Genomic DNA, 133,806 nt, shown 5'->3' on the forward strand with positions numbered 1-133,806 from the left:
CTTCTAAGCAAGAGGGCATGTGCAGTATAAATGGGGGAAAATGGCATTAACAAGTACTGGAACAGTTAATGGACCCTAATATAAAAGCTACAAGACATAACCTAATCATCATTACAAATAAAAGATAAATTAAGTCTGATCACAGCAAACCAGAATTCAAGAGTTTTCAAAATCTGATCCATTATGACCCGCCATGTCTTTCCAATTAACGTAGGAACAGAACATGAAAAAGACTCGACTGAGGGAAGTTGCCACAATGAGCAATATCCCAACTTGCTTTCACTTTAAAAGGGTAACTGCAGTTCTTTTTTCTTCCAAGGGATCCTTTAATAAAACTTTGATCAAGTCATAAAAACTAACACGAGTGAAAAATCAGATCTGTTGTGCTTATCTTCATAGGCAACAATCCCATACCACAGTAGTCTTTAAAAACTGATTACTGGAACCAATTTCAGTAAACAACAATTCTGCCATTGAGCACGTGGCAAGATTTGCACAGGTTTTACATGTTCACAGTCCTATCGCCAGGAATCAGCCTCCAAGTCTGCAGCCAAATAACAGAAATATTGGACTGACATTCCTGGCAGGCTTTGGGACCGTATTGGAATTCTAAACCTGCGCACGGCATCAAGGCTCCTACCAGTGCAACCTTCTGGGAGGCGGCCTCCTAATTGGCCACCTCCCAGCATTTGCCGTCCTATTAAGGCCAGCAGCCGGGTTCCCGACGAGGAAGGGCCAATCAGAGGCCCAGCAGCTCAGAATGGTTGGCAACCCCACTGGGAGAGGTGGGCACTGCTGAGGCAGAAAGGCAATTGCGAGAGCATGTCAACAAATTTGAGAATGAAAAGGTGGACACAGTTTGTAGGGCTATTGAAGTGGAGGGGGAACCCCTCTACAGGACTGATTTTGGTCGCAGCTGCACCCTTTCATCCTGGTGGCTTGTTCATCAGGGTCTGGAGCTCCTGGCTCTGCTGGTGCCCTAGCTTGCTGCCTCCAAGTAACTGCGAGGCTCCAAACTCAGGAACGGGTCACCCCATCAGCACCTTTGGAAAATGGCCCCTAAATGAGCCTTAACTGGCTACTTGCTTCCAAGCAACGGGCTGCTGGCATCGTTTCCAACTCACTCCTGGGAAATATCTCTGGAGGTGGGAAACCAACATGGTCTTTCCCTATTTTCCCATAACACAGGGCTGGGAAAATTCAGCTTAGTTTTGCAGATATCTATTAAAAGACATTGCACCTTTATACATTTAGAAACAACAATAAACACACAAAAACATGGAGATACTATACTCTAGATACAGATAAAAGGCATCTGTAAATCACATCACCGAGCAATTATGAAACCTTTAAATGCCCCACATAAAATCAACAAAAAAGTCTTATGAAAGCTTTCATATGGTAAACTTGACTATTGGCCCTTTAGAGTCAAGTATGTGTTTTTTTTTTGCATTAAAACCTCCTATTTTGATAAATAAATGACCTATCATAAGATGATTTATTACAACCTTCCAATTTGACAGAGGGCCTAAAATGTTAGTGTGCCTTTTCTCTTTAAAAAATCTGAAGTATCTGCTGTGCATTTTCAGTTTATTACAACATTGCATCTTTTCCTTCTTCATATAACCTTATTCCACTTATATTTTGTATTTAAGTGCACAGCTGTACATTGTCAAGGATATTGCTATTTTTGGAACCATTTAAAGTAGTACTTTTCTCAGCTTACCACCTGTGTTCCAGAGCTTTTGTGCAGAGTACCTTATTCCTGTTCATTTTCTCTGAATAAACTGTCTCCTGGGCATTCAGATTTCTCCTCTTCTTAACTTTTTGTTTTAATTCGCTGTACTCTCAGGCTCTGGAGTGTGATGTAGCTATGCAAATCAGGAAAGCAAATTTTGGCACAGGGATTTATGGTGGGTTAAAATAAGACAGTTTAAAATGATAGGTAAAGTAGGAAAGAATGTTCATTAGATATCGTGGTTCTGTTTCCAAGCATCAGGCCTATGTGGGTAAAGGATCATCATCTCCTTTGTTACATTTGCACTTGCAGCAGAGGACAAATGGTGTGGCAAGCAGGAGGAAAGGTGATGCTACTAACAGCAAAAGGCCAAAGCCAGCAAATATTCCAACTACCTAAATGGGGAAGAAGATAAAACATGATTACTATAACATGATAAATGGAAAAAAACCCAAAACATTCACTTTCAAGGAAGTGATTACCTAAAAATGATGGGTCAATAATAATCTTAAAATATTGATGAGTGGGAACAAAAGAAAACATTTCTTCATAGTCTGGGTGATGTACAAATGTGCCAATTATAGTATGAAGAAAAAGGGAGAGACAGATGCTAATGGCCATACACCAAGTAGCACAATAGATAAACACTATTGGGAACATTATGGGCAAATATATGGGGGATTACATGTATGCTTTTACAATTTTGCTACAATGATTAGCTGGATATCTTCCTTTACATAACTGGGAATTTTCATATCTGCATAGTTTTGCTTTTAGTAGTCAACACAGATCATTTCCACATTACCACTTCAGAATGATTTGCTTAACTTCTGAATTAAGAGAACAAAGGTGACCTGCTGTTCAACTGACCTCAAATCCATACCCTCCTGAAACTGCACCAGAAAGCTAGTCAAATTCTCTCCTGCCAAACACGTTTTTCAGTTCTTTGTACAATTCTAACAGCCAGGGTTACTGCCATTTTCATCAAAGTTATACATTTCAGCAGTAAAATAAATTCTGCACAGAATGAATAAATAATTTAGTGTATTTACATTCCAACTGCAAAATATCCAGCTTTTTAAGGAAATGCAGCTTTTGTAAAGTAATTGATTTTAGTGCTTCACTGTATTCTTTTGACCAAAATTTGCTTTACTTGATAAAAAGAGTAAAATCAGATTCCAAATGTACCGAAAAACATATTTGGAGATAACTATAACTCTTTGGCATTCACTGCAGGATTGCTTTTTTCAAGCCTGATTAACACAACAGCAACAACATTCAGTAGGAAGTACAAAGATGGAGCATAACAGAGATATTCCACAGATCCCTATTTGTATTCACTTAGCAACAAAGCACAGTCATTTAACTCAACAGCATCAGATATACCTGGTGCTGTCCTCATTGTTTGCTGCTTTATACAGTCCTGAATTTACAGGTTTATCATTTGATTGATTATAGAGACTTTGAGACCGCCAAGTGACACATTCCTTCGAAATCAGCCAAACTGTACAATGGAATACTTTAATATGCATGACCTTAATTCAACAGTTTTAATGCCTAGTAACATCCAAGGTTAAGGAAAGTGCGGAGGAAGATGAATTTTCGTTAAATAGAATTCGTCTCTATGACATTCTCTCCCCCTTCTCAATGAATGTGCAAAACTGATTTTAAGAAATAAGCCTCTTATCTCACTTTATAGGAAGTATTCATAGTTTCCGACTATGAAATTCACCTCTGGTCTCCCTCCTCTAACTGATGAGTACTAGCATGCGACTCTATATTTAATCCTACAAAAGCAATATTCTTGGTACTGTATTCCAATCAGAAGATAGAGAAATTGAGAAAGAAAAAGTACCAGTCAGTCAATCACAACTATGTACTCAGCTGATAATTTTTTCTCATTCAACGTTCAGGATGAGAAATTATGCATATTATGCCTACATTAGCATCCCTGTAACCAGCTGGTAACTCTGCAGCTCCCTCGAGAGAGGAGAGGGCTGAAATGATAAATTTTCAGGGAAAGGGAAACTAAGAATAAAATGATGAATATCTCCATCCGATAAGAGTCATTTTCCTACATTACCTGGATTTTAATTTCTTTGGGAAGGAGAGGGGACAGGAGGACAGTAATTTATGGTGAAATTGTTGCCCAGTATGCCTACTGTTCATGGAGTATTTCCAGTAGTTCATGAGAATGGTACTGGCAGAGAAAACAATAATAAGTTTATAAGCTTCACTGTTGGTGAAATAGTTGTCTCCATTTTGAACTTGAGACATCTTTGTGAACTAAAAGTGTCAATCATTTATTGAAATTGCGCACAGGTGTTACAAGGGAGTCAGATATTGAAATCGACCTGGAGTCAATACAACAGGATGTTTTCATGTAGTTAAAAGCTGCTCCCACCGATCATCGATCAGGGATGATACGATCACTGACTCCACTGAGTGATGATAAGGAAAGCTATTTCATTGAAAATTTACTGTACTGTGATGGAAACACAACTTTTGCTACTCACCTGGGTTCTGTGCCAAATGACAGAGGCCCGAGTATGACCAAGTTTGTTTCGGCAAGGTCCTTTATCATAGTGAATTAATAGAAAATCGTCCTGTTTTAAAAAGGTACAATTTCAAGAGATCAACATTGCAATCTAGGCAAAATCCATTTATCTTTCTCCTAAATCTTATCTAAAAAAAAAACAGCTTTTCATTCTTCAAATATTAAATTTAAATGGGAAATATCACCCCGTCCGACAAATCAAAGGGAAAGTTTAATCTCAGTGGGTAAATACAACAGTTGGCTTTTATTTACAAAAACAAATCCCACATGACAGCTTTCTCTCCTGATGTTGAATCCTGTTTACCGTTTCTTTTTTTCCCCCATTCCCCATGGAAAATTTGCTAAAACATAACAAATACTCACTAGGGACAATAGAGGGGAAAAAGGCCCTCCAAGAGACAACTGTAGACTGTCAAAAATATAAAGGCAGCATCTCAATGCTGCAAAGAGGATCTGCTGTGAAAGGATCATTGTGCTGCACATCAACCTAGCACATCCCAGTCTATTAAATAATAATCCAGTAGCCCACAAGGCCTTGTGTGAGTGCCTGTTAAATGTGACTGGATTAATGCAGGCTCCCCTCGACTGCTCAGTGTGTAAATGTACTGGCGATGTGGACTTAAGCCACACAACCAAGAAACCCTGTTGTTCAGTTCCTGGTTTGCAATGAAATTCATCAATCTTTGTCAAGACAAACAGTAGGTTCACAAGTGCATCCCGCACTGCACCACGCTGAACCCCGCTCTACCCCCTCAGAGCTAGGGAAAGGAGAAAACTGGGCACGGCTCTCACTCTTGACAGCAGGCCATCTGCTGGGAGATGTGGTGCATGCAGACTTTAGGATAGAGTTCCAGCTGCAGTATTAGTATAATGGGAGTGAAATCAGCTGAACCAGGGACTTGAGGGAATTTCAAAGGTGAGCAATGCTCCGAACCACTTACAGACACCAAGGTTGAAACTGTGCGATTCCACCAAGTGCCTAGTTCTTCAAATTGTGCTTATTTTGTTAGATACATAGGTGCTAGGTTGGTAAATTTTAAAAGTTTTTGATGTCAAAAAATATTTAATTTACTAAAAAAGATGACTCGTGTGCACCAACAAAACTATTAAATGGTTGTGTGGTTTTTCTTTTAAAAAAAAATAATTTTCAGTGATTTTAAATGAGATTATTTACAGTGGAGTACTAGACATTCTTACTAAAATGCTTACTTTTGATAAGCCCATTTTCAGCTACATTAATAAAACTTTAGCCGATTAACACTCTTACATGCATTAAGAAATATTGTTCAATGGAAAGAAACGAAAACTAAACAATACATTCTATTTTGCTGCCAGATTGTGCTGGGGTATTGAAAAATGCTACTTTTGTGATTATGCAAATGAATTTTATTGGAAACTTGAACTGTAAATTATCCAGCACAACTTTGAGGAAAATTCCCATTTTCCCAAATTGTGCCCAAAGGGCAACCCTTCCCATCATGTTCAGCCTCAGGGCACAGCAGCTATCTGCACATTTTAACTGCATAATATTAACTGCACTGCTGGCATCGGTAATTCATCTAAATGTGTTCTTCTGATGAGTTCAACAACAATGACACAGGATTAACACAGAAGCACTACTGAAATAAACAAAAGATAAACAGATATTAAAGCCAGACTTTTGCCCAAGGGTACTGATTTAACATGGATGAGATTGGCTGTTAGCGCCTTCTATTATGCTGAGGTGTTCATGAAAATTACACTTTGATGCTCTGCAAAAAAAAAAAATATAATGACAAATGCTGGAATGGCAATATGTGCAAAAGGGACTGAAACATCCATATTTACAGTAGCTCAACGAACAAAGAACACTGCCATATTCTAACTGTCGGAGATTTTGGTGGGGGAAGGTGAAGAAAGACACAGGAGATCCTTAGAATTCAGATGGAACAGCTATGAAGATTTGGCAGATTTCTCAAACACACGATAGATCTTAGAACAGGGAAAGATGTACAATCAAGTGAAAGGCCAGCCTAAGCCAGTTCTTAAAGCACAGTGAGCACTATAGTGCCTCAACAAGAGTTGTGCGTGAATGATTTGCCATTGTTTGAAAAGTACAGAAGCATCATTTATCAGGTCTTTAACCCTATCAGTGCTTGCAGTTCTTGCATTTATGACCTGATTTTACAGTGTATTTTATTGTGTCATACAATGTCTGGATAATGAAATAGAACAGAATTCACCCAAGTCACAGGGCCCAACATCAACTAGCTAAACTCAACTATGGAACAACTTGCAGTTATATTGTGCCTTTAAATTAGTAAAACATCCCAAGGCACTTCACAGGACAAAACTGAAAAAATATGACAACTATATGAAAACCAGTTGCTTTCAAAAAATCAACAGAAGTTTTGATCCTAATGAAGATCTGACTGCTGTAACCTAGTCATGAGGTGCAATCAAAGTAGAAATGTGCAATCAAAGTGCAATCAAATTAAAATAGATGATACAGTCGAATTTTCTAATATCTATGACCTTAATTATTAATGGATTTTATTTGGGCTTAAAGTTAAATCCTTTCTGGGCTTTGCTAATTTACAAAGTCAGAGATCTGAGGAACTACTTTGTCATAATTCCAGGTTATTTTTCCAAATTTATATTTCCAAACTGCACACCTCAAAAACCATTAACTGGCCCCAATCCCAGTCTGATCTCAGCAACACACTTATAAAGCAGCGCAGTTAGGATAAATGTTCCATTCTCCTAAAAGCTGGATAGAACACAGGAAATAACATTTGAATGCCAAGATGCTGCACATTAAAATAATCATAAAAATTGCATTTCACAGATTAGAATGTTATCATGAGTGATACACACTGTCCTGATAACACCATTAAGATAGCTGCAGGCTGGATATGAATTCACTGGCCAGGATTTTCCAGCCTTGCTGTGGCAGGACCCATTGCGGGGGATGTGACGGGCCAGCCAAAAGTCCACGGAGCTTCAGTGGGACTGGAAGATCCCAGTAGCAGGTGGGGCTGGAAAATCCTAGCAATTATCTTCCTTTGGTGGATGACACCGTGTGGCTAATAAACAAATTTAGAAGCTGACTTCAGAATATTCTTTGTACAATGACCTCATGGCCTGGAACTCAAACTATTTATAATGGTTGCATGCGGGTTTTAAATAGCAGCACAGATATCTGTCAGCCCCAACGAAGAATGTGCATGCCCATGACTCCTCTTATGTGAATGAACCAACATTTGCATTCCACAAATTAACTATTTGTGTAACTCCCAGCAAGGGTCTTTTAAATCAATGACTAGGTAGCTGAGCAAAATTATACTGGGCAGACCAAATCCTAAACCCAAACCTTTCAACAATCAAAGCAGCACATGTGGAATCATGGGCAAGATTAATCTCCATCATGGTGTAGCGAATTTTGAACTCTGTGCAAAACATTTGTGCTGGACAGAGATCTTTGAAACACATGGCATTGTGAATTTATTTTGGTGCATTCATGTGGTATGTGTCTGTGTAAAGTCAGGGCTCTTAGCACAGATTATAACTCTGCAAATTCTTTTTACATTTTCAGATGTCTAACTTTGTAGTGGACCAAAGAACAATACTAAATACAGAAAGGTTGTTGCCCAGAAAGATAAGAAAGGTTCTTTGGCTCCTTCAGCTCACTCTGCATGTAAACCCAAATTTTTTCATCAAGCATCTAACAGTCTCTTGAATGATTCCAAAGTGTTACCTTATTTTGCCAATTGTTATATGATTTGGTGACTACTGGTGGTACCCAACTATATTTCAGAGAACCAATACGACTGTCATAGCTTCTAATGACAGCTTCTATTTGCAGATTTTGTATAAAGGAAATGCTGTGCATAATGAGTTAAGACTAAAAGTTGGACAACTCCACATACCGTTAGCCAGCTCTGTGGCCATAATTTATTTTTAATTTTTAAAATGGACATGGATACACCACATATGGATATTGACGTGAGGTTGCAAATACAATTGTTCGGAATGTACTTCGGGAACTATTTTTCAGGAAACCATAGACAGACACAGCAACAGCAATAAATTCAGAAGCCAATACGAAAAGTGCGATTTTGGGAGGAAAATACACATTTAGATGTGTGGGCAGCAGGAAAACATTGATCATGTGCGACCTTTCAGTCTGCACTTCTGCCTCTACCTGTGGTTCAAACTTAGGCTAATATCAATTTGAAATGTATAGTTTGGAAAATTTTTTATTGGCAAATGGAAAGAATGCATTTATAAGGTGCTTTATATGATCTCAGGACATCCAAAAAGGTTAGCTTTCAGCCAATTTTGACAAATCTAAATCTGCTGCCATAAGTAAGGCACAGCAGTCCACCTTTTAACAACGCCAAGTTCGGCCACTCCAGCATTGATGTACGGAGATTTTGTAATATAATGGTAAATAATCAGCCAGCTGATCAGCTCCAGGGTCTGTCAATGCATTGAGGATTGGGAGAGTTTTAGAAACCTAAAAAGGGTGGCCAAAAAGTTGATTAAAAAAAAGAAAAGAAAAGTGTAAACTAGGAACATAAATATGAATTGTAAGAGCTTTTACAAGTATATATGAAACTGACCTCTTGGAGGCAGAGATAGGAAAAATTAGAATGGGGAGTGGGGAACTAGAGACGCTAAACGAATATTTTGTGCCTACTTTCACAGTGGTAAACACAAATTATATAGCAGAAATAGAGGGCAGCCAAGGGGCTAATAAGAGTGAGGAACTTAGTGTGATTAATATCAGTGATAAAATATTTGAGAAACCTACAGGATTAAAAACCAACAAAACCGTAGGGCCTAATGGCCCACATCCTAGGATTCTAAAAGAGTAACTGTAGAGAAAACGGATGCATGATTTTCCAAAATTCCAGATTCTTGAATGGTCCGAGCAGACTGAAAGTTAGCAAATGAAACACCGCTATTCAAAAAAGGGAGAGGAACAACAGGGAACTTCAGGCCAATAAGACTGACATCAGTCATTGAGAAAATGCTGGAATCTATTATTAAGGAAGTCTTAACAGTGCATTTAGAAGATCATTATATGATTAGACAAAGTCAACGTGGTTTTACACAAAAGGGAGATCCCAAATAATAAATTTATTAGAGTTTTTTTTGAGGATGTAACGAATAGGGTGGATAAATGGGAGCCAGTAGATGCAGTACACTGGGATTTCCAAAAAGCATTTGATAAGGTGCCACATAGAAGGTCAATACTCAAGACAAGGGTTTAGTGAGTTGAAAGCAATAAATTAGCACGAATGGAGGGCTGGTTAATAGACAGGAAGCAGAGAGTAAGGATAAATGGGGCATTTTCAAGTTGGCAGTCTGTAACTATTGCAGTGCTGCAAGGACTATTGCTAGTGCATCAGACACTTACAATCAATATTAATGACTTAGAGGCCAAGAGTAATGTATCAAGTTTGCTGAACGTACACAGTTGGGTTGGAACATAAGCAGTGAGGAGGACACAAAGAGGCTGCAAAGAGATATAGATAGGTTGTTAGTGGGCAACAAGGCGACAGCTGGTGTATTTATTTGGCAAAAAGATGAGAAAAGTAGGTTTTTTTCTTAAAGGAGGTAAAAAACTGTAAATGTTGATGTTGAAAGAGACTTGGGTGCTAACAAAGTTAGCATGCAGATACAACAAGCAATTAGGAAGGCAAATAGCATGTGGCCTTTATTGCAAGGGGACTGGAGTACAAGAATAAGGGAAGTCTTGCTACAATTGTATAAGGCTTTGGTGAGATCACACCTAGAGTCTAGAGTATTGTGCACAGTTTTAGTCTTTATATCTAAAGAAGAATTTAGTGGCCCTGGTGGTTTTATGATTGGAGGAAGCAGGTGCAGGAATAGTCCATTCAGCCCTTCTAGCCTAATCTGCCATTCAATAAGATTGTGGCTGATCCGACTGTGGCCGATCCGACTGTGGCCTTAATTCCACTTTCCTGCCTAACCTCCTAACCTTTGACCCCCTTGCAGATTGAAAATCCACCTAACTCAGCCCTGAATATATCCAATGACCCAGCTGCATTGCTTTCTAGGGAAGAGAATTCCAAAGACTAATGACCCTCTGGGAGAAGAAATTCTTCCTTGTCTCAGTCATAAATGGGAGACTCTTATTTTTAAGCCGTGCTCCCTAGTTCTAGATTCCCCGCCAGGGGGAAATATCCTCTCGGCATCTACACTGTCCAGCCCCTTCAGAATCTCATGTTTCAATAAGATTACCTCTCATTCTTCTAAACTCCAACGAGTACAGGCCCAACCTGCTCAACTTTTCCTCATAAGATAACCTCTTCATCTCAGTAATCAGGCTAGTGATCCTTCCCTGAACTGCTTCCAATACAAGAATATCCCTCAAGTAAGGAGACCAAAACTGGTATATTAGATTGGACCCTGGGACAAGATGAAAGCTTGCGCAAAGTAGGCCTATACTCTCTGAAGAATGAGAGGTGATCTCATTAAAACATATAAAATTCTGAAGGGGCTTTACAGGGTATATACTGAGATGTTGTTTCCTCTGGCTGGGGAATACAGAACATGGGGGCACAGTCTCAAGATAAAGGGCAGATCATTTAGGGCGGAGATGAGTAGAACATTCCTTCACCCAAAGGGTTGTGAATCTTTGGAATTCTCTACCTGAGGTTTGTGGATGCACCATCATTGAGTATATTTAAGGTTCAGATAGACAAATTTTTGATCTCTCAGGGAAGCAAGGGATGTGGGGGAGGGGAGGGGTGTGGTGGGGGGGAAGTGGAGTTGAGGCAGAAGATTAACCATGATTGTATTCAATGGCCGAGCAGGCTTGAGGAGTCATATGGTCTACTCCTGCTCCTATTTTATGCTGCGAACTGGCTTATGCTTCAAGCAATTCACCACAGAATGCACCTGGGCAAAGTTCTAAGTTTTCCACAGCCTGGCAGATGAGGTGAGAATGGTTGGGAAGCTGAAATACAAAGTGCAACGGCTGGAAATACAAAACAGGTCTGTTCAAGAAAGGAGAAATTAACATTTTGGGTGTACCAAAAATGAAAACTAAAAGTGTTTAAATACAAAAGAAAGAAATACAAGGAGGGCTGAAGCAACAGATACTCACTCACTCTTCCTGGGGGCTGGGGGTGTTAATGAGTTGGAGTTTCTGCAGACTGCCAAATAGAAAACTACAAACTAGTGGAAAGGATCATCTCAGTGAGGTGATGAAACTGCGTTTGAAAAACCAAAGAATGTGTAAAGTTAAGAGGCTGAAGGGATGTGGGAATGGCCCACATGGATAGAAAAAAGCGAGAAGGTTGGGAAGTGTGAAAGAGAAGTAGCTACAAGTGTAGGAGACATTAAATCACAAAATTCTGGCAAAACACAAGGGGTGGAATCAACCCTGATTTGCACTAAATGCAGTAGCGGGCAGGAAAAAGGGTGTTTTACCTGCTGGCCACAATGGCGGCTTTTCAAGCCGTATCATCACAATCTCGCCTCATTAATTATGTATTCCCGGGAAACACACCGTTTTGATGGTGGGCGGGCTCTCATTCACCCACCATGCCATCACCTCGCCAGGCGCCATATTTAAAGTGCAGCCGCGCGCACACCTCTCAGTGCCTCAAGACCAGAACTGCTGCACGGAAGACATGGCCCTGAAAGGGAAGAAGACTGCAGCTCCCCAGTTTAATTACGTGTCCCTTGAGTGCCTTTTGGACGCAGAGGAGGCCCACCATGATGTCCTCTACCCCTTCTCTGGGCAAAGATCAACAAGCAAGGTCACTAATCCAGCATGGGAGGCGTTAGCAGTGGTGGTCAGCGCCAATGCCCTGCAAAGAGGACAGCCACCCAGTATAGAAAGAGGGTGAATGGTCTCACCTGTTCTGCCAGGGTAACTCACTCTTCTCATCACTCTCAACTCTCACACTCATAAACCCATCACACATTTACAGGGATCTCACACCTCAAGGGGCAACACCACTAACTCTCTCACACATCCTCACATTTCCATCAGGCTCATAACCTCTGGAGCTCATGTCCTCATCCCGTCCATGGATCCGCTCACCACACAAACATTCCATGCTGTGCCATGTGTCCTGCTCACATTCTCTCCATATGTTTTTATGCAGGAAAATTTGGTTCACAACAGCAGGGAAAGGTCCCAGAACAGGGTGGAATGGCCCACATTAGGCCCTTCACTCACCTTGAGGAGCGTGCCATCGTGCTGACTGGTGAGGAGGTGGATCGTGCTTGCGGCGACAGTGAGATCGGTGGCGAACACCCACGTGAGAATCCTGCACACCATCCCCCTCTGAACGCAAATGTGAGTGCTCTCTCTCCTGCTTTTGACTCTGCTGCCATGCACTAATTATCTGTCCTTAGGCTCACAGGGAGCTCTGCCAAGCGACCGACACCCTCAGCCAGCCAGTCCCTCAACTCCATCCATGTCCTCACCTCCAGCCAAGAGGAGGCCTCCTCCATTGAAGAGGTAGAATTAAGCATCCTGGAAGACTTGTCACAGTGCTTACCCACCCCCTCCACAAGCACAGAGACACACGCCTCAGTGGGACCTAGATCTAGAGCAGGCATGGGTTCACAATCTGGTGGTCACCGCACAGTCTGAAAATATATTCACTTTCATTGATTAATGTGTAATGGTGTCTTTCAGCTTCATTGACAGGCTTCGTGAATCCTTCCACTGCTTCTGCCCCATTCCCGCCACCCCCCACAAGCAGTTCATCTGCATGCAGCAGGCCCACGAGTGATTCTGGTGGGAGAAGTGTGTGTGGGGCAGGGCTTTTTGAACCCTTGTGCAAGCACTCTCCCATGCACGTGGATCATTCTCGTATCACACTTACCTCAATGCCCTCAGCATTTTCAATGCTGCCTGCTGGGGTTCACTTTCAGTTGTCCATCTGAGCTGACCTGCATCTCCGCCTGCCCACTGATCACACTCCCATGCAGCACCTGATCCTGCCCACCACGACTCTCATTTCACTTTTGATTTCGCAAGCATGCTGCATCTAACATTTTTCTTCAGCTACCCCGTCCTTTCCCCTTCCCCAGTCACCCACGTCTTCCCCCATAACTGTTGACACCCCAGCATCATCTTCCACCTCCCCACCATGATCTACCACAACCTTTTTATTTCGAGGATGTCCAAGTGAACGTGCACGTTCCCTTCCTTCCTGAAAATCCCACCCCCATCCACATTAACCTCCCCGACCTCCTCCTTCCCACTCCCAGGTTCCGTATCTGCCTCCAAGGCCCCACTAACCATACTCACCGTCCCTTTACTGTTGCATCCTCACCCTTCTACCCTACTGCCTCACGCTGCCCTCAGTCATTCTCACCACCCCCTCCTACCACCCCCACCCCCACTTCACTCTGCAAGAGACAGTCATGGATTCAACAGAGCCCTTCCTTGCACATTCACCTGGACATCCCCCGCTCCAGGACTCCCCCTCCTTCCCCACCCCGGCTCTCCTTACCCTCTCCGGGCTCCTTCCCTTACACCTTCCTCCCCAGTTGCTGCCTTCTTCCCCCATTACCCCATACTCCCTCCCTCCTCCCAACCTCAGCCTCCCTGACTCCTTTGTCCCCCCCCCCACCACCCCCCCCACCTCACCCCCACACACCCTCCCCCCGACAAGCCTTCCTCTCCTAGTCAAACCTAGATCTTCCTCTCCCACCCACTCTGATGCATCTTCCTCTCCCAAACACAGCTGGACCTTCCTCTCCACCCGCTCGATGATCATCCATTGTGAGCAGACCCTCAACGGTGACTTTCCACCTTCCATGAGCTGCTTCATGGCACAGCTATGTCCATCAGAATCCACCCAGCATGCGATGGACGTTCCTCCAGGGTCCTGTTGCTGTTGGGCTCCAGCATCTTCTGCTCCTTGGATGTCTGCAATGTGAGCAAGGCCCTGGCAGTAATTCCCAATTTCTGCATGTCACAATTGTCAAGGCGTGTTTTGCACCGGCATGTTTTCCCACCGACATGCTAGAATGATCCAGCGTATGGGTATGATTCTGGTGAGCTGGGCTTATAATGCTATGCGGATGTATTACAATGAGGTTCCTGTCGTCAGGAAACGTGGCCCTCCACTGACTGACCGAGCAGACAATCGCAAACTGGTTTCACAACAAATTTTGTCCTTCTCGCCACATTGTCTGCTCACGCCCACCAAACACGCCCGACGCCAGTGGCCACAGAAAATTTCCCTCAAGGTCAAGAAAAAGAAACAGGCCAGCATCACAGATACAGATCCTCAGCTAGCATTTATCTTATGGATGGTAACTCATGGGTTCAAGTCTACATCCCACCAAGTTGCAACCCAGTGTATTCTGAGTGGGATGAATCAACTCTATCCAGATCAGATCAGTAAAGTGAGTAATCTGAATTCACACTACAGCAAGTTAGCGTCCCAAAGTCTACATTAGCAGAATCCACAACACAAATGAAGACATCATGACCTATCAGACCCACGCTGGAAATACAAACATTACAGCTGATCTCTATTTCTGCCATGTCAGTGGTTGCACATTTAGTTATCTGTACCATGAAAACACTGCACAGGAAATCATGGATTTACATCCCAGCGTCTTTGATGATCATTACTAAAATTGTTCTCATCACTGAAGTCAGCATTGGTTACATTGTCAGGCACCATATGCTCAGGTGATGTGGACGAATGAGAAAAATCAGCAAGCCTTTTTTTGTCAGATCTCCCCAGCAAGTCTTATTGGTCTGCTGACTACATGGTTAGAGGCTACAGTCAAGTCAAGGTTGAGCCAGGACATTTAGATCATTATGAGAGGGAGGGAATTCAAATTAAACTAAAAGTGTAATTTAAATTTTGTTTCTTCCAAAAGGTAACCATTCCCTGACAAAGTCAATGTAGATCTGGAACACCTTGGTACTCCAATGTAGGAACAAGGACCTGTACACTGAAAACAGTTACAAATTCTCAAAGTAACCAGCAATTTTTACTGGATGCATTATTGCACTCAGTCAGGAATACAAAATAAAAACAATGGTGGGAATTTCAAAAAAGCCAGAATGGACAGGGGAGAGGTAGGATTAATGGGTGTCAAATTCCTAAAAATGGAAAATGTGCCTACTTTTGTTTGGGTGGAGTGGAGTGGAGTGTCAGGTGAGGAACAACTTGCTCCTGAGAGGTGGTGATCAGGATTATAATATTTAAATAAGGCTGCAAGGCCTCAGATTTTAGCAGCCATTTGGATTTATTGGCTATGGGCCAGGTTTCCAGGGCTCAGGAAACTTGGCAGCTGAAGGAAAGGGAGAACTTTCAAATTCAGCAGCAAGTGCTTTTCCAGCATTTCCTATGGGCCAGGAGTGGACTCCCCCAATACCCCAGATTACCTGCCTTTCCCCGTGCAACTGACTGACAACCCTCAACCCGCAAGCTGAACTTCAGCTCCCTTGCGATCTCTTCCCTCAAGCCTCCACCCCACTCTTGCCACCCCTCACCCACGTCCCAGGATTTCTCCCTTGATCCCTCTTCTCTGGTCCAAGGCTGCGACCTTCCACAGTCGATCTTTCCACATCAGCTGCTCGATCTGGCCAATTGCTGGGTACAAAAAAAATTCAAGTGAGATCCTACGCTTAAAATTCTGCTGGACTTCCGCATTTCCCAGCTGCTTAAAGTCACCCCTTTACCTTCATACTTCCCTGTAAATATCAGGTCCAAAATATCATTCTAAGAAATCAAGGTAATCAGCAACTATCATCAAAGTAACCTATACCAACAACCACAATTACTCTATCTGGAATCAATTCTGCAGCAAAAGCCCTTACTACAGATTACATCATTCCATTGATTAGTTACTACTTACTTCTTCTCTCACAGCTGAATTTCCAGATAAGTTGATAAAAAGGTAGTTTTGCACGATAGGCCCAAGGTTAAATCAGTGCAGCACTTTATCACAGAAAACACAGCTGTCAAATTTTACTAGCTATGGAGCTAGTATTAATTACTCTGAATATTCAGCAAAGCCTTTGTATTTAACATTAAGGCACTATGTAAATGCAAGTTAATGTAGTAAAACTGTCCAAGGTGTTTCACAAGGGGGCTATCAAATAAAATTTGACACTGAGTCTCATAAAGCAGATAACAGGCGATCAAAAGCTTGTACAAAGAATTAGGTTTTAAGGAGTATCTTAAGAGGAGGAGTGGTAGAAAGGCAGACATGTTTAGGGAGGGAAATCCAGAGCTTACGGTTGTGGCAGCTGAAGACACGGTCACCAGTAGTGGCCAGTAGGGATGTACAAGAGGCCACATTTGGAGGAGTGCAGAAATCTTAGGGGAGTTGCAGGGTGGGAAGAGATTGCAGAGAGAGAGGGAGGGATATGGCCATGGAGCAATTCGAAAATAAGAATGAGAATTTTACAATTGAGGTGATGCCAGATAAGGAATCAATGCTGGTCAACAGGCATAGAGGTAATGAGTGAATGATACTTTGTTCGAGTTAGGTTAGGGGCAGCAGAGATTCAGATGAGCTTAAGTTTACGAAAGTTGCAAGGTGGGAGAGTATTTCAACAGTTGTTTAGAGATAACAAATATATGGATGAGGGTTTTAGCACAGATTAGCTAAGCAGTGTCAAGGACAGGCTCTGTTATGATGGAGGATGAAGGCTATCCTGTTCGTGGAGGGGATAAGGGTGAGGTCGCTAGCCCAAATCAGGGTCAAACAGGATGCCAAGGTTGCAAGTGGTCTGGTTCATCTTCAAACAGTGGCCAATGAAATGGAGAGAGTCAGTACCGGACTAGGGAATAGAATTTGTGGCGGAGCTTTGGTCTTCCAAACACTTAATTGGAAGAAACTTCTGCTCATCCAATTCAGGATGCCCGCCAATTAACCTGACAAATCTGGGGCAGTGGAGGGATTGAAAGAGGTGATGGTGTCGTAGTGGCTAGGTGTCATCAGCGTACAGGCCATACCGTGCTCAAGTAATTCCCTTCCTAAAATGCCCAGCCTCTCCACTACCCTTTCCTCCTCAAAACAACCTCTTTGAGCAAGCTTTTGGTCACTTACCTAAATATCTCTTTCTTTGACTTAGCAACTATTTTCTCTTTATGATTATGCTTCTGAAGCACATTGGGATGTTTTCCTAGTTGTGAACTATTTAAATGTATATTATTGTTGCCTGGGTTATTGTTGCAGCAACACATTATTGCATTCTAAACTTACTACCAATCAGTCACATAAAATGCATATAATTCTGAGGATCTCATTTAGAAAACAATGTCATATGTATAAATATGCCCTGATGTGCCTAAATGTGAACACCCATATATTTCCTTTTTTTAAAAAAACAAACTGTCATTCACTTACATCAAGTGATTCCAGGCAGTACCAACAAAAGGCATGCTTGCAATTTTTACACATCATTTGTGCACATCCTTCATCTCTTTCGATATAGACTTTGCACTTCGGGCAGCGTTTGATTGGAACGTCATCCTCTTCATCATTTTCAAAGAATGAGCTAGATGAAAAAAAAATCAAATTCAAAAAATATATCTGGTTCAGGTATCTCAAGAAACAGAGCAGAAAGGAATCTATCACACACCAGCAACAGGTTTTATTGGGACCCAATAGTCACCTTATGAAAAAACTACAGCCTGTAAAACATCGTGTATTTAATTTTGAAGATATCTTGCATGTCTGGACAACTAAAACCTAATAAAATTGTTCAAAGAATTGATGCATATTTCTCATTATTCCTGACTCAGGCAGGTGCCTCATATGCCTGAAAAATAAGTGATTTTAAAATTGGAATGGAGTGGCATTTCACCCATTCCATTTTAACTGTTCACCTGCCCAGTTTCCTCTGGGTGAGGAGTTAAAATTCCTACCACCATTCTTCGCATATGATATTGAACTGTCCACCTACCTGCACAGGTGGACGTAAAAGATCTCATTACAATTGAAGTGTTCTACCGGTGCCCTGGACAACATTTTCCCTCAACCAATACCACCCATTAATGGTTTACCTGATCATTTATTCATCTGCTGTCAGTGGGACATTTGTGCGTGTAACTTCATAGTTATGTTTGCCTACACAATGGTGAGTACGTATCAAAAGTAATTCGTTGCCTGAGGATGTGATACGGCCTTGGATATATGCAAGTCTTCCTGTTTATTCTTTTTAGCAATACTCAAGTTCTGTACTACCAAACAATTATTTGTTTCTTTACTCAAGAAAGGCTGTCAGTGGGCCAGCCCTCACTTCAGTACAAGCTGCTGGAGGTGCAAATGCTCTAGTTAATTCTTAAAGTTTGAACGTGCTGGAACATTTAATATTCACTACCAGTAACACAAGTGTGAAATGTGGAATGTATAATGTTGCTGTTTTATATTGTCATAATCCCAGCTGATGTTACTACTGGACAAGTCAGGTCAGGGTGGAACCCAGCTTGATGGTCCTAACTTTTGTTTTTTTGTTTAGGAATGTGGAGAGTGGCTACTGAACAGAGTCACAGGAGTCAGCTAATGAACTTTTAACAAAATAATAAAACATTTATTAAACAAGAAAAAAATGAATGATATTACAATGCTCCTTCACCCACAACTGTACCTATACAGATATATACAGATTTGTAAGGATAACACAAGTTACAAAAGCTATCTTATACTCTGATGTTCACAGTAAGTACACAATAGGTGACCTGTGCTCAGACACAGCGCCCTCTGAAACCAAGTGACCCCAAACAGATACTATGGATCCCTCATCAAGTCCCCCCAGACACTTGTCACATCATGAGTCAACCGGTCTCACTGCACTCTGTCTTTCACTCACAGTGCAGTTAGGGAGGGAGTTTCAGGATTTTGACCCAGTGACAATGAAGGGACAGTGATATAGTTCCAAGACAGGATGGTGTGTGGTTTGGAGGGGAACTTGCAGATGGTGGTGCTCTCATGCATCTGCTGCCCTTGTTTTTCTAGGTGGTAGAGGTCACGGGTTTGAAAGTACTACTGAAGGAGCCTTGGTGAGTTGCTGCAGTGCATCTTGTACATGGTACACACTTTTGCCATTGTGCGTCAGTGGTGGAGGGAGTGAATGCTTAAGGTGATGGATGCGGTGCCGATCAGGTGCCTGCTTTGTCCTGGACGGTGTCAAGCTTCTTGAGCATTGTTGGAGCTGCACTCATCCAGGCAAGTGCAGAATATGCCATCACACTGGACTTGTGTCTTGTCAATGGTGGACAGGCTTTCAGGAGTCAGGAGATGAGTTCCTCGCTGGAGTACTCCTAGCCTCTGACCTGCTCTTGTAGCCACAATATTTATATGGCTAGTCCAGTTCAGCTTCTGGTCAATGGTAACCCCCAGGATGTTGATAATGGGGGATTAAGAAATGATAATGACATTGAAAGTCAAGGGCAGATGGTTAGATTTTATCTTGTTGGAGATGGTACTTGTGTTGCGTGCATATAACCTGCCATTTATCAGCCCAAGGTGAGTGCATGGGGCCTTTACTGCTGTAGCAGTGACTGATTCCCTGTTCACGGCATTATCCCTCTGCCATATGATATCCAGCCTAGTGCCAATTGGGCGCAGAGCCCCCCCACCCCCCCCACTTTACTCTTCCAATCAGCCTCCTTCCTGCCAGACAGCCACTAATTGGCCGTCCAACAGTTGATCAGACAAGCAGGGATGGTGGGGTGGGGCCAAAGCAAGCTTCTGTTCCGCGTCCCTCACCCCGCCGAGAAATGTAAAAGCCAGCCCTATGTTTACGCTGAAACGCAATTCAATTATTTAATTATCCGTTTCAGCACGCACTGAGAAGGGGGCAAATGAGGGGTTCTAAGAGGAAGTTCAGTAAATGGGATTTTAAATGTCTCAGCAACAATCTTTATTTTCCATTCTCCACATCCTATTTCTTTTTAAAATTTATTTTCAAAAGTTTTTTTTCAACTTTCTCAGTTATTCACTGGATACAATTGAATTTTTGCCCTTGTGACATTGCACCCTAAAAGGAGTCAGTGTGAGGCTGCATAATGGTTTATGGCAAGTTATTCAATCGCATGGGGCATTACAGCCAAGCCCAATATTCACACATTAACTTCCCAATACAGAGAACGAGAAAGCAATCAGGATTAGGAATTTTGTTTTTTTGTATTTGCCTAGCCTGGGAGAGGGGACTAAAATTAATTACAACATCCACAAGAGATTGACTCAGTGTCAACCAGGAATTAAACCTACCACTGGCTGGCCTCAGTCCCTCTAAGTTTGCAAGTATAATTCATTGACATCGTTAAGGGGGAGTTTGATGCATACATGAGGTGAATGGAGGGATAAGTGGACAGGGTGAGAAGTAGTATTTTGAGTGGAAGGTGGCCCAAATGGAGGATAAACATTGGCACAGAGCAGTGGACCAAAGGGTCTATTTCTGTACAGTGGGTTCTATAGTTGACTTTATTGGGGTAGAATTACTGAAAGGAAATCACACCAGCAACAATCCTTTCATTCTTGAGTTGATCTGTTCTAGTGTTGGACAGATGCTGAATTACAAAAAAAAGGCTTTAAGACCAACTTTTAAAAGATTATATTCCTGCTGATTCACCAGAGGCCAAGCCATGGGTAATTTCAGCTTCCATATAAAAAGGAACATAAAAGGTCTGAAATCTCATATCTCCAAGAATAAAAATGAAAGAGGATGGCAACATGTCTAACAAATAAAATGGAAAAAATGTTGCAGAATGAAAATGGGAGAGTACCATAGAGATAAACCACTCCCTCATACCTATGATATTATCATGAAATATTGTGCGCTGAATGGATGACATTTAAATACAGACCTCACTGTACAACTGCTTAAAATGATGATTATTTTTTCCTCAGCCAAAATATATACCTGTTGGTCTTTTTCCAGTACCATTTATGAAACAATAAGATGAAGCTGAATTTACTGTACCAACTAAACTGGAATCGAATTAAACAGACATTGTGCCAACTTTTTTCCATCAACATTAATCATGAAAAATAGCACACTTGACATTGTTGTACTTACAATATTAATTTAAAACTAGTTTTGAGTTCTGAATTCATAAAGTGGGGTCAGGTCTTTTATCCCAGCATTGATGGCTAATAACAGAGTTCTGCACATGAACATTTGCTGCCTTGTCATGGAGTTATCGATGAACTTAATTTATGGTACAGTCACAATGTGAGCCCCAGGCATCTTTTAATACTCAAAACATTACACTTGAACATCTCCCAAGTCTTTTCTTTCTAAATGGGGATCTCTACCAAAATTACACTTTCAGATGGTCTCACCTAATTTCATTGAGCACGCTAATTTTGCTTTATACAGGTATTGAAGAAAACAGTAAAATCATCTTGATCTAGTTATAATCAAAGGCAAATGATTATATTTTCATTCTAAAAAGCAGGGGGATGTCAACGAGTATTTTTTGCAGAACACCTCTGTCAGTCATGCAAGTTTGATGCCGAGCTTTCAGCTGCTGGTCCATTTTAATTTTCCACCACACTGCCCTTTCTGTCTTCAGCCTCTCGCAGGCTTAATGCAAGATTGAGGAACAGTACCTCATCTTCCAACGAGGCAAGTTACAGCTTTCTGGAGTCAACATTAAATTCAATAATTTTAGATCATAACGCCTGCCTTCACATTGTTTCATTTTTCTTTGCTAATTTGTTTTTTTCTCTTTCATTTCTTTTGCTTCACTTTCAGAAGACAGCGGTTCAAAAATCCTGTCACTCACATCTCTTCCGGACAAAACTTGTTTCTTTACTAGCCCTCTTTCCATTGCCTTTGGCCATGCATCATGAACTCTTATTATTTAGTCTCTCCTGCTCTCTACCTTATCACAGGCTTTCCTTTTTGCTCTTTTCTCCACCTTCCCCTGCCCTTTACACATCTAATTTTTCCCGGTTCTGATGACAGGCACTGACCAGAAACATCAACTCCTTCCACAGCTCCACGGATGCTGCCAGACCTGCTGACCTTTCAGTTTTTATTTCAGACGTTGGCTAACTGTTCCACTGCACCTAGCAAATGTGTATCTGGCTGCAAGACCATCACTTGATGGCTGTCCTCTTTGCAGCTACTTTTATAAAGTTCAGAGTGGCGCCAGGAATGCTGCACCGTGATCTGGGAATAAAAAAACAGGAGAGTGGCAGCACCCTCAGACATCAGTCACAAGCATAAGAAGGGCAAAAGTAGTATCTGCTGCCATTATGCAAAAAGAGTACCTTGTTTCACCAGGAAGGAACGAGGTAATGGGCAGGTTTTCTTGGCAAGCCTGTCCTGGATGCCAGTTTGCTTTGCAAAGAGAGCAAAACTCCAAGTTACAAGCTGCACACTGGACCAGCTGGGGCTTCTGTAACTCCACCTCCTTCATTTGGCAGACGGACTGACAAGCGGAGGATGGGCACCAGGTTCGGCATGGATCCAAAAGCACTTCTGAAAATAAAAATAGCTATGTAACCAAATTTGTAAGCTTAAGGTAAATATTCTAATAGACACCTCACAACATGCGGCTTCTGTTAAGCTGATGCACACACCTATGAATAGCACAGCAGTCTTGTATTAAATCCCTTAAACGTAGCAGCTTCAATCTAAACAAATAAGCAAAAATAATTCTACTTACTGCTGGCAAAATGAAAAGAATGCTTATTTGTGGTTTGTAAAACTTTTGCATGTACTAAATAACTAGCACGTCTCTTGTGGCATTACTCATGGGGAGTACAAAGTTACACAGCGGCAGGGGGTTGAAAGTGGCATCAGAATTACACTGACCTGGACTTTGCAGTCAATGGAGAAGCAATAGTGCTCACCTCTAATGTTGAAAAAAAGCTGCCACAAAGGTCTAGTGGCCTCTGTGGCACAGGTATCACTTTCTCCGACATTAATTTCATTCTGGCGTCCAGTCAAGGGGATCTCCAGATATTTAGCAACAGTGGTGTCATCAAGCAGTGTTAGCAGTCACATTGAAGCATTCACACAGGCAGCAAATCAGAAATTAATAACACCACTGTCCTTCACTTTTAAAATATTTTTACAGAAGGCAAAATAAAGAGCGGGGGGCGGGGGCACACACATGAAAATAAGGTAGAAGCTGAAATATCAAACTTTAAAAAATATATTTTTTAAAAATGTAAAATTTATCATAATGGAGAAATTTAACATTGTACGAGTATAAAATTAGTTTTCGTTTAGGGCTAGAGAGGTCGTTTAGCAATAAGTACAAACTTACACACGATTAAAAACCCATTTACACCTCATTCTATAGGGTGCAATTTTTCAAGGATTTTTTAAAAAAAGAAATAGCGAGCCCAATAGCATACAAGTGGGACTTCTAGTCAGTTCAATGATTTCTTATTCATTGCAATCAGTGGGGACTTCAATAGTAGAGAAGTGTAGAATCATTGACAACACCTTCTAGATTTTCATGTTTAACTGCGCACGTGCAGACTCGAGAAATCCCTGTCAGTTTCAGAGGACTAATGAATACAAGTGCTGACAATTTCTTTGTTATTGCTACTGCAAAATCCAGGCCACAGAATTTTACAGCGTAGAAAACAGGCCATTTGGTCCAAATGGCCGATGCCAGTGTTTACACTCTAAGGGGAGATGGTGACGTAGTGGCACTGTTGTTGGACTAGTAATCCAGAGGCCCAGGCTAATGCTCTGGGTACACTGGTTCAAATCCCACCATGACAGCTGGTGGAATTTGAATTCAGTTAATAAGTCTGGGATATAAAGCTGGACTCCGTGATGGTGACCATGAAACTATCACCAATTGTCGTAAAAAACCATCTGGTTCACTAATATTCTTTAGGGAAGGAAATCTGCCGTCCTTACCTGGTCTGGCCCCATGTACTTACACAGCTTCCCCTAAAATGCATCTATTCACCACAATCATGTCAAGTGTAATTAATGAGTTCCACAGTTTCAGCACCCTCTGAGTGAAGATATTTTCCCTGAATTATGTGGATTTATTAGTATCGTATATTTACGGCCTCTAGTTTTGGGCTCCCCAGCAAGTGGAAAGATCTCGTCTACACATGCCCTATTAAACGCCATCATAATTTTACCTCTATTATGTCACTTCTCAGAGGTGGTCTTCTAAATTGTCCCACTATGCACAAATCTCAGTTCAAGGACCCAGGAGAGAGGCCAGGATTCACTTTGTGTTCAAACAATAAATATTAGATCAAATAAACAGTCCATTGGTCTCTCCGTTTTAGTCCGACCTAATAAGCTCCATGATTTTACTTCCCCCTAGAAGGATTCTCAACTTAAGTGCAGCTAATTAATACCACGCATAATATCACCTTTTCTTTGCCTGAAGGACTCCTCCTTACTACTAATTAACTATTGATCTTTCTCTTTCCCTCGATTAATTTCAACCACAGTAGTTATTCTCTTTGTTGCACTTAGTCCACTCAATCTAACAAGGAGATTAACTCACTTTTGAGTAGCGAGAGAATATTAGCAGTATAAAACATAAATGGGCAAGAGGAGCTCTGGTTTCATGAGCTCAGCAGTTCTTCAGTCTGTTTCTTAAATTTGTTCCAAGACCATGGCTTCCTGCTGAATTCAGAAATTTGTTATTGTTTTTTGAACACTTCAACTGTCTGCATTCATTACTCTAATTAGAAAGTTCCTCTGGAAAAGGGATATTTAATAGGACATAGGGCAGAATTTTATGGGCCCCTGTCGGCAGGCATGCAGGCTTGGGGTGGATGTCATGCAAAATTTCCTGTATGTCCTTCCATCTCCTGTTCGCCCCAACCAGTTTGCAGTTTTATGGGCGACGCCTAGGTTGGCCTGCCCGTGCCCCAAATGAGCCCTTAAGTAGGCGATTGATGACCATTTAAGGGCTTTTTCTCACCTGGACTCAATTTTGATGCTGGTGGGAGGAGTTCAGGGGGCGGGGGTGTGGGGAAACCCAGCATGTCACCCTGCTTGGGTTGGAGGGGGTGACCCCTCAACGGCCTCCTTTCCACATCATGCACAAACTCTCCCCAACACAAGGTCTGCCACCTGCAGGTGATCCACCCTCCAACTGCCTTTCCATTAAGATCCCTACTCCTCTCTCCCCTTCTCCCCAGGCCGCAACCGTGAGACCACCCACACTCATCTGGTCCTGGACTCCGGGGCTTTGACTCTGAGGGCTACTTGTAATCCCAAGCCCTGGCTACTACTGCTGCTGCTGGGACTACAGAGTTGGTAGTCATTCAGATTGGCTGGCAGCTCTCTGAGGCAGGACTTCCTCCAAAGTGAGGAAGTCCAGCCAATTTAACACTTCTGGCTTTTATTTTTACTCATTCACAGGATGTGGGCTTCACTGGCTAGGGCAGCATGTGTTGCCCATCCCTAGTTGGCCTTGAGAAGATGGCGGTGAGCTGCCTTCTTGAACCGCTGCAGTCCATGTGGTGTAGGTACACCCATAGTGCTGTTGGGAAAGGGGTTCCAAGGAGTTTGATCCAGCAACAGTGAAGGAACAGCGGTATCTTTCCAAGTCAGGATGGTGAGTGCCTTGGAGGAGAACTTCCAGGTGATGGTGTTCCCATCTATCTGCTGCCCTTGTGCTTCTAGATGGTAGTGGTCGTGGGTTTTGAAGGTGCTAAGGAACCTTGGTGAGTTCCTACAGGGCAGCTGGTATTGGCAGGGATGCGTTCCCCTCTGACTCTTCGAGTGGCAGAGCAGGAAACATGCCATACGAAAAATCCTGCCCACAATATACAAAAAGAAATCTCAAATTAACAAACCACAGCAGTACATGAAAAAGTTTCATTGGAGGTCTACTTAGCTTTTCATTCAGAAACTTGACAATAAAAACCAGAGAAAACTTACTTATCTTCTGATGATTAACTTAGATGCAGCCAAGAACAATGCAACGGAAAGAAAACCAGGATAGACAATTGTATTGACAACTGACCTATCAACATATAGTTTACATTAAAAAGGAAAATCATTTAACTTACACAAGTAATTTAACTAAAATCATAACGAGTAATTAAAAATTAATTTGTAACAAAACTCACTTGCCTTTTTCAAACTGTAATCTTTTATATCTCTGCATAAGTTCTGCTGCAACAACACATTCGATCTATTGGAAAGATGAACAGTTAAAAATGCATAAAAAACATATTTCAAGCTTCTTTATCACTAAAAAGAACAGTGCTTGAATGAGCATGTTTTTCAAAATATTCCCATGGCTTCAGTGTTACATCCAGGGCATGTTTATGTAAAGTACATTTAAAATGTTAAATCCCACTGGATTATAACCATCCAATGCCAAATATTGTTTCCCATGATGCAGAGAGAAAGAAAACAAGCCACAGATGCTGAATGCACAGGCATTTGCAGACAAGAGACTGAAGAGAGATATAAAAAATCTGCATTTATATTGCTTTATCACAACACATAGAAAACAACATACCTCATTTTCCTGTAGATGACCTCTCTTTGGACACGCGGCATCAGGACAACTAATTGAAGATTCCAGGCCCTCTTTAATTAGAAGCTCCACATATTGTTTCAGACACTGTTGGCAAACCAGAGCAAAGTAATAACTCTTCTGCCCTATGAGTTATCCATTTTTTCCTCAAGTGCAGGTGCAACTTCGCTGCACTGAAAAAAGTCTAAAAAGGTTGAAATTTCCATGATTTAAAAACACTGTGCCCATCATCAGGCCAGGGTTTACCAGATAAAACTATCAGTGCTCTTCCCCATGTATCTCAGTCTCAACCAGTTCAATGCCAGTGTTACGGTTTTTCAATGGGCACAAGAGCTATCATGTATCTCTTTCAAGTGAAAGTGCCAATTAGTAACTTTGTGCTGTGGGACTCATACTTACAACCAATGGAAACTGCCCAAAGGTCCTTCCTAACAACAAAATTAGGAAGATTTTATCCAAATGGTCTAGGGTAGATTTAAAAAAAAAGACTTGAAAGTCTTGTCTCTCACAACCAATACACTACAGCCAATGTAATCACTGTTAAAGTATAGCCATGTAGGAAACGTGTCAGCCAATTTGTTCACAGCAGGATCTCACAAACAACATATAATGACCAGATAATTTATTTTGAATTATGTTGGTTGAGGGATAAATATTGTCCAGGGCACCAGGGAGAAACACTCTGCTCTTCTTAGAAGTAACGTTGAAAGATCTTTTACATTCATGTTGGAGGGCTGATGGTTTAATGTCACATCTGGAAGATGACAATTTTGAAAGTGCAGTATTGCATTGAAGTGCCATCTTGGAACTCAGACTCAAGTCTCAGGGGTGAGACTCAAACCAACAATCTCCTGAGTTAGAAGTGAGACTGCTACCAATTGAGCAATAACAACAGTGGCAAATGTGAAACATCAAACTGAAGACACCATCTGACCCTCCTTAAAAGTATTTAAAGTAAAGTATCCTCCCATATTCTAAGTAAGAAGGTGACATAAGCAAAGACAGGAGAACATTCATCAGCAATAATTAAACTGGAGCTTCTGGACTGGTAGTCAATGGCAAATTCCATCAACTCTCATGGTTTCAATTTTCTATCTGTGATAGTTTATGTTGATGTCACCAGGTGTTAACTCCAGTTTAGGAGACCGTCACCGATAATATGAACATTGAGTTGTACCATGGAGGGCTGCCTCTAGGCAAGCTCCTGCTATTGGAGGCCACCCTGTAATATGAAGAGGGTATGTGTATGGAACATCTGTTATTATAGATATCATAATATTGTTTTGGTTGCCTATTGGATTTCAGTCCATAGAGTGCTGTATTTAGTTTTGCCGCAGCTACATTTAAACTAGGAGCACTGGTTTGGCTTAAGGGATTCGATAAAGAAATAAGCAAAGAGTAAAGGAGAATAAACCATTTGCACCAATGAACCTCATCCCACTAATGCACAAAGTCACCAACTATACTTTGAACATACCTTATCCCTTGGAATTTGAATGTTACATGGCAGATTAATCCAGATCTTCATCAGTCTATAGAGTGAAGATTTTGTTTGTAATATTGGTTTTACATTCACTTTTCACCGATTTAAGTTTATGTTGGCTTCACTTGGCTTGAAACAATATCCTGGGTCCACTTTCTGTGCACATATTGTAGACTAATTGTGATGCCACGCTTCTCAATGCCATCCCATTGAGATAAGCGAGTTCTGCATTGTCTGGCAATTTCGCACAGGTCATTGCATGGAAGGGAGTCAAGAAATGTGTGTTTATAAATCATAAAATTTTAAAGGGATTACAAGAGCAGGAAGATCTGTAAGATTACATATGAAATCTCTGAGGGTGCCAGGGCAAGTAGAGCGTATATTGCTGAAATAAAAAAGACATGTTGTCAAAGCTTTTTGTCTTGCAGTCATCAGGACAGTTTGCAAGGATACCAACAGCAAAGGGGACAACAATTTATATTGCATGAGTGTCCTGCAACTGTCCTGGTGAGTGCAAGACAAAAAAACTTTGACAGCGTATCTGTTTTTTTTCAACAATACTCAAGTTCTGTACTACCAAATGACTATTAGGTTGTTTACATTTGTATTATTTTCCTCCCATTGCCTTCTTCAGTCTACAGAAGAAACTCCAGATTTGAATCCCTCCAATCAGGTTTCTGCCACTCCACAGTATCAAAACACCTCTCATCAAAGTCACTAATGACACCCTATGTGAGTGCGGCAAAGGTAAACTTTCCCTCCTCATCCGTTTCAATCTATCTGCAGCCTCTGTTATGGTTACCAACACCACCCCCTCCAATGCTTCTCCACTGTTGTTCAGCTGAGTGGGGCTGCAACATGTGGTTCTATTCTTATCTATCTTATAATAGCCAGAGAATTATTTGCAGTGGCTGCTCTTCCTACTCACACACAGTCACCTCTGTTGTCCCCAAGAATCTATCCTTGGTGCACTTGTATTTCTCATCTACATGCTACCCTTGGAACATCATCCGAAAGCATGGTATAAGTTTTCACATGTACACTGACGACACCCAAGTCTACCTCACCATTACCCCTCTCAATTCCTCCGCTGTTGGTAAATTATCAGACTGTTTATCTGACATCCAGTACTGGATGAGCAGAAATTTCATCCAATGAAATATTGGGAAGACTGAAACCATTATTTTCAGTCCTCATTCCAAACTTTGTTACCTAACTACCAACTCTATCCCTCTCCCTAGCAACAGTCTGAGATTAAGCCAGTCCCTTTGCAACCTTAATGTCACAACTGATCCTGAGATGAACTTCTGAATTCCATATTTGTGTCATCTCCAAGTCTGCTTTTTTCCACCTCCAAAACACTGCTGAACATTACCTGTCTCAACTCATCTGCCGCTGAAACCATCATCCATGCCTTCATTACCTCTAGACTTGACTAGTCTGATGCACACCTGACTGGTCTCCCATATTCTCCCCTCAGTAAACTTGAGGTCATCCTAAAGTCTGCTGCCCATTATCTTAACCTGCAGCAAGTCTCAATCCCCTTTCACCCGTGATTGCTGACCTTTATTGGCTCCCAGTCAAACAATGATTTGATTTAAAAATTCTCATCCTTGATTTCAAATAACTCAATGGCCTTGCCCTACCTATATCTAAACACCTCCAAACACACAGCCCTCAAGAGATATCTGTGCTCCTCTAATTCTGGCCTCTTGTGCATTCTTAATCATAATTGCTCCAGCACTGGTGGCTGTGCCTTCAGTTGCTGGGCATCAAGCTCTGGAATTCCCTCCCTACACCTCTCCACCTTCTACCTTGCTTTCCTGCTTTAGGGCACTGCTTAAAACGTACCTCTTTGACCAAACTTTTAGTCATTTGACCAGATATCTCCTTATGTGACTCGGTGTCATATGTGTTTTATAACATTCCTGGAACTCTTCGATGTTAAAGGTGCTATATAAATATAAGTTGTTGTTGTAGTCAGCCTTCTAAACCTTTTTTTCCCCTTTATATTTGAATTTTTTTTGCCCCCTCACCAATGTATGTATGTTCTGTTTGTTCCTATGATCTACAACTTGTAATTCCTGAAGAATACTGCAATTCCATAAAACTGTGATGAGCTGCACAGAGACCTCAATACAAAATTTAGAAACTCAATATCACTCAAGGTCCATAATCAGTAGGTAGATGTTCTTTTGCTGAACTAGACAGATCCAGGAGAGCAGCACTGGCATAATTGCTCTTATTTATGTCAGTGGCAAGGTGCAGAGGGTTCACAAAAACTTGCTGAGAACTCGCATTGTTCGACTCTGTCCAACTAAACCAATACTATAGGAGCAAGACTCCTTGAAATGCTATTTTACTGGATCAGAAAGATCTTTAATGAAGTTAATCAGGATGGCATTTTTCAATTTGGGGTAGACGGGGTAAAGGTGTGGCAAATTTGTTTCAATTTAGGATACGATTCCTCACTTGACCTTGTAAATTTTGGTTTGGTTGCTTAACCAACAACACCCACCCTGAATTCTTCTAGATTCCTTAAAACAATATGTTGAAAGATTCTACACTCTATTAATGTCACAGCAAGTCTACTAGTTCAAAGCTACATCATTTTAACTATACATAGATATTAAATTAAAATTGTGCAAAAATGTTACCCGTGTTACTAATACTGAAATTACTTACTTTGAGCTATTAAATAATTCAACTTATTCCAAACATAAACAACTGAGCTAATAGTTGAATGCCTTCCAAAAAATGACACCATGCCAAACTTATAGCTATTCAACTTACTGCTATTATTTTTAAGTAAACATGTCATTGAGCTTTCCAGTTGTAGGCCAATATCTCTACTGTGTGTTTCTTACAAATTAAGGGAGCGTTTTTTTAAAAATAGAATGAAAACCATTACTGGAATTATTTCACCACTGGAGCAGTTGACATTAAGCTAGCACAGCATCAACATACATAATAATCATAGAGATTTGTTAAAATCTTCGTGTTGAAGTGACAGCTAGAGCTGGGTTTTCACGGAGTCGGGACGATTTTTAAAAATTGCAAGTGGGACCTGGATGCCAAGTGCCACCTCCTCTTTTCCAACAGATCCAATTTCTGATTTGGGGGGGGGGGGGGGGGGGGCGGGGTGTCGGAGCAGGGCATGAATCACCCAGCAGGGAATCCCGAACACAACACAGTCAATTGAACTTAGTGCTGAGTTCAAGCAGCCTCCATTTTGGCTGGCCCAAGGCCTTAACCTGCAGTGTGGGAAGTCATAAATTTAGCAGTAGACATAAACACTCTTGAAAGCCAGATGAGCTCTGTTTAAGTGTCATGATCTGAAGTTGTTTTAAATCCCGTCACTCATGGAAGAAAATAATCTGAAGCTGTCAGGGAGAGTTAAAAACACTCTGCTGTACTGTTTTGATTGACAGGCCATCTGGTGTAGGTTAGGGGAAAATTACCATCTGTTCATCAGATTTCAATTGAAGTCTTTGAGACAGTTCCCAAGGGCTATTACGGATGCATGGCAGAGTTTAAAAAGCTTCAATTATCTCAGCAGGAGTTCCTGAGTTCATAGTTTAATTGACAGTTTAAAGAGGCTATGAAAGATTTAGTGTCTGTGATGTGGAGTCACAATAAAAGCTGGGTGTAACCAGGGCCCTTTAAACCGAGGTAGGTCTGAGTTGGGGAAACTTTCCGACTCTAGCCACCACCCTCTGTAGCAAAAACCTGGCCCTAAAATCAGTAGTGGTAGATGCGGCAACATCTAATGTCAATGGAACTGTTCTATAATTTTCTACACACCATTCAGAAGGCCAACGAATAGTTCCAGTGTAAATTCTTTCTTATTCATTCATGTGATGTGGGTGTTGCTGGCTAGGCCAGCATTTATTGCCCATTCATAATTGCTCTTAAGAATGCGGTGATGAGCTGCCTTCTTGAACCGTTGCAGTCCACATGGTGTAGGTACACACCCACAGTGCTGTTGAGGAGGGAGTTCCAGGATTTTGACCCAGTGATAGTGAAGAAAGGGTGATATATTCCCAAGTTTAGATGGTAAGCGGCTTGGAGGTGGACTTCCAGGTGGTGATGTTCCCATGTGTCTGCTGCCCTTGTCCTTCTAGATGGTAGTGGTTGTTGGTTTGGAAGGTGCTGTCTAAGGAATTTTGGGGAGTTCCTGCAGTGCGCCTTATATTTGGTATATATTGCTGCCACTGTGCGCTGGTGGTGGAGGGTGTGAATGTTTGTGGTGGGTTGCTAATCAAGTGGGCTGCTTTGACCTGGGATGGTGTTGAGGTTCTTGAGTGTTGTTGGATGTGCACTCATCTAGGCAAATGGAGACTATTCCATCACACTCCCGACTTGTACCTTGTAGATGGTGGACAGGCTTTGGGGAGTCAGGAGGTGAATTACTCGCTGCAGGATTCCTAGCCTCTGATCTGCTCTTGTAGCCACAGTATTTATATGGCTATCCCAGTTCAGTTTCTGGTCAATGTTAACCCCCAGGATGTTGGTAGTGGGGGATTCAGTGATGGTGATGCCACTGAATGTCAAGAAATGATGGCGAGAATCTCTCTTGTTGGAAATGGTCATTACCTGGTATTTGTGTGGTGCAAATGTTACTTGCCACTTGTCAGCCCAAGCCTGGATGTTGTCCAAGTCTTGCTGCATTTGGACATGAACTGCTTCAGTATCTGAGGAGTCACAAATGGTGATGAACATTCCCACTTCTGACCTTATGATGGAAGGAAGGCCATTGATAAAGCAGCTGAAGATGGTTGGGCCGAGGACACTACCCTGAGGAACTCCTGCAGTGATGACCTGGAGCTGAGATGACTGACCTCCAACAACTATAACCATCTTCCTTTGTCATAGGTATGACTCCAACCAGTGGAGAGTTTCCCCCCCGATTCCCATTGACTCCAGTTTTGCTAGGGCTCCTTGATGCCACACTCGGTCAAGGGCAGTCACTCTCACCTCTTAAGAGTCATTCATATTACACTATAAATCACAGGGTGCAGCATTTTAAATTTAAGAAAGCAGCAGAAGTTTTCAAAAGTGAGCCACACAATGATCAGATATAGACAGTCATTTTAAAATTATATCCAGTTACTAAAATCACTTGACATAGGAAGACTGTGTTCTAGAACTTCATCTGGTTGGTTTTGAAGGAAAAATCCTTACATAGAGGAGTTATGTCTACATTTTGAATGAGGCAATATATATTGGTGCAGTATTAATTGCAAAAATTTGAACAATTCATTTCAAAAATAAAACTGTCCTGGCAATTCTCAAGGGCATGGGCAATAAATGCTGGCCTAGCCAGCAATGCCCACATCCCATGAAAGAGTAGAAAAAAAATATTGGTTCCATCAGATCATGTAAGGTCCAAGATGACAATAATGCATTTATATTAGTGAGATGAAAGCAATTCTCTGACTGCAAGACAAAGAGACAGGAAAGTATCTCTTTGAAAGGAACCCGAAACAAAAAAAACCACACAGTACAATTGGAATGGAACATCTAAACTTTAAGCTAATCTTCCCATATGTTTGGGTCCAAAGCAATTTCTATATTTCATGATTCTTATTGGACAGGAAGTTACAGATACCAGGGTTGAAGGATATAGTTTGCTGCAGCATTTCAAATCAAACTCGCCTGATTTGACATGATACACACGACAATTTCAATGCCAAATCAAAATATATGGCGGCATCACAAGCTACGCAAAATTGTTTAAAGGTCCTGCAACAAGTTGCACAGCAAATAAAAATCATACCAACCAGAGTACAGAATATGCATTGGCACTGTGACAGTGTCGTCATTTGCTCCAATGGGTATTCCCCAAGGCACAGTTTACAAGACACAAGGGGATCCAGTGCCAGGTCCCAAGTAGGCCTATATCTTGCTGTTGTCATTCTAAGCTGAATCTGGAAGACAGAAAACAATGAATTATCTGTAGCTTTTAACAATTTAATTGTTTGGTAGTAGAAAGCTATTGTCAATGTTGAAAGAAAAGTACAACAATAACAAGACCAAAGTTAAGTGATGTGATACTGACAGCCTGATGGTTATCAGTCAACCCGACGGTCTTTGTTTCATTTGAATGCCTTTGCAGTGCAATTTGCATAATGTGCTGTGGCAGATGCTATATTTATTATTTGGTACTTTGCATGCCAGACCTATCAGCCACTGAAAGCATGACCTTTCTTACTTTGAGCTAAATGTTCCCATTTTCCAAAAGAAATTGGTTATTTCAACTAATTTGCTAATGCGCTACAATTTCACAGTGCTGTTAAGCAAGCAACATCCCTGTATGGAAGTTTATCATAGGATCTTACTCCACAGAAGGAAATTACTTAGCACATTATGCCTGTGCTGGTTCTTTGAAAGAGTTATCCCTTTAGTTCCACAACGTATGCTTTCTCCCCGGTAGCCCTACAATTATTTCCTTTTAAAGTATTTATCCAATTCTCCTTTGAATTTGCTTCCACCACCCTTTCAGGCAGTACATTCTGGATCATAATAATTCATCGTGTCATCTCACTTACAGCTCTTCTGCCAATTACCACATTAGTCTGTGTCCTCCAGTGACTGGATCCTTCAGCCAGTGGAAACAGTTCCCCTTAGTCACTCTTATTAAAAATTCTTCATTATTTTAACTGTGCCTATTAAATCTCCAATTTACCTTCTCCATTCTAAGGAGACCAATCCCAGCTTCTCCAGTCTCTCCACATGATTGAAATACTATATCCCCCTATCATTCTAATAAATTTCCTTTGCACTCTATTTAAGGCTTTGACATCCTTCCTAAAGTGTGGTGACCAGAATTGGACACAATACACCAGCTGAGCCCTACCCTTGACATTCAGTGGCATTGCCATCGCTGAATTCCCCACTATCAACATCCTGGGGGTTGACATTGACCAGAAACTGAACTAGCCATATAAATACTATGGCTACAAAAGCAGGTCAGAGGCTAGGAAATCGTGCGATGAGATTGATATAGGTTTAGCAAAAGTACCTTGCTACTGCGCACTATGGGCTAGATTTTATATTTTCTGGCTGGGTGAGACAAGGGGAATGGAAAATGTGTGGTCTGTTTGTTCTTGACCGTGCTGTCTCAGTTCATCGAATCAAGCATGGATGGCCAATCAATGGCCGTCTGATGGGAAGGTGGTCTATTAAAAGGTGCAAAGGAGGGCTCTGTGCCCAATCGGGAGTCTAGATCGGGATATCATGCAGCAGAGGGGTTATGCCATGAACGGGAAGTCAGTCACGGCAACAAATTTAAAAGTCCCCTGCTCTTGAGCTACTGAATCTCTTTTTTTTTTAAATGAAGGCAAAGAAGTCAAAAAATGAACTCAAAAACCATACAGATGCTGCCACCTTCACCAGTATAATCTGCTGCTACATGCAGTCATGGTCCCAGTGGCGGACAGGCTTTGGGAAATCAGGTGGTGAATTACTCATCGCACGATTCCTAGCCTCTGGCCTGCTCTTGTAGCCACAGTATTTATATGGCTAGTCCAGTTCAGTTTCTGGTCAATGGTAAGCCCCGGGATGCTGATAATGGGGGCTTCAGCGATGGCAATGCCACTGAACATTAAGGGGCGATGGTTAGGTTCTCTCTTGTTGGAGATGGTCATTGCCAGGCACTTGTGTGGCGTGAATGTTACTTGCCACTTGTCAGCCCAAGCCTGGTTTTGGTTGTCCAGGTCTTACTGCATTTGGACATGAGCTGCTTCAGTAGCTGAGGAGTCGCAAATGGTGCTGAACATTGTGAGATCAGCAGCGAATTTTCCCACTTCTGACCTAATGATGGAAGAAAGGTCATTGATGAAGTAGCTGAAGATGGTTGGGCCGAGGACACTATCCTGCAGTGATGTCCTGGAGCTGAGACGACTGATCTCCAACAACCACAACCATCTTTCTTTGTCATAAGTATGACTCCAACCAGTGGAGTGTTTTCCCCGATTCCCACTGACTCCAGTTTTGCTTGGGCTCCTTGATGCCACACTCGGTCAAATGCTGCCTTGATGTCAAGGGCAGTCAGCCTCACCTCACCTCAGGAATTCAGCTCTTTTGTCCATGTTTGAACCAAGGCTGTAATGAGGTCAGGAGCTGACTGGCCCTGGCGGAACCCAAACTGGGCATCAGTGAGTAGGTTTTGCTAAGCACGTGCCACTTGATAGCACTGTTGGCGATACCTTCCATTAATTTACTGATACTCATGAGTAGACTGAAGGGCTGATAATTGTCCGAGTTGGATTTGTCCTGCTTTTTGTATACAGGGCATACCTGGGCAATTTTCCACATTGCTGGGTAGATGCCACTGTTGTAACTGTACTGGAGCAGCTCGGCTAGGGGTGCAGCAAGCTCTGGGGCGCAAGTCTTCAGCACTATTGCTGGAATACTGGCAAAGCCCATATCCTTTGCACTATCCAGTGCCTTAAGCTGTTTCTTGATATCACATGGAGTGAATTGAATTGGCTGAAGACTGGCATCTGTGATGCTGGGGGCCTCTGGAAGAGGCAGAGATGGATCACCCACTCGGCACTTCTGGCTGAAGATTGTAGCAAATGCTTCAGCCTTATCTTTTGCACTGATGTGCTGGGCTCCCCATCATTGAGAATCGGGATATTTGTGGAGCCTCCTCCTCCAGTGAGTTGTTTTATTGTCCACCATCATTCATGACTGGACATGGCAGGACTGCAGGACTTAGATCTGAGCCGTTGGTTGTGGGATCGGTTCTCTGTCTATCACTTGCTGCTTCTGCTGTTTGGCACACAAGTAGTCCTGTGTTATAGCTTCACCAGGTTGACACCTCATTTATAGGTATGCCTGATGCTGTTCCTGGCCTGCCCTCCTGCATTCTTCATTGAACTAGGGTTGCTCCCCTGGCTCGATGGCAATGGTAGATTGGGGGATATGCTGGGCCATGAGGTTACAGATTGTGTTCGAGTACAATTCTGCTGCTGATGACCCACAGCATCTCATGGATGCCCAGTCTTGAGTTGCTAGATCTGTTCAAAATCTATCCCATTTAGCACGCTGGTAGTGCCACACAATACGATAGAGGGTATCCTCAACGTGAGGGTGGGACTTTGTCTCCACAACGACTGTGCGGTGGGGATTTGGGTGGGATTTGAGGGATTTTGAAAAGGTAACTCAGGAAAAAATATTTCCATTGGTTCCTGATTCAGCCCCTAAAGGAATAAATAAAAGATCTTCATAGAAAAGTAAATGGCCAGGTTATGAGAATTAATTTAGTTCAAAAGGTATTTGAGTTGCCAGGATATGGTGAGAGGAAGCAAATCGATAATAGTTTTTAAAAAGGGAAGTGGATAAATGCCTAATTTAAAAAAAAACTCTCTCAAAAGTACTGGGGAAAGGGCAAGGGGCCCTGACAAAATGGCTAACTCTTTCAGAGCTGGCACAGGTGCGACAGGCCCAATGGCCTTCATCTGTGCTGGTGCAATGGAAGTGAATTTCTTCAGGACTTCACTGTACCACTACAAATGTTGTTTGTGCCTATGGAGGTTGTTTCCATCAAATCCTCGCTGAAGTATGACAGCAGAATGGGAACTCCCAGTGTATGACTTTGAGACAAAATAAGTGCCTATGGAATTGGGAGTATAATCAGAAGAAAATGAAAATGCTGTTTAAAGGAAAAAGACAACAAATTGCACTGTACCGGACCTACCAGTCCTCAGTATTACATTCAACTGCAACAACATCCTGGCCTTGTGCAAAGAATTTTAAAATAATATTTGTGTTTTTATTTATTTAATGTACTTAACACTTTTTGTATATGTAAATTGATTATTCAGAGTCAAAAATTCATGTTGGTAAGCAAAATTATAGGTCCATAAAATCATTACAGCATGGAAGGATTCAGCCTGTCGTGACTGTCAGCTCTCTGCAAGAGCAACTAACCTAGCCCCCTTCTCCTGCCTTTTCCCCACAGCCTTGCACATTTTCTCTCTTCAGGCAATGATCCAATTCTCTTTTGAAAGCCACGCTTGGATCTGTCCCCGCCACACTCTCAGACAGAGCATTCTAGATCCAGAGCATGCGCTGCATAAAAATAATTTTCCTCATGTCACTTCTGGTTCTTTGGCCATTCACCTTAAATTAGTGTTCTCTATTCTCGACCCTTCTGCTAATGGGAATAGTTTCTCTCTATCTACTCTGTCTAGGCATCTCATGATTTTGAGCACCTCTATCAAATCTCTCAATCTTCTCTTCTCTGAGAACACCCCCAGGTTCGCCAAACTATCCATGTAACTGAAGTCTCTCATTCCTAGAGCCATTCTTGTAAATCTTTTCTGCACCTTCACCAATACCTTCACATCTTTCCTAAATTGTGGTGCCCAGGATTGCACACAATACAGTACTCGAGTTGAGATTAAACCTGTGTTTTATAAAGATTCACCATAACTTCCTTGCTTTGTACTCCATGCCTCTATTTATAAAGCCCAAATTCCTGTGTGCTTTATGAGCTGCTTTCTCAACTTGCCATGCTATCTTCAACAATTTGTGCACATATACCCCCAGGTCTCTCTGCACCTTCTTTAGGATTCTATCCTTATTTCATATTGCTTTTCTTCATTTTTCCTTCCAAAAATGTTATCACTTCGCAATTTCTGCATTAATTTTCATCCGACACATACTCACCAACCTGTCTCCGTCCTCTTGAAGTTTATCACCATCACCCTTACACTTCACAATAATTCCAAGTTTTGTGCATTTTGCAAATTTTGGAATTGTGCCCTGCATACCCAAGTCTAGGGTCATTAATAGTGATTAAAAAAGCAGTGGTCCTAATATCAACCCACTATATACCTTCCTCCAGTCCAAAAAATAACTGTTCACTGCTATTCTGTTTCCTATCATTCTACCAATTTCGTATCCATGCTGTCACTGTCCCTTTTATTCCATGCTTTTCAACTTTGCTGACAACCTGTTATGTGGCACTTCATCAAATGCCTTTTAGAATTCTACGCACACCACATCTACTGCTTACCCTCATCAATCCTCTCCATTACCTCATCAAAAAACTCCAGCAAGTTAGCTAAACGCCATTTGTCCTGAACAAATTTCTGCAGGCTTTCCTTAATTAATGCACTTTGTCCAAGTGACTGTTAATTTAGGCAGATTATTATTCCTAAAAGCTTTCCCACCGCAGAGGTTAAACTGACTGGTCTGTAGTTGCTGGGTTTATCCTTGCACCTTCTCTTGAAAAAAAGGGGTAACATTTGCAAATAAAAATGCATTATTAGCAATCCTTTTAAATCTTCTGAGCACCAGGTACAATTGTCTGTTGCATCTTTTATTCACAGTATCACTTCAGAGTAGTTGTTGAATGCCTTTCCCTTGGCCATTTTAATGTCCAGCAAATCATTATACGAATCAGTTTTACTCGTAGATAAATTCTTTACCATTAATTCGAATTTAGCTGCAGTAATCTACTTACTGATGGGCCAAATTCCAAACAAGCTGGCGAACAAAGAAGTCATTGGTGGCTGATCTTAAACGTATCATGAAACTGACCTGAAATTGACAAGTAGAAAGTTGTAAAAAGCAGTTTTGGAGACTTTCATGGTCACACTACAACGATCACATTGTGGATTATCTAAGTCAAAACGTTCCGGAGAGCCTCTGTTTCTCCAAAGTCTAAGCTTCTATTTCTCTGATATACAGTTGCTTTATTAATAGAATCACAAATAAGGTTTGCCAAATATTTTTGTGCAGGTTGATGCTTTAAAATAGTGCTATTACAATTAATTTATTTAAAGATTAAAGGCCATGGTATATAGCCATCTAAAAGTTCAATATTTTCAAGCACTAAATTCCTACTCTGTTACTAATTTAAATTTGGTAATTTAAGTTACCAAATAATTTTATTCTTTCAGTACAAAAACTCAAATATCTTAGAATCATACAGTACATAGGGAGACCATTTAGACCAACAAACCTGCCAAATCTTTGAACGAGCTATCCAATTAGTTTAATTCCCCTGCCCTTCCACCATAGTGCCATAAGCTTTTCCTTTCAAGCGTTTATCCAATTCCATTTTGAAAGTTGTTACTGAATTTGCGCACCACCCTTTCAGGCGCTACATTCTAGATCATAACTCGCTGTGTAAAAAAAAATTCTCACCTCATCTCAGGTTTAAGGTTATTGGCAAAGGAACCAATGTCCTCTGGTTACCAACCTTTCTGTCGCTGGTAATAGTTTCTCCTTATTTACTTTTTCAAAACCTTCATGTCTTTGAAAACCACTTAAATCTCCCCTGAACCTTCTCATTTACCTTACAGCAAACTTCAGTTTTTCTCTAAATGAAGTTACAGTAACTGAAGCTCCTCATCCCTGGTCTGATTCTCGTAAATCTCCTCCACACCCTCCCCCAGCCTTGAGTTCCTTGATAAAAAGAGTGGCGCTCAAATTTGGGTACAGTACTCCATCCAGGTGAGGCCTCACCAGTGAACTCAAAAACAAGGAAGCTAACGTTTCACAACTGTACATAAGCGACATGTATTTGGCAAGCTGCACTTCACTCTGAACTTTGAGGCTTTTTTGCCTACCTTGCTTCAAGCAGCACTTGCAGTCATCAGTGCCAGGCTTCACAGGTAGCACCACATTACCTTTAAGGGGGCTCACAGGCAGGTCTCTACCTACCAGACCAAAAGTAAGGCAAGGACTGCTTTTCAACGGCTGCAGGGCTGCGGCTTGCTTGGGAAACGGAGGAGAAGTGGCCTCAGGCAAGGGAAGTGGCTGCAGGGTGAGGGCTGTACTGCGGAAGGGGAGTAGCCCAGGATGTGCATGGGGGCACATGTTGATCTGTGCAAGTGGCCTCAAGAGGTTGAGGGCTGAGGAGGTAATCTCCAGAGGAGATGGGGCCAGATGCAGATGAGATGGTGTGCACGAGAGAGAGAGAGAGAGTGGTGATGTCCCTGGAACTGGCAGTGAGTGAATTAAATATGTAATGGCCTTATGAGTGGGTGAGATTAGAGTGATGAGATGGGTGCCTTATCCTGGCGGCATGGATGAGATCATTCATCCTCTTTCTGCACTGGATGGCCAACCTCTTCTGTGCAGCATTGTCACTGACCACTTCCCAAGCCAGAGTGGGGGTAAAGGAAATAGTGATGGGCTCCAATGGTGTTCACAGGTCATCCGAGAGATGCGTTACAGATTCGGGGGGTGGGGGGGGCTGCAATCTTCTTGCCTTTTAGGGCCATGGCTGCTGTGCAGCATTCCTGGGCTCGAAGCACTGAGAGGTGTGTGCATGGGGCCCAGTATGAGGAAGAGGCAAGGTGGTAGTGTGGTGGGTGAATCAGAGCCTGGCATCAAAATAGCGTGTTTCCCGGGAATGCATGATTAATGAGGTGGGATTAGGACTATACGGTGTGGAAGGCCACCATTGTGGCTGGTGGATAAAACTTTCTTTTTCCCATCCGCTACCGCACTTAGTGCAAATCTGGAATGATAATGACCTTACTTTTCGGTGTCTGTTTATAAAGCACAAGGATTCCGTAGGTTTTTTTTTAAATAAAGCTTTCTCAGCTTGTTCTTCCACCTTCAAAGATTTCTGCATGTACACACAACAGGTCTCTCTGTTCCTGCATTCCTTTAAATTTGTACCATTTAGTTTAAATTGCTTCTTTACGTCCTTTTGTACCAACTGCATCACTTTGCACTTCTCCACATTAAACTGCATCTGCCATATGACTGCCTATTTCTCCAGCTTATGGCCTCCTGCAGGAAGAAGTAACTGATTTAATCAGGAGCAGACAAAATTCATAGAACTTCATGCTTTATTGATACATACAAACATACGAATTAGGAGCAGTAGTAGGCCAGTTAGCCCATCGAGCCTGCTCCGTCATTCAATAAGATCATGGCTGACCTGATGGTAACCTCCATTCTGCATACTTGCCTACCTACCAATAACCTTTCACCAGCTTGTTTATCAAGAATCTATCTAGTTCTGCCTCAAAAATATTCAAAGGCTCTGCTTCCGCTACCTTTTGAGGAAGAGTGTTCCAAAGGCTCACAACCCTCAGAAAAAAATTCTCATCAGTCTTAAATGTGCAACCCCTTATTTTAAACTGTGACCCCTAGTTCTAGATTCTCCCATAAGAGGAAACATCCTCTCTACATCCACTCTGTCAGGACACCTCAGGGACTCCAGTGGATACAAGCCTAATCTGTCCAACCTTTCCTCATAAGACAACACGCCTATTCCTGGAATTAGTCCAGTAAACCTTCTCTGAACTGCTTCTAATGTATTTACATCCTTCCTTAAATAAGCAGACCAATACTGCATACAGTACTGCAGATGTGGGTCACACCAATGCCCTGTACAATTGAATCATAATCTCCGCACTTTTGTAACCAATTCTCCTCACAACGAACTATAATGTTTTATTAGCCTTCCTAATTACTTGCTGTACCTGCATACTAGCCTTTAGAGAAATAAAATGAAGAATGAAATAAAGGTCAACTGTATAACCATTATCTTATTAAATAAAAGATTATATTCTTGGATTATAAATGAGCCAAATAAATATCAAACACGAACATAATAAATAGGCTGAGTAGAGTAGGTTAAAATACAATTTCTATTATTTGGAAATCCAAGATTCAGATTTAATTTTTTTCTCAGTCTAAATTTCCTTCCCATCTCTCTCAAAGATATGCACCTTGTCAAGATTAGGCGTATCTCAGCCAAGTTCAATCATGGGCCTGAAACTAACCTACAAAGAGATACTTAAGTCCATTGGGAGTTGGCAACAATCAGAAACCAAGGGCCCAATTTTAACCTTGTTTAAGTGGATGGGTTTTGGGGGAGTAAAAATTTCACCTTAAGGATCTCTAGGACATGGAGCTGAATTTTCACTGCCAAGGCAACAGCTCACATTGAAAAATTGCCCAACTTGGCAGACCTGCCTCAGTTTAAAGCACCCAGTCACAAACAATTTTCACTCTGGTGGGCAGGTGTGGTTATGGAGTCAGGCCAGCTGACCCCAGAAGCAGATCCTAGGTGGCCACGTGGGCAGGCAAGTGTGGAGTCAGGCTGGTTGGAAGGTCCTCCTTCATTCTCTAGAACTTCATCTCAGTTGTAATAAACGCAATTAGGCCCTCTAGCCCTCACACCATCTCAACCCATCCACTCCCCATGGCCATTCATATACTTCATACCACATCAATGTTAACTTATGCTCCTCAGCAACTCCACATGGCCATCTTACTCTCCATACCAACTGATGCCCCCTTCAAAGACTACCCAAGGCCTCTCATACTCTCTATACCAACTCGATGCCAACCCATGCCCCTTCCATGCTCATTTACCAAGAATGCATTATGTAAATGACCAATGCCATATAATAACGATGGCAAGTTTGGAATTCCGGGGGACAAAAAAAAAACACCCATTCAGAAATGTTCTTTGAAAGATAAACTGCTGTTTCTATAACCCTACAAAAGTCTCAAGACAGACCATTAAAGTTATCAACAAAAGAGGCTTCAAACACTTCACACCTTTTAATCTTCTCCAAATAAACAGAGGCATTGGCAAAAGAGATCACAAAGAACTTCTTGTAACTACTTGAAGATGTCAACCAAAGTCAACAATCTGTTCTGTTGAAGGGTCATTCGGACTCGAAACGTTAACTGTGCTCCTCTCCGCAGATGCTGCCAGACCTGATGAGTTTTTCCAGGTATTTTTGTTTTTGTTTTCAACAATTCACTCCACTTGTCAAAATGGATTCCCTAATGAGCTAATGCTATGCTTGGCTGAGAGTCAAGGCCAATAATGCATAATGAGTGCTGTAACTAGCAGCAGTGGGCCTCGGTGCAGCAAAATAAAGTAATTGAGACGATGGCTATAAATTTTGACCATTGCTACAGCTAGCTGTTATCAGGCAATGCAACTGGTACCAATCTTGGTTCAATTAGACAAATATTTGTCCCATACAAATACATTTGTTTGTAAAACCTGTTAATAGATAAGCTTCAATTAAGAGCGATTTGACAAAACTGTTTGCTCTAATCTGAAAATATTCCATTATGACAAAAGAAATTTCCATTCATGTGACAAATGGGTTCTCATCCAGTTTTGTCCAATAGGATTTCAACATTTGCCAAATTTGTGGCAATCAGGTCATCAAATTTGCCACATGATACAAAATATATGCAACATTAATAAAACAAATGTGCAATTGTTTAAAAACAGCTTTTAGGCTTTGAACTGTCAGCAATCAAGACCGATACATTCACTGCCAGAGCCAGGAGAAGAGTTTCAAAAGGATTACGCAAATCAACTGTTCTGCAAAGCAAATCTGTTGTATAAACTCTCAAAGGGCAGTGGCAATCTGTTAACCGAAGTGTCCTGTTTCTAACCGTGTGCTCCAATTTATTTCAAAAAATCAAATTTCTTTGAGAGTAAACTGTCTCTATTTTATCAGAATTGATAAACGAAAAGACTCAAGGAGTGAAAAGAATCAACAAATCTCCACATCTTGGCTTCTGCATTTTGACCTTTGCCTTCTAATGCTCTGTCGTCTGCCATTTCCAAACAGCATACGGACATTCAAATAGATCTTTGGCTCAGTCAACCTCCTGTAATTTCTCTTCTTTATGCTAATAGTGATCCTATTCCTTTCAACTGCACGTTTCAACAGATCAATTAAGATGGAGGCTGAACACATTTGCATGTTGCTGCAACACTCCAGCTTGTCAGAATTGTGCAATTTAACCCTCAACTGGCAGCCATGAAGCGCTGTCCGTTGCTCATGAATCTCAACTATTTTGTGAAAACCAATCACCAGATAAACAAAATCACGTTATTCAATTAGCATCCCCGTGTCACCAGGTTCCCCATGAAAATTTCAAGAGCAATCGGACTGCTGACCTTTTGAAGGCCAGCCTGCTTTCAGAGTGCTTCACAGAGCAGTCCCACAGATCTAAATATACCAGAGAAAACAGGAACAGGGGAGATAACAAACAGCAACTATTTTTCATCTTTCATTGTGCAAATGGTCCTTCAGCATCCAGGTCTCTAGAAATCTGACAACTGAACTAAATTCTGATAAATGCAGTCATGGTCTGATTGATATATGACTCCTGTCTAACAGCAACATGGTTGATTCTTCCTTGCTCAATTTGGGGACAGACATCAGATAGTGGTCTAGGAAGGAACTCCCATATTTGTGCCGCAGCTGTAACTAACAATTCAGTATTGTCTGGCTCTAAAAATAAACAGCATCAATTTGCCACACCTATGGCTGATTCGCTACATGTGGCAAGCAGGGAGCGCATTGGACAACACTGTTTTTAGTCTAAAAACAGAATTACCTGGAAAAACTCAGCAAGTCTGGCAGCATCGGCGGAGAAGAAATCAGTCAACGTTTCGAGCCCTCATGGCCCTTCAGCAGAACTGAAGTTCTGCTGAAGGGCCATGAGGGCTCGAAACGTTGACTGATTTCTTCTCCGCCGATGCTGCCAGACTTGCTGAGTTTTTCCAGGTAATTCTGTTTTTATTTTGTTTTGGATTTCCAGCATCCGCAGTAGCTTTTAGCTTTTTGTTTTTATCACTGTTTTAAGTCTGATAGTCAGAATAGTCCCTGCAAAAATACTCTTGTCTAAGTGTAGGAATGAATGAATGACAGCTTTATTTGGTTTTTGGCAGATACATTTTTAATTTCCTTTCTCTTCCCTCATCAAACTTCAAATGATACATATGGAGAGTACTTCTATTTACTCCATTCTAGACAGTAGCCCCATAAGGGACAAGAGAAAGAATGAGTGTCTTGTTCTGTCGCTTGTAACTTATCCAGTAAGCCAAAAATACAGTAGCAATTAGGGTTTCTGTTTGACCCCAAGGCTTGCTACATTATAAGATACTGGATGTATAAAGGCGAAACCTAACTCATAAATGAGAGAAGAAGAACAGAAGTAGAAGAAGAATCTTAACATGGGGAGTGGTTGGAAAGCAATGTCAAACAACAGTTCAGTGGGAAGAAACCCAATAAGATGTTCATAGGATGAGGTGCAAAGGAAAGCCAGAAAGCAATCTCAAAAGAAGGGAAGGACATGAAGCAAAAAAATCTCAAAGTGAAGGCTGGGGATGCGAAGGTGTTAGGAGGTAAGCAATCTCAACAAGGAGGGAGGTTGTCAGCAACTAGACTGGTTATATCTAATTGCAACCTAAGTAGGTTGGATCAGATTTCTGATTGATCCCCTTGGAGGGCAACCAACAGTTAGTCTGCAAAGTGTAATTTGATCCAGTCTGATGGCCAGTAATTCAGGGGCTGGATTTAACCAAGATCAATGGGACCTGATTTTAGGCTCCATTCTGGGTCAGGACCCTGGAAGTGGCTGTTATCTTCCTGGCTGCGACCAAATTAAGCAGTCCAATTAGGTATGGTGGGATGACCAGGAAACCTGCAGGGACAGTGATGTCTTGCTGGCAGCCCCACCAGGAGAGGTTGGTGCAGCCGGTATAGATAGGAGAATACAAGGGCATCTCAGGATGGTGGGGCCCACATAAAATTATAAAATATACACATGCTGACAGCTATCAGGTTACCATTGTGGAGGGAAGGGTTTAAGGTGGCCTTGTCAGCCTTCTGGCCTGCCACTAGGAGGCTGTCTCCAGGCAGCAGCTGGGCTTTGGTCACAGCTAGGGGCCCACCCACCATCAGGATGATCCTGGGAGGTGCCACCAATATGCTAAGTGGGCATTTAATTGAACCTAATAAAGTACCCACCACTGCCGGGTGGGTAGCAGGTGCCAGTCAGATCCAGCAAACTTGCATAGAGGCAGAATCTCATCGGGGAGGCTCCCTGACGTGAGATTCTCTCATTTCTCACCTGGACCCGCCTCCAAACCAGTCTCCACGCGACGGTGAAAATTCAGTCCAAGGTCTCTGTGAGGCATAATTTTATCCAATGTTAGGCAGGGAATGCAGCTGTGATTTTACCCAAGGCTTAGGAAGGTGCAATTTCTGTGAGAGCAGAGGTGTATTGGAAGGCACAAAGTGGAGCTGCAGTTAGCTTCAAAAACATTCTGGGTTATCTAGTATTCTACAATTGTAATTGCAGTTGTCCTTTGGTGGTAAAATACTTTTAAACCGTAATTACAGGGTTGGTTACAAATTTGGAGTTACATGATTTTTCTCCTTCTGGAAGTGATAAAAATTGCTTTACCTTAGCTGGAACCTGCAACCTGCATGTCTGAAGCTGCCTGAAACGTGTGAAGCCAGGGTGCTAAAGTTACTATGTTTGTGCTCACCTCTGGAGTTGCTTGCTGCTTGAATCTTAGTACCTTTGGCTTTGCTTTATAGTTATGCTCAATAGTCACCAGAAGTCTTGTAGATTACTGATTTAATCGGTAACCAATAGCTTAGCAATTAAAGCAGCAATCTGCAAAACTACAAATTACTAGCAACATTAACTACAAAACAAAACACAGCCAAAGGTACAAAGTTCCATGCAGCTTCAGAGACAAGCAATCACTCTGAACCATATTGGTTCAGTAGATTGAGGTGCTGTTCAAAAACTGGACTTTAAAAGTTTATGTTTTAAAGTGTCTAATTTAAGGTGAAACAGAACTTTCTGAAAAGGGAAATAATGAGGCCATATTAAATACCTCCACTTGGAGGCAGCCCATGTGATCTGACGGCCATGGGAGAGAAACTCGAATAGAAACCTGCTGAAATGAAATGACAGTTTTCACAGCTTGACACAGTAACTCATAGGAAAAGGACAGATGTTTTTTAAGACAGAGAAAGAGAGACAAGGCAGATACTGCCGTGTAGAAGCAGGGTTGTTTTGTGTTTACAACAACCAAACAGGGTGCTTGGGAGAGTTTGTTTTCAGTTTGAAAGGAAAGGACAGAACAGATGGGATTCTGAGATTTAAGGAACAAGTCGCTGCCAATATAGGCCTTGTGGAACGAATTTTGAAGGGCACTAAGTTTTGACGTAGTATTGCAGGGAGATGTGTGGATACTGGAGAGCTGGTAGACATGGAGGGGCTGATCCAATAATCCTACATATCTGCCAGAAGCATGGTGCATAACGAAAGGGGTTCCAAGACATATATGGGTTACATCAGTTTGTTAATGTGAAAGTACCTTTTCTTTAGTTTTCTGTATTAGTTGCTTTTTAAAGTGACATTTGGTCTATGTTGATTTCAGTTTTGTTCGTTACCTAAAAGTCTTAAAATGTGAAATCTTGTCCTTCGGTTATGTTGAGTTCAAAGACCGCAGGGCTTTCTCAGTAAGAATACTTATTGAACTGATGTAAAATAGCAGCGCAGAGAGTTCCTCGAGGACACATGGCTACAGCAAGCCAGGTAGGACATTTAGTACTGTTATATTTCAAAACCCAAACATCCCCCTTTTCCTCATAAACAGAAGACGCATTTGCATGCACGATCATGTGTAACTATCAGTTACCCAAGTTACCCACTGTTCTCATGCATTAACAACTGTTTGTTCTATTACACAGTCTTTGCACCTGCATTGCATACAGTGTCTTTAAACCATACAGGTCTCTTTATGGTAAGCATGTGCATTGTCATTGGTTGTTTGTCTGAATGATGGTCCTTGTCCAGAGAGGTGTCATTCCCATGGCACTTGTTGCCATGGTAACGGTTATTGCCCCATTGCTGTTGCTGGGGTCCCGTAGACTTCTGGGATTGATGGCAGTTCTGTACTCAGTACAGATGGTGAGATCCTTTCTCAGGATGAATTAATGGCCTCAGGGTAAAGGCATCCCTAGGTAGCAGTGGCCACAGTATGATTAAATTTTACATCCAGTATGAAAGGGAGAAGAGTGGGTCTAAGACTAGTATTTTAAACTTAAATAAGGGCAACTGTGTGGGCATGAAAGCTGAGCTAGTGGAAGTTAACTGGGATACTAGGCTAGGGGATAAACAATAGGGAAGCAGTGACAGACATTTTAGGATAAGTATATTCCTACTGTAAAGGAGGACCCATCATCCATGGTTAACTAAATAAGTCAGGGAAAGCATCAAACATAAGGAAAAAGCACACAACTGCGCAAAGATGAGTGGCAAGTCAGATGATTGGTCAGAATATAAAGAATGATAGAGAATGACTAAAATGTTAATCAGCAGTAAGAAATCAGAGTATGACAGGAAGTTAGCTAGAAACGTAAAAACAGATAGCAAGAGTTTCTACAGGTATTTAAACTAGAAAAAAGTAAAGTGAATGTTGGTCCTCTTGAGAGTGAGAACAGGAAGTAATAGTAGATAATAAGGAATTCACAGGTGAAATGAACAAGTATTTTGCTTCTCTCTTCATTAGAGGATATAAAAAAAAATTCCAGTAATAGCTATAAATCAGGAGGTGGAGGGGAAAGAGCAGCTTGGTTAAATTACAATCATTAGGGAAGTGGTACTGAGCAAACTGATGGAGACGTGGGCCGACAAGTCTCCGGGTCCTGACGGACTTCATCCTAGGGCCTTGAAAGAGGTGGCTAATGAGGTAGTACTTACGTTGGTGTTAATTTTCCAAAATTCCCTAGATTCCGGAAAGGTTCCATCAAGCTGGAACGTAACAAATATAACCACTCTATTCGAGAAGGGAGGCAGAAAACAGGAAACTATAGGCCAGTTAGCTTGATGTCATGGGGAAGGTGTTAGAGTTGATCATTAAAGAGGTTATAGCTGGGCACTTAAAAAAACACAAGGTAATTGGGCAGAGTCAGCATGGTTTTGTGATAGGGAAATCATGTTTAACCAATTTATTAGAGTTCTTTGAAGGAGTAACTTGTGCTCTGGATAAAGGGGAGCCTGTAAATGTATTGGTACCTGGATTTCCAGAAGGCATTTGATAAGGTGCCACATCAAAGGTTATTGTGGAAAATAAAAGCTCATGGTGTAGGGGGTAATATATTAGCATGGATAGAAAATTGGCTGCCTGGCAGAAAACAGTGCGCATAAATGGGTTTTTGTCTGATTGGCAGGATGTGACTAGTGGGGTCCTGCAGGGGCCTCAACTTTTTACAATTTACATTAATGACTTAGAAGAGGGGAGCAAAAGCATGGTAGCTAAATTTGCAGATGACAATAATAGGTAGGAAAGTATGTTGTGAAGAAGATATAAGGAGTTTGCAGACAGATATAGATAAATTGAGTGAGTGGGCAAAAAATCTGACAGACAATAGAGTATAAGGTGGGAAAATGTGAAGCTGTTCACCTTGGCAAGAAGAATAAAAAAAGCAGAGTATTACTTAAACAGAGAACAGCTGCAGAATTCAGACATGCAGAGGGATCTAGGTATCCTCGTGTATGAGTCACAAAAAGGTAGTATTCAGGTACAGCAAGTAATCAAGAAGGCTAATGGAATGCTATTCTTTATTACAAGAGGAATTGAACATAAAAGTAAGGATGTTATGCTTCAGTTATATAGGGCGTTGGTGAGACCGCACCTTGAATACTATGCGCAGTTTTGGTCTCCTTATTTAAAGGAAGATGTAAAATGTGTTGGAGGCAGTTCAGAGGAGCTTTACTAGATTGATACCTGGAATGAGCAGGTTGTGTTGAGGATAGGTTGGTCCTGTTTCCACTGGAGTTTAGAAGAGCGAGGGGCGACTTGATTGAAGTATATAAGATCTTGGACGGTTTGACATGTGGACGTGGGAAGGACATGTCCTCTTGTGGGTGAGTCCAGAATTAGGGGGCACTTTTTTAGGATGGAGATTAGGAGAAAAATTTTCTCTGAGGGTGGTGTGGCTTTGGAAAACACTGCCTCAAAGCAGTAGAAGCAGGGGTCACAATATTTTTAAGGCAGAGGTAGATAGATTCTTGTTAGGCAAGGGAATCTAAGGTTTATTGGGGGTAAATGGGAATGTAGAACTCGAAACACAAACAAATCAGTCACGATCTTATTGGATGGTGGAGCAGGCTCGAGGGGATGAAAGGCCTACTTCTACTTTTATTTCGTATGTTCGTATGTTCTCCCTGACCAGCCGGCTGTGGTGAACGAACAGCTCTGCTAGCTGTTCGTACATGCCTGCGGTTGCGCCGGTATATTTGGGCGTTCACTTCCGCTGCGTACGATTGTGACAATTTTGCTACACATGTTCCAAGTTTCCACGTGGGCTGACTCCTGTTGAGAGGGTTGAAGGTTTGTACCGTGACTGGCTCTCCAATGCTCAGCTCTGGCAGTCTTGTCAAAAATGAAATTTGGCTGCCATTCCACCTTGATTTTTTCATTCATGCCTGCTACTACTTCTGGCTTCAGTAGCTTTTTTTGCTATTGGAAGTGTCGTTTGTGTGCGGTGTGGCATGAGTCTTTGGACTGGATGACTTTCCGTGCCTCCAGTTTGTGTTTCTGCACTCGAGAATTGATTGTATAGATCTGTGCTAGATTTGCTCGATTTCTTGAATCCTGAGGCAATTTTCACTGCCACCTCAGCCTTTGAATTCGATTAGGGATACTGCAGAGATGATGTGTCGTGTTGAATTTCCCAATCCTTTATGAAACGGCTGAATTCTTCACTCATAAACTGAGGGCCATTGTCACTCATCACAATGTCTGGAATGCTGTAACGACTGGTGTGCTTTCAGGGAATCCGCTACTTCTTCTGTCATCGAAGTCAGCTGGTCTAACTCCCAGTAGTCAGAATAGTACTCTACAGTGACAAGATAATCAGTTCCTGCTATTGTGAAGCGGTCTACTCCCAGCTTCATCTATGGTCAGTTTGGGATGTTAAGCATCATCAACGGCTCCCTAGCTTGTTTAGTTTGGTATTCGTTACAAGCACTGCACTGGCCAACATGGTCTTTAATTTCATTGCTCATGTTTGGCCAATAGAGCACTTCTTTTGCCTTTCTCATCCTTTATTCAATTCCTTGATGACTTGCATGGATGCACTTCAGCATCTCTCCTCTCATCTGCTTAGGGTTGATGGCTATTTCCTTTGTATAAGATGCCATTTTGGATTGTCAATTCATCTTGGCACGCCCAATATGCTCGTGACCACAGCTGTGTCCTTTATGCTATTAGGCTATCCTTTCATCACTACTTCTTGTAGCATTCAGAGAGTTGCATCTTGTTTGGTAGATCACTTGATTTGAGCTAGGCACTTGTCTGTCAGATTCAATGTCTCTGCTGGATTGATGACTTCCAGATCATGTCGAGCTGCTGCTTCACTTTGATTCTTTGCTGGCATGTTCAGGGTTACCAGCCCAAGCTTTAGACTTGCTTCAACTGAGATGAGTGGTCGTTGCATCCCATCTGTGATCTGGAGCTCTACATCTTCTGTCTTGCCACTACACTGGGCTATCAGACTAATTTGTCCTCTTGGTATGAGTGTCATGCCATCACATAGCCTCAACCTCACTTTTGAGTGCTGCCATTTTGGATCGCCATGTTGAGCCACTTCACACAGGTCCGTAAAGATTATGTTGTATGATTCACTGTGTCTATCTGACACTTCTTGTTCACTTGATATTCTCCTTCTGCGGTTATCATTCTAACAGTCGCAAACCTTTTCTTACCTATAGACCTGACAGAACCAAAGTGTTGTATCGTGAAGTTAAATGAGCTTGTGGCACAGATTGAAATTGGCAAGTATGATCGCAGAGACATGGCTGCAGGGGGATCAGGACTGGGAGCTAAATATCCAAGGATATACATCCTATCGAAAAGATAGGCAGTTTGACAGAGGGGGTGGGGTTGCTTTGTTAGTAAGAAATGAAATTAAATCGATAGCAAGAAACGACGTAGGGTCAGATGATGTAGAATCTGTGTGGGTAGAGTTGAGGAACCACAAAGGTAAAAAATCCATAATGGGAGTTATGTACAGGCCTCCGAACAGTCGTCAGGATGTGGGGCACAAGATACACCAGGAGATAGAAAAGGCGTGTAAGAAAGGCAAGGTTACAGTGATCATGGGCGATTTCAATATGCAGGTAGACTGGGAAAATCAGGTTGGTTGGATCCCAAGAAAAGGAATTTGTGGAATGTCCACAAGATGGCTTTTTGGAGCAGCTTGTGGTGGAGCCCACTAGGGAACAGGCAATTCTAGATTTAGTGATGTGTAATGAGGCAGATTTGATAAGGGAGCTTAAGGTGAAGGAAACCTTAGGAGGAAGTGACCATAATATGATAGAATTTACCCTGCAATTTGAGAGGAAAAACCTGGAATCAGATGTAACGATATTACAGTTGAATAAAGGTAACTACAGAGGCATGAGGGAGGAGCTGGCCAGAATTGACTGGGAGATGAGCCTAGCGGGAAAGACAGTGGAACAGCAATGGCAGGAGTTTCTGGGAGTAATTTGGGAGACACAGCAAAAATTCATCCCTAGGAAGAAGAAGCATACTAAAGGGAGGACGAGGCAACCATGGCTGACAAGGGAAGTCAGGGACAGCATAAAAGCTGAAGAGAAAGCATACAATGCGGCGAAGAGCAGTGGGAAGCCAGGGGATTGGGAAGCCTACAAAGACCAACAGAGGACAACTAAAAAATAAATAAGGAGGGAGAAGATTAAATATAAGGGTAAACTAGCCAGTAATATAAAAGAATATTGCAAGAGTTTTTTTTTTAGATATTTAAAGGGTAAGAGAGAGGCAAAAGTGGACATTGGGCCGCTGGAAAATGACGCTGGAGAAGTAATAATGGGGAACAAAGAAATGGCGGAGGAACTGAATAGGTACTTTGCGTCAGTCTTCACGGAGGAAGACATGAGTAACATCCCCAAAATTCAAGAGAGTCGGGGGGCAGAGGTGATTATGGTGGCCATTACTAAGGAGAAGGTGCTAGGAAAACTTAAAGGTCTGAAGGTGGATAAATCACCTGGACCAGATGGATTACACCCCAGAGTTCTGAAGGAGATAGCTGAAGAGATAGTGGAGGCGTTAGTGGTGATCTTTCAGGATTCACTGGAGTCAGGGAGGGTCCCAGAGGACTGGAAAATCGCTAATGTAACCCCCCCTGTTTAAGGGAGTGAGGCAAAAGACAGGAAATTACAGGCTGATTAGCCTGACCTCAGTCGTTGGTAAGATTTTAGAGTTCATTATTAAGGATGAGATTTCAGAATACTTGGAAGTGCATGGTAAAATCAGGCAAAGTCAGCATGGTTTCATCAAGGGGAGGTCATGCCTGACAAATCTGTTAGAATTCTTTGAGGAGGTAACAAGCACTTTAGACAAAGGAGAGCCAATGAATGTTATCTACTTGGACTTCCAAAAGGCCTTTGCCAAGGTGCCGCGCAGGAGGCTGCTCATTAAGATAAGAGCCCATGGTGTTAGAGGCAAGCTACTAGCATGGATAGAAGATTGGCTATCTGGCAGGAGGCAGAGAGTGGGGATAAAGGGGTCCTTCTCAGGATGGCGGCCGGTGACTAGTGGAGTTCCGCATGGGTCAGTGTTGGGACCACAACTTTTCACTTTATACATTAATGATCTAGATGAAGGAACTGAGGGCATTCTGGCTAAGTTTGCAGATGATACAAAGATAGGTGGAGGGACAGGTAGTATTGAGGAGGCGGGGAGGCTGCAGAAGGATTTAGACAGGTTAGGAGAATGGGCAAAGAAGTGGCAGATGGAATACAACGTGGGGAAGTGTGAGGTCATGCAGTTTGGTAGGAAGAATAGAGGCATAGACTATTTTCTAAATAGGGAGAGAATTCAGAAATCTGGAGTGCAAAGGGACTTGGGAGTCCTAGTCCAGGAATCTCTTAAGGTTAACTTGCAGGTTGAGTCGGTAGTTAGGAAGGCAAATGCAATGTTGGAATTTATTTTGAAAGGACTAGAATATAAAAGCAGGGGTGTGCTGCTGAGGCTTTATAAGGCTCTATAAGGCTCTATAAGGCTCTGGTCAGACCACATTTAGAATATTGTGAGCAATTTTGGGCCCCGTATCTCAGGAAGGATGTGCTGGCCCTGGAGAGGGTCCAGAGGAGGTTCAAGAGAATGATCCCAGGAATGAAAGGCTTAACAAGAGGAACGTTTGAGGACTCTGGGTCTATACTCGATGGAGTTTAGAAGGATGAGGGGGGATCTGATTGAAACTTACAAAATACTGAAAGGCCTGGATAGAGTGGACGTGGGGAAGATGTTTCCACTAATAGGAGAGACTAGGACCCGAGGGTACAGCCTCAGAGTAAAGGGAAGACCTTTTAGAACAGAGATGAGGAGAAACTTCTTTAGCCAGAGAGTGGTGAATCTATGGAATTCATTGCCACAGAAGGCTGTGGAGGCCAGGTCATTGAGTGTATTTAAAACCGGGATAGATAGGTTCTTGATCGGTAAAGGGATCAAAGGTTATGGGGAGAAGGCAGGAGAATGGGGTTGAGAAACTTATCAGCCATGATTGAATGGCGGAGCAGACTCGATGGGCTGAATGGCCTAATTTCTGCTCCTATGTCTTATGGTCTTATGTATTGTTCACCAGACTCTTTTGCTGATGTTGCTCCAGTGGCCATCTGTGTAAGCTTGTTTTGTTGTTTTCTCGCCAAACACATGTGAGAAAAGAATCTGCTTCTTGCAGTTAAAACACTGCTTTCCCTATGCTGGACAATCCCTCTTTTCCTTTGTATGATGTCCTCTGCAGTATTTGCATCCTGTCCTTTGTCTGTGATTGCTCTGCTCTTTCGGCCTGGACTGTCTCTCGACGTAATGTATCTCGTCTTCTGTTATACATTTGATCTAACTGACGTTTTACAAGCTCTGCATTTCTACACGTCTATCACTTTCCTGAGCATAAGTTTGTCCTCTTTCAATTGACTTTCTCTGACTGAGGGGTCTCGTATGCCTAAGCGAATTCTATTTTTAATCAGTTCATCTTTTAGCTGTCAAAAGTCACATGATTCTGCAAGCTATGTTACTGCAGTCACATACTGTTCAATGGGTTCTTTTTCCCCTTGAGCTCTAGTGTTAAATACATAGCATCCATAAGTTATGTTCGCTTGGGGTACAAAACTTTCATTCAAGGCTTTCAAAATCTCTACCATCTGTTTTCTTTGTTCATCAGTTAGATTTAGGGCGGTATACAATTTGTAGCAGCCCCTCCCAAGCACTGTTAACACTCTGGCTAATCTTATCGGTTCTGGCTTGTTACTTAAATCTGTTGCCTGTTCATAGTTTTGCCATTGCATGTGAAAAAAACTGCCAGTTCTGCCACATATTGCCTTTCATTTGGACAGAGACTGGGAGTGGAAAGTTTGCTGCCATGTTCACTCACCCAATATTTTACTTGCAGCCTTGGGTATGGGTTTGCTTTTCCTTGTCCTTTTTAGGCAGCTTTTAGCAGATTTGAACATTTCTGTGTGCCCTTTTAAGCTGTGTCTTCTGTGCAGCATTTCAAAACTTTATTTTACCTTCACTTACTGACACCATGTCTTGTGTTCAAAGACTGCAGTGCTTTCTCGGTGTCTTTTTCAGTGACAGTCTTTATTGAATTGATGTAAAATGGCAAAGTACAGAGGGAGTGCCTCGTGGCAGAGGTCATATGACTACAGCAGGCCAGATAAGACATTTAGTACTGTTCCATTTCAAAACCTGAACAGGTTTTTTCGGTTGGTCACTGGAAAACTCATCTCTATTAAAATGTTAGCTGTCTCTGCTGAGATCATAACAATGTTAAAAAGAAAAATCAAGAGGGATAATAGTTATCCAGGAATCTTGACTGGCAGGTGAGCAAACACTTACAGTGGGGATTGTAAGAGTGGAAATTTAGGGTCAGAATGTACTGCAATGAGGAGGGAATGTGCGCGCAATGCTGACTGGCAGGGGGCTGGGCAGGGAGAGATCGGCAGGTTTTGTCTGTAAACATTCTAAACAGGAATGGGAACACACACTCAGTGGGTGTTGTGGTGGGGTGGGGGAGAAGGCAAGGTGCCAATTTATTTAATTGTGCTGGTAAGTACTGTCAGCTGGGAGAGCTGCGGAGGTGGGGCTGTCAACTGTTGTGTATCTATCTGCTTAATTGTGCTAGTCTATGTCCTCTTCTGGGGTAGCATGGATGGCAAAGATCTTGTGCTTATTTCTCTAGTTACACTTGCTAACATTCTCAGCCGTGAAAAGTGAGGGTGGGGACACATTTGCATTGTATGTTCTCTCAACCTCTGCTCTTGTGTGCTCTGATCAGCTGATCGTTCAGGACAGGGCTTGGACTCATTACTCTTGAGTTTCTTTCATGGATCTGCCAAAGCTGGGGGTAGTGATATTTAAGAGGCAGGTCACCAATGATCGACAAGCAAGCATCCAAAACTACAGGCCTGATAAAAGAGAGTTTGAAGTGTTGAACAACACAATATCAGCATAATGAAATAAGTAATTAAAACGCTAAATAATTCTCAACAAGACAATACACAAGTTGTTGCTGAGCTGCTGATGTATGACGTAGATTGCTGAGTCAAATCACCATGGCACAACGCAACTATTTTTATATCTGTTAATGTCAAGTGACAGGATTTTTAACATAAAAGCCTGGCACAGCACTACCTATATGCTTAACAAGTACTACATCCAAATGTTGATATTTTAAAATGGATTCAGATGTGATGCTGCAGCCCACTCAAAAATTTTAATATATAATGGATTGAATACATACATTACAATAACTAGTAAATGAAAGGTTTTTTTTAAACTATCAAATGATAGCAATTTACAAATTGTGCCAAGTTTTATTAATGGGAACAACGTAATGGTTTAGGGGTTAATGAAATAAAGGCTTCCAATGCAAAGAAAGTCAATTACTGATGAGATTTAATGAAGCTTCAACAGTTTTTTTTAAAAGCTCTCTTCAATTTACTTTAAGTACCAAGTAAGTTTAGTTCAGCTTAAAATAAAACTAAGTCCAGTAACAAACTCTTACAGTGCCGTGGTCAACTTTCTCACATGGTGACATTAGTATAAATGCACATCATACAATTTCAGGCAAACTTAGATGTCTCTAAAAGACAGCTAGTAAATCTATGAAATCAATCTTCTTGCTACCTTCTCCTCCCCCACCCCTCAAATTATTTTTCACTGCTCCTACATCTCCACTCATGCACACCTTTCTATAGCTGAGAGAATGAGATAAAGATCTGCTTCAAGACTTATGCCAACACAACTCTACAGTCAATTATTGGGAATTGCCTGGAGTTCAGAAAGCTCACCATTCAAGCAATCTTAAGTGCAGTTTCAAGTCCCATTGTTCAGTTCAGCATTCAGGATGGGAAAGGGAAAGGACACAGGATGGACTACAACTTGGAGGTGACTCAATACAAAGTTCAAAGCATAGCTCACTTCCTTTTGGGGTTTATAGGCAAAATGACTGAACTTTGCTTTAAGATACGCTAGTCAGGAACAGTCTGTGGAGGTTCACTAAAGTAATTTTCTTAAATATTAATGCCAAAATAAATGAGAACCTTATAAATGTGCAAGTTCTGTGGAAAATACAAATAAAATGGAAATTATAAGCACATCTGCAATTTAAGATACATAAGAAATGAAAACCATACAAATTTGGTATCAGCAAACCGCTAAATAAAAATGCATTCCAAAATAGTTTAGTAACATTTCATCCCAATCTGGTCACTGTCTTCAGGGGAAGAGGGCAGAAAATTGAAAGGCATTTAAAAAAAAATGAAAGGACAAAATTATGAATTAGTCATAACCCAACAAAATCTGCAGAATAATGCTGGATGTCATTTCACAGCCCTGATATTACTGCATTATTAACCGTATTGTGCTTATTTCCCATTATACCATAGTAGAATGTTAGATACAGTAAGTATTAAACTGGCTATTCCCACTGCAAACAATTCTTACCTTGATTTCTATTAAGAATTTCACACATGGAAATGTAAGTTAATGGTGGGATGCAATGCAACATACGGTATTATATTTGTCCCAGAGCTAGATTGCAAAACATCTCCAATTCCCCTAACCTCTCTCCATCAAAGGCACTAATTGAAGAAATTCAAACAGGGTTTTATGGAAAGGTTTGGCAAACCTGGGAGGCGACTTAGCGGCCAGGGGGAAAGAAGGAAAACAGCAAACAGCTAAATATACAGTGTCTAACTTGGAGGCAATCAAATCTATGAGCTCCTCACATTTCTTGTTAGAGATGAGGGTGGAAGGGTAGAGGAAAGTGGTTTAAAGTTTATAGATAAAAGAAACCTGGTGTTATTTTGGCCATCCAGGATGATCCTCAAGTAGCAGGCTGTTGTTGCAGATGAGCATGTAACCTAAGTGAACTTGATGTGGTCAGATCAGGTAATGGATGGCTAACACAACTGTATGCCAGATATGCTGAAGTTCACGTCCCTTTAACTTAATGGAGTGGACATGGAGGCCATAATGGAAGGAAACAACTAGATTGCAAAATATTGAAGCTTTTGATGGCAAAGATGGAAATGATAGATCGATTGAAAGATCTGTACTCAGAACCAATGCTAGGAACCACAATTCAGAAATACTGTTTATAAGTGACTTGTGATGGGGGAGGAAGAGCTATTCCCAGCGGTGAATGCCCAAGGATATGGTGGCAGAAAGCCTGGTCAGAGACCACAACCGCTGGGTATAAAAGAGAGACACCATGGGAGATGGGAATGTTGAAGAGGCAGCTGTGAGTACAAGTAGAAAAGTTTAGAATTCCCTCCTTAAACTTCTCCGTCTCTCTACTCCTGCTTAAGACACTCCTTAACATCTAACTCTTTGACAAAGCTTTTGGACATTATCCCAAATATTGTCCTTATGTGGATTGTTGTCAAGTTTTGTGTTATAACCATTTGTAAGCACCTTGTTGAAGGAGCTATATAAATTCAAGCTGTTGTAATTGATTCAGAGGCTATTAAATAGCATGACAGGTTACCATGAATGTCTAGGCAGCAGTAGATGGAGGCATGAGAGAAATCATTGGGGGTGGGGGAGGTGGTATATAATTTTACAGGGTAGCTGCTGAGTTTCCTACAACCCAGGTAACCTGGCCGCCTGACCTTAAAAATGGAATGACTGTTAAAATGAAGACAAGCAGCCTCATTCTAGTAGTTAAATGACCAAGACAACTGCAAGCTGCACAATCCTCATCCCGCCTTTGTTAAAACTAGAAATGGGCAGATTTGGTTCTCGTTTCAGATTTCTTGCAATTTAACCTCTGACACGGCCCCAACCCAGCCATTTTTGGAGTTAAGAATCAACCCAAGATTTCAGGGAGAAACTAATGGCAAAGGCAAATAGCAAATGGAGAGGTTCCAGTAAGAGGGAAGTGTTGCCATTCACATGCCATTTTTCAGTTAAAGCTAGGACAACAACATGATCAGTACATCAACAGATGGTAGAGATCTTGTTTCTATATGGGCAGACATCCTGGAGGTAATTTGAGGAGGGGAAAACAGAATTGAAGGAGAAGTTGTGTCGTGCCATGATAGGAACCCTTTTGATCCTCCAGTTGGCTGTTGGATTGTGCCCACTGCAGAACCCATATCATGATAGGCTCTATAAACCATTCCAGAAACAGAGGGCTGGATTTGATGCAGCCTGTTGTGACAGGAATCATGGCAACTGACCCACTGAGTCATGGAGCCATGAGTCACTGATTCCTGGCAGTCACAAAGCCTCGGCCAATTCAGTAGGAGGGCGGGAGGGGCTAACACAGGAAACCCAGCTGCTGGTAGCAGGATGTAAATTAGGCTCATTAATGAGCCGTGATACCCATTACTCCTAAGCCCACCGCAATTTAGTGGAGTCACATGGAAGTTGCATGGCTTTCCCTTATCCCTGGAAGGTTGCTCAATAAGCCTTGTAGTCAGGCGCTGAGTGCTTATTACTTCATGCTATCCACCTACGTTACAGAATAAATTAAATGACAGTGGCATTGAGAAATAGGTAGCAGATGACTTAATGCACAGTATCTTAAACGGATTTAAAACAGATATCCAAAATGGTGCCTGAACATGAACAAATTGATTGCAGGGCAAAGCACTGTAGCAACAAACTGTGATCAACTGTATCCAACAAGCAACTAATCTGATGTTGTAATTGCAACATTATGCAACAATGTCCAAAAAAGATTATAATAGAACTTGTATGGCAACACAGAAAACTAAAACCAATGGGCTTCCAACAGTGTTTTTACTCAGGAAGTTCAGCATCAGTGTGATGCCATTTCCTGTCTAATTCTATTCTAAGCCTGTAGAATGTAACTCTGGCACCAAGGCTAAAAATGTTTCTGAAGCAAAGCAAGATTCCTTCCTTCTGGTGTTTCTTTTCTCTTCACTGCAGTGGCAGGTCTGGCCCACTCCAGACTGAGATGCACTCACACATTGACAGTAGTAGCGGTGTGAAAGATAGCCACTTTGCACTGTGCTACAGTTATAGAACAAGCTCACCTCAGAAAACTGGATTGCACAAATAGGTAGTTCTGCTGCAATCAGACATGGGAGGTGCACAGGGCAGGCTATATTTTCCATGCAGCATATTACAATTGCAATTGTGTTACAGCTTAGTGTACTAACTGGCACCAATGTTCCCTCTAAGCTGGACACATGCACAACAATGCAGCAACCCACAAGCTACCATCCAGGCTGCTCAAAAGTTGTATCCTTTAAGATACTGCTCATGTGTGGCCGTGCAAAAAAATTAAATGTATCAAGCACTGAAGTGAAAGGGGACACAACAAAAAAATGGAGAAAGGACTTTAACTGGCATTTGAACTTTGTGCCTATTTGTTCCAACCTCCTTCCTTTGCTATTATTAGCAAGGGAAGAGGTTACTTATAATGCTCCTGTATAGAGAAATACAGCATCAATACAACAGCTGAAGAGTCCCCCTTTTTTCAACATAAGGGCAGTAGGCATTCCCATGACTGCTTGTATGGATCCATGCTCTACAGCTATTATTATTGCACAATTCAAAGGCTGCCAGTTTTGTGCTAAATCATCTGGGCTGCAAAGAGATTAAGGTTTATGGAGGCATCAGGAGCAGGGAGTTTATCAGATTTCCATAAACTATTAATCAGGAATTTCAGCTGCATAACAGTATTACAGTATTCTGCTTATGTAAACAACAGTGAAAATTAAAATGTTTCCACCCGTTGGCTTTTGACTTTCCTTGCTATGAAAATAAATGGATTACAAAAAAATCATAATGTCTTACTGTGCTGAAGGCAGAACCTAATTATATGTAAACAGATAGTTGTATTTTTAACAAGTTTTGTTGTACTTTTAGCCCTATCCTAAATAGCAGTGAATGAGTAACAGTTTAAAATAACAGTGGAATAGATGCTCTTTTGAAGAGGTCTGTGATCATTCAGATTTTAAATTTTTAAAATTATCTACGTCTAATTTTCAGGAAACAGAACTAGCCAATGTCAGCCAGTGCACCCAAGCTCCAAAGCCTTTCAATGCATTCTTCAATGGTTCCTCTCATTCCTGGAATGGTTCATTGGGCACCAATGACCTTAACACTGGAACCTTCCATTAGCCAACAGATTCCATTCCTTCTAAAGCCAAACATCTGGTCAAGTTATCTTGATGAGGGCTGAGAGGGTGGATGGCAGGAGGAGGGGGACAGACAACAACCATACATAGATGACCACCTTGCACATAAACCTGTAGGCAGATATAAAGTTCATACTTCCAAATCAATTTTTTCCCCAAAATGTAAATTTTCTTCAGCTTTTTGTGGCAAAGTTAGCAAATACTGGTTAACTGTCAAGGGGAGAGATGGCCACTTTCTCATCTAATTACCAGGGGAAATAAAAGTGGTATTCACAGGTACACTGGACATTACTTCCAACAGCCACTGAATTTTCAATCCTTCTCAATGTTTTACAGTTAACCCATTCCAATTTAACTCGCTGGTTTCCTGAAACTGCTGACTCTTGCATGTCCCACATTTATTAACATCCCTCTATCACACAACCTTAGTGAACATAGCCTCGGGATTCTACAGTCTATTCAGCCGTGGAGCACATGAAGAAAGAGAGGAACAGAATAGAGTTCCCTACATAAACTAATTTTATCAGTTACAATGATGAAAACTTTGCACTTTGCTGCCAGCACTGATTTACAATAGGCATTTCATCAGGTGGCCTAATAGTATTGATCTCTGAAAAGAAAGTATACAATTGTGACATTATAATATCATATAATTGGTCCCCATGCAAAACATTTCAGATGTTGACAAGTTCTGTGGACATTTCTAATATTCGTTTTCTTCCAATTATCATTTTAATTTCAATCAAGTCTTGGCTCACTACCGAAGATGAGCAGTATGGGATTTGGCTTCCAGCACTCCAATGTCATTGTACATCATTTTAGAGTTTTGAGTTCTGGAATATATTGAAATAAGTTTACATTTAACTTTATTTAATGCATACATTTTACAAGGGAGAAGTTTTTGGGAGCATTCCATAAAACATTTCTTTAATTACCATGATCAGACAGTTTTTTTTTCAAAACTATATTTTGACTTGGGGATATCTAATACATACAAATCTGAACAACAGAAAACTAGCTGGAAGGCAGCAGCTCTAATTTCATTTCTAAGCTTGCCTCTAGTTATATTGAACTGATTTTCCTTACCATACTCCAATTAAGATGGGGATGTGCACGGACTTATTAAATTGCCCTTGGGAAATATGTAAAAAAACAGACTTTGCAGTCAGTCAATTATCAAGAAAGGATGACAAGGAACATGATGTCTATACAACAGAGACTACTTATCAAAAATAATTTGTTGGCCGTAAAGCACTTTCTGAAGCGAATATAGATAGATTTATTTAGCTAATAAATAAATGCATATTATTTTCCTTTGTATCCTTTCATTTCTATTTATCAGTCCAGAATCTCAAGTCTTGCATGCTTTCCGATTAAAGCAGGTTAAATAATTGCAATCCCTCCTCAATTACGATTTATCTTCCCCATCCATCCTCAGTTTTTTTTTTAAACCAGCTGTTCAGCTAAGGGCTAAATTTCAGGCAGCAGCTCTGCACAAACCAACTTTGAATTTAATACAAGAGTCAGATCTAAAATTACCTAACCCTTAAAGAGTCCCAAGAACTGTAAACATAATTTCATCTTTGATCTACAGTAACCAGAAGCTATATGTAGAATGTTCAATTATAAGCATACAATAGAAGTGAAGTAATCAACTTTACAACAGTTTTATGCAATGCAATCATTTGTAGAAAACAAAACATATTGCCTGCAACAAAATGAAAAGTTAAGGAATATCTAGATCTTTCATTCCGAAAACTGGGAGTAGTGTCCATATAGATTCTGTCAATTCTTATTAGAATTGAACAGTTCTATAGATGCCAAGTGATCAAAATTTTTTACATTTTGAAAGCTGCAAAGGACAAAAGGAGTGCAGAAGATTTAAACAATTCACTATACTGTCATACTCTAAACTGGCTAAGGATCTGAAGTGGTTTACGTTGAATGAAAAGAGCTGCTGTTCACAGTCAAAGTAAAAAAAAAATACTTTCAAGAGAAGCATTACCTCTTATTCCACTACTGAATAACTTCCTTCCAATATATGGCAGAGGTGCACAACACGAGGCCCATACGCTGATCCATTTCACACAGCCTTTGATGCACTGTTTAATTATTCAAAGGAACTGTTCCACCACTGCTGCATGAGAAATATGTACATAAGAAAACATCTTAGGGAAAAAAGGGCCATTTAGCCCATCAAACCCATTCTTTTCAGTAACCTCATGTACTATCTCCACTATTTTAGACTGTAACTCACTTATTCAACTTCCTTCAGGAATGTACAGTTATTACAACATTTCGCCCGAATATAGTCAAGCAAAATACCAGTATATCAAGCTATCAATCTTCATTCTTTAGCCCTGGCCATTGCTTTCTATAGATGGCATATCTATTGCCAGTCAGTGCCAACAGTACAGGTTTCATTGCATTCCAACAATATACCATCATTGCAATATCTGATTACCTGTCTATACGTTAATCCTGTACTTAACCAAACACTTATCCAAATTTTTTATAAAGGAATGAAGCAACATAGTATTAATTGTGGTTTCTGGCAATTTGCTCCACAGGTCCATTAGTCCATCTGGGAAAAGTTGAACCATTGGTATGCTGCAAAGATTTCCTGTGAAGGAAGAATTTATTCTCTTTTGCCATATAATTGCAAAATGTATTCAACCGTTCTACAAATTATATGTTGATTGCCCCTAAGCCAATCAGATGTTCGAAAGTAGCTCAAAAATATGGATTATAGCTGTGGGTAATTAACAAATATCAGCTTTATATTTTAGGATTTGGAATAGTGGGAAGCTTTCAGTTGAGTTGAAATATAGTTGTTACATAGAAATTACAACATGGAAGCAAGCCATTCAGCCCAAGGTGGTGTTTATCCTCCATACAAGTAAGCTTAATCCCATGTGCCAGTCCTGTTTCCATATCCCTTTTTTTTCTTTTCTTTCAACCATTTATTTAACCTTTTAAATGATAACATGATCTATAGCTCAATAGTATTAGTGTATTCCAGTCTCTCAACCCTGTTTCTTCTGTTCTTTGCCCTTAATCTCTTCCATGCCATCTTATACCAATGCCCTCTTAAATACTAGAAGCACTTTGTTTCTCTACTCTGCCTCATCCTTTCATTATTTTAAACGCTTATATCAAATCACCCCATAATCTCCTCATTTACAAAGAAAGCGACTGTACAACTTTCTTTGTAACCGCATTTCATTATGTCAAGCAGAATTGCACTGAATTTCCACTCTACACTGTATATTCCTTCAGCACCCTTCCTTCAACGCAGAGCCCAGAACTGGAAAAATATCCAACAGTTGGGTTTATATAGATCCGCCTTTCCATCTCAGCTTTTATATTACTTAACTCTTGCCATAAAAATTCTCAAATTTCTAAAGTAAATTTATTCTTCTTTGATGGATACTTCATCCTTTTGTTTTGTTCTCCTCTTACCTACCATCAGCATTCAACAACAACTTGTATTCATTTGTAATGTTATTTTGTAATGTAGCATTTGTAATGTAGTAAGATGTCCTAAGGCACTTCACAGGAGCAGTGTCAAACAAAATTTAACACTGAGTCACATAAGGGGGTGACTAAATGCTTGGTCAAAGAGATAGGTGCTCCTTAAAATCTTAAAGGCTGAGGAAGAGGTCAAGAAGCAAAGAGATTTACGGAGGGAATATCAGAGTTTAGGGCCTAGGCAGCTGAAGGCACAGCTGGCCATGGTGAAGCAATTAAAATTAGGCATGCATAAGAGACCAGAATTGGAGGAGGGCAGTATCTCGAAGGCTTGTAAGGCTCAAGGATGATAGAGAGATAGTAAGGGACAAAGTCACAGAAGGATTTTTAAAGATGAGGTATTGCTGGATCAGGAGTTAAGGTAAGTCAGCAAGCAGAAAGGTGATGGGTGAACAGAACTTGGTGCAAGTTAGGGTATGGGCAAAGTTTCTGATGACCTTCAGTTTATGTAGACTGAGGAGCAACCTAAACTTAGATCACGTCCAAGGTACTCAAGCCAACCACTGAAAAATTCAAGAGTGGACTAAGGAAACTTGCAAATAATATTCTCACATATCCGGATTTTCATCCTCAGCCCTGCCTCATCGACTACGGACAGCATGACGGAATAGGAATTCTCCATAATTGGTAGGTGAGGATCCATATCTCACCATTCCTGCAATGTGTGCTGTTACATACAATTTTTTCTGGGGTTATCCATCAGTCCCATTTTTGCCAATGATCCCATATTGAAATCAACCCCATTCTAACTTTTATGGTTACACAATAATGTTCTGGCCCCTTTTTAAAATTTGTGTACCCATTAAGAGGAGGAATGCTAATGTTGCGGAATGACACTGTTCCTAGTTCACATATCCAGTGTGAGAATTAACCACTCCTAAGTGATGCACATAGGAACTGCTGGATAAAAAAAGGCCAAGGGCCATCTAGTTCACCTTCCATCATCCTGGTAGTTAAATGATACAATAGTAAAAATTGTTGACTAATCATAGCAATAAATACCCATCAACTAGTCTACAGTAAACTCAGACATGATGTGAGGAAAAACTCAATGACAAAGCGTTTTGGGAACCAGAGATCCAAAGTCACCTGTATCTCCTGAGCATGCTACCTTTGTCACACGTCATGTCTCATTACACATATGCTGTATGCCAAAAAGAAATCTATCTAATTTGCATTTGAATGTTGGGCTTTGGTACTGGACTTTTTGATTGTTGTCATGAGCAAAGTTTGCCAGTGTCCCTTGGCACCTAGCAGCCATCCCTTATTTCTGTTTCGAGGTCCGAAGAGATCAGGGAGCTTGGACTGCGCAGGATGGAAGCATCAGGGCAGCTGCCCAGGAATCTTGCACACACCTGCATAAAGAGCTTTTTTGTGATGGCACACCAGCTGCAGATTGATGGAGTGGAAGGCCCTGCGGTTGACAAGTGCTCCTGGTTGTTCCAGGGGTGCCCAGGCTGCCACATGTCCAGTCGATGATACCCTGGCACCTGTAGAACGCCAGCCAGAGCTGAAAAGCTAAGCCCCTGCTCGTTCTGACTGGTGTCATTGCAGGCGAAGTTCACGTAATTGGTGGACCTGGTAAACAACCCATCCATCACCTATCTTATGTATTTGTGGCTGGCCAACCAAGAGATCCTGAATATGTCTATAACAGAGCCCTGGAAGGATCCAGAGACAATATTTCTGAGGGCGGTGGTGACTTTGACAGCCACTAATGAGTGGCCAGCAGGCAGCAGGTCTTCAAGGAAGCTACAGATATCTAACAGCACCCGAAATGATAACCTGAGCCTCCTGAGCCACTGATGTTCAAACATTTGAAGGAAGCTCCACAGCTTCCAACCTCAGTCTCACAACCTCAGACAGCCCGCTTCTACCTCCTCCCCAAAATCCACAAACAGGACTGTCCCGGTAGGCCGATCGGGTCAGCCTGTTCCTGCCCCATGGAACTCATTTCTTCCTATCTTGACTCCGTTCTCTCTCCCCTTGTCCAGTCTCTTCCCGCCTACATCCGCGATTCCTCTGATGCCCTACATCAGATCAACAATTTCCAGTTCCCTGGCCCCAACCACCTCCTTTTCACCATGGACATCCAATCCTTCTACACCTCCTGGGGGGGGGGGGGGGGGGTGGACGCATGGTCTGATGGGTCTCCGCTTCTTCCTTGAAGAGAGGCTCGAACAATCCCCATCCTCCACCACCACTCTCCTCCGTCTGGCTGAACTTGTTCTCTCACTGAACAATTTCTCCTTAAACTCCTCTCACTTCCTCCAAATAAAAGGTGTGGCTATGGGTACCCACATGGGCCCCAGTTATGCCTGTCTCTTTTTCGGGTATGTGGGAACATTCCTTGTTCCAGTCCTAATCAGGCCCCCTCCTACAACTCTTTCTCCGGTACATCGATGATTGTTTCGGTGCCACTTCATGCTCTTGTCTGGAACTGGAAAAATTTATTAATTTTGCTTCCAATTTCCACCCCTCCAACACTTTCACATGGTTCATCACTAACACTTCCCTTCCCTTCCTTGACCTCTCTCTGTCTCAATTTCTGGTGATAGACTCTCCACCAATATTCATTACAAGCCTACCGACTCCCACAGCTACCTCGACCACAGCTCCTCACACCCCGCTTCCTGTAAGGACTCCATCCCATTCTCTCAGTTAACTTCGCCTCTGTCGCATTTGTTCTGATGATGCCACTTTCCAAAACAGTTCTTCTGACATGTCTTCCTTCTTCCTTAACTGAGGTTTCCCACCCACAGTGGTTGACAGGGCCCTCAACCATGTCTGAAACATCTCCCGCGCCTCTGCCCTCACCTTCCTCTCCCTCCCAGAACCATGATAGGGTCCCCCTTGTCCTCACTTTTCACTCCACCAGCCTCCGCATTCAAAGGATCATCCTCCGCCATTTCCGCCAACTCCAGCATAACGCCACCACCAAACACACCTTCCCTTCGCCTCCCCCGTGTCGGCATTCCGTAGGGACCGTTCCCTCCTGGACACCCTGGTCCACTCCTCCATCATCCCCAACACCTCAACCCCCTCCCACGGCACCTTCCCATGCAATCGCAGAAGGTGCAACACCTGCCCCTTTACTTCCCCCCTCCTCACCGTCCAAGGACCCAAACACTCCTTTCAAGTTGCACTTCCCTCAATTTAATCTACTGCATTCGCTGCTCCCAATGCGGTTTCCTCTACATTGGAGACACCAAACGTAGACTGGGTGACTGCTTTGCAGAACACCTTCGGTCTGTCCGCAAGCATGGCCCAGACCTTCCTGTTGCTTGCCATTTCAACACACCACCCAGCTCTCATGTCCGTCCTGGCCTGCTGCAATGTTCCAGTGAAGCTCAACGCAAACTGGAGGAACAACACCTCATCTTCCGATTAGGCACTTTACAGCCTCCCGGACTGAATATTGAGTTCAACAACTTCAGATCATGGACTCTCTCCTCCATCCCCATCCCCTTTCCGATCCCTTTTTCAAATATTTATTTTTTAATTTTTATATATTTTTTCCCACCTATTTTTTATTATTATTTAAAAAATTTATTTCCATTTTTATTCATTTTTAATCCCCACCTTTTAGCCTATTTTGATCTCTTTTCCCACACCGTCCCCTCCCCCCACCCCACCCCACCCCCACTAGGGCCATCTGTCACTTGCTCATCCTGCTTTCTACTCTTAATGTCACCATTAGCACCTCCTTTAGCCAATATCACCACCATCAACACCCCTTTGCCCTTTTGTCTATGACATCTTTTGCAATCTCTCCTTTGCCTCCACCTATCACTGGCCTTCTATCCAGCTTCACCTGTCCCACACCTCCCCCCCCCTTAAACAGTATATATTTCACCATTTTTACTTCTCTTTAGTTCTGAAGAAGAGTCATACAGGCTCAAAACGTTAACTCTGTCTTTCTCTCCACAGATGCTGTCAGACCTGCTGAGTTTTTCCAGCACTTTTTGTTTTTGTCTCTGCCTGCGGAAACTGTTTGGTGGGTTATGCTTCCTGCTAGTTGCACTTCTCGGCCTGTTTCTTCTGCAGACACAGGTCTAAACTAAAGCAGCATAAGTTGCATCCATCCTGAAGTGACTGCAAAAATCTCCACATGTAGAAAGTAACCTCTCAGCAAAAGCATAACGAACAAACTCTTTCACGAGCAAGAAAGGAGCTGTGAGCACTGAGCATTCATTGGCATATATCTGACATAGATTTTGCCTCCTCAACTGCTGCCGTGTCTTCACCCTGCTTTCAGTGGCGAGTTTCAGGAAGCCTGGGAAGCCCTTGGGCCACTGTTACTGCTATGACACTTAACAGTGCGCAGGAGCCTGGAATATATCATGCAGACCTTGTTTCAGGTTAAATATTGTGAGGCAATGGCATAGTGGTATTGTCACTGGACTGGTAATCCAGAGACCCAGGGTAATGCTCTGGAGACCTAGGTTCGAATCCCGCCACGGCAGATGGTGGAATTTGAATTCAATAAAAATCTGAAATGAAGTTTGCTAATGTCCTTAAGGGAAAGAAATTTACCGTCCTTAGCTGGCCTGGCCTACACATGACTCCAGACCCACAGCAATGTTCTCGTAAATGCTCTCTAAAATGGCCTAGCAAGCCACTCAGTTGTATCAAACCGCTACAAAGTCACAAAAAAGGAATGAAACCCGACGGACCACCAAGCATCAACCTAGGCACCGGCACCGGAAACGACAATGGCAAACTCAACCCTGTCGACCCTGCACAGTCATCTCGGGGCTAGTGCTGTCTCACAGACTAGTCAAGCAACAGCCTAACAGTCATCCTCACGGGAAGCATATCTTAGAGATAACGTCCCAGACACCACCATCACTATCCCAGGAGAGGTGGCGGCACAGTGGCAATAAGTTAGGAGGGAGTTGCCCTCCAGGTCTCATGGCATCAGGTCAAACATGGGCAAAGGAACCTCCTGCTGATTACCACTTACTGCCCTCCCTCAGCTGATGAGTCAGTGCTCCTCCACGTTGAACATCCTGGATCTCCGCTCCTGACTGGACTGCGGGCGCGTACCTACAGCACTTGGACTGCGGGCGCGTACCTACAGCACTTGGACTGCGGGCGCGTACCTACAGCACTTGGACTGCGGGCGCGTACCTACAGCACTTGGACTGCGGGCGCGTACCTACAGCACTTGGACTGCGGGCGCGTACCTACAGCACTTGGACTGCGGGCGCGTACCTACAGCACTTGGACTGCGGGCGCGTACCTACAGCACTTGGACTGCGGGCGCGTACCTACAGCACTTGGACTGCGGGCGCGTACCTACAGCACTTGGACTGCGGGCGCGTACCTACAGCACTTGGACTGCGGGCGCGTACCTACAGCACTTGGACTGCGGGCGCGTACCCACAGCACTTGGACTGCGGGCGCGTACCTACAGCACTTGGACTGCAGCAGTTTAAGGCGGCAGCTCAGCACCACCTTCTCAAGGGCAGCTCGGGATATACAATAAATGCTGGCTCAGCCAGTGAAGCCCATATCCTGCGAATGAATTTAAAAAAAGCACTGCCACGCAAAAAAACTTGAATATTACTGCAGGTTGAAAAAAAAAACTGCACACAATATCCAGGTGTGATCTTACCAAGGCCCTGTATCGTTGCAGTAAGACATCTTTGCTCCTGTACTCAAGTCCTCTCGCAATGAAGGCCAATATACCATTTGCCTTCTTAGCTACTTGCTGCACCTGCATGCTTGTTTTCAGTGATTGGTGTACAAGGACACCCAGGTCCCTTTGTACATCAACATTTCCCAATTTATCACCATTTAAATAATACTCTGCCATTCTGTTTTTCCTACCAAAGTGGATAACTTCGCACTTATCCATTATATACTGCATCTGCCATGTATTTGCCCACTCACTCAACTTGTCTAAATTGCCTTGAAGCCTCTTAACATCCTCCTCACCGCTCACATTCCTACCAAGTTTTCTGTCGTCATCAAACTTGGGAATATTACATTTGGTTGCCTTATCCGAATCATTGATATATATTGTGAACAGCTGGGGCCCCAAGCACCGATCCTTGCAGTACCCCACAAGTCACCACCTGCCACTCTGAAAATTCATACTCTGTTTCCTTTCTGCTGACCAATTCTCAATTCTTGCCAATATATTACTCCCAATCCCATGTGCTTTAATTTTGCACACTAACCTCTTGTGGGACTTTATCAAAAGCTTTCTGAAAATCCAATTACACCATATCCACTGGTTCTCCCTTATCTATTCTGCTAGTTATGTCCTCAAAAAGCTAAAATAGGTTTGTCAAGCATGATTTCCCCTTCATAAATTCATGTTGACTTTGTCTAAACCCGTTGATATTTTCCTAAGTGTCCTGTTGTCACATCCTTTAAAGAGACCCTAGCATTTTCCCTACTACTGATGTTAGACTAACCGAGTTGTAATTTGTTGTTTTCTCCCTTGCTCCTTTTTTAAATAGTGGGGTTACATTGCCACCCTCCAATCTGCTGAAACTTTTCCAGAATCTACAGAATTTTGGAAGATGACAACAAACACATCCACTATTTCCATGGCGATCTCCTTTAGTACCCTGGGATTTATCGGCTTTCAGTCCCATTAATTTCTCCAGCACTTTTTTTTAGTAATATTAATTCCCTTCAATTCCTCCTTCTCAGTAAACCCTTGGTTCCCTAGCATTTCTGGGAAGTTCTGTGTCTATCTCCATGATGGCAGAACTAAAGTAGTTGTTTAATTGTGTGTCAAGGTGAAACAGCTTCTCTCAACTTACTCCTTTTAAAAGTGAGAACATGTCTAATTTACATAATTGCATCTCTTAATCAAATCCCTCTGCCCATATCAAGGCAAAGTCAGAGGACAATTGTTATTCGACCAGAATTAACTGTTACTGGCAAACAGGTGATTTGCACTTGCCCATTCAATTTCCATGAGTTTTTGCATGGCAAGTTGCTGCAAAAGGGAGGGGGGAATGGTATGGTGCTTCTACGGGGCATTTGGGACCTGTGTGAAAAAGGCAAGCAACCGTTCATCTTCTTAACCAATCACCTGAAGAATTTTTAATGAACAGCACAGTGCATGAAGGAGGAAGTGCAAGTTAGAATTGAGTTCAATGTTAAATTAGGTACAGAAGCAAAATAAAGGAAAGATTGAATCAAGACAGAAAGACGACAAAGAAACAGAGATGATTTTTGAAAAATCCACATTAATAATTAAAGACAGAAGGAATGAGACTGCACATCTATAAAGAAAGAATGACAGGAAGGTTTTTTCCAGTAATTAAGACATTATATCATTAAAAAGGGTACTGGCACTGAAATGGACAAGCACTAAATTTTTGTGGGAAGTTTAGTCCCTATCTACAATGTTAGTACAGGGACTTCACACACTTCAACACATTTGAATGGGGAGCCAGGCCATGAGATGGTAATTTCTCATAGATAACAGGAGGAGCGCAGCATCACAGTCAGCAACTTCAGGGTTTTCAAGTGTAACTGCACATCTATACTGATTTGAAGTTGCTTTTCACTTTGTGTATAAATGACAGTGATCACCATTAGCCTCTCCATTATTTTTACAGTAAATTCTAGCCCACGACACCATGTAGTGGGAAAAAAAGATGAAAATTTTGGCTTGGAGCCCGACTGTCTGGAATTGATACTTTCAGTTGAAATGTTCGAGGACATCTTCAGATAACACTGATTTGGGTCTTCAGAGGATATAAATGATATTATCCTTTTTGAGGGCCATTCAGTGTTTCGCATCTCTGCATCAAATATTGGCCTTGATCACAGTCTGCAATTATCAAGTGTCTGCTAGATGCAGAACAATAGTAGTTTTTTTCAAATGAGAGAGATTACCCATTTTACAGAACAGATAAGTCAGTGCAGCCAGTATTATACACACTAGATTTTGTAAACCAAACAGTGAGCATTCCAGCTCCTTTCTTTCAGGATAAAAATAATCCAATCTCACATTAATTAGAAATCATTTAGCTGTTTGAGCACCTAAGAATAAGGTAGACAACAATCTGGTTTTAAATTGGCATATTTTTAAAAATGTAATTTTGAGCATTCATTTTTGTGTAATTGGAGCATCTTTGGTACCGGCACCATTTGGATTGAGCTGCAATTTGTAACGATAATGAAACTGTTATCTCTCAGAAATCTACAGTATTTGCAATTGGCAGACACTGGTTTGAATTTTTCAGGCCCCCTGCTACATACATCATCTCTAGTAGTTTCTTAGAAAAATGTCATGGAGAGTAGCTGTAATAGTTGTCTAATTCTCCTTTTGGACTTGCAGAAAGTGCCAGTCCCAAAACCCTTGCCAAGGAGCAAAATTTGCTAACAGGCCTCAGTTCAAGTCTATGTCTGGCTTTATTTCTCTCCCCTCTAAATTCAGATGCTCTGCAGCATTGACTGAAATCTTCCTCTCAGTCTTTAGTCACAGCTTTCCTAATTCGGTACTTTACAAAAATTCACAACAGTGCCCAAACACATGACATTAATGTATCCTCTCAATCTTCTGCTATTTCAGTAAAAAAAATTACTTCTGCGAACATGCAAGCAGCAATTTATATACCAAATATTTTGCGGTAAACTGTTCTTCCTCAGCACAGAAAATTATACAACATCTTACTCCTCCCCCCACATTGCCCATAAGTGGCACATTTGAGATCAGACAATTGAACTAAAATAATTCTTTGGGGAGTCAGTGACAGTGAAACACAGCATTTCAAGACACTCAAGAACTTTAACAGGTATGAGATTGGCTACTAACTCTTTGGTGTTTCAACAGGCAGCATGCTATTTTCTGAACTTTGTCTAGTTTACTTGGCCTGAGCAAGTGTGAGGAAAGTGAATAATCATAGGCAAAATAAAGTTCTGAAACATTCTTTTTAAAATAATGAAAAAAAAACTTTAGGGTGTATCAATCCGAATTTACAATCAGTAGCATTTAATTCTGACAGGCTGCATTCCCCAAGTAACATTACTCTCTTAGTCAAGGCAACATAAGATCCATAGCTTTCTGGAGAAGTTTGATCTATGTGGGATAAAATGCACTTTCTGAACAAGATTGCACCCCGAAGGTGAACAGATTGGAAACAAAACATTACTGCAAATGGCAAATGGATTAAAAATGTGACAAAGGGTTGAGGTGCTCAATTTTCTCACTACGTATACCCCATCTGACCTAATGTTGCTGGGGTATGGTACATGGGTGGTAGCAGTTCTTTAGTACCTTATTTAAAAGCACATGCCTATTCAATGAATGCTTTCAGGCTGATTGACTGTGGGGCCACAGTCAAACCCAAGATACAAGGTATTTCCTGTATCCATTTATATCTGCTCTGGACTTATCTTCTGTTAGGCCATTATCACTCCCTGTTCCTTTGCACCATCATCCCTTTTGTCAGTGCATCACTCCTGCCCTCCATCCCATCACAGACATTTCCTTTGGATCTTTTCCTTCCTCCATATTTGCTTAAAAGCTGCTCATCACTAACATCATCTGGATGTGATTTTTAAAAAATTCTTCTCATGGGCTGTGAGCATCACTGGCAAGGCCAACACTTGGTGCCCATCCCTAACTGCCCTCGAGAAGGTGGCAGTGAGTCATCTTCTTGACCCGCTGAAGTCCATTTTGTGTAGGTACAACTACAGTGCTGTTAGGGAGTTCCAGGATTTTGACCTGGCGACAATGAAGGAATTGCAATATAGTTCCAAGTCAAAATGTTGTCACTTGGAGGGGAAACTGCAGGTGACAGTGTTCCCATGTGTATGCAACCCATGTCCATCTAGGTGGCAGAGGTTGTAGGTTTGGAAGGTGCTGTTGAATGACCCTTAGGGAGTTGCTGCAGAGAATCCTGTAGATGGTACACACAGCTGCCACTGTGTGTTGGGTGATGGAGGAAGCAAATGTTTAAGGTGGTGGATGGGGGTGGAGGTGTCAATCATGCGACTTGCTTTGTCCTGGATTGTATTGATCTTCTTCAATGTTGGAGCTGCACTAATCCAGACAAGTGGAGAGTTCCATCACTATTGAATTGTGGCTTGTAGATAACAGACAGGCTTTGGGGAGACAGGAGGTGAGTTACTTGCTGCATAATTCCTAGCGTCTGAACTACTTTTGTAGCTACAGTATTTATATGGCTAGCCCAGTAAAGTTTCTGGTCAATGGTAACTCCCCAGGATGTTGATGGTGGAGAATTCAAATATGGTAATGCTGTTGAATGTCAGGGGAGATGGTTAGATTCTCTCCCATTTGAGATGGTCATTGCCTATCACTTGCATAGTTATTTGCCACTTATGTTGTCTAGGTCTTGTTGCATATGGACATGGACCGCTTCAATATCTGAGGACCCCTTGATCACAATCATCAGCGAACATCCCCACTTCTAACCTTATGATGGGGGAAGGAAGGTTGTTGATGAAGCAGTGGTAGAAGTTGGGCTTAGGACACTACCCTGGGGAACTCCTGCACTGATGTCCTGGGCTGAGCTATCTGGCCTCCAACAACCACAACCATCTTCCTAAGGGCTAGGTATGACTCCAGCCAGTGGAAAGTGTAGGTGTTCTCAACAGGCATCATGGTCTTTAAAGGATCCTTGAGAAAGTTTCAAGGGTCTGCTAAAAATAACCAACAGAAACTCTTGGTTCATTTGTCATCTCAATCTGCTGTCCTGCTGGTCAATAATCTTTATATAACTCCCACGTCTGTATTAGATGTGGCCAATCTTGTTTATCAGTTTCTTTGGCGCTTTGGCTTTGCACCACCCAAATAATCAATGCGCCATTTACAGATGGGACCAGCTTGGGGGCTTGTGCCTCAAACATTGCCAGACAAGGCGACATGGTGCACAGAGGAGGTATACGATGCCCACAGGGAATACATTGAGGGTATCAACAGCAGCATCAAAAAGATAGCAGATTTCCTTAATTCAACAAGCGCTTGCCAAAGACACCAACAAGTCTTGACAGAATTATCACTCAGTACCAGCAACAAGTTTCACAATGATAACTAAAACAAAAATATATATTTTATTGCATACCTAATTTTTTATATAGAAAAATTACTTGTGTTTTGTTGTGTTACCGGGAATCGGTGGAATTTTTATAACACAGGAGAGGGCCCTTGGAAACAAAAAGGTTGAGAACCCCTGATCAGGAAGCCATAATTTCAAATCTTTATTAATTTAACCTATGTGCATTAAACGTTGTCTTTCCAATATGTTGAAAGGCTTTACCTTTGGTTCTGTTCAACATCTCTTATACATTAATAATGCTTCCATCCCAATGGGAATTTGTGTATTTTGTTTTATTCTTGGTAGCAATCCAGACACAGGATTATCCTAACATTCATAGTTTCTAAGGAAACTAGGATAATAGACCTCAAAATTCTAGGAAAATATAGAAAAGTGGGTGTATTGTGCAATGAGATAGGATTAATTAATGACGTCATATTGAAGGCACGCCTAGGTAGCAGCGATCATGACTGAAGTTTGCATTCAGTTTGAGGGAGAGAAGAGTGGGTCCAAGACTAGTATTTTAAACTTAAATAAGGACCCAACTAAAACATTAAAAAATATTGTCAAATTTAAAGAAAAAGCATATAATTGCACAAGGATGGGTGGCAGATCAGAAGATTGTCTAGAATATAAATAACAGCAATGAATGACTAAAAAATTAAAAAGGAGAGAAAAAATTAGAGGACGAGAGAAAGCTAGCTAGAAATATAAAGGCAGATAGTAAGAGTTTCCATAGATACTTAAACAAGAAAACAATCAACAAAGTGGGCACTGCCCTATAGAAAGTGAGTCTGGGGAATTATTAATAATATTAATAGGGGAGGGGGTTGGCATAGTGGTATTGTTGCTGGACTAGTAATCCAGAGCCCCAGGGTAATGCTCTGGGGACCTGGGTTTGAATCTCGCCATAGGAAATGGTGGGATTTGAATTCAATAAAAATCAGGAATTAAAAGTCTAATGATGACCACAAAATTATTGCCGATTGTTGTAAAAACCCATCTGGTTCATGAATGTCCTTCAGGGAAGGAAATCTGCTGTCCTTACCTGGTCTGGCCTACATGTGACTCCAGACTGACAGTAATGTGGTTGACTCTTAAATGCCCTCTGAACAAGGGCAATTAGGGATGGGCAATAAATGCTGGCTTAGCCAGCAACGCCCACATCCTATGAATGAATAAAAAAAAGAGATGGCAGGTGAATTGAACAGGTATTTTGTATTAGTCTTCACTATAGGGGATACAGGTAACATACCAGAAGCAGTTGTAAATCAGAAATGGAATGGAGGGTGGAACTCGGGTAAATTACAATCACCATAGAAGTGGTACTGAGTAAATTGTTGGACCTGCAGCCTGAAAAGTGCCTGGGTCCTGATGGACTTCATCCTCAGGTCTTAAAGTGGCTAGTGAGATAGTTTATGCCATTTTTAATGTTTAATTTTTGAAACTTCCTAGATTTGGGGAAGGTCCTATTAGATTGGACAATAGTAAATGTAATTCCATTATTAAAAAAAGGAGGGAGACAGAAAGCAGGAAACTACAGGCCAGTTAGCCTAACATCTGTAACTAGGAAAATATTAGAAGCTATTATTAAAGACATTGTAGCAGGGTGCCTAGAAAAATTCAAGGCAATCAGGCAGGGTCAATATAGTTTTGTTGAGAGGGAAATCATGTTTAACCAACTTATTGGAGTTCTTTGAAGAAGTAACATGTGCTGTGGATAAAGGGGAACTGGTGGATGTACTGTACTTAGAATTCCAGATGGCCTTTGATAAAGTACCACATCAAAGGTTACAGTGGAAAATAAAAACTCATGGTGTAGGGGGTAATATATCGGCATGGATACAAGATTAGCTAGCTAACAGGAAACCAAGTAGGCATATATGGGTCATTTTCTGGTTGGCCAGATGTAACAAGTGATGTGCCACAGGGATCAGTCCTGGGCCCTCAAATTTATACAATTTATATAAATGATTTGGGATGAAGGGACAGAAGGTATGGTTGCTAAATTTGATGACACAAAGATAGGTAGGCGAGTAAGTTGTGAGGAGCTACAAAGGGATGGAGATAGGTTAAGTGAGTGGGCAAATGGAGTATAATGTGGGAAAATGTGAAATTGTCCATTTTAGCAGGATGAATAAAACACATTTTCTAAATGGTGAGAGATTGCAGAGCTCTGAGATACAGAGGGATCTGGGTATCATAATGCATGAATCACAAAGGTTAGTATGCAGGTGCAGTGAGTAACTGGGAAGGCTAATAGAATGTTATTGTATATTGCACGGGGAACTGAATACAAAAGTAGAGAGGTTATAGGACATTGGTGAGACCACATCTGGAGTACTATGTATAGCATTGGTCTCCTAATTTAAGAAAGGATTTAAATGCGTCAGAAGCAGTTCAGAGAAGGTTTACTGGAGTTTAATACTAAAGTTTAATAGCTGGAATGGAAGAGTTGTCTTATGAACAAAAGTTGGACAGGCTAGGTTTGTATCCAATGGAATTTAGATGAGTAGGGGATGATTTGATTGAAACATTTGAGATCCTGAGAGGTCTTGACATGGTGGATATGGAAAGGATGTTTCCTCTTGTGGGAGGATCTAGAACTAAGAGTCACTGTTTAAAAATAAGGAGTCGCCCATTTAAGAAAGAGATGAGGAGAAATTCTCTCTCTCAGAGGGTCAGAAACTCTTTTCCTCAAAAGGCGGTGGAAGCACAGTCTGCGCATATTTTTTAAGGCAGAGCTAGATAGATTCTTGATAAGCAAGGGGGTGGGCGGGAATATGGAATTGAGGTTACAATCAGATCAGCCATGATCTTACTAAATGATGGAGCGGGTTCAAGGGGCCAAGTGGCCTACTCCTGATTCATATGTACGTGGTCACAAAATCTCTTAACTACTTCACTGCAGTGCAATTAACTTGGGATTCCCAATAGAAGGGACTCGGGAAGTAAAAACAAGGTAAAGCACAGGAGAGGAACAGCAGGCAGAATTTTTAAAAAAAACACAGCAGATAAAAGTTAAAGGACGGAAAAAAAAACACAGAAACCAGGAGAAAGACAGTTAGCAAAGGCAGGTGTCAAGAGGAGCACAAGAGGAGAAAAGAAATACGGGCAGTGTACACAACAGGTTAGAATAACCTTTAGGTGATAAAATATGTGTATGCACAGGAGCAAAAATATAGAACGGTAGCAATTTCAGTGTCTACACTTCGTTCTGTGTATTCACATTCATGAAAATACAGCAAAAAAGGGAGAAAGAACGTAATCAAGATGGGATAGCAGTTAAGTGTCAGATGATGATTAGCACAAGTTTTAGGATCACACCATAACAAGGCTTTTGCCTATTGAACAATTGACCTGTTACGGATGTAATTGTGTACATAACTTTCAGCTTTCATGGCCCTAAAATGCAGATTATTGTGAAATTGAGAAGCAATCACAACTGCCTATTTCAATTTTCAAATCACTGCATCCAATCTGGCAGATCAGCACATTATTATAGATCACATCACTTTTTTTTTACTGCTTGCATTTAGCCAGTTTAGGCAAGGGGAGAAAGAAAATTTAAATATTTAATCTTAACATCTCAAAATAAAAATAATTTTGTATCAGTGCTATCTTAATTATTGGTTTCCATCAAAATCGTGAGAAGATTGTGGGGGCGGGGTGAAACATAGCTCAAGGATATCACAAGGTATGTAGGCACTGTAACTGAGTAAGGCTTAAGTCTGCAAGCACCTCAGTGGAAGCACCAGACACTATTTCAGCAGATTTGAGGCCTTGTGCACAGGAATATAACATGAAAATATGTGGTTTCAACAAAATGGTGTGCCCTTTAACGAATACTTCTCAATGGATTTGTGGTAATTCAATTTTGACTTTGTACATGTATAATTCATTAAAGCAACGCACATGTTTATATGCATGGGGATCTTTAACATGTTAGGTTCACATTACCATGGTAATGAAGTTCAACTAGGTCGTATTAATTTATGGTTCAATACATAAGTGAACAGGCCCCCTAACAGTAACCACAAGGTAGGATGGAGGATAAAGGAAGAAAATAATGGGAGCTTTGCAGAAAGGCACGGCGATAATCATGGGAGGTTTTAATTTACATATAGACTGGAAAAGTCAGATGGGCAGAGGTAGCCTAGATGAGGAGTTCATAGAATGTTTCCAGAATAGTTTCTTAGCACAGCAAGTTCTGGAGTCAACCAAAGAGCAGGCTATACTAGACCTGGTATTGTTGAACAAGATGGGATTAATTAATGATCTCATAGTGAAACTCTTTCGAGTTATCAACAGTCACAGATTGCAACTCTTTCGAGTACAATCACAGCTCTTGGTTTCTGGGAGTGGGACATGAACCCACAACCCTCTGATTCAAAGGCGAGGGTGCTATGAACTGAGCCACAGCTGACAGGCGCACCTAGGTAGCAGCGATCATAATATGATTGAATTTTACATTCAGTTTGAGGGAGAGAGGAGTGGGTCCAAGACTATGTTTTAAACTTAAATAAGGGCAATTATGAGGGCATGAAATCAGTGCTGGCTAAAGTGAATTCACAAATAGTTTAAGGGATAGGTCAATAGAGACGCAGTGTCAAACATTTAAGGGGATATTTCAGAATACAAAGAATAGATACATTCAAACGAGTAAGATAAAGTCCAAGGGACAGACACATTATATGTGGTTAACTAGAAAGGTTAAAGATAGTATCAAACTTAAAGAAAAAGTATATAATTGTACAAAGATAGGCGGAAAGCCAGAAGATTTGACAGAATATAAAGAACAGCAAGGGATGACTAAAAGATTAACAACGGAGGGTGGGGAGAAAATTAGAGTACGAGAGAAAGCTGGCCAGAAATATAAAACCGATAGTAAGAGTTTCTATGAATATTTTAAAAAGAAATGAGTTAAAGTAAGCGTTGGTCCTATAGAAAGTGAGTCTGGAGAACTGATAGTGGAAAACAAAGAAATGGCAGATGAATTGAACAGGTATTTTGCATCAGTCTTCATTATAGAGGACACAAGTAACATCGCAAAAGCAGCTGTAAACCAGAAGTGGGAGAGAGGGAGGAACTCAGGAAAATTACAATCACTAGAGAAGTGGTATTAAATAAATTGTTGAAGCTGTGGGCTGACAAGCGCTTGGGTGCTGATGGACTTCATTCTTGGGTCTTTAAAAAAGTGGCTAGTGAGACAGTTGATTGGTTTTAATTTTCTGAAACTCCCTAGATTCAGGGAAGGTCCTATTAGATTGGAAGATAACAAATGTAACTTCATTATTCAAAAAGGGAGGAAGACAGAAAGCGGGAAACTACAGGCCAGTTAACTTAACATCTGTCATAGGGAAAATGTTAGAAGCTATTATTCAAGAAGCTATAGCAGGGCACTTGGATAAGTTCAAGGTTATCAGGCAGAGTCAACATGGAAATCATGTTTAACCAACTTACTGGAGTTCTTTGAGGAAGTAGCATGTGCTGTGTATAAGGGGGAACCGGTGGATATACTGTACTTAGATTTCCAGAAGGCATTTTATTAAGTGCCACATTAAAGGTTATTACGGAAAATAAAAGCTCATGGTATGGGGGTAACATAGTGGCATGGATAGAAGATTGGCTGGCTAACAGGAAACAGGGAGTTGGCATAAATGGGCCTTTTTCAGGTTGGCAAGATGTAATGAGTGGTGTGCCACAGGGATCAGTGCTGGGACCTCAACTGGTTAAAATTTATATAAGTGACTTAGATCAAGGGATGGATAGGATGGTTGCCAAATTTGCTGATCACACAAAGATAGGTAGTTGTGAAGAGGACATAAGGAGGCTACAAAAAGATATAGATAGGTTAAGTGAGTGGGCAAAGATGTGGAAAATGGAGTATAATGGGGAAAATGTGAAATTGTTCATTTTGGCTGGAAAAATAAAAGAGAAGCATACCTCAACGGTGACAGATTGCAGAGCTCTGATATGCAGAGGGATATGGGTGTCTTAGTGCATGATTTTCAAAAGGCTAGTATGCAGGTACAGCAAGTAATTAGGAAAGCTACCAGAATGTTACCATTTATTGCAAGGGGAATTGAATGCAAAAGTAGGGAGGTTATGCTTCAGTTACACAGAGCATTAATGAGACCACATCTAGAGTACTGTGTGCAGTATTGGTCACCTTATTTAAAATAAGGATGTAAATGCGTTGGAATAAGTTCAGAGAAGGTTTGCCAGACTAATACCTAGAATGGACGGGTTGCCTTATGAGGAAAGGTTGGACAGGCTAGGAGTTAAAAAGAGTAAGAGTTGGCTTGATTGAAACATATAAAGATCCTGAGGGGTCTTGGCAGGGTGGATGTGGAGAGAATGTCTCCTCTTGTGGGAGAATCTAGAACTAGGGGTCACTGTTTAAAAATAAGGGATCGCCCATTTAAAATGGAGATGAGGCAAAATTTTTCTCTGAGGGTCATGAGTCTTTGGAACTCTCTTCCTGAAAAGGTGGTGGAAGCAGAGTTTTTGAATATTTTTAAGGCAGAGGTGGATAGATTTTTGGTAAGCAAGGGGGTGATAAATTATCGGGGGTAGACGGGATGCAGTTTTGAGGTTACTATCAGGTCAGCCATGATCTTATTAAATGGCGCAGCAGGCTCGAGGGGCTGAATGGCCCATTCCTGCTCCCTGTTCGTATGTCTGTATTAAGGAGAGAACATCTCAGTATCAGTAGGTGTGGACGTTGATGTTAAGTATCACAGGTCATTGCATAAGAGTCTGAAACTCAAAAGCCCCACTCACTTAATTTTGGTGCTGGGACAACGGTTACTTCTCATTTTTCCTAATTAAAAGTTCAAATTTCCCCTCTTGTCAGAGTTAAAAAAAAACTTGGAATGAAAATGAGCAAGAAAACTGGCCAAAGAAAGGTTAAGACATAAACAGGTGAACAAAAACACAGCAAACAAGACAACAAAGGAGATGACCCAACTCAGCACCGAAATTAGCTCAAACAGCAGAATAACCTTGATATATCCCCTTAGAAATTTGCAATGCCACTGCATTCCTTTTCAATGAAAGTTGTTTTATACTGCCACTGACCGCAATGGGCTCTTTAAGTTTAAAGTTCAGGGGGTTGCTATCGTGTCACTGGGAAAGTTTCAGGATTACTTGTATTTGTGCAACATTACTGTGTAAGAATAATTTTTAAACTGTGCAATTTCCAATAATTAACTCTAAGACATGCTGATGTGAAGGTAGTCATAAATTATGACTTGCAAGTACCAAGTAATCTGCTTTGGATTTTGTCAAAATAATTAGTCATCTTGGTCGACCCCCTCACACCTCCTCCTCACACATACCATCATGCTTATTAGGTACTTTACAGAAATTCGAACAGTGCCAAAGCACGAACACATTAATGTTTGACAAGCAACACATTTTAGGTTCATGGGCTGGAATTTTCCTTCTGCATAATGCAAGGAGAAAAAAAATTCCACTGAACACTCAAATTACCACTCCACCAGGTCCTTTTTACGGGACATATCTCAGTGAATACAATTTGTAATTGCTATCTCAGTGAAAAAGAAAAATAATTCAAAAATGAAAGAGAAAGGGAAGAAAAACAGAAAGACAAACAAATGCTAGAGAGAATGTTAGATATCATTTTGGTGTCTTTCAGAATTTTGTATGGATATAGCACCCACAGAGATCCTGCTTCATCTTTCTGTAGGCCAGGCTGTTGACAATGTGAAAGATAGAAAACCTTTCTACATTACTGCCAACAGTTCACCTCCAGGTGCACACATCTTGCTCAATCAATGCACTTCCGATTAGAAACTTACTCGCCTCTGCTCATCCTACTGCTGCTGGTGGTGGTTTGACCTTGGTCCCTGACATGGCTGTGTCATGATATAAAATTGTATTATAATGCAAATACGAGATATTGGGCTGCCTCGGCACCTGTTCCAGCACATGCTTGAATTTTATTTAAAACTGAAGAACATGACACTACTCAATCTCCTGTGGTGTCATTCACAGAGAATTGGAAAGCATGCTGTTTCATAATAATTTTGGGTGTTATAAAATGTAGGTGACAAAGAAAATATTACATGAGGTAAGAAGAAAGGCTTTTGTTTATATACAGCCTTTCAAAACCTCAGTGTTCCAAAGTACACTGCAGCCAATGGAGTACTTAGAAGTGTAGTCACTGCTGTAATGTAGGAGATGCAGAAGCCAATTAGCTCTATTGGTCACATGTCCTACAAATAGCAATAAGGTAATGATCAGATAGTCTGTTTTAGTGAGGTTGATTGAAGGATAATATTGGCTAGGATCCTCTCCTGTTCTTCAAATAGCACCAAAGGATCTGTTACATCCACCTGAGAGAGCAGACAGGGTTTTGTCTCAATATCTGATAATATAAGGAAATGTTGCAAAATATGCGTTTTATACTCAATTTTTAACATATTATTGAGGAAAACCGCACTTGGCACAGGAGTGGGTCACGCAACCTCTCCAGTTGTCTCCGTCATTTAGCTAGATCATGGTTGAAGTGTAGATCAATGCTATCTACCTACCTTTGCTCCATAGCCCTTGACACTCTTACCCAAGAAAAATTTGCTCGATTACTCTGCACTCCTGTACACTCTTTGCAGCAAGTCAATTTGGAACGCACAAACTCCTGAAATATTTTTATTTATTAATTCATGGAATGTGGACGGTGCTGGCAAGGAAAGCATTTATTGCTCATCCTTAATTGCCCTCGAGAAGGTGGTGGTGAGCCGCCTTCATTTGTTGCTGCAGTTTGTTTGTTGAAGGTACTCCCACAATGCTGTTAAGTAGAGAATTCCAGGATTTTGACTCAGCCACAAAGGAGGAATGGCAATATAAGTCCAAGCCAGAATGATGCATGGTTTTGAGGGGAACCTGGAGGTGATTTTTGCCATTGTCCTTTGACTTGGATACACCCTTGAAATGTAACATATAACTACAGGAATATGGGCCCAAGAGTTGGAAAGTGAGATTAAGCAGGACAGCTGTTTTTCTGCCAGCACAGACTCAATGGGGTAAATGGCCTCCTTCTGTGCCAGAAATTTACTACGTTTTATGTGACAGAAGCCTCAAGTTTAGGAGTGCTGATGAAGGAGTTGCTGCTATGCACCTTGTAGATGGCACACACTTACATCCACGTAGTGCCTGTGGTGAAGGAAGTGAACGTTTAAGGTCCAGGATGGGATGCTGATCAAGGGAGCTGCTTAGTCCTAGTTGGTTTTGAACTTCTTGAGTATTGTTAGAGCTGCATCATCCAGGCATGTAAAATGTATTCACCACACTCCTGACTTGTGCCTTTTTTAAAAATTCATTTACGGAATGGGGGCATTGCTGGCTAGGCCAGCATTTATTGCCCAGCCCTAACTGCCCTTCAGAAGATGGTGGTGAGCTGCCTTCTTAACCCATTGTAGTCCACGTGGTGTAGGTACACCCAAAGTGCTGTTAGTGAGTGAGTTCCAAGATTTTGACCAAGCGACAATGAAGGAACGGTGGTATATTTCAAAGTCAGGATGATGAGTGGCTTCGAGGGGAACTTCCACATGGTGATGTTCCCATGTACCTGTTTGCAAGGCAGCAGCCTTGGTGAGTTTCTGCAGTGTATGTATCTTGTAGATGGTGCTCACTGCTGCCACCGTGCGTCAGTGGTGGAGGGAGCGAATGTTTGTGGAAGGGGTGCAAATCGAGCGGGTGGCTTTGTCCTGGATGGTGTCAAGCTTCTTGAGTGTTGTTGGATCTGCACTCATCCAGGCACATTCTATCAATTTCCTGACTTGTGCCTTGTAGATGATGGATAGGCTTTGGGGACTCAGGTGGTGAGTTACTCACTGCAGGATTCCTAGCCTCTGACCTGCTCTTGTAGCCACAGTATTTATATGGCTAGTCCAGTTCAGTTTCTGGTAGCCCCCAGGATGTTGATAGTAGGGAATTCAGCAATGGTATTGCCATTGAATGTCAATGGGTGATGGTTAGATTCTCTCTTGTTGGAGATGGTCATTGCCTGGCACTTGTGTGGCACGAATGTTACTTGCCACTTGTCAGTCCAAGCCTGGATATTGTTCAGGTCTTGCTGCATTTGGACATGCTTCAGTATTTGAGGAGTCACGAATGGTGCTGAACGTTGTGCAATCATCAGCGAACATCACCACTTCTAACCTTATGATGGAAGGAAAGTCATTGGTAAAGCAGCTGAAGATGGTTGGGCCTAGGACACTACCCTGAAGAACTCCTGCAGTGTTGTCCTGGAACTGAGATGATTGACCTCCAACAACCACAACCTGTCTTCCTTTGTGCTAGGTGTGACTCAAACCAGCAGAGAGTTTTCCCCCCTAATTCCCTGTGACTCCAGTTTTGCTAGGGCTCCTTGATGCCGCACTCGGTCGAATGCTGCCCTGACGTCAAGGGCAGTCACTCTCACCTCACTTGTGGAATTCAGCTCTTTTATCCATGTTTGGACCAAGGCTGTAACGACATCAGAAGCTGAGCGACCCTGGCAGAACCTAAACAGAGCATCAGTAAGCAGGTTATTGCTAAGCAAGTGTTGCTGGATAGCACTGTTGATGACTCCTTCCATCACATCACTGATGATCGAGATGGGGTGGTAACTGGCCGGGTTGGATTTATTCTGCTTTGTGTGTACAGGACAAAGCTGGGCAATTGTCCACATTGCCTGGTAGATGCCAGTATTGTAGCTGTACTGAAACAACTTGGCTAAGGGCACAGCAAGTTCTGGATTACAAGTCTTCAGTACTATTGCTGGAATATTGTCAGGGCCCAGAGCCTTTGCAGTACCCAGTCCCTTGATATAATGTGGAGTGAATTGAATTGGCTGAAGACTGGCATCTGTGATGCTGGGGACCTCCGGAGGAGGCCAAGATGGATCATCTACCCGGCACTTCTGGCTGAAGATTGTTGCAACTGCTTTAGCCTCATCATTTGCATTGATGTGCTGGGCTCCTCTATCATTGAGGATGGGGATATTTGTGGAGCCTCCTCCTCCATTGAGTTGTTTAATTGTCCACCACCATTCACAACTGGATGTGACAGGGCTGCAGAGCTTAGTTCTGATCCGTTGGTTGTGGGATCGCTTAGCTCTGTCTCTTACTTGCTGCTTATGCTGTTTGGCATACAAGTAGTCCTGTCTTGTAGCTTCACCAGCCTGGGATACGGCCCTGAGGGACCCCTGTATCAATAGAGCTGAGAGGTTGGGCTACGAAGAGCAAAGTTTAAAAAAAAATGGCATCCAACAAGCTTCAGTTTGAAATGGCAACAGCAGCTAATGTAAACAGGAGAGGATGATACTTAAATGATCCATTTGATTGCCACTCCTGAGACACCAATTATAATGTAAAGAGGCTTTACAATCTAGTTTGCATTCTTGTTACATTAGGGTTTTCGGGCAACATTTACAATCAAAGCAGTATAAATGCTGCAAGAAAGTGCTGCTGCAAAACCATCAAAGTATCACCTGCAGCTGTCTGTGTCCACATGCAGCAAAAGCTGGACAACATTCAGGCTTGGGCTGTCAAGGGGCAAGTAACATTCATACCACACAAGTGCCAAGCATCTCCAACAAAAGAGAATCTAACCATCTCCTCTTGACATTCAGTGGCATTACCATCACTGAATCTCCCACTACCAACATCCTGGTGGCTACCATTGACCAAAAACTGAACTGGGCCAGCCATATAAATATTGTGGCTACAAGAGCAGGTCAGAGGCTAGGAATCCTGTGGCAAGGAACTCATCTCCTGACTCCCCAAAGCCTGTCCACCAAGACACAAGTCAGGGTTGCAAAGGAATACTCTCCACTTGCCTGGATGAGTCCAGCTCCAACAATACTCAAGAAGCTCGACACCATCCAGGACAAAGCAACCGGCTTGAGTGGCACCCCATCCACCAACTTAAACATTCACTCCTTCCATCACCAACACACAGTAGCAGCAGCGTGTACCATCCACAAGATGCACTGCAGCAACTCACCAATGCTCATTCGACAGCACATTCCAAGCCCACAACCTCTACCACCTAGAAGGACAAGTGCAGCAGATGCATTGAAACACAACCACCTGCAAGTTCCCCTCCAAGCACACGCCATCCTGACTTGGAACTATATCACCATTCCTTCATTGCTGTTGGGTCAAAATCCTGGAACTCACTTCCTAACAGCACTGTGGATGTACCTACATCACATGGGCTGCAGAAGGCAGCTCACCACCACCTTCTCAAGGGCAATTATGGATGGGCAATAAATGCAGGACTAGCCAGTGATGCCAACATCCCATGAAAGAATAAATACAAAAAAAACCTGAGTGTTGATCCTACTGTGTCCAACTCAGTCTAACTGCAGACCACCATGTTGTATCAACAACATGACACAATACAATAAGCTCACTGGAGTTTCCCTTTGCACCTTTCTACCAGCACAATTCTGAGTCTTACAAGTACTCTATATTGCAACAGTAGCTAAATATAATATTTCCATGATCAAATTATCATAGTTGCACAGGTTGCCCCTAAGATTCAGAACACCACTGTAAATGATGCATGACATGCTTGTTAGTCAATGCACAGTGGTGCTCTGAACTTCCAAGTCGGTCAGAGCATGAGTCTATAGCATAGTCTGTAAACCTTGTCCAGCATGATTGAGGGGACATTAGTCAGTGCACTTAACTAGCAATTAATAACAAGAGCATTAACATTTACAGGATAACTTATCTGGTATCTCACTGTAAGAAATGAAACCTGTCAGAAACCCTCCCACTCTCATTCTCTGTTTTCATCAAATTAAATTCAAAATTCTCATCATCTTCCAAATCCAACCTCACCCCCACCATCTCACCAGCACCCGCCCCCTCCCCCCCCCCCCCCCCACGATTATTTCACCACCCCCTAAACCAGTCTTTGCAGTCTTGTATCCCATCCCATTCGGTCCTCTGATTCTGAACTCTTCTGCAATCACCAAATCAGTGGCAGAGCCTTCAGCAACCTTGGGCCTACTCTCGAACTCCCAAACGAATACCCCCCCCCCCCGAATTTCCACCTCTCTCGCCGCTTTAATAACCTTCTCAAAATCCATCTTTTTGACCACTCATTCTAACCTCCTCCTCACCCCCCCCACCCCCATTAATTCTTGTACATATCCATTTAAAATGCAATTTTTTTTTTACACTGAAAACTCCATAAAAATAAGTTGTTCCTGTCTGGCCTTACACTTGAACAATGAGGGTTTGAATAAGGTACATGAAGACAATTTGCCTGTTGAACAATAACGTAGCATGATACCATCCCTTCAGAATATTTGGGGATTTATTTTTCAAAAAGTGGGGCTCGCATTGCAACAAATGTGAATAAATTTAAATATTAAAATTCACACTAAAGGGTTATTTGCAGCCTATTGAATGTTCCATATTAATTATTTCTCCTTGAAACAAATGTTGCATAATACCTACAAACTATATTCCTAAACGTACAGTTATTCTATGAAAGTACATTTGTTACTGTTAAAAGCATACCCGATAGACACCGACAAACTCAAAAATATACACACCATGACCCACAAACCATACAATTACTTAGCAGCCTACACAAAAAAAACCAAGCGGCATAAATCACGTTATTTTCCATGAATTGCTACTGGTATAAGCGGAAACATGAAACAAATCAGAAAGGCATTAATTAGCAGTGCTATTTTCTGCAATGCTTGGGATCGCGGAGACGAATTCTACCAAGTATATCATCTAAAGGCTCGTTTTTAAACAAGGATTTAACCACCTGGCACCTCGATCGTTGCATATGCAACTTAAAAGCTAAAAACAGAATCAATTTTATAACGTATTGTCATTTCCGTAAATAAGTACTCGGTGCATTTTTTGGTTAAACGGAAATGTGTATCTTAAGGGAAACATTTGAAGTATTCTGGTTACCACTGATGCACGTCACCTCATCATGTGGCAGACGTTACAACTGAGATACGGTTGCCAACGTTAGGCGACAAAGAACTGGAAAAAAATCCTTAAATCCTGGGAAGCATTTCTTTTATGCTTAATTCGCCCTACAGTTCCTCTAACTGCAATCTTAACAAAGTAGTGATACTGTGGAAGGAACTATGGAAGGGCGGCTTCGAATAGCTGGACGAGATCCCAGTGAGGGGGATACAATGCAGACATACGTTAGAGTCCCCGTGGTTAAAACAAAAAAATTGTGCCACATTCCTGACCACTTGGGCGAGAAAGTTGCTAATTGCATCCAGAGCAACGAGAGCGGATCGGAACCGTGAATTACTTCAGATTCCCGTCCTAGCTCAGCACCTTGCATGCACACACGCGTTTAAAAAAAACACGCAAGACCCACCTTTGTCTGTTTGGTTAGGTTCAGTTGCAAAACCTGTCGACACAGAAGCTGTCCCAGAAAGCGTTGTTTCCCCACCTCCCCCCTTCCTTCTCTTTGCTTTCCCGTCTCCTCTGCCCAAACTCGAATCTGTTTTTTTTTAATATATATATATGTTGTTGTTTGGTCAGCTTCCCTTTTGTCTAGGAAGGTGGCACCGGCTGCATCCGGCGGTACAGCCGATTGCACTCCATGGGCGGCCGGCTGCGTCACTGCCAGCACCGCCAGCCACCCCACCCTCTGGGCTGCGCTCGCTGCAGCTCCGACCAATGAGACCCCATCGAACAGAGAGAGAGCGAGAGAGAGAGGGAAGGCGGGAGAACGCGCTGACAGAGAGCGGGGACAATTGGAAGAGAACGCTGGGTGAACCGTTGCTAGGTGGCGGCCGGAACGTGGTGCGGGCCGTTCCTAAGCGGCGGTGTCACGAGCCCGGTGCTGAATGGTTGATTAGCAGCTGTCACCGCGCTGCGGCTCTTGTATCCTCCCCGCGTTACGAGGTGACGGCGGCTCGAGCGTGGCTTAGTGTCATTGTCCCTTATTTTGCTATTGCAGCTTTGAATGGGGGTGGCGGCGGGGACCCTCTTATCCTTCGTGAGAATGATCCGGGGCTTTGGCACTGACACCGGTCCCGCGGGGGTAAGTACGCGGGAATTAATGCGGTTTTAACTCTAAAGCATAGAGGGCACAAACATCATCATGTTTGGGCAACGCCAAAGAGGCTCTGTTATGCAGGGGGTAAGACTAGATTTTATTTTATTCATTCACAGGATGTGAGCGTCACTGGCCAGGCCAGCACTTATTGCCCTTGAGAAGCTAGTGGTGAGCAGATTCTTGAACCGCTGCAGTGCATGGTGTAGATACAACAACAATGTTGTTAGGGAGCGAGTTCCAGGATTTTGATCCAGTGACAGTTAAGGAACTTCCAAGTCAGGATGCTGAGTGACTTGAGGAGATCATGCAAGCAGTGGTGTTCCCATGCATCTGCTGCCCTTATTCTTCTAGCTGGTAGAGGTCATGGGTTTGAAAGGTGTTGACAGACCGTTGGCAAGTTGCTGCAGTGCATCTTGTACATAGTACGCACTGCTGCCAGTGTGCACTGATGGTGCAGAGAATGTATCTTTCAAGTGCTGAATGGGGTGCCAATCAAGCGGGCCACTTTGTCTCAGATGCATGGTGTCAAACTTCTCAAATGTTGTTGGAGCTGCACTCATCCAGGCAAGTGTAGAGGATTCCATCACACTCCTGTTTTGTAGATTGGGGGACAGGCTTTGAGGAGACTGGATATGAGCTACTCACTGTAGAATTCTCAGCCCCTGCCTTGCTCTTGTAGCCATAGTATTTATATAGCTGGTCCTGTTAAGTTTTTGGTCAATGGCGGGGATTCAGCCCTGGTAATGCCATCAAGGGTAGATGGTTAGATACTCTTGTTGGAGATGGCCATTTCCTGACACTTGTGTGGCATGAATGCTACTTGCCACTTATCACCCCAAGCCTGAATGTTGTCTAGGTGTTGCTGAATGCAGGCACAAGCTGCTTCAGTATTTGAGGAATTGTGAATAGTACTGCAATTATTTGCAAACACCTATTTCTGACCTTATGCTACAGGGAAGATCACTATGAAGCAGCTTAAGATGGTTAGGCCTAGGAGACTACCTCGAGGAATGTCTGCAGCGATGTACTGGGCTGAGTTGATTTGTACTTTGTGTTAGATATGACTCCAACCAATGGAAAGTTTAACCAATTCCACTGACTTCAAACTTGCTAGGGTTCCTTGATGCCAAACTCGGTCAAATACTGCCGTGATATCAAGGGCAGTCACTCTCCCCTGACCTCTGGAATTTAGAGGTGCAAAGGGCACAGTGCTATCTTGAGAGAGGCCAGAGGAATGTTTGTGGTATTGGAGCTGTCTGATGGACAACGATGGCTCTTGAAGTGGGTCGACTTGGAAAAATATCGAGGGCCAAAATTTCCTGCCTGCTTGCACCCAGCCATGTGCAGTCTGGATCCAAATTAAATATGTGGCCTTAATAAAGTGCGGAATCTTGTTTGCAAGTACAGTATGGCCAAAACTCTTAATCCCTTCAACCATAGTTCTCATTTAGAGGGCCAGTGCAGGCATGATGGGCCAAATGGCTTCCTTCTGCACTGTAACAATTCTGTGATTTTGTGATAATTACATGGAATGTACAGTGCAAAAACAAGTCAATTTTTTATTCATTCATGGGATGTGGGTGTCGATGGCTAGGCTCATTTATTGCCCATCCCTAATTGGCCTTGAGAAGGTGGTGAGCAGCCTTCTTGAACTGCTGCAGTCCATGTGGCGTAGGTACACCCACAGTGCTGTTAGGGAGGGAGTTCCAAGATTTTCACCCAGCGACAGTGAAGGAATAAGCCATATATTCCCAAGTCAGGATGTTGAGGGGCTTCCAGAGAATTTCCACATTGTGGTGTTCCCATGTTTCTACTGCTCTTGTCCTCCTAGATGGTAGTGGTCTTGGGTTTGGAAGGTCCTGCCTTAGGAGGCTTTGTGAGTTCCCACAGTGCATCTTGTGGATGATACTCACTGCTGCCAATGTGCATCGGTGGTGGAGGAAGTGAATGTTTGTGAATGGGGTGCCAATCAAGTGGGCTGCTTTGTCCTGGATGGTGTCAAGCTTCTTGAGTGTTATTGGAGCTGCAGTCATTCAGGCAAATGGAGGGTATTCCATCACACTCCTGCCTTGTGCTTTGTAGATGGTGGACAGGCTTTGGAGAGTCAGGAGGTGAGCTACTCGTTGTAGGATTACTAGCCTCTGATCTGCTCTTGTAGCCACAGTATTTATATGGCTAGCCTAGTTCAGTTTCTAGTCAATGGTAACCCCCAGAGTATTGATAGTGGAGGGCTCAGTGATGGTAATGCCATTGAATGCCAAGGGTTGGCAGTTAGATTCTCTCTTGTTGGGGATGGTCATTGCCTGGTACTTGTGTGGTGCAAATGTTACTTGCCACTTGTCAGCCCAAGCCTGGATATTGTTCAGGTCTTGTTGCATTTGGACATAGACTACTTCGGTGTCTGAGGAGTCGCGAATGGTGCTGACCGTTGTGGAATCATCAGCAAGCATCCCCACTTCTGACCTTATGATGGAAGGAAGGTCATTGATGAAGCAGCTGAAGATGGTTGGGCCGAGGACACTACACTGAGGAACTCCTGCTGTGATGCCCTGGAACTGAGATGATTGACCTCCAACGACCACAACCATCTTCCTTTGTGCTAGGTATGACTCCAACCAGTGGTGAGTTTGCCCCCTGATTCCCATTGACACCAGTTTTGGCCCAACTCATCCATGCCAGTGTGTATGCTCCACGTGAGCACTTCACCCTACTTCAACTAAACCTGTCCTATTAACAGATCCTTCTCCTTTCCCCCTCATGTATTTATCTAGCTTCCATTTTAATGCATTCATGCTATTCCTTTCAACTGCTTTAGGTAGGAAGTTTGACATTCTAACCACTCCCTGTGTAAAGAAGTTTCCCCTATTTTTTATTGGATTTATTAATTGCTGTCCTATATTTATGACCACCTTAGTTTTGGACTCCCCCACAAGTGGAAATATTTTTTCTATGTCTACACGATTGATCCGATTGTAATCTTAAATACGTCTGTAAGGTCACACCTCAACCTTCACTTTTCTAAAGGTCCCACCCCCAAATAACATTTGTACACTTGCTCAGAGGGTCTCTTCAAAGTATGACCATATTTTTAGGTGCTGTAGGGAACCAAGTAATTTTTCTGGTGCTTTATCGAAATTTTTTTAACATAAAAAATATCAGTGTTCACTAAGATCTACATTGTACTTTTTTTCTTTGAATGCATTTTGAACCACATAAGTATAATTCACATTGAAAGTTGCATAATTTCCCCGAGTGCAGTTTCTTAATAATGCTGTGCCTACAGTAACCTTAGAGGATTGTTGAAGATTCCACAGTGTGAAGCAAGGTGAAGAAAACATTAAAATAAAACTGCAGATGCTGGAAATTGGAAACAAAGGCAAAACATTTTGGAAGCACTCAGCTGGAGGGTGAATTTCTGTGGTAATTCTCCTAATTGACTGTCATAACTTTATTGATGCAATTTTTCTGGGAGCTCCATAGCTCACCTTACGAAAATACAATGGACAAATTCTGCTTAATATTAACTAAATGGAAGGACAAGTATTCTCTTATCTGAAAAGACATTTAAGCTCAAAAATTGAATACAAAGTAGGCTCTGCATATTTTTCCACTTTATTCAGGCTTTTACAGCACTTATTGGTACAAAATATTCCAAGAAAATGTCATTATTTACATAAAATACAATTGTTAACATGCACATCAATTCCACTGCGCTGAAACTTGGATAAGCGCATAAAAATTCAAAAATTCCAAATACTATTAACTAAATATCCTAATAATACCATATTTATACCACACATCCTTTTGAAATTAGAATCATTCTGCTAAATCAGCTTAGTGTGTGCTTGTGAAGAAGATTATTTGGATTGAAGGTATTCTTAGCACTGGTGAAATAGGTAATTGGTTACAATGTTTCAGTATAAGGCCAAGTAGGCACGATGTATACTTGCAGACATGGATACAGAAAATAAATGCAATGAAAGCTGATTCGGAAATAAGAGAAAGAGTTGGCCAAGGGAGAAGTAAAACATTTTTAACAAAAAGCAGTAAAAAAGAGGTAAACTAATAAGGGGCAAAAAGGACCAGGACAGGGAAATATAAAAAAAAAAGCAGCAGATAAGACAGACAAACAAATGAGTGGGAGAAGCAAAGACCAAAAGAAAATGTTTTATTTATGTGTACCATGCACTAAAGTAACATGATGAGAAAAACATAAAGCAAGATGTTGCAATAGGGTGTAATTGGCTCTGAGCTAAAGTAAAAGTGGTAGTGGAAGGACAAAGACCAGGAAAAAAAAGCAGAGTACTGAAAATCAGAAAAAATTTGGGGGGCAATACATAGTGCTCAACAGAAAACAGTGGTAGGTGAATATAAAAGAAAATAATAGGAGAGATAAAAGATTCTATCTTTTTTCTGTTAATCTTTTTGACTTTATTTTGCTTAGTAACTTGTTAGGTAAGTAACAAATGAATGCCCACTCTTTTCACTGTATCTCTGCATACTGCTAAGATTGGAAACAAACCACTATTCCCTCAGTTTGGAGTAAATACACATGCTTGCTGTAAGTGCTGCCAGCTTCCAACTCATTGACTGACACAATGGAGGAACTAGAATTCTGAACAAATTGGTACTGTGAAGCTGTATCAAGATAGTCCCAAAAGTGCCTTTAGCAAAAAGGGAAACCACTGCTGGAACAGTGACATATGTGGTATAAATAAGTGATGATAAACTTCTAATAAGTGAGTTTTTCTGCTGAAACAAATGGATCAATTTAATACTAAAGTAATTATTCACTGGGAATTAACAGAACGGACTGTATATACTATGAAGTGCCTTGCATCATGTATTAATACAATTCAAACATTCACTATGTAAAAAAATAAAAATATACATTTTTATAATGTAGAAATTATAGTTCTCTCTATTAAATATGATGGCCATATTGAAAATAAATACAACTACTGTATTATTGTGAAATCTAGTATTTGATATTTTGCTTTAAAAATAGATTTTTCATTTTATTTAATATATGAACCATTAATGATGCATGTTTGAAACGTAATAAAAGCATAAACCAATTAAAGTTTAGTCAATCTTCTAAACCCATTGTCCATATTGCAATCGACTTCTTTTCAGATGTGGTAATGCATGATATCAGGGTGGACAAAGCACTTCAAATCTTTTTTTCAAAACTCTCAGTCTAAGAGGTTTTCAATACATTACAATCCAGGCTATACAAATATATTAAGCATTTCAGAAAAGATTGCAAAACATAGAGAAAAATAATTACATATTTTGCAATCATGTTTTGTTCCATTGTTGTAAGTTCTACACTTCACTACAAGCTAGTGCAGTGATTTTACATGTGCAAGAAATACGTCCCTTATTGCTATGTATAACTACGGTGTAGCTGAAAGGAAAGAGTGCCATATTCTTTTAGACAATTAAAATAGTTCAAAATTCTGCAATATTATACAAAACAATGTATGGCATGGACACTGTCTATCATATGTACAAGCAAGAATGTAGAACAGCAATCAGTTACCAATCAAAATGCATATCTGCTTTGCTCCATGTATATTTACCCCCACGTTTAAAAAACATTTTCTCGTCAAACCCACTAAATTTAATAGCATTCTCAACGCCTACATCCAAGATAGATCTGGATGGATCTTTTCTGCCTTTGGTGCAATCAAGGAAGCGCATCTGAAAAATATTAAGGGAACAGAGAGGGAAGATAAAAATAGGGAATTATAAAATTCTTACTTAAACTATATAGTACATATCATTTGTGAGATCTGATGTTGCTTCACCTCTGAGTCGAATCAACTGTTTATTCCAATCCTGTTGATGATTTGAACTTTCAACTTTGATAAGAATGTAAAATAGGTGAAATTGGATCAGCAAAGAACAATCAGACAGGTCATATAACAGGCAGCATTTCTGACAGTGCCTGTTTTACCTTGCTACTGAAGTAAGTTTCAGTGAATATGCATACCAGTGTTTTTATTTTTCCAACAAGTACAAACTGTAACTTTTTACTTTTCAGAATCTACTTTAAAGCAAAGTCAGATTTTAAGATACTCCAATTTGATATTGTACGTGTGTGCCCACATTATTTTCCTGATCCTCAGTGAATTCATTGTATTCTGAGAATTTGGACAAATTTCAGATTTAATCCTATGTTTGGGGAGTTTGCAGTAAACTCAAGTCAAACTCAGTCAAGCTCTGAACAAGGAGACTCTTGTACATTCCTACAATATTCACTCTTTTATTTTTAATATCTTGAAACTGGTACACATGAGAAACAATTGAGGTTCATTGTGATGTCACAAGCACAGGATCATAACAGTGTTATTTCATTTCAGTGTGACAACAAAAATGTATCCAAAGATGCTTGGAACTACACCTATTGCATATATAGGTCTTTCCTATAAATAAATATCAGTTTAACAGTTTCTATCATCGATTTCAATTTTTAAACATATGACTTTAGAAGACACCTTACAAGTTTCTCTGCAGTTTTGACCTTCAGATTATCTCTGCCATGTCAAAAGGTTTGGTATGTTTCCAATGAAAACAGAATTTGAAATATTTGTGAATATTCATTCGTATTTGATTTGTCATGTGTATAATGATGGATATAGTTTTGGAAGCTATTCACCTGTCATTCTCCCTTCAATAATGTCCTCTCATTTCATTTACCCACATTTCTCAGATGTAGAAAACATAAATTAAGCATACTGCAGCAGATGACTGAATAGTTAACTCCATTAAAAACAGATGGTAGCATAGCACTGTTGTATGTGGAATTGACAATTGTCCTCATGCTCCCTCTGAGTGCAATTCTATAAAATATAATTACATAGAATCATACGTCATAGAAAGAGGTAATTTGGTTCACAATGTCTGTGCTGGTCCTTGGAAAGAGCTATCCCGTTAGTTCCATCTCTCTGCTCTTTCCACATAGCCTTCAAATTTGAAGTATATATCCAATTCCCTTCTGAAGGTTACTTTGAATTTGCTTCCAGTACCTCTTTACATGAATTGTTCTCATAGAGTATAGCTGGTGTGAATGTCTTTATGTTGTATTAAAGTATCCGATTATAGTGACAATTTTTAAAATATAGAAATGATTGTACAGCTGCATATTTTATATGTACTTTTATTATACAGGCAGTAACAATGAGAACTTGACAGGACAGTATTTTATTCCATCAGGTGTAATAACAGTACTCACATATTCATCAAGGATGAGGTAGGAATCTCGCATCTGTGGAGAGAGCACAAACATGAGGTAGCACCACAACTATATTATTTGTTCAACAGAAATGCCAAACTTTTAAAATAAATTCCAGAGGAATGTGTACAAAATTCAAAACAACACTAATGAAAACAACACATAGACATAAAACTGAAGCAGTACTACAGGAAAATGTCCAAGTATAATACTAGCAGTAGGGTATATCCTCAATGTGGACAGGCTGATACCTGCAAAGACCAACAGGAGTCAACAACAGAAAAAGTGACAAGGACTTAAAGCAATTCTTAGATTTAGCATAGGTATGCCTATAGCAACAGCACTTATTGTAAGCTAGGTATATGGATGTACTATGGAAATGTCCCAATTTTGAGATGAATCTTTTTCACTCTAGGCAGGATTCATTGAAGGGGATTGCCTTTGTTCCTTTTTGACCTTGAGATGAGTTTTCAATCACACACCTATCTAAAGGGGATGCAGAAGAAACTTATTTACCCAAAGAGTGGTGAGAATGTGGAACTTGCCACCACAGAGAGTGACAAGACATGGTTGAAGTAATTATTATAGATGCATTTTAGAGGAAGCTAGACAAGCACATGAGGGAGAAGGGAACATAGGTTACGATGATAAATTTAGATGAAGAATGATGGGAGGAGGCTCACGGGGAGCATAAACGCTGGCATGTTCTGGCTGGGCCAAATAGTCTGTTACTGTGCTTTATAGCTTATGTCACTAGGACAATCAATTTTTACCTTTGTAACAGTCTGCTGAAACCCTCATCCATGCCTTTGTTATGTCCAGACTTGTCTATTTCAATGTACTCCTGGCTAGCCTCCCCCATTCTATCCTTGTTAAACTTGAGGTCATCGAAAACTCTGTCGCTCATGTTCTAACTTGTACCAAATATAGTTCCCCTATCATGTCTGTGCTCGCTGACCTCCTGGTTAAACGACACCTTGATTTTAAAATTCTTACCCTTGTTTTCCAATCCCTTCATGGCTTGGTCCCTTCCTATCCCTATAATCTTCTCTAGCCCTACAAAGCTCTGAGATATATGCTCACCTCTAATTCCAGTTTCTTGAGCATGCCTGATTTTAATCAATCTACCATTGGTGGCTGTGCCTTCAGCTACTGGGGCACTAAGCTCTGGAATATTCTCCCTAAACATCTCTGCCTCTCTACTTTTTTTCCTCCTTTAAGACACTCCTTAAAATCTACTTCTTTGATTATGCTTTTGGTCACCTGCTCAAATATCTCCCTGTGTGGCTCTGTGTCATATTTTGTTTTATTTTGCCTCTGTGAAGCATCATGGATAACATTTTTTTTTCATTTGAAATCACAGAAGTATGCAATCATCCATTCAGACTTAGAGGTGTATTTTTATTGACATTATTATGATGGACTTGGTCCCAGATGTGACCACAGCTGTCACATATAGCATCAGATCCATTGCTCGTTGCCAGTGGTGAAGAACAAAGCTAAATCTGTGACAGCAGATATACTGAAATGAATCAGTTTTCACAGAAGATGGAAGCTGATGGCTGGTGATCATAAATATAAAGGAAGGCCCAAGAAGCTTCTCTCATCTAATGTCGCTACTCAAGTGATACTCCAAGTTCTGTTTCTATTCCTACGCGTCTTACCTTCTCGTTAGACTCAGACACAAGGCACTTGATCTCTTTATGCCTCTCCAAAAATCTCTGAAAGTCTTTGCTGCTGATAACAAAAGTTTCTGCATGTCTCAGAGCTTCTTCTCCAGCATTCTCCCCTTCAATCAACAAGCACTGGAATACCTGCATTGAGTAAAATAAATTCAATATTCAATATACAAAACTCATTATCACAAACATACCTACTCATGTGATGCACCCATTATGTGTTCTCCAGTTACCTGAGAGATTATACACTGTATTTTATCTGTAATTGCTATGCCAGCTGTTCGTGTGGCCTATCTAAGTAAAACTACCTGATTATTGCCAGTTAGTGCTAAGTTATGAGCAGTGCTCTTCTGTGCATTTGAACCCAATGGGATTAAAGCTGCAAAAAAAATTCCATAACACTTTCCGCCCAACAGCCACAGAGAAAGGAGAAATTTGTTCGATCATTTTCAGCAGGATTTGATTGCAGGTCACAGACACATAAGGAGAACCAGGTGAGCTATCAGTTACAAAGTTATCACCACTGTCCAACATTATTATTCAGGGAACACTGACGCTAGGAAATACTTTTCATTCAGGCTGCCCACCCACCTGATGTTTCCATGATCACCACAGCTGACTGTAGAACTTTCTGATGTAGCCCACCCCCTGCCATTTCAATTCAAAATCTATGGGCAGGATTTTTAATTCGGTGGGCGCCTGCAATCGGTGGGCCTGGGAAAGGCTGAGGAACGGACCCTGAGTGCAATTGGCCCCCGACCACGATTAATTAGCCAGCCAGCGTGAAAGGTGTGCTGAAAGGCTCAGCGCTGCTGGGGTGGGGGCGGGAGGAGAGTGAATGCAGAAGTCAATGCGGGCGGGGGGGAGCGCTCATAGAAAGCTTCCTGAAGGCAGAGAGCTACCTCAGGGAGCTGAAGAATTTAAATGCCAAAGATAAAGATTGTTAAAACTGGGAAAAAGATGCCCACGCGTCAGAATCAGTCACCGGAACATATACCAGATGAAAATTCTGTGCAAACATTTTTATTTTTCTAAATTGATATCGGAACCCTCATCCCGACCTTGGATGAGGTTTCCTCAAAACAGCAAAGGCCACCTGGCTGATTCGCCCACCCGCCAACCGTACCTTTGGACGGGCAGTGAAAAATCATGGTTGATTAATGCATTAATGGCCTTAATAGGCCTCTTAACTGTTGGTGGGCGCATTGCCGACTCACATGCGCGCCCGCCGACCAAAATATTGCCTGAGTGTGCGACGACGTCGAGACGCTCACCCAATGTCATCACACGCTATTTCACGCTTGAGCGTGTCGGGCGTGTGCCCGCATGCTGAGCAAAAAGTTCTGCCCAAATACGGATAGATTTACATCTAAAGACAATATGATATTCCAAATGAAACTTTGCTCCCCCTGCCCCTTTGGTGGGCTCCTCTATTTGAAGAACATATACATCTTCTCACTATTAGGCCAGAATTTTATGGCCCTGTCATGGCGGGAATGGGGCCGTAAAATGCGGCGAGCCATTCTAAACTCCATTGACTTCAGCGGGATTGTAAAATCCCACTGGCATAAAATTCCGCCCCTAGAAGGGGAAAATGCCAAAATTGGGCCTTTGTAATGATCATCACTAAACAAGCAGAGCACAACTCAAATTGAGCCATTGAGACTCAAAGCATTAGGCTCTCATACAGCTATCAAAATTCACACCCACAACAAAGGCAAATCCAGTGAATCCAGAAATAAAAAGCACTCCACCATTCTCTAAAGTTAAACTAAACATATTCCCCACATTAACGGCATATTAATTTGGTTTGAAAATTCCTTCTAGGCTTTAGCTGACTCATGAAGGATGCTTAAGGCCAGATGCAAACAAAACCGATAGTCAAGAAGACTCATTTTTAATGGGTCTTCCCAACTGCCACGTTTCTTCCTGGGACCAATAAATACACTGTTCTGATGGCAACAGTGAGATCTTCAGCTGGTGTAGCTTCCACTGGATCTTTCAGGTTCAGCAAGGTGAATTTCCATGGAGGCTGAGGAATATTCTCAGGCATGCACTCAAACCAGTTTTTCCATAATGAACAGAAGCAGAGACAGTCCCTGTTAGCTCAGGATTTTGGGGCCACCCAAAATAGCAATTCTTCCCACCATAGTTACACTAGAATTCTGCCCCAGCCCTCCATGTTCTCACACTTAATAGCTTGTAACTTAAATCAAGAAATGTGAATTAATTGAATTACCTTCCACCTTACTGGATTCACCATCCTGATTTGTTCATTCATATCCTCTTCAAGATTGAATCTGTTGATAACAGAGTTGATTTTAAAAGCCACTTTGTAATCTTTGCACCATTTTCTGACCTTGAGGAGGTTCTCAATGTGATTTTTGTTCCCTTGTCCACGGCCTATCAGACGATTGGTGTCCTCTTCAAAACTGTCACATGAAACAGCCAAAATGTCCAGATCCTCACCTGTAACATCAATGTTTGATTATTAAGCATTGAGCTACAGCAACATAGTTTGAAAAGCTGAATAATAAGTTGACAACTCTACTTCATACATTAAAGCTTAGAGGAAAACTGCCTGGCATCATATTACAAAAAGGCAGCTCTGGGCTGTACAAATTCTGCTCTGGAACCAAGCTGGTCGAAAATGTCACTTCTCTCAGACAAGATGACTCATCTATTCTTGAGACACCTCTCCACCTACCCTAGTAAAACCTGAACCCACTTAGTGGGGATTCACTGAGATAGATTGTCCAATGTCTGTGGTACAATACATCTGACCAAACGAATGACATCAGAGCATTTGGTCTGACATTAACTTTTTTTTAACAGGGGTAATGTGTAAATGTACTATAGTGAAACTAGAAATTCATTCTTATATCTACCTTAGTTTACAAGATTTCCAAGTGTTGAACAAAAAGGTTCAGAAATTCTGCCCTTAGATATGTTGGCACTCGCTTAACAAACATTCCACCCAATCAGGTTTATCTAATGTTGAAGCTGGCACCTTGCTGAGTTTTGGTTCTACAGGTGTTCAGCTGCCCTTGTTGACTCATCTTAGAAACTAGACATAGAGTGTTGAGACCAGTTTCTTGCTCTGTGTAGCTTAATTCCACACCAAGCTTTATAATTATGAAATGTGTCAATAGGCAAGTACTTCATCCTTACATACAGGCAGTCCTCGGACTTACGACACAATTGGTTCCTAAAAACCATGTCTTAAGCTGCAACATCGTAACTCAGAACCGATTTCCCCATAAGAACCGTGTTATAAATGGGGGATTGTTCCTGAACCGAGGCGCGATACCCTACTTTCAACATAAAAAAAACAGTATTTTGTACTCAATGAATTATAGACGAATAATATAGCAACATTAATGTATTTATGTTGTAAATGGCAATCAAATTGACCTTAAAAACACATAATAAGCTAAAAAAAATACATATAGAAATATAGTACAGTACTGTACTAATGGCGTCAGAACAGCAACTGAATGTCTTGAGTCAGGGAGATGGGCGGCACGCCGATGTGCACGTATGAACGTTTGAACATGTTCGCTGGCGTGGCGTCCAAAAGTCAAAACCGGCGTGGGAAAATCAAAAGAGGGCGTCAATTTATAAACGTCGTAAGTGCCAACACGTCGAACACCCAACATCGTAAAGTCAAGGGCTGCCTGCATATTTGCTTAACGCTAACTCCTTTCAGCAGTACTTAGTTAGAATGCAAACCGTAATCTGAATGGAATGTATGTAGAGATGTACCCCCTTTCCCAGACCTGAATATAAGCAGACAACAAATTACCGTAGTTTTTGAACCACTTCTCGGTGATCCGACTCCCATTACTCACAACGCTGACACTGGGCAGTTTCAGCTCCTGTTTACAATACTGTACCAGTTTGCCTAGAAACTCCCCACGATTGTGCAGAAAAGGTTCTCCTCCCGAAAAGTTAATTTTTTCCATGCCTGGGTAAGACAAAAAAAAAGTTTTGAATCAAATCTTTGAGATGTCAACACTTAAGGTAACACTATCGATATAATCCTGTTAACCTTTGCTCACAGCACAGTTAGAAAAAGAGAATCCAGACTCCAGAACATTAATAAATTAGATAAAGTACACGGACAACAAAGTTATTTCAGCCAATCTGCCTTTGGAAATGTGGTAAGGTTTATTAACATTGTTAACCGGTGTACCCAACCACCACCAGGTGCTTTACAGGAACACTCCTAAATTTATGAGTCATTTTTGTTAGCCTCCCAGTTCAGTACGAAACAAATAATGGAAATCTATAGTTACAGTTCATCAATGTGCGGGAACATCAATTAGTCCACTTCCATGTTAAATACCCCAGTGTTACATGCTTGAGAATAAACCTGGCTGATAGGGGTGATGGATGGTGAGTTTATGCTCTCCCTGACCAGAGTGCTGAGACAAGTATTGTAATTCATTTCCTGAACCAAGGCTGATACTCGGTGGTCTGTTTGGAGCACGAAATATTTTGAACCTGTCTTTCTCCCACTGCACTCAATTTCTATTTCTCATAGACCTAATACCATTGCCCAACAATGTGATCAATTGCTTTCTGCAGCCCACTGTTTACTCTGGCCAAACAAGCCCCGCCCACTGTCCAATCTCCTTCCCACTGTACATCATACACATCAGTCTTGTGTGATGGCATTTTGTATTTTTGCCCATTGCTGTATCTGCTACACCCTTCCATGTCAGTGCGCGAGTTAAAAGGTCCAACAAAAACATTCATTTTAAAGTAAACAACTCTCACTTATATTCGATAATGTTTAGATAATATATACTAGACCCCATTAGCGATCATAACTTTGCACTGTAAAGATATAATAAGTTTCACGGGCTACTTATTCCTTATATTAGGACAGCATTAATTCTCTCTTCATTAATTTTGCACGTGCAATAGTATGTACATTATTATTTTGAACGAAGAGAAATTCCGCTGCTGCTGCTGCTGCTTACCGGCTGCCTTTAGTAGTTCCAGCCCCCTTTTGGCTTCTTCCAGGGGCAACACGAAAGATGTCTTGGCGGTGTGGAAACAGAAGCCGCACTTGTAGTTGCATTGGCGGGTGAAATGGTAATTGACACTGGTGGGAGTTGTGGTCCGCTCCCTGTTCTTCTCCTCGCTCCTCTTCACTCTTTCCCGCCTCCTCTCACTGATCCCGAATTTACCCAAGGCTATGAGCTTTATCAACCCCCGTGATATTTCGCTCACCCAGTCGATGCAAGCTTGCAACAGAAATTTGATGCAAATAACCACCACGTACATGTTTTTGCCTTCCAAGTGGTGCTGATTTCTTAATGTATTTCTCGCGAGTGATTCTCTCGGACTGCTGAAGTTTGGGTCTGGCTAGGTGTATATCTACACTCTGACGTATGACTGGCATCCACATACTGTGTTTCAGGCAAAGTTTCATTTAAAAGGAACAGAAACCGAAAGTGAAAGTAGCAATAGGCTACATCAGCTGCCCTAACACCCTCACCTCATGCAGCTAGGAAGTGTGTCCCTTTCCTGGTTGCAGTTTCTTTATTGCCACAATGTGTAGAGAACAATGATTTCCCTGACATGGGAGAGAGAGTTGAAGGCACTGGCTGGAATTTTGAGGATGTGGCAGAATTTCTGCCACCAGGACCAAAATCAAGGGACAACCCCGCATTGGCGGGCAACGGGTCCTGGGGCCACATTTTGCTGGTGGCAGCTCTCTTAAGGATGGCAGCCTGGCCCCAATAGATGCTGGCCCGATCAGACAGCTGGCAGCACCACTGCTAGTGGTGGTCATTGCTGGGGCTGCACCTGAAGGATGAGGATACTTTGGGCAGAATTTTCTGTTTGACGTGTGGGGGGGGGGGGCTTGGGGGGCTCCACAGGTCAATGCGTAAAATGACGCCATCACGATATTTCGCTGGGCGGGCGCGCGATGAAGTTTGACACGCGTCAACCATTAATTAACGGGCTAGTTAAGGCCCTTAATTCCTTAATTGACAGCGATTTTCAGGTGACCGTGCGATCTTTGGCTCGGTGCATGGGTGCAACGGACAGGTGGGTAAGAGACTTTTTAACAAGCCTCATCCACGGGCAGGATAAGAGGGCTCAGTGGGGTTGTGAACCTGGTCTGTGAAGTATTTATTGGAGCAAGTTTTTTAAACTTGCCTGTGTGATCTGCAGCAGTTCAGAACAAATTCCAGCAGCTTTCTGTGTACTTTGAACCTTCAGCTCAGCACTCTGCAGGCAATAATCTTTATCGGGCCTGCAGCTTTCCGGAGGCCTCCCTTTAGCCTGCGTATGGGTTCTGACATGCCCACTGGAGGCAGCTCCTCTGAAGAGGAAGGGAGAGCTAGAATAAGGAGGAGGCCAGGACTGGACATTCAGCCTCCAGGGCAGCCACCTTTGGGAATATAGGTGCAGGCACAAGGGGCGCAGGGCCAAGAGGTAGTCCAAGGCGGAAGGGGCCGCAGAAGATGCCACTATCCTGCTGCCAGGGTATACAGGCGGAGAAGCAACTACTTCAATATGACTAAGGTGCAGTGCCGAAGGAGGCTCCGTCTCTCGAGGGAGACAGTCAACTACATCTGTCAGATGATTGGCCCTGAGATCTCTCCTAACTGTGTGGGCGGACACCTCATGCCAGTGGCTCTGAAGGTCACAGTTGTCCTCAACTTCTATGCCTCTGGCTCTTTCCAGGGCTTGGTAGGTGATCTTTGCGGTGTCTCCTAATCAGCTGTCCACACTTGTGTCAACAGGTCCCAGATGCTCTGTTCAGGCATGCATTGACCTTCATCCACTTCCACTGGGACCAGGCAAGCCAGACACAGCGAGCCAGAGGCTTCGCAATGATTGCTGGCTTCCCCCGCGTCCAGGGTGCTATAGACTGGTGGCCATCAAGGTGCCAGCAGGTGAGCCCAGTGCCTTCGTCAACAGGAAGGGCTTCCACTCCATGAATGTGCAGATAGTGTGTGATCACAGGATGCTGATTCTACAAGTCTGTGCAAGGTACCCAGGCAGCTCCCACGAAGCCTACATCCTCAGACACTCCCAGGTGCTGGGGCTCTTCAGTGCTCCGGCTCGGCTGGATGGATGGCTGCTGGGTGACAAGGGCTATCCCCTCAGAAGGTGACTCATGACGCCTCTTCGCCATCCAAGAACAGAAGCTGAGCAGCGGTACAATAGGAGCCAAGGCACCACAAGGGCTGTGGTGGAGAGAACCATCGGTCTTTTCAAGATGCACTTTCGATGCCTGGACCGCTCAGGGGGTGCACTCCAGTATTCCCCAGATCGTGTCTCTGTGATAGTGGTAGCATGCTGCGCTCTGCACAATCTTGCGCCGGAAAGGGGGGACGCAGTGGATGATGAAGACGTTCACGCAGTGGATGCAGCTGCACACGATGAGTCCAGCACTGATTCTGAGGATGAGGAAGCATAGGGGAATGCTGAGGGGGGTAGGCGCTGACCCGGGACTACACAAAGGAGGCAGAGACACCCGGGAGGCTTTAATCCAATGAACCTTCAGCTAGCTCAAAACAAATGGATCAGCAGGACCAGCCTTGCCTGGCACTTCCATACTCGGCACCTAAGTGCTAAACCTGTCGGGTCATCAGCAGGAACTAAGGGCTTTGAACATAAACTTGAATGTCCAATCAAACACTCATGACATTTATCTTAAACATACAAATGCAGAACAAAGGAGCCACCCTCAACCATGGTAACACATCTGGATTTTACTTTAACTATCAGAAGTTCTCACAAATCCAAAACAAAACCTTAAGCAAGCAGAAAAAAATTATAAGTACCTAATCTGGAGCCAACACAAAAGCACCAGTGAGAAACCCGTGGTGTGCCTAAGGTGACTTACGCTTACATTTACGGGTGCTACGTCTTGGTTCCGCCCCATCACTCAGAGTGGCATCTGAGACAGCCTACTGACTCTCCTGTCCTGTTGACCTCGATGACCTTGGCGGTTGTCCTCTGGCCCGTGGAGCCTGTGCTGGGCCCAGTTGCGCAGCTGGCATCTCCCCAGTCGTCGCAGCCTCGCCCAATGAAGCGGTCACTGGGAGAGGGATGGATCAGCTGGTGCCCTCATCCGGAGTGCCCAGAGAGGAGCCCGCAGATACGCCAACACAAAGTCGCCTCAGACCTCCCTGCTCACCGTGGATGGATGGGCAACGAGCTGGGAAGCTTGAAGCCCACACCATCTCCCACATTGGCACTGACCAGCTGTGGCCATTGGTGCTGTGAGGGCTTGCAGGTCCGAGCGTAACCCCAGCAGGACCTGATTGTTCTCCTGGAGGCACCTCTCCACGAGAGTTGCCAGTCTCTCCATGGAAGAAGAATGACGCTCTGCCATGAGGCTCATTGCATCAGTGATGCTCCGCGTGGACTCCTCCACCACGGACACCAAGCGAAGCACAGCCTTATGTATTACTCCCAGATGCTCCCGCATACCCGACCGCATTTCCTGCAGCCGCTGCATTGCGGACAACTCCAGAGGCACATCATCACGCATCGACTGAGCATGTGCCTGGACCCCTGCAGTCCTCCGGCTGCTGGCACCATCGGCACTCTCTGTCTCTGCCACCTCCTCCAGTGATTGTGAAGTGCCCTCTCCATTGTGCCCCAGGACACTAGCCGATGTTGCAATGCCCGCCAAAGTGCTAGTATCTGCGCTGGTACCTGCCTCGCAGAAATGGTGAGACGCAGGTGACACTTGAGGGCCCTCAGGCGTGAGAGGTGGCATCTGCAGTTCCTCCTGGTGGCCATGCTCTGATGATGCTAAAATGAACAACAAGAACAGTGGATCAGTTAGCGTGCACACAGTGACACACTTCATCTCTTTCCCCTTGGCTCATTATGCGCTCAAACTTCCAGAACCAATGGACACAAACATTGGTGGGGTGGCAAATAGTGAGGAGGATAGTCTTACATTACAGGTGGATATAGACGGGCTGGTCAGATGGGCTAATGAATGCCAAATGGAATGTTATGTGGGTAAGTGTTAGGTGATGCACTTGGGCAGGACAAACAAGGCACGGAAATACACGATGAATGGTAGGACCATGGAAAGTAGGGAGGATCAGAGGGACCTTGCTGTACATGTTGGCAGTTCCCTTAAGGTAGCGATACAGGCACATAAGGTGTTTAAGAAGGTAAGTGCCATACTTGCCTTTATTAGCCAAGGCATAGAATATAGGAGCAGGGAGGTAATGTTCCAAGTGCAGAAAATGCTGCCTAGGCCACAGCTATAATTCTGCATGCAGTTCTGAAATGCGCTTCACGGGAGGGAGGTGATTGGAGTGGAGAGAGTGCAGAGGCCGTTGGCCAGGATGCTGGCTGGGCTGGAGAGTTTGACTTATGAGGGGATATAGCATAGATTGGGGTTGTTTCCCCTGGAGCAGAGGAGATTGAGGGGTGGCATGATTGAGGTGTTTAAACTTATGAGGGGCATAGATAGGGTCGACAGAAAGGAACTGTTCCCCTTAGCGGAGGGATGAGTAACCAGGTGGCAGAGATTTAAGGTAAGGGGCATGAGGTTGACAGGCGATGTGATAAGCAACTTTTGCACACAGAGGGTGTTGGGAATGTGGGACGCACTGCCTGAAAGGGTGGTGGATGCAGAAATCCTCCTAACGTGTAATAAGTATTTGGATGTGCAGTTGCAATGCCATGGCATACAAGGCCATGGGCATAGTGCTGGAAAATGAGATTAGGAGACTTAGGAACGTGCGCATCCTCGAAGAGCCGAAGGACCTTTTTCTATGATCCACACCTCTGACCCTATCACTCTGTGACCGAGCAATGTTGCAACAATAACAAATCAAACTATCATCAGTGCTATGGATGTTGGGAGGACATAGCGGATTTCACTGTTGTCCTCAAATACCTGGCTGTTCCACCCCAGCCTCACCGACACCAGTTGACCTGGGCACATGGCGCCTCTCAAGCTCCAGGGCCTCCTGCTCGAACATCATCAGGTGAGCCTGGCCGCCTGCAGTCGTCGAATGCTCAGACACATTATGAGCATTCTTCTCCTGAAAAACAGAGAAGACCATTCATTGCGGCAATTTACACATGGATTCTGCATGTGCACGCCGCACCCCGACCACAGTGGCCAATATCAGACCTCCAGTGCCTCCTCTCCCAACTACTGCTGATCAGTCACACAAAGATAGTACGCCTGCTCCCAACCCTCCTCAATGGCCACCTTAGACACATTCTGCGTACATCACTTTAGGAAACCCACAGTCTTAGTTCCCATAGCAAGGAGATGCAACTACGTGCAGATGGTTCTTGGCCATGACAGCTTGAGGCTCCCCTTCCACCATCTCATTACCATGAATAGGACAGGTGTTGGAGTTCTGAGTATGCGTCTAGCTGCCTCTCCTGCAGGTTGCCCCCAGACTAGTCATGTGTGACTAAGAGCAACACATGGTTCGGGGCAGAACTCATCTCCTCATGAACCACTCAGGCTGATGTAAGCATGGGCACTATCTGCTTGCCCACTCAGCGTACAAGAAATGCCCAACATGATTCAATGCAGTCACGACAGTAAAACTTGGTTGGGGGGGGGGGGACCTCAAAGGCTAAGGCTACCTGTTGGGTTAAATGCCCAATGCCAACATGGTATTCACCCTTCCAGAGTGCAACAAATCATTGAAGCGCTTGCGACAGTGGATCCAGGTGTGCCTCACCACGTCACGGGAGCTCACCACCTCCGCCACCTCCTCCCAGGCATGTTTGGTCATGTGGGGGGGCCTCCTCCTCCCATCCTGGGGGACCAACACCTCCCGTTGTGCTGCCACCTCCTCAAGGAGGGCTGCAAGGCATTCATCTGAAAAGCGAGGGGCTCATTGGCCCCCCCCGCTGGCCTACCCTGCAGCCTGCCCTGCTCCTGTGGCAGGCCCTGCAGCCTGCTCTGCTCCTGTGGCAGACCCTGCAGCCAGCCCTGCTCCACTGCCTTTCCCTCCAGCGTGTCCTGCTCAGCCAACCCCCTGTGGTGTGACCTGGAAGTGGCCATTGTGAGCAGCCTACAGGAGGCTGCCAGGCCTTCCTTTAAACAGACTGCTGGGTCGCCATTGGACCCGGCGGTCTGTGCACGCCCACCGCTGCCCGCACACTCCCGCTATTCACGGGAGTCGGCCTTAATTGGCCCGCCCGCGCAAAATAGCGGCGTGGACCCGATCACGGGTGCCGATCAGGTCCGCATCCGCCTGCGCCCACTCCAGATCCGCCCACCTGACAGGCAGAAAATTCTGCCCATTGATTACTGTGTGCCCTCAAAGATAGTGGGGTTGCTGAAGACAAGCAGCACTGTTGTCATAGGGGTCACATTGTCACTGGGGCTAGTGGGGGGGCGGGGGGGAGGGAAGGCCCCCGTGAGCCAAAAAGGAGTTTCCCCTCTGGAGGCAGCTGGGAGGCAACCAGGTTTGATTAGGCAGTCTCCCCATGGACGAGCAGGCCCTTCTGACATGGGAAAAATGTGGGAAGAAGCCCTTAATTGGCCAATTAAGTGACTCAATTGTGCTCCCGGCAGGCAGCTAATCTGCCATCTTTCCCGCTGCTGGCAAAATAGCATGGCAGCAGGAATATGATGGTCACACTACCCAATGCCTTCCAGCGTCATTTTGCCAGCCTTCTTATTTCCCAGCTTGCCCCCAAAGGGCTGGTAAAATCCAGCTCATCATTTTGTATAGCCAATAGAGAATTGTCAGTTTCTAATTCTTTGGCTGCCATAGATACACACATTTGCCCAGAAACACACACTTCTTCCAATTGTTCACCAGTGGCTGTGCTGTGAAAGCAAATACATTGTAATTTCTATGAATTTGCCACATATCCCCTCCACTCAACTGTGTTGCCTCTCTTTCTGCAGTGTGCCAGCACTTAGAATGTTGTTTGGAAATAAAGATAGTTTAAGTATTTTTGTATTTGTGGGTGTTAGGAATGAGTTTTAGCTTTAATGTTTAAGTTTAATTTGTATTTACTTTTTTTTGTGTGTTAAGAAAAAGGGGAAGCTGAGTTTAAGTTTCAATTTAAAAGAGGAAGCTGAGTTTAAGTTTCAATTTAAAAGATGCCTGCATTTTGAAGGGAAGTTAGTAAAACCAGGTTAAAAAAAACTATGCTGTTGCCCAGCAACAGGGGTCCAGAGAGAGAGAAACTCCCAGAGCCAAAGAAAACTATAAAAGCAGTTTCAGTTCAGTTGAAGCAGGGATTCCAGAGAGACTGGACACCAGAGGGGACAGATAGCAAATCCCAAACTAAAGTTGAGGCCAACTGCCAAGAGAGGCTGGACAGGAGAGGAAACTGCAGAAGCATGTTCCAGAAACTAAAGAAGAAAGTCTCCAAATCCAGGGGAGTGGAACAGGAGAGGTGCCAAGAGGACGGTCTAGTCAAAGGACAAGGACAGAAATTTGGAAAAGGTCCTGTTCTGCGAAAGGACTAATGTCCTTTAGGGAAGGAAATCTGCTGTCCTTGCCTGGCCTGGCCTACACGTGACTCCAGGCCGACAGCAATGTGGTTGACTCTTAAATGCCCTCTGAACGAGGGCAATTAGAGATGGGCAATAAATGCTGGCCTAACCAGCAACGCCCACATCCCATGAATGAATTTTTAAAAAAAAAAATCCCCACCCTAGGTTTAGGAGACAATCAAATTTAGCAACCACAGGTTCATAACTTGAACCAACAGGCCATTGGGCCCATCGTGTCTGTGCTGGCTCTACACCTATGAATGCATCCCAATTCCCTGCTCTTTCCCCGTAACCCTGTAAACTTTTCCTGTAAATGCGGCGTCTTATGTTATCGTGTGTGTTTTAAAACTCCCTTGAGAAACGCATTGGTCAGAGAGCAAAGACTTTCATTTCTCTGTTATCTCTTTCGGCCTTTTGGGCAGCGGTGGCGCTTTCACTTTCCAAACGTCACGATTGTTTCCTGGAGGCTGCGTTTCGATTCCAGGTTCAGTGTCGCCAAGTCACTGCGGCGACTATGAATGTTCGCTGCAGCTTCGAGATGGCCCACTCACTGGGATCGGCTCTGTACAGGGAATGGGCTAAAAAGATCTTTGCAATCGAGTGCAGCAACAACTCTGAGCCGCTTTATTTCGCTCTAAACCCGAGCTCCGAGGGGCCCTGGGATGAGAATTCCCCTTTGCATCAACTCCTGAGCCGCGGTCAAACCTACTCGGTTTGCATCGCCTCTGAAAACAGGATTCAGGGTGCAGAATCATACGTCCATCTGCGGGATAAACTGACCAGGCTGCCCGAAAGATGTCGCGTTATGGAAATGATGGCGTTTTCCCCGAACAAGGAGGGATCCTTGATCAAGGGATTTTTGGTCCAAGACGATCAAAATTTTAAAGAGACAGAGGGTCTATTGCAGGATCTGGTCCGTACAAGCGGGCAGACAACTCTCTGCAGCTACACGAGAGATGGTGGGGGCAGAATATGGCAGGGACTGAGGCTGGTCACTGATGGGCAGGAGAGAGAGATCTTCAGAAACTGTATCTCGCTGGCTGAAAGACCAGAGCTCCATCCCTCTGTGTTAAACATCAAAAATTCCGTTATATTCTGCAAATATGAAGATGCTTATGGCGTTTTAGAAGAGGTAAGTCAGAAGGATACGAGTTTTTAATGATTCTTGAAGGTAGGTGTGTTCAGCGTTTTGGGAGAACATAGCTTGAGGACACCACTCGTGGACTGGTTAAATTGCTTTTAAACCCTGGCATCACCATCATCATCAAACCCTAATCTCGCCTTTCTATAAAACCTTGAACCATTTCCACTATCTTCATTTCTGTCTCTTTCCTTCACTTCTGCCTGTCTGTACCTTGCTCCTTTCACTTCTGTTTGCTCTTTTTCCCCCCTTTTTCCTCTTGTTTTCTTTCTCTCGTGGTCTTCACTTTCCCTTTTATCTCTTTTCTCCATTATATTGTTTTTGCCCCCATTTGTCTTTGCAACTGGGGGCAGGGACAGACAGCAGCATCAGCACCCAGGCAATGGTGGCAGTGGTAGTATCGGGGGGGGGGGGGGGGTGGGGGGAACTGGGTGGGCAGGCAAGGGCAGCGGGCACATGGGAACACCATCACATGGAACTTCTCCCCCCACCCACCCCATGTTATGCACCATCATGACTTGGAAATCTATTGCCATTCCTTTTCACTGTCATTGAGTTAAAATCCTGGAACTCCTTACCGCGTGTGTGTACCTAAACCGCATGGACTGTAGCAGCTCAAGAAAGGGGTGAGCGAGTAACTTCCCAAAGACAGTTAGGGTTGGGTAATAAATACTGACCTCACTAGCAATCCCATGAATGAATAAAGAAAATAAAATGATCACAAATCAGACGTTTCTGCTGGCATGTTATACAGAGACGGATGTTTTTCAAACAGTGCTTTGCCTCATTGTCTGTTTTGGAAGCAGGAGGGGTCAGTTAAAAGACACAACACTGCAGGTCTGATAAAATTGGGAACAGGAACATATTTGGCTTGCAGGTTGGATATCTCTGTCAGGTCTGATGTTGCTGTCCAGTAGCTGTACAGGCAACTTCGCTTCTGGTCAACTAAATATGAAATCTTCTTTCATGAAAACAGAAAATCCTGGACATTCAGCAGGTGAGGTAGAATCTGTGCAGAAAGAAAGAGTTAATGACCCAATAATAACTCTGAGACATGTTTGGCACAGGACGATGCCATATTGGGTGGGAAACCTGGAAGGACTGTCAGCGTATCAATCTGTGATGTTTTAATGTAGACAGATAATTAAAAATATCACTTCCGAGTAGGTGTCGAATGTGCGGCAGCGGTCATAGTGCAAATCCGCATGATTCAATCTTAACTGGATTATTTAAAGGGCTAATCCAAAGATGCCATTCGGAGAAGTTAAACCTTTGAACGGAGGGAATGAGAAGTGTCATTGTGAATTCAGACTGGTCTAGGCTGTGCCTTGATTTTACGATGCATCACTAAGTACAGTGAGGAATCAGAGAAAAATACTCTCCCCCAGCAATAGAAAGATGATGTCTCCAGTTACAACAAAAGAGACATGACAGGAAGTGGCCAAGGAGGCCAGCAGCTGGAGCATTGCGCCACAGTTGTGGCTTCATGTGGGAAGTCACTTTAATTTTGTTTTGGATTTCCAGCATCCGCAGTAGCTTTTAGCTTTTTGTTTTTAACTTTAATGACCTAACCAGGTCAAGGCAGGTGTACATTCACCTATAACCTTTTGTGTGCGTCAACCCACACCCCAGTCTGTCTTGTCAAGCCTACTCCATCATATCACCCCTCACATATACTTACCTTTCAAGCACCCCTGTCCTTGTGTTTCTCTGCACTTCCTCATGTTTCCATCCGCTACTATCACTGATCCTCATGTAGTTTAATGCCTCTTCCTGATAGACATCTTCGCCAAATATTTTGCACCTATTGACACACACCGTTGCATTCACTCTTAGGTCTGTTGCTGGAGCAGAGAGTGAAAAACACTAGGGAGAGGGAGAGGACTGAGATGCTCCTGCTCAGATCTTGCAGCTGACAATTGCAGAGGAGAAAGTGCTGGAGATCAGTAGCTTCTCAGCGTCCCTGGCTTTTGATAATGGGGAGTTGGGGATCTCCAGCCAACTAATATAAATATTAGTGACCCACATGTTGTACAACATGAAGTCACGTTGACAATTCAGCAGCAAGGAAGATATGACAGTATTATGAAGACAATGTTGCAATATTTTTGTTGTGCCAGTACAAATTCATTTTTTCTATATCAGGGCCTACATGTGTATGATGGACTTCCTGGATGATGAATCCTTAGAGAAGTTGATTTAAAGATCATAAGATCGTAAGAAATACGAGCAGGAGTAGGCCATTTGGCCCATCGAGCCTGCTCTGTCATTCAATAAGATCATGGCTGATCTGATTGTGGCCTTAACTCCATTTTCCTGCCTGTCCAACATAAACCTTAAATCCCTTGTTGATCAGAATTTGTTTAACTCTGCCTTGAATATAATCAATGCCCCAGCCTTCACTGCTCTCTGTGGAAGAGAATTCCAAATACAAAGAACCCTCTCAGAGAAGAAATTCTTCCTCATCTCTGTCTTAAATAGATGACCCCTTAGTTTTAAACTGTGCCCCCTAGTTCTAGATTCCCCCATGAGAGGAAACATCCACCCAACATCTACCCTGTTAAGTACCCTCAGAATCTATGATGTTTCAATAAGATCACCACTCATTCTTTTAAACTCAAATGAGTATAGGCCGAACATTCTCAATGTTTGCTTAAAGACAACCTCTTTATCCCAGGAATCAGATCTAGTGAACCTCTAAACTGCTTCCAATGCAAGTATAGCTCTCCTTAAGGAGACCAAAACTGTACACAGTGCTCCAGATGTGGTCTCATCAATGACCAGCACAGCTGTAGCAAGTCTTACCTACTTTGATAACTCATTCCTCTTTCAATAAAGGCCAACATCCCATTTGCCTTCCTAATTATTTGTTGTACTTGCATGCTAACGTTTTGCGATTCATGTATAAGGGCACCCAGATCCCTGTGTACTGCAGCGTTCTGCAGTCCCTCTCCATTTAAATAATATTCTGCTTTTCTATTCTTCCTGCCAAAGTGGACAGCCTCACTTTCTCCCACTTTACACCCCATCTGCCATTTTTTTGCTCACTTACTCAACCTATCTATATCACATTGCAGACTCTTTGTATCCTCCCCACGACTTACTTTCCTACTTGTGTTTGCATCATCTGCAAATTTGGCTACAATACAAATAATTGAGGCCCCAGTGTTGATCCCTGCAGCACTTCACTAATTACGGTTTGCCAACCTGAAAATGACCCATTTATCCCAACTGTCCATACTAATGTATCACCCCCAACATCATGAGTTCTTATTTTGTGCAGTAACCTTTTACGTGACACCTTATCAAATGCTTTTTGGAAATCCACATATACTACATCCACTGGTTTCCCTTTGTCCACTCTGCTAGTTACATCCTCAAAGAGCTCTAATAAATTTGTCAAACATGATTTCCCTCTCACAAAACCATGTTGACTCTGCCTGATTGTATTATGATTTTTATAAATGTCCTACTACTACCTCTATAATATTTGATTCTAGCGTTTTCCTGATGACAGTTGTTAGACTAACTGGCCTATAATTTCCTGTTTTCTGTCTCTTGCCTGTCTTGAATAGTGGTGTTACACTTGTGGCTTTCCAATCAGTTGGGACCTTTTCAGAATCTAGGGAATTTTGGAAGACTACGACCAATGCATCCACTATCTCTGCAGCTACTTCCCTTAAGACCCTAGGATGCAGGCCATCCAGTCCAGTGGACTTGTCATCCTTTAGTCCTGTTAGTTTCCCAGTACATTTTCTCTAGTGATCTTGATTTATAGAACTCATGCTTACCATGCACCCTTGCAGATACTCGCACTTTGGTGGCTTCACCTAGGCAGTTATTTGCGATGTCAACTGGTGGTTTAGGGTTCACAAGTGAGTAGAAACAGATAGCAGTGGCAGGGACAGCTGTGGAGAGTCCACATCGGAGGAGGTAGTACTCTCCAAGCCCTGCTCAGCTGGACGAAGATGCTGTATCCCAAGATAATCGTTAAGGAGCAGTAGAAGACCTCTGATGTACTGGCAGGACTTTCACGCACACTGTCCACATTTGCATTGGAAGTGGAGGAGTCCAGCCCAACCATTACTGTGCTAATACCCCAGAATATTATGAGGATGTCTTCTTCCTTGAGTAGAGTGGCTGACTCTGTGAAAGATCAATCGTGGCAATCAAGTGGGTCTGTGTAGCCTTAACTGACCATGGCTATGCAGTCTGTGGTTGCCAATGAGTCTGATGCCTTAAGTAAGATGATGGACACCTTTGCCTTAGGCTTTCCAGGGTGTCACTGATGTGCATCAAACTGCCCTCTAGCAATGCGGTATCATTGAAATGTGGCCAACCCATGAGAGGGATGATGGTGAAAGCAGACATGGAAGTAGGAAATGCTCCCACTTCTGATCCATTGCCCTCCTCAGCCTGTACACAACATGCTGGCTGGCATCTTACCGACATTGGGACCAAATATGTGTCCCGAGTCCATGTGGGTGGACAGCGGGCCTGTGGTGGCAATTTCACTGGTGGTGGCCAATCAAAAGCCCGCTGCTTGGCTCACTGTCTAATTGATGACGGCAAGCTGACTCTCCCTGCTGCTGGCCCAATCAGAGGGCCGCAGCACTGCAGCCTCGGCGGCACCATTGAGAGATGTGACCGCTGCTGAGGCAGCAGGGAGAAGGAGAGGGCACCTCCATCTTCAGGGCCTTTGAAGGGCCGGTAGGAAATTTACTGGGGTGAACATTCCAACAATGTAATCAGGGCCATAGGCGTGCTCATTGATGCTGAATGGGTCCCGTCTTGGACCATAAGCCTCTGGAATGAAAGGCCCCTGGAAGGCTGCCTCGATGCAGCTGGTAGTCTCCCCACATGGCAAGGGATGTTCTGATGTTGACAAGATGCTGACTGCTTGGTAAAATTGCTGGCAATAGGCCAACTATTGGCTGAATTGGCCACTCACCTCCAGTCAGTGGGTTCCAACATCGCTGCCATTCCTGCCACTGGGAATATCCCCAGCACATTGGACTTCCCTCCCAGGATCTTTCGCCACCATTTTCCCACCCCCCCTCGCCTCATAGCCCTTCTTGAATGGCTGGTATAATGCTAGTCGCTATCTCCTCGCCTGATGACTGAGTCTGCCCCTGTATAGCTCCAGGTGGAAGAGTCTTTGATGGGGTCCTCACATGCTGCAACACCCAGAGGGTCATCAGCCAGGAGCATCACAGCAGTCAGAACAAGGATCTGAGCAGCTTGGCTTTAACCTCTGCTAAGAGGTTGTGTCATGTTGGAGTGACAGAAAAGGAAGAGTAAAGCTTTGTAGTTGCACAAGGGTATACACATGGGTGTTTGAAAAAATGTTATGTTTCTGTTGTTTAAACCAATAGCAAAACTTTGCCCTACTTTCCTGTGTTGTACATTTTTGGTTACTCGCCTTTTCACTTACTTGTGATTAATGGGAAGACATGAATTGACAGCCCAATGGGTGGATGGTTGGCTGAGGGATTGCTTTGTGACAGTGAGATTGGTTGTTGGGATGAATGGAGGGAGAGTGGCTGTTGAATGTGATTGTTACATTGGTCTGATGGTAGTGACTAACTCAACCTTACAGCTGGAAGGAAATCCCTGGCATTCTGAGCAGCAATGTGAGCAGCTGGTGCTGCTTTGTGGTTGCCATCTTTCTGTTCTTCATCCAACAAATTGGTGTGGTGAGGTCTTTGTTCCTCCTACAGCTCCAATCTCGCTGCTGTGCAATGTTGTGCAGAGTGCAGCACATCAGGATCATTCTGCAGACCTTGACTGGTGTGTACTTAAAGGTGCCTCCAGGTCAGTTCAGGCACCTGAAGCACATCTTGAGCATGCCAGTCACTTGTTCAGTGACACATTTGGTTGTCATGTGTCTGTCAGTGTTTCGCTCTTGGGCTTCATTGGTGGGGTTTCTGTTGGGGGTCATCACCAAGTTTGAAGGGGGCATCCTTTCACTTCCAGCAATGACCTCATAAGTCTGTTTGCAGAGAGGTTGGGAGAGAGGGGTGGTGCGGACTGCTGCCGGATAAAGCATCATGGCAGCTCCTCAGGTATCTAGTGCTCACCTACATGAACCTTTTCTTGTGGTTGCACACCAGGTGAACACTGATAAAATGAAATTGCTTGCGTTTCACAAATGGTCCTGGTTGATCTGAGTATGTAAAGAGTCTGTAAAATTGACGATGACATGCATCTGTGGGAAACAACCAAAGAGGCAAACCTGAGCACCCACTCATTCTGACGCATCATCAAAGACAAAGTTAATGTAACTGTCATCACTAGCAAACAATCTACCTGTCTTACCCATTTGTAGACAGCCAATTGGGACATCCTGGATATTTATCCAGCAGTGTCCTGGAAGAATCCAGATGCAAAATAGTTGAGGGTAGTAACGGTGACGAATCATGGCCAGCAGGAAGCAGGGTTTCTACTAGGTGGTTGCAAATATCTGCCACCACCTCACATGGCAGTCTGAGCCACAGAAGCACTGCTATTCTGAGAGGTCAAGGAAGTTGAGCCTCCGCCTATACACTCTGTTACGCAGGTAATGCCTCCTGTGAGCTCAGTCCCTCTGCTTCTCACCCGCCAAGTCTTTCCATGCAAGTTGTTGCTGCTGCTGTTGCTCATTTCACTGCTTAGCACTAGCAGGTCTCTTCACAGCAGGCTGCTGCTGCTCCTCTTTTTGTTGACTATTTGCTGGTCTCTTACAGAATGCTATCGCTGCTGCTGACGGCCATCATGCTTCTTGATTGAAGTCCAACCTAAGGTTGTCATGGTGCCACCCATCCTGATCTTGACTTTCCGTCACCTTCAAACTGCACAAATTAACCTCTCACTGTGACCACTCTCAACAAATCCTTTCATATAGTGGGTGGTAAGAAAGCAAAGGTTTACTTGAGTATTTACTGCTGTCATATGCCTAACTTTTAATGAGTCTCAAGAATTGCTGTTCATCTTCTTAGTTTGGTATCAGTAGCACATTCCAGGAAGCCTGGGAAGTCCAAGCATGCCGTATTAAATTTAAATGCTGGTGAAAATGACATTGCAATACATTAATTTAAATATTCAAATCATTAACCCACCTCTCAGAACTGGCTCTCTCTCACACACACACACAACTGAAAGTGTTGAGTTAAACTCGGAGGTCGGTGAGTAGGAGCCGGCTTAGATGGGCTGTCATTTGCACCAGACTTAGCCTTCCAAATTAGTTTAGATTTTCAACATTCACAGTATTTTGCTTTTTATTTGTCAAACTCTCCTCTTGCAGGTGCTATTTCTGTGCCATTTCCATATTTCAGCCACTTTTTAAAATTAAAGCCAGATATGGGCGCTCCTTCAGTGGTTATGTATTGTCGATGATTTTATGTACACCATCATTAGACGTTGTATTTCATCTGGCAAAAAGAGATGCAGTCAGTCAATTCGTGTGATTCTGCCTCCTTAAACATGTACAAAACTGCCATATGTTATTTAAGTGTGTCTGCACATAAAGTGCAGACACACTTAAATTCTTTGTTTTTTAGGTATTTTCTTTCCTTTCCCATTCTTGATTTGTTTGATGCATATATCATGCTTGGTTGAGAGGCTGGGTGTGCAAGTGACCTGCTCTAAGTCCAGTCTCACTGAATATGGCCATCAGGGTATACCATATGAAAGGGCAACATAAATATACTCCATGCTTTGTCCTTGCTTTCGTGGGAAGAGTTTGGCTTCCTCACGACTGTAGTGGGAGATTCCATGCCAAGGACACATGAATCCGGATCCTGTGACCCTGTGCCATGGACTAGGACCTACAGTGGGCTCCACCAGCTGGAGATAATGTGCTCCTTTGAAGGGTGCAATAAAAGCATAACTTTCTTGATTGATTGAATGTGTCTTTTTATTCTAAACATAAGACTTAAGAAAGATAACAGGATTAAGCCAAAGCATTCAGATACCAAAAGCTAAGAAAAATAACAATGATTTACAGGTTGTTCTGAAAATTCCTTTTACGTTGAATGCTATGTTTGTATTTCTGTTCATCAAAGTGTGTAGATATGATTCCCAAAGCCAAGGATGTTCTGCAATTAGTGGATCAGTGCGACAGGACTTGTAGAAAGGGTCCATTTCCAGTAATTGTGATAGAAGGGCTTGATGCAACAGGTAAGAAACGTCACATGTTTTATATTTTACATAACTAGAATAGGTACCACGTAACATTCTTCACAAAGCATGCTGTATTCAGCCGTTAGTCTAAATTAGTATTGCATAAAATTAGTCTAAATTAGTATTACCTAAACTGTTGCCAACATGCAAAACAAGCAGTCCATCAATTAAGGAGCTAGTTCCATTAAGTGACGATGGTTGATGAGAAGAAACCAGCTCCCAAGAAGGGAGCCAAGAAAGCCTTAAAGAAACCGGTAGCAAAGGGCGGCAAGAAGCGGCGAAAGTCGAGGAAGGAGAGTTACGCCATCTACATCTACAAAGTGATGAAGCAGGTTCACCCCGACACCGGCATCTCCTCCAAGGCCATGAGCATCATGAACTCGTTCGTGAGCGATATTTTCGAGCGCATCGCGGGTGAGGCTTCCCGCCAGGCCCATTACAACAAGCGCAGCACCATCAGCTCCCGGGAGATCCAGACCGCCGTGCGCCTGCTGCTGCCAGGGGAACTGGCCAAGCACGCCGTGTCGGAAGGGACAAAGGCGGTCACCAAGTACACCAGCTCCAAGTAAAGCCCCACAATGGACTGAAAAACATTCTAAAGTTTAAGTGTCAGTTATTATCAGACTGATATTGGCTAACCTAAAAGTGTTAGGGAGTGATTAAATCAGTAAATAGGTTTTAAATAACAACTGATAAGAATAACAAATAAGCAAATTAAATAGTAATGCTACTTAAATAAAAGCTTCCTTAACCAAGGTTTCCCACCCACTGTGGTTGACAGGGCCTTCAACCGTGTCTGACCCATCTCCTGTGCCTCTGCGTCACACCTTCCTCTCCCTCCCAGAACCATGATAGCGTCCCTCTTGTCCTCACTTTTCACCCCACCAGCCTCCACATTCAAAGAATCATCCTCCGCCATTTCTGCTAACTCCAGCATGATGCCACCACCAAACACATCCTCCCCCCACCGTTGGCATTCCGTAGGGACTGTTCCCTCCAGGACACCCTGGTCCACTCCTTCATCACCCCCAACACCTCATCCCCGTCCCATAGCACCTTCTCATGCAATTGCAGAAGGTGCAACACCTGACCCTTTCCCTCCTCCCTCCTCACCATCCAAGGGCCCAAACACTCCTTTCAGATAAAGCAGTGCTTCACTTGCACCTCCCTCAATTAGTCTACTGCATTCGCTGCTCAATGTGGTCTCCTCTACATTGGAGAGACCGAACACAGACTGGGTGACTGCTTTGTGGAACACCTTCTGTCTGTCAGCAAACATGACCCAGACCTCCCTGTTGCTTGCCATTTCAACAACCCACCCTACTCTCATGCCCACATGTCCATCCTTGGCCTGCTGCAATGTTCCAGTGAAGCTCAACGCAAACTGGAGGAACAGCACCTCATCTTCCGATTAGGCACTTAACAGCCTTCCGGACTTAACATTGAGTTCAACAACTTCAGACCATGAACTCTCTCCTCCATCCTCACCCCCCCTTTTTATTTCCTTTTTTCAATATTCATTTTTATTTTTTAATCCACTTATTTTTAATTTCATTTTTATTCATTGCTCTATCCCCACCTTTATCCTATTTTCCATCTTTTTACCCAACACTGGCCCCTCCCCCCACCCCTCCCCCACAAGGGCCATTTGTCACTTGTTCATGTTGTTCTTTCCAGGTTGCTTACCCTTGTCCTGCTATTATCACATTCTGCTTTCTGACCTTAATGCCACCATCAGCACCTCCTTTTGCTAGTACCACTACCATTAACACCCCTTTGTTCTTATGTTCATGACATCTTTGTCAATCTCTCCTTTGCCTCCACCTATTGCTGGCCTTTTGCTCCACCTCCCCCCCCTTAAACAGTATAAATTTCATCACATTTTCACTTCTCTTCAGCTCTGAGAAAGAGTCATACGGACTCGAAATGTTAACTCTGTTTTTCTCTCCACAGAAGCTATTAGACCTGCTGAGTTTTTCCAGCATTTTCTGTTTTTGTTTAATAATGCTATTTGTTTGGGTAGACAGTGAATTTGATATTTTACTATTTTTCATTGAGTTCATTCAGTTCCTCATAATATACCTGCATGGGTGAGGAGCAGAAGCGTTTTTCCCTCTCCTCTTCAAAAGATGGTGAATCATGTTAGGGAACCTTATTCAATTGTTCCTTTTGTATGTACAAATCTATTCAATAAAGGGCAATAATCTAACAATAAAAGGCATCACAACTGAATGTCATTTGCTACTCACCCAACAAAGACATAAGTGATCCTTCTGAGGTTGTTGGGTAGAATGTGGAGTAGGAACCCTGGCTGATTTTTTTCTTTCCTTAGCCAGTTATGGGGTCTACTGTCCCATACCAACTGAATCAACACAAAATGGCAATCTCACTTGGGACTTTCTCTCTTATATGGCTCACCAGATAATCCAGTTAACCACTAGGCCACTGAGTGGCTGAGCAAGTAGGATATCAAAACTCATACATTTCCCTTGCTCAATGCTCTGGTTATATGTAGCCTGCGAACTTTACACAGTAATGAACAACTAAAAAGAACCGCTCTGTGGTGTGTTATGGGCATAGGTTTTAGCTCTTTGTGTTTATCTATAGGAAAAAGTACTTTGACTGAGGCTTTAAGAAACTCTATTCAAGCAACACTTTTGAAGTCCCCACCGGACTGCATTGGCCACTTGAGAAAAACGTTTGACGCAAAGCCACCTCCCATTCGACGGGCTTTTTATGCTTTGGGCAATTACATTACTGCTTCCACCATAGCAAGTGTATCTGAAAAGTCTCCAGTAATTGTGGATCGGTAAGTCTAGCATTTAGAAATTTCACCCTTAGTGAATAACACACATGGCTTTCAAAGATGCTCTGTTGGTGTGTAACTCTCCTTGCACAAATGGTCCAGTGACATGTAACTTTCATGTTAAAACATTGATGTCATTATGTGTAATTTTCAGTGGTGCCCAGTGAAAAACTGACAATATATAACAATGTGGATCTCCAATGAAAACTGATAAATTTATAACTTTCAACACAATTAATTAAGTTCTTAAGCACACTTAGCTGCCAGTATCATTACAGCTGTAGAAAATAGAATTTCTACTAGAAAGAAAGGCAGTTTATAATGTGATCCCTTACCCAGGCTTAGTGTAGAAACACAGCTGCTGCAAATTTAAGAAAGCAATGAAGAAGGCAAGATTACTGTAAACACGGAACTACAGAATATTGCTTTAAAATTCAGAAACCTAAAGCTGCTTTCACATTAGTATTCAAGCATTGGGACAGCAACTAATTGCATCATCCTCCCACATTTAGTTATGGATAGTGCAGCCCATCTTCATGTAAGCCAATGAGACGCAGGAGCAGAAGTAGGCCTTCGGCCCATCGAGTCTGCTCCGCCATTCTATGCGATCATGGCTGATCTGATAATCCTCAACTCCACTTTCCTGCGTTTTCCCCATAGCCCTTGATTCCCTTACTGATTAAAAACCTGTCCATCTCAGCCTTGAATACACTTAATGACCCAACCTCTACAGCCCTCTGCAGTAAAGAATTCCACAGATTGACTACCCTCTGAGAGAAGAAGTTCTTCCTCATCTCTGTTTTAAACGGGTGTCCCCTTACTCTGAGATTATGCCTTCTTGTCCTAGACTCTCCCATAAGGGGAAACAACCTCTCAGTATCTACCTTGCCAATCCCCCTAAAAACCTTATATGTTTCAATAAGGTTGTCTCCCATTCTTCTAAATTCCAGTGAGTACAGGCTGAACCTTTCCTCATAAGAAAATCCCTCCATACCCAGGATCAACCTAGTGAACCTTCTCTGGACTGCCTCCAATGCCAGTATGCCTTTCCTTAGATAAGGGGACCAAAATTGCTCACAGTATTCTAGTGCCTTGTAGTTTTAGCAAGACTTCCCTATTTTTATACTCCATTCCCTTTGAAATAAAGGCCAACATTCCATTTGCCTTCCCTATTACCTGTTGAACTTGTATGTTAGCTTTTTGGGATTCATGCACAAGGACTCCCAAATCCCTCTGTGCTGCAGCCTTCTGCAGTCTTTCCCCATTTAAATAATATTCAGCTCCTCTATTCTTCCTGCCAAAGTGCATAACCTTACATTTCCCCACATTATATTCCATCTGCCAAGTTTTGTCCTCTCACTTAACCTGTCTATATCCCTCTGTAGACCCCTTGTGTCATCCTCACCACTTGCCTTCCCACATATTTTTGTGTCATCCGCAAACTTGGCGATAATACATTCACTTCCCTCATCTAAGCCAGTAATACATAGTGTAAATAATTGAGGCCCCAGCACTGATCCCTGTAGCACTCCATTAGTCATAGGTTGCCATCCCGAAAATGCCCCCCTTATCCCAACTCTCTGTCTTCTATTAGTTAGCCATTCCTCTATTCATACTAATATACTACCCCCAATACCATGGGCTCTTATTTTATTCAGTAGCCTTATGTGCAGTACCTTGTCGAATGCCTTTTGAAATCCAAATATATTACATCTGCTGGCTCCCCTTTATCTATCCTGCTTGTTACCTCCTCAAAAGAATTCTAATAAATTTGTCAGGTATGATTTCCCTTCATGAAGCCATGCTGACTCTACTTGATTAGATTATGTATTTCTAAATGCTCTGCTATTACATCCTTTATAATAGACTCCAACATTTTCCCAATGACAGATGTTAAGCTAACTGACCTATAGTTACCTGTTTTTGTCTCCCTCCCTTTTTGAATAAGGGTGTTGCATTGGCTGTTCTCCAGTCCTCTGGGACTTTTCCAGAATCTAAGGATTTTTGGAAGAGTACTACCAGTGCATCCACTATCTCTGTAGCTACTTTCTCTAATATCCTAAGATGCAACCCATCAGGTCCAGGGGACTTATCAGCATTTAGCCCCATTAGTTTCCATGATACATTTTCTCTAGTGACAGTTATTGTACTTATTTCCTCCCCCCGCTTTACACCTTGATTACTTAGTATTTTTGGAATGCTAATAATATCTTCTGTCGTGAAGACTGAAGCAAAGTATTTATTCAACTCCTCTGCCATTTCCTGGTTCCCCATTATTATTTCCCCAGCCTTATTCTCTAAGGGCCGTATGTTCACTTTGGTCCCTCTCTTCCTTTTTATATGTTTAAAGAAGTTCTTATGTCCATTTTTATAGTACCTGCTAGTTTACCCTCAAAATTTATTTTCTCCCTCTTTATTATTTTGTTGATCAGTTTGAGGCTAACTGTTTCATACATTCTCAAGCTAGCTCTGACATTTCGGTTGGTGCACAAATGAATGTAATGACAATCATGATGTTGTGTCACCGAAGAGAACAGCCCTTTATACATCTAATGCTGTCAGAACAGCACTGTCATAATGTACTGCTGCAATCTGAAAAGCTTATTTACCAGCTCCAGCAAGCTGCTATGAAGTAGTTGCTTGGTAGTTTAGAACTTGAGTATTGCTGAAAAAAAGAGACATGTTGTCAAAACTTTTCATCTTGCGCACATCAGGACAGATGCAAAAATGCCAAATTTCAAAGGGAGCAACAATGTATATTGCATGAGAAAAGAGTGCTGATTGATTGGCAAGTTGACTCTGATTAATCAAGGCATTACCATGGAGGATGCACAGGGCACTATTGTCCCCCATGCTTTTGCTTAATTTAACCAAGGCACAATACTGGACATGTTCCTTCTGCCTGCTGAGGACATGTCCTTCCATATGAATATACCTAGCTTCTAGCAAGCATACGTGAGCCACGTTGCAAGCTCAACTGATAATCCTAAATTAGTTATTAGTGTAATTCTTAGCACACTCGGGATTGTTCAGCAAAAGCTGTCCAATTGTGGAATCACATCTAATGTTAGGCTTTGTGTTTTGTGTTTTGCAAGCACGGGCTGATTAGGTACTGTCGATACTCTGCCTGTTGCGAACAGCCGGAAGGATGTGCTGTTTGATATGATCCACCAGTCATTGGAATGTACTGCCTACACATCTTGCATCACACTGGCACTGAAATTCATATACCACATTATTGATTTGTGTGGTAGAAGAATGTCTTTTTAGCTTGACGGCAGCATTCTGTTAGTGGAAAATACTACTGCACAGTAGCAGTATGAAAAGGCTAGCTTCACTTGTTGCTCAAAGTTTAGAGGAACTTTACCCCAGGGTCATTCGAGGTACACTGGGCTCTTTTCACGTCCGAAAATGCTGACCTCAGGCCCATTCCTGTGTATGCACGATACACAAAAAGCAATGGCCTGGCCAGGCTAGCCATTATCCTGCAGAATAGCTTTGATGCACCTTATCTCAGCATCAAGCTTGCACAGTGAGCAAATGGCTAATGGCCCTATTTACAAGGTTGCTGATAAGGCCAATCTTATAGCGTGTGGAGCTGTAGAAATCCAAGCTACCCTTTGGGTAAGGGGTGGGTAGAGGGGCATAGGGTGGCATTGTGGTATGAGGGACCATTGGGGGCATGAGGTGACATAGGGGGCATGAGGGGCCATGGGGGTGTGGATGGGGGCATGAGGTGACATGGAGTGGGTAAGGGCAAGAGGTGCTGGATGGGGGGTATGGATTGGCATGAGTGGGCACCTAAGTTAACATAGGGGCTTTAAAGGGCTATGGGGATGAGTGGGGGCATGGGTTGCCATAGAAGGATGAGGGGCCATGGGGGTCGGTAGAGGGGCATAGGGTGGCATTGAGAGTATGAGGGGCCAGGGGCGTTGATAGGGTGCATGAGGTGGCAGAGTGGGCATGAGGGGCCATGGAGTGGGTGGGTAGGGGCATGAGGTGGCATAACTTGGCATGAATGGGGCATGAGGAGTGTGTGGGGTGGTGAGGAAGGGTGAGGGACGAAGGGCAGTTTTTTGTTTTCATTTTTAAAATAAATTTAACAAAGTGCCTGTGCACAGAGGCAGGCCTTCTGCCCAGCCCGCCTACGCACCCGACAGCCTCTGGACTCATTCTGGGCACGGCAGGCCTGACTTCTAATCGAGCCTGCGCCGTGCACACCACGCCAGTTCGCAGAGCCAGGAAACGTTCCAACACTGCACACCCGACCTGGGAGCGAAAATCTGGGCCAGAGTATTTTCTAAGTGAATTTATAGGGTTGCTGGGGAGAAACCATGGCAGGGTGTCATGCAGAAGAAGGGAGCATAACTTTAAAATTAGAGCTAGGTCATTGAAGGTTAATGTCAGAAAGCACTCCTTCACCCAAAGGATAATGAAAATTTGAAATTCTCTCCCCCTAAAAGCTTTTCATGCTAGGTCAATGTCAAAATTGAAATAAATAGATTTTTGTTAGGCAAGGATATTAAGGGTTACAGAAACAAGGTGAGTAGATGGAGTTAAATTATGAATCAACCATGAGTTAATTGAATAGTGGAACACGCATGAGGGACTGATGGTCTATTCCGGTCCCCATAAGTTGCAGAGAGATGAATCTGCTATCTGCTGGTTTATTGATGAGTTTTCTTATTCTTTGGATCAGATGATACAATTTCACAAGATAATTTAGTTGCTATTTGCTGATGAACTAGTCCTTAAAAAACAAAGCCATTGAAAAATCAATTAAATGTAATTTGCAAAATGTGCTGGGTATTATTTGTTGGGTTGTCTGGTTTCTTAAGTTAAAAGATTTCATTATTAGATATGCTGACACTTATAAAAGCATCTTTTGACAAAGTAGAATATAACCATATGTAAATTGACAGCACTTATTCGCTTTACTGACTGACCTCTATGAAGTCAATGAAGAAGCTGGTCTTTAATTTAGTGTAAATTAAACTATTCTGAATAATGATCAGAAAAAGAAGTCCAGTTTTGGTAGGTTAAGACATTGCATAAATTATTGTCAACTTTTCCCACAAGTTACCAAACTCATCTCACTGTTTGTAACACAGTATGACTTTATGAAGGTTTGAGTAAATTGTGTTACGTTCTAGATTCTGGCATAGCACTGCAGCGTATGCAATTGCAACAGAAGTCAGTGGAAAGGTGGAGAACCTGCCACCCCCACACCATGAATTGTACCAGTGGCCCCAAGATCTAGTTCAACCAGATTTGGTGCTGTTGCTCACAGTCGATGCAGAGGAGAGAGTCCGTCGCTTAGAACGAAGAGGAGAGATGAGAACAAAGGAAGAAATCGAGCTGGAAGCAAACAGTTTATTTCGACAGAAGTAAGACAGACTCTACTTAAAACTAAGGAGAATGCAGCCATTTTTGGCTTATTTACATAGGATCTTTCCAGAATAAGTGCTTCTTCTGCCTCTCCACATCTCTCCACATTTTTAACATTCTTTAAAACCCATCTTTTTTTGACCAAGGTTTAGATCCCTCTTTGAATCAGCACCTATTTTTAATTCATTCGTGAAAAACAAAATTCCAAAGTCCCTGTCCTTGTTTTTGAACCCTTCCATCACTTTCTTCTCCAGCAAGATGTATTCCCTGCCTCTATGACTCTTTCCCCTTCCTAATTCCTTTACCTCCTGTTCATTGTTCATCTTCCGGCTTTGTAAAGTGTTGGGGCATTGTTATGAGAAATACAACAATTGGTGGGTTCCTGTTGGGTTTCTTATTGGAACGTTTCTGTAATTGGGATTGGTCCAGAGTGTTGTGGGGACTGGTAACTCAGCATTTTGGAGACTGGAGCAGCAGCTCAGTGTTGGACCCTCAACTTCAACAGTAGCAGCTGGATGTCAGTGAGCAACAGCTGGGACTGGGACGTTTCTCCTGGAGAAAATCAAAAGCGGCATTTCAGGCACTGGTGGATAACACAGTGGGAGATATTATATGAAGAGATAATTCATGCTGAAGTTTATGTAACAGCTATTTGTAAAATGTTAGAGCAGAGAATGAGATAGTTTAGCCATTGTACCTATGCCAGCTATTTTCGATTTAAATGATTTATTAAAAATGCACTGCCAATTTATGAGGCACACCCTACATACCTGGTCTACATTAACCTCAGCAAGAGACCAGAAGAACACCCATAATCTATGAGTGATTCAGTAAAGTGGTCTCAAGTCACTTGAAGTATAGTTAAATGCTAACTCTAAATACTGAAGATGAAGCTATGGACCACATTATTAGTCACAAAAACCAGCAGATCATAACATTGAAACCTCAGGTTACTTACGGTGATAGGAACTTGTCACTTCAAACAAATTGTGTGGCTTGTACCAAGAACTGTTTTGATCTTTTTCACAAATGTTTCTAATCTTTGCGTACTAGGGTGGAAGCAACTTACAGAAGGATGGAGAATCCAGCTTGTGTTGTAGTTGATGCCGGTGCTTCAAAGGAAGAGGTCCTTCAAAACGTTCTTCTCCTAATTGAGAAACACTGTGACATTGAACAAACTTGACTTCGTATATTGGTGAATTTGAGCTTCAATCATTTAGTACTGAAATACCTTTCATGCCTTTATTTAATACACTGTAACTGGGCACCAAGTGTTCATGAACAGATATCATTAACCTATTTCTTTTGCTTTGGGTATGTAAATGAGCCATGCGCTAATTTTGCTCTGATGAAATAATCAGCAAGCAATGATGTGATCAGCTGATGTGATTTGCATCATCAAGCTGTGTATTTTTAAACTACTAAAAAGAGATATACAGGGCCCTATTGTTTGTCCTCCCTTATCCAGTGGCAGATCACCAGTACCTCCCTACCTGAGATCCTGGGATAAATTTCAACTTCTTCACCTGGGCATTAACCTGTTCAGTTGGGTCCTACAACAGTCAGTGATCTGCCCCACTAGGTTGTTGCCCAGAGAGTGGAATTGAAAATCATCTCTTAACACTTCAAATGGAAATGAATGAAAGTGGTGGAATTGTTATGATCAGTAATCTAAATGGCCATAGAGTGAGATCAGGTACTATGCTCCAGTCAGTACAGTGAAAGGTAGATGTCCCTGAGAATCCAGATTGATTGGACAGTTATTTTGGAGTGGAAGAAAGTAGCTGCTTAGCTCAGGCTATGTTTCCACTGGCCAGCCTCAAGAGTTATTCCAAGCTGCAAACTTTCCCCTGAATAAAACCAAACACTTTCGGTGCAGGTTAAAAGTCGCTCCAAGGCAAAGTAGTTTGAACTTGAATTGTGTAGTGTCAGCAGTAGTTCAGTTGGTAACATTCTTGTCTCTGAGTTGTAAGGGTCTGAATTCAAGTCCCACTCCAGTGTTTGAGCATTGGGAGGGTGTTGGAGGCCCTGCCTTTTTAATAAGGCATTGTACAGAGGCCCCCTTCTGCCTGCTTGGGCGGATGCAAAAGATTCCATGACAAAGTTTCGAAAAAGAGCCAGGTAGTTATTCCCGATGTTCTGGCCAATATTTATCCCTCAATCAACATCACAAAAGCGGATTATCTGGTCATTATTACATTGCTGTTTGTGAGCGTTTGCTCTCTGCAAATTGGCTGCCGCATTTCCTACATTACAACAGTGACTGCACTTTGAAAGTACTTCATTGGCTGGAAAGCACTTTGAGATGTTTGGTGGTTCTGAAAAACGTGATATAAAGGCAAGTCCTTCTTCATACAAAATACTGATGTAAATTTGTTACAGCAAAGTGCCTTGCCAACATAATTGTCCACTCTTATCTGGTTATCATGCTGGTGACGTGAAGGATGGGATGGTCTTTTAAACCCCATTTAGAATTATATATTGTATTGTATAGAATTTTTCAGATTCTAGAAATTGCATCATGTTTCATCCTGGTCAACCATTTGACAACC

General features: G+C 42.5%; 3 protein-coding genes across 6 annotated transcripts in view; 1 reads left to right on the forward strand and 2 right to left on the reverse strand.

Moving 5' to 3' along the window:
- Positions 1–1,449: 1,449 nt before the first annotated feature.
- On the reverse strand, positions 1,450–92,194 carry LOC144680555 (putative E3 ubiquitin-protein ligase RNF144A-A). Of its 4 annotated transcripts, none has more exons than XM_078541661.1 (9): positions 91,667–92,194; positions 39,715–39,791; positions 34,019–34,165; positions 26,735–26,839; positions 26,341–26,401; positions 22,536–22,746; positions 17,658–17,808; positions 4,255–4,344; positions 1,450–2,133 (listed from the first exon to the last, which is right to left on the reverse strand). In XM_078541661.1, the coding sequence occupies exons 3-9, from the start codon at positions 34,151–34,153 to the stop codon at positions 2,002–2,004; spliced, it is 885 nt and encodes a 294-aa protein (XP_078397787.1). In that variant the 5' UTR covers positions 34,154–34,165; positions 39,715–39,791; positions 91,667–92,194; the 3' UTR covers positions 1,450–2,001. The 4 variants fall into 4 exon arrangements, with proteins under 4 accessions (XP_078397787.1, XP_078397788.1, XP_078397789.1 ...); XM_078541662.1 differs by lacking the exon at positions 39,715–39,791 and adding an exon at positions 64,720–64,851 and having other exon boundaries at positions 91,667–91,904; XM_078541663.1 differs by lacking the exon at positions 39,715–39,791 and adding an exon at positions 64,720–64,848 and having other exon boundaries at positions 91,667–91,894.
- Positions 92,195–95,946: 3,752 nt separating this feature from the next.
- Positions 95,947–106,675, reverse strand: rsad2 (radical S-adenosyl methionine domain containing 2). Its single transcript, XM_078541665.1, has 6 exons — positions 106,261–106,675; positions 105,078–105,239; positions 103,512–103,741; positions 101,258–101,407; positions 99,594–99,626; positions 95,947–98,059 (listed from the first exon to the last, which is right to left on the reverse strand). The coding sequence occupies exons 1-6, from the start codon at positions 106,565–106,567 to the stop codon at positions 97,895–97,897; spliced, it is 1,047 nt and encodes a 348-aa protein (XP_078397791.1). The 5' UTR covers positions 106,568–106,675; the 3' UTR covers positions 95,947–97,894.
- A 7,547-nt stretch (positions 106,676–114,222) lies between these two features.
- cmpk2 (cytidine monophosphate (UMP-CMP) kinase 2, mitochondrial) overlaps positions 114,223–133,806 on the forward strand; it is a 19,730-nt gene continuing 146 nt past the window's right edge. The window contains exons 1-5 of the mRNA XM_078541666.1: positions 114,223–114,891; positions 122,943–123,057; positions 125,668–125,869; positions 131,020–131,253; positions 132,308–133,806. The exon at positions 132,308–133,806 is cut by the window's right edge and continues 146 nt beyond it. Of these exons, the coding sequence (XP_078397792.1) occupies positions 114,274–114,891; positions 122,943–123,057; positions 125,668–125,869; positions 131,020–131,253; positions 132,308–132,437 (1,299 nt within the window). The 5' untranslated portion in view covers positions 114,223–114,273 and the 3' untranslated portion in view covers positions 132,438–133,806. The remainder of the gene's footprint in view (positions 114,892–122,942; positions 123,058–125,667; positions 125,870–131,019; positions 131,254–132,307) is intronic.

Source organism: Cetorhinus maximus, chromosome 5, assembly GCF_964194155.1.
Source record: "Cetorhinus maximus chromosome 5, sCetMax3.hap1.1, whole genome shotgun sequence".
Lineage (NCBI taxonomy): Eukaryota > Metazoa > Chordata > Chondrichthyes > Lamniformes > Cetorhinidae > Cetorhinus > Cetorhinus maximus.

Excerpts from the sequence above, each read along its gene's own strand:
- rsad2 (XM_078541665.1), bottom strand. The coding sequence starts at position 106,567 with ATGTACGTGGTGGTTATTTGCATCAAATTTCTGTTGCAAGCTTGCATC. Across the intron at positions 103,742-105,077 it reads GAAGTGGTTCAAAAACTACG|GTGAGGATCTGGACATTTTG; the intron begins GTAATTTGTTGT and ends TTGATGTTACAG. Across the intron at positions 98,060-99,593 it reads ACCTCATCCTTGATGAATAT|ATGCGCTTCCTTGATTGCAC; the intron begins GTGAGTACTGTT and ends AATATTTTTCAG.
- LOC144680555 (XM_078541661.1), bottom strand. The coding sequence starts at position 34,153 with ATGACAACAGCAAGATATAGGCCTACTTGGGACCTGGCACTGGATCCC. Across the intron at positions 26,402-26,734 it reads GTCATCTACAGGAAAATGAG|ATCGAATGTGTTGTTGCAGC; the intron begins GTATGTTGTTTT and ends TCTTTCCAATAG. Across the intron at positions 17,809-22,535 it reads TTCCTTCCTGGTGAAACAAG|CTCATTCTTTGAAAATGATG; the intron begins GTACTCTTTTTG and ends TTTTTCATCTAG.